Source organism: Motacilla alba, chromosome 1A (assembly GCF_015832195.1).
Source record: "Motacilla alba alba isolate MOTALB_02 chromosome 1A, Motacilla_alba_V1.0_pri, whole genome shotgun sequence".
Classification (NCBI taxonomy): domain Eukaryota; kingdom Metazoa; phylum Chordata; class Aves; order Passeriformes; family Motacillidae; genus Motacilla; species Motacilla alba.
Genome location: NC_052031.1, coordinates 44,539,799 through 44,651,410, shown reverse-complemented (window position 1 = coordinate 44,651,410; position 111,612 = coordinate 44,539,799). Strand labels below are relative to the sequence as shown.

Genomic DNA, 111,612 nt, shown 5'->3' with positions numbered 1-111,612 from the left:
GGCTGTGAGTTACCTGATTAAAGCTCCATAAAAAGCCATCATACAGCTGGAAGAAGTGAACTAAGCTGCTGAATGCCAGGAGCACTGGCACTTTATAGATATGAAGAAGTTATCTGATGGCAGGGGGGGAAATAAGAACTTGTGCTGAGCTTACAGAGGCTAAACACATGCTGGAATTAATGTACCTTCCAGATAACTAACTGTATAGGAAGCAGAGCAGTGCAGCAGACCTGCAAACTTCTTGCTATCACCTCCTGTGGCACTTTTCTATACCTATAGCTAATGAGACACATGGAAATCCTGGACCTTTATGGGCAGCTATGAGAGATTATAGTCAGCATTTCTTTCCCACCTCATTGCTTCTGGGCTGTTTTTGGTAAAGCTGCTTGTGGTTTATTGAAAGTGTCTTTAGACTCAGATGCCTTACTTAAATCTGCATTTACATTCAATCAAAAGTTGTGGATTCCTACAAAGGAATCTAAGGGCTACTTACTACCTTCCTGTAGGAAAGCTATCAAGGAGCTGAGAGATACACTGTCCTGTTTTGACAGCATTTGTATTTTTTGCTGTACCATGAAGAGACGTGTCCTGAACTAGGAAGCTACATGCCTGATAGCAAAGGTAGGTACATGTGAAAAGCTGGTGAGAATGGCTTACTTAGGACACCATACAGCTTTTATAACAAAGCAGCAGTTCAAAGCCTTTGCTGAGACAGTGAGACATATTTGTAAAATATTTTGGTGCTCTTCCTGTCAGTGAGCAGTATACAAAATTTGTCAGACAATGGCACGGTCTCTGAACTCTGGGACATAGATTACCAATAGCTGAGACATGTGCGTCTTTTGACAAGCAATTGATGATCTTTTAATACATAATGAAAGCAGATCTGGGACAGTTCTAATGCAAGTGAATGCTCAGAGAAGGAAATGCTAAGTTTTTACTTGAAAGTGGTTCTTGGCTTCCTTTCTGATCCAGTTCGTCAGTGTTGTACCAGGAAGGGAAGAGAGTGATCAACACAAGAAAGAACTGCAGTGACTGAGAACTATGCCAGTGCCAGGTTCTTACAGAGCTGCGTTCAAGCTTGGGGTGACAGTTGTCTCTGTGTTTTCATTGTATTATATGAAAGGCTTCAGTGCCAAACTCTAAAGATGACGTGAGAGCTTTCAAGATTACAGTCTATAAAAGTGGTTTTCTTCTTTGAAAATCTGAATGTGAATGCTGAGAAAAAGGTTTTCCAAGTTTACTTTTATCATTTGGAAAATTTTCTGAGGCATATAAATTAATGTCAGTTGATTTGCAGAAAATGGGAGAAATCCAGGAGAAGTGATCTTGTTCAGCTGATTTCTCTCCCCACTGCAAAGAAAGTGTAGGAGTGTGTACTATTTGTGTGAACAATCTGTGAGATTTGACTCACCCACTCAAGTTGTACCGTTATGCATTGAGTGGGTTAGGCAGTCTTTGGGGAGGGAGATACAGTACGGGTTTTATATAGCTGCTTGAGTTTGTAAGAGGACTGAGATCTTCATTATGGACTTAAGTGCCAAAGGTAGCAGTTGGAAATGTGAGAGCTCGTGAGCGACTTTTCAAAAATGGAAGTATTGCTTCAAGGAGAGAGCTTGCCTACAGTTCATGTTATTCTCTTAATTTTTATGAGATATATTTCATTCCAGCTTACAAGTAAATTCTAGTCAAGTAGACATCAACTGATGATGAGATTATTTTGCAAAGGCTTCTAAGAACCTGCAAATAATTCATCTGAGAGTATACTATTTTCAGTTCACTAGACTATGGAGGAAAGTTCATGTCTCACTTAAAGATCTTGTCTCAAATCTCAGGAAGACATAGGGTTCTTCTGAAGAAGAAGCTACACCTAAGGCTAGTTTAGAGCAACTGCAAAGGTACCTTGCAAAAAAGCCCTGTAAAAATCCCTTCCAATCATGAAAAAGTGAAAGTATGCACAAGATTTTTAGTGATGTGCATGGAAGCTGCATCTTAAAAACACTCTAAAAATGTGGAACACTTACATTTATGTATAAAAAAGCTAGAGAGAGTCCTTAGCTAAAAACAACATCCAATTTATTGAGCAGAGATGGCCAAGGTAGTTTTTTGCCATGAAATGTGAAGTAGCAGAGATGGAGTGTGTGAATTATTTCTATTTTAGCTACATTCAGCTTAAGCTGATTGCTAGGTAAACATCTAGTAGTTAGATTTGATTTTGGAATAAAAGTGGTGGCATGTATTGTTTAAAATACATTTTCTTCATTTCATAAATAACCTCAAGCCAAACATTAAATGAGAGAGAGTATAGCCTATTCCAAGAAATAAATTAGTTCTGAAGATCTTCTCAAATTCTTCCTGAAGCCAAGTATGACAGTGCATTTTCATTCCTATTCTCCTGACGCACATTTGCTGTTTATAATTCTGAGCTGCTGCAAATGCTGTTGATAGAAATGATCCTGGGGAAATTACACTATTGTTTGTGTATATAACTCCTGAGTAGCCAAATGCATCCTTATCATGACTCTTTCTCTGTTGTGCATTTGGTATGGGAGTACTCACAGGATCAAAATAGACTCTTCTAGGAATAAACTATTGGCAACAAAAGGACACCTAAAATAAGCTGGTGATGCCCTCCAGTATTTTTAGATAAATGCATTTCTGTTCAGGCCTTTTCTTACTGCATTACAGTATGAATTTTGAAACTTTTTGACACCATTGCTTCCATTTTCCATTCTTACTAGTTTTGCACTTGCTTGCAAGAATATTTCACTCCAAGGTCAAAGTATCTGCTGATTGAGGTTTTTTCAAGCAGCTGACAGAAATTGTTTTGGACAATAGCCTGACCTTGGACTAGGAGATTTAACAGACTGGAGGTCAGCAGTAGAAAATGACACAATGTGGAAGAGTAGTTGTTTTTGTGTTATTACGCATTGCTTATTCAAGGAAGTAGGAAAAAAAATCTGTTTTCACATAGTTATTTGGATTTTTCATATTTTTCAATAATTTAAAAAATATTCTATGTAATTATATTTTCTAGTTAGTTTTAAATTATATAAACCATTCTGATATTTTATATGTATTATTTCTAATGATGGCATATGTAATTATGTAATTATGAACTTTTATCTTAATACTTTAGAATTTTAGAAAACTAAGAACAAGTCATTGTTTTGCATATTACATACATGTGAAAAGAAAAATAAAACTGTAATCTTTATCCTTTTCTCCCTGAGAATTTCAAATTAACAAAAGTGAACAATTTTCTTTTCTCTACATGATGACACCTTAGGAAAAACAGAAATTGCTATTAGCAGTTAACCATGTTTAATTCATGCAATAACAAAAAGTGGTTAGATCTTGGCCTCACAAATGTAGGTGAAACCTTGGTAGCAAGTTTTGAAAATTTTACTTAAATGCTTTCAGGTGGACATATGGCTCTTCATCTGTTAGATATGGATACATTAAAATAGCCAGTTTTTTACTCAGTGGATCCACTTCATATACTCTGGCATATTTATCACATTTAGAGACAAAACCGTGGTATTTACCTTTGTCGAATCAAAGTAAATTAGTAGATTGTATTCCTTCTTCTGCATTGTTAGCAATAGACTTGCTTCATAAATTATCCTTAAAGAAGAAAATTTTATTATGCTGTACCTATATAATTCCATTATAAGGCTGACGGAATGGTTCCTTGAAGAAGGCAGACAGAACTTTTCTTAAGTAAAGCATTATACATCCATTTGGGTTAGCACAAAAAATAATTTAGATATCATTTTTGTCATCAGAAACATAATCAGTAGGTTTAAAACATGAATAGAAATATTCCATGATAATTTGGAGGTGCATTTATTAATTTGATTGCGATCAAGAGCAGACTTCTGTAGTATTGTTACAGAATGATCTTGGGTCCACGGGCTGGACTCGCTCTGAATGAACCTAAGCTGAAGTGTGCACTCCACGAGCACTTCTGACATCCTCCATCTGATACCAGACATTCAGTCTCCAAGAGCAGACTGGGTAAAACCCCCAAAATGTGCATTATGTGACTATCTGGTCCCTGTGACTAGTTGTTTCACAGTACAGATCTGCTCTGATTTGTTTTGTAGCCATAGACTACTTTGCTAATTGGGAAAAAAAATTCTTTTGAAGCAGGATGAAAACAAATTATGCCATTTCTGGAGAGTTGTTTTTTTAAAATATCTGTACTTGAAGACAGCCTAAGACACCACTGCTACCTCCACTTTGCAGACAGAGGAGAGGGAAATGCTTACAAACTTTAAGCCACAAGTTAAACATTTTTTACTCGTTGCAGAACTGCATCTTCTGTTTGTCTTCAAGAGGTGAAGATTTTTTTGTGTCTCCTCTGTACCATTAACATAGACGACAAAACTGCAGCGATTACAAATACCTAACAAAACTTGCCAGTGCATTGTGTATGGTATCATATCAGTTTCCAGGTTACAGTTTACAAATAGGGCCTATGCCCAATTTTGTTCATCTCATGATTTTAGTTAGGAAAAAAGGATGACTTTATTAAGCTCTGTTACAAAAAAATGTTCTCCAGCTCTAGAATAATGACATCCTTTTCTTTACATCTTTGGTTTATTTCCTTAAAATGAGAAACTTAATGGATCGTGTACTTTCCTAGGAGCCTCCATGTTTTCTAGGCTACCCTCCATAGGCCATCTACATGGAAATACACTGTCCCTCAGCCAGAGACCACTGTGTTTGTGCAGCTCAGCTGGTAGGCAGCAAATCAGTCACTGACTGTAGGACTCAGTGTGATGGCTCTGTTCACACTGTTTCATTACAATCATTTTCAGAGACTGAGAAAATAGAGAGCCTCCCTTAGCATGCAGAAGATATGCAAAGTCCCTCCAGAAAACCCATAATAATTTCCTTAAAACAGATACCAAGATGCATGTCTGAGAGTAATGTTTATCCTACTGTAACAGTGTTCCTCCTGTTTGTTCAGCTGTCCCAGCAATACCCATCTAGCCCTTTTCAGCATTTATATGATCTATAGTTTGTAGGAGTCTGATCATTCAGGGACAGTGAAAATTGGTGTGGAAAGTAAGGAAAAAGAAAAGCGTAAGAAGAAAAGGAAATGAGTTTATTGGAGCCATAATGCCAAATTCCCATTTCAGTGAGAGGTCACATGACTCTGTTGCCAGTTCTGACCTGACACCAGATGCAGAATGTGAGCCAGCTCTAATCAGGCTTAGACACTTGGCATAGCCATTTCAGTGTGGAAATGGCAAAACAATGTAACTACAGCAGAAGGATGTACCAGAACAGTCTGTCTCCAGACTCAGTGTATCTGGGACCATGCTGTGCATTTCTGATTGGGTGCACATTTAATGGCCAGTATTCACAGTACCACAGGTGCACAGCGTGAAGGATCTGGGAATGTGCAGGCATGGAGATGACAGGAGGGGAGAGACTACTGTTAATGGGATGCAGAAACTGTGATTTGCCTCGGAAAGCTCAAGGCCTGTAAGATGTGGTATTTGGCATACAGGGAGAAGGAAGCATAGCAGATGATAGTACAACTTCTGTTATAGTTGTACAGGTTGGAAAAGAGCATGTGACTGGTATTCTCTTTTCAAGGCAGAAGAGGAAGGAGCCCAGACAGAATACAGATATTCACCGAAAGCGCAAGAGGCAAGAAGGCAAAGACAGAACAAAGCAGTGAAGGGACATGAGAGGAAAGGAAAATGGTCTGCAGCACCCTAAGTGCCTGTGATGTTTAGGAGTAGAGTCCTCAGGAGGCTAGTCTTCCCTCAAGAGGAAAAAAAAATCATGCCTTTAACACTGGTGGAAGTAGGTCTCTCAAGTACAGATCCAGAGGTTGCTCAGGACAGTGTCTGGACAGAAGATGAAAATACATGAAAAATTAAAAATAATACCTTCTTCAGAATCCTTCCTAAAAGAGATACTTTAACTTTCATATATGTTTATTGTGGTTAGGGGTTTTGGGCCAAGAAAAGGGTAAAGGTAGCTATCGCAACTTTAGTTCCTAGCCTCTATTTCTCAGATCTAAAGTTGGATAAACTTTCCTTTGATAACAGCAACACTGACTAGTATGTAGCTCCAACTCCATGTCTGATAATGATGCTGGCTGCCTTCAGACATTAAAAGGGGAGTTCCAGGCTCATTTTCTAGAGAAAAAAGTCTTAATTATCAGGGTGCTTTTTTGGTGTTTTGGTGGGGAAGTGGAGCTGGGAAGAGGCTGGTTGATTGGCTTGGGGATTTTTTTTTCCTATCTTTGGAAAAGCTTTTGCATTGTTTAAAAATAAAAATTAAGACTTCTGGCAGAGGCACGTGTGGTGGCTAACCTTACATTTTCCATTATATGTGCTGTTCTTTGGAGCAGTAACTGAAATAGAAGGCAGAGAGTGGGAGTGCTGAATGGGAAGGTGAAGGGCCCTGGCAGATTTCTGCAGTGCAGGTGGAGCTCCCTCAAGCCTCTGACTTACATTTTCTGAGTCAGAGAATTAAGGGTTGATGGTGGCAATTATGTACGCTGGGTACAACAGAGATCTGAGATAAAGAGATAATGGTCCTGCTTATAATAAGAGAAAGGCAGCAGCTGAGAGCAATAGAAGAAGAAAGCAAGAAGAAAGGAAAAACATTAAGTGGGAGTAGGTCAAGGCATATATTTTAGCAATGGCGCTGGAATTTCAGGTCTTTAAACTCCTTCGACAGGTGATACTTCCTCCCTGGGACTCTGTAGCTATTAATATGGAAGCAAGACATTAAAAAGGAGAGAGACAGTCTGGCGCTTAGACCCTGAGAAGTTTGCAGACAGGGAGCTGTGGGAACCTTCCTCAAGGAAAAGTGTTTTGCCCTGAGGCTACAAGTGGTGGAACATATTTTCAGGGTTGTTCCTAAGCAAAGGGACCTTGGGAGATTCAGACCAAAGTGATCCTCTCTCCATAAGTGAGCTGTAAGAGGTCCCAGTGTGTTTTGGAAGGCTTGAAGATGTTGCTGTTTGTAAGTGTCATAGGATGACTTTTCAGGTTCACCCTGTTGGAGCCTGAATTATTTGATAACACCTACACTACACTTCTCTTACAGCCCAGGGACATCTCTGTACTTTATTAGCTTTCTCCGTAATATATTTGTTACCCAGCTTTGGCCTGGTGACTGCATTTTGTGTTAATTTTTTTAATATTTTATTTCACTTTTCTATTTTTTTTAAGTTTGCCATCTAATGTAAGGTGATTACTGCATTTTAATAACTGAAATTACTATAGCATTTTGGAAGTGAACTGTTGATATCAGTAGTTAGGCTGAATCCAATTCCCTTTAAAAGTCCAGTGTCCCGATGACAGGTCACCTGTGGAGTTAAAGAATATCAACAGTAGCCTCAAGCTAATCAACACTGTAGTATTCAGTGAGTAGATAAATTTGTTAGACTTCAATACTAATAGTTCCTCAGGCATCATTATTATATAAATTTACTCCTTGTGCTTTTTTCTGTTCTATGAATTCCTGTAGCACCTCTATTATAATAATTTGGTACATCTCTGTCATTTGCGTTGACTGTTATTTTCAAGTGGTAATACCTCAAAAGTAGACACAATTAGATTACTGAATAATGCAAACCACAAGAGGTATTTATAGGGTGGAAAAAGGAAATACAAGCTAATGGCTAGTTCAACCTTCATTAAATACAAAATGTAACAATTATGGTAAGGTTTCCAAGTTCCTTAAGTGTCCTGTGTTGCCTAAGGCCTTTTTTTCAACCCTAGAGCTGTGCAGCCCCTGCATTTAATGTGCACAATAACTTTTCAGAGGAAAGAAGATTTTGGCATTTACAGGTGCATATGCATTAGGTAACACAATCCCCCGTAAATGGTGAGTAAAGTTCTCCAGATACTTTCTACCTCAGTAGGACCTGCAGGACTTAGAAATGCACTGATTTCTGAATGCCCTTGTAAAAGTCACTGTGATGTCAGAAACATTTTTATTTTATCTCAGCTCAATTTACCCTGCTCAGGACCTCAGGCATCTTTTCTTTAGCAGTTATTTGACATCCACACTATCATTAGTGCACACTATCAGGATGTTCTAGAGCAAAGCACTAAAAGGCATCATGGTAAATGATTGCATCACTCCAGAAGACATTATCACTATCATTTAAAAAACTAGTCACAGTGCCTGCCACATGAATATGTCTTAACAGAATAGACTGATGCAAAACAAATACCTTAATTTTACTTCTCTAGTTTTTGAGAAACAGGAAATACAAAAGGAAATTAGAACATCCAGCACTCTTGGTAATAATTATCATAGGCATTTGAAAAACAGGCACACAGTAAAGGATATGTGCAGAGTCAGAGACTGCAGTGACCTCCCACACTGCCAAGTTCTTTAGAATTACTGAAATTATAAACAAAGTAAAAGCTCTTCTTTCCCAAACAGCCGCCTCGATGTCACTTGTTTCCACATTCCAGCTTCTGTCGCTGCAGCCCACACTTTCTCTGTTGCTAAGTGCTTTAGGCTTCTGCAATATGTTCCAGCAGCTCCCTGTTTCTCTCATATCTCCAAACGTGCTATCATCTGAGAGCAGAATGTCTAGGTTTATCTGACATGGCAAGAAAAAATATTAAACTGTGCAAATTACAGATTCTTAAAGAACACTAAAATTTTCCATATGAAAAAATATCTCCATAATCTTGCATGTAATTTCATAACATTTGGTTAGAACATGTTTTCAATTCACAGTAGGATATGTGAGGGCTGAGGGCACATTATGGCTCCTGGGAGCAGCTGTAACTAAATCTTGACTGTAAGTGACAATAGCAGCACAGAGCACCGGGTTCTTGCAGACCCTTACATCAGTGCTGCCACTGAGCTATGCAAATAAAGAAGCTCATAAATAAACGGAAATCATAGGAAAAGTGAAAAAAAAAAGACAATACAACAGTTAAGAATTTGTATAATTTTGTAATTATATTGGTAAATGTAGATTGTTATATCTTTCATCATTCTGGCTTAAACACTGGTTTCTTCTACTCTTATAGCAGGCACATAGTAGTTTCCATTCAGGAGAGAATGACACTGTCACTGTTATTCACCCAGCTTTGTCTGCCTTTTTTGTTTTGGTGAGTAGGCAAACTGCACTCAACTACTGAGTGCAGTTTTCAGCCTATGTGCATTTACCCACCCTAGGGTACAATTCCACAGACCTCCATGTATCCTTGGCTACAGTACCAGCATACCTACTATTGTGATTGCTGGCAGGTTTTGCTTTATGTCTTTCATTCAAGTTAAGATGAGCAACATTAGCTCTTTAATAGAGATTAGAGAGCTGTCTTTAGTGATTGAAAGGCTAACATATATAATTAAGTTGTGTGGGCATCCCCATTGCCAGATACAAGAAACATTCTAGGTACATTTTTAGGTTAAATTTGGCATTTCCCAAAGCCAGCTCAAGGTGCAGGAAAAAGTAAGCAGTATTTTCAGAAGAAAGTAATTCAGTACATAAGGACTGGATTGGTAGAATGAAAGAGTTGATACTAAGGCACCTCATTTTTCTATGATATATGTTTTGGGGGTTTATTCTAGATTATATTTAGCCTGGTCACTGGAGCCAAACACCTCCGCTATACATGTGTTTCAAAGCTTTCTGAGAAGAAGTGTTAGGTATGTGCTAGAAGACCTTGTGATGATGCAGCTCACATGCTATTTTGGAACCTCTTGTCCCCATTAGCACTAGGGTGCATGCGGAGCAGATTGGAAGCAGAGCTTGAGTTTTCATTTCCTCCTGAAGGAATTTGGTTTGTATGCACCAAAACCACTTTGAGAACTGAAGCACCACATGGTAAAATGAGACAATGACAAGATTTTCCTCCAGACCGCACGGTTGCTTTGAAATGAATTGCTAATGTGGACACAGCCTTCTTGGACAGCTGATGAAGGAGCAATCTGCAAGTTCTGCCAGGGCCTAGGAGAGAAGTGCAGCTGCTTTAGGCTGAATCTCTTCCCTCCACATAGACCACCTTTCGCTATCACTGCAGGCCTTCTTGTTATTCTGTCAGCACTCTGTGCTATTCTTTTTCCCACATCCATTCCCATGTTGGAAAAGGTCCTTGGCATACCCCATTTCCACCCATGTGGAAGGTACAGGAAGTGACCTGTGGCTGCAGAAATGATGCAAGCTGTAGAATGAGGACCAACAGCTGCCTGAGACATGAGCATGGAGATACCATAGCCAAAGAGAAGTGAGAAAAGAGTATCTCTAGGGTTAGGTGGGCATACAGAAGTTGGCAGAGAGGACTGTCAAAGCCTCCGTGACTTCCAAAGCTCTGCTGCTTGCTTTTTACACTTCAGGCTCCTAAAAAATAACTGGCAGTTCACAGTACCCTAACATTTCCCTGAAACAAAAAAAAAAAAAAAAAAAGACCTCTCCTGGTGTCCCCATTTCATATTCTGAAATAGCTCGCTTGCTACTGCTGCAAATTTAGATTAACCACACAAATACAAAATTTCTAAAACCATGTTTCAGCAAGATGCTTTCCCTCTGCCTCCCCACACAGAGGGTAAGAGAAATTCTTGTTAAATCTGTCTGGTTTCTCTGGGTTCCTGGGCCTCTTTTTTGCCTCCAGACATGTTCTTTTAATAACTGTGTGCTGAGACAAGAGGTATCTTGCCTCTGCCTTCATTCCCTCAGTTAGTCTGCACCTGAGACTAAAGCTGATAACTACTCTTTTCCTTAATCAAAACCTGGGATGGGATGTTTTGTTGCTTGACATCTTAAAAGCTTCTTGTGGACGACTGGGGTTAGGACACCCAGTGTAAATGGCATGGTTTATTCTGAACCAGAGAAGAGTACCAGTCAAGGCAGGCAATATGCAGCAAGTAACAGCTACAAAGCAGTGTAAGAATCAGCTGAAGAGCACGCTTCATCCCTTACTGCCAGACAAATTAATGGCACAGCCCTCACCAGCCATGTAAGGAGCGAAACAAACACAGCCCCTGCATCACTCTACTTCCCGCTTCTTTTCCCCTGAAGCGCTAGTAAAACTAAGCAGATTTTACAATGTAGTCATGTGCTCCACTTGCTAATAATCAGCTCAGTGTAAATATCAACACATTGCTGCAGAGAAGCTCAAATGTCATTGCAACCGTTGGATCACTTCAGCTTTGTTAGGGACAGAGAGAACAAAGGTGCCCGAGGACAAACAGGCGCCCTACAGCAAGCATGGAAGAGCAGAAAGAGAGAGGCAACACAATGAGAAGAGAGCTGGTAAAGCTAGAGTAATCTGGAGTGTAGAAAAGTAGTGCCCTACAGGCAGCTACAGATCCACACAAGGTGATACCAGCGAAACAATTTTCAAAATTTTTCTATGTAGAAGGACCTCGGACAGGAAAAAAAACCAAAAAAACAACAAAAAGCCAAACAAACAGGGGCAGTAGTAAAACCAGTTTTGAATTTAGCTGACAAGGACCAAAACCAAGAAGTGTACACACACTTCATCAACTAGCATCCAATTAAAACAAAGCCAAAAAAATAAACCCCCAGCTGTAAGGGACAGCCGTCTGATATCTTTGCTGACATGCTCCTATGAAGGGCAAGGAATAAGAGGCAGAAATGACATGTATCTCATGTGTAAGGAGATCAACCTAGGAAGCACTGAGATGTTGTATTGCAGTGCTATGCTTGCTACAATTGCAGAAAGGAAACTCTCACCTTCCCTTCTAACAACTAGAAATGGCTCTTTAAGGGCAGTATATACAGATGCAGTGTATTCCCTGAACTCTATTCTTGGCATGTTACTAAGATACAACTGTTTCTATGGAGAGCTTATTGGTGGGCAAAATAAACTGCTTTGATGAATTATAAAAAAGGTAAATTAATTTTTCAAATCAAAATATTGAATGAAGCTAATGAGATTAAATGACAGCAATACAGAATTTTGAGTACATAGTTACCTCCTTTTAAAAAATATTTTTCGGTTTTTTTCTTTTTTTTTTTTTTTTTTTAATTTTCACTAGACATTTATCCAAAATTCGGTATGGTCTATAAACTGATATAAATTTCTATCTGTCCTGCAAAATACTTAACTAATTCTAAAGCCATGCATGTTGTTTGAGCTACAAAATCTCCAACTGAATTTTTGTTTGTTTTTAAAAGCTAAGTATAATAGTGCAGCAATTTACTGTGGAGTATAAGTATCTGCATGGCCAGGAATATGCCATGTTGTGAAATGAAGAAAAGAGCTTTGAAATGAAGAATGGTAAAGTAAAGAAGGAAAGAACAAATAAGTATGTTAAACAAAGCTCACCATTTAATTTTAACATGCTTCTGGGTAACAGCTAGACTCTACAGATGACAACTAATAGATATGTAGGGCCTGCGGCATTCCTGCTTTTTTTTTGTTTTTTGTTTTTTGTTTATAGCTCTAATTATTTTATACTGTGCTGAAAAAGAACTTGAAAAATGCTGTGCTTGACTTAGAGAATAGTTTAGTTGGTCAATCAGCAATTTGACAAAGCAAGCAGCTACACAAAAAGAAATTGGTGAGGAATGCCACACTTAAATCAACTGGACTTTATGACTGACCTCTTCTTTTTTTTATCCTTATATCTTTAGAAATCATTAACCTATTTGAAGATGCACTTTGGTATTTTCAGTGTCAGAAAAATTCTGTGGGTTACATATCAGTTTAATCAATTGTCATATTCAACCTTAATGCACATGTAGCTATGTAAAATTTCTCACTGGTACCTAAGAAGAAGCATTTCTTTCAATGAGCAGATAGGAGCTGCCAACTATATTCTTCTGGTTTTATGCCACCCTTTTTTCTCTCTTACTTGGATGCAGTCTTCCAAATCTAGCACCAACATGTAAATATACACATGGCTGCCTAAATCAGGATTCATAGGACAGCAAAAATTAGTTAAGAAAAGCCTGAGTGATTTAGCTGTTGCAATTAAAAAAATTATTACAGACCTCAGCACTTTGTCCCTCCCATGTGCCAGACGGTGCCCTCCCTGGGAGGTGTGTCAGAAGAAACTACAGGCATCTGACTCACCTGCCTCTATGTCCTCCCTGGTGGTTAAAGCTACTTGCCACACTATACAGGGAAATAGGTATAGTTCTGTCTCCTCTCCCTCAGGGTGTAACAACTTTCTGCAGAAGGGTAGGGCAACTAGCTGGGGCAGATAAAAATTAACATCTTAATTCTACCTATCTCCCCTGCATAGTTAGTGTTGTTAAGATTACAAAACGGTAAAAGCCTTTGGCCTAGACTCACAGATAAAGCCCTACATCTACTTACTTCCTAATTTCCTGAATTTGTTTTCCATATCTTCTCTCTTGCATTCTCTCTCATCCATCCCAGCTCTCCTCCTTCTCCCTTCTCTATCTGTAGTGCTTGTTTTGCAAAGGCTATCTCCTACTGACATCTCAAAAGCTGCCAATATAAATTCCAAAGCGGTCAGCCAACCAGCTGCCAGTGCACAAAAAACTCCAAAATGTAGTTGATCTGAGCAGGCACAGGGAACTCTAGAATATATAAGAAAGTCTCTGCACATTAACAATATATGATACACCCTTGACCTGTGACATACAGAAAACAGTGTGTGCAGTACTCAGTTCTCACTGAGGTAGCCTATGTTTCCCTCAACTTATTTCATTCTATCCCCAGATTTCCTCTGTCTCATTTTATTTCCAGCATTCACTATGCACACTGGTTCTATTTTCATGTGCCTTTTCTGATACTCTACATCAGATTTTAGTTCTGCTCCCACTTCTTTGATTCCCATGTCTCTCTACATGTTCCTGTCCAGCATTAAAAAGAGAAATTTGAGAATGATCTGGTTTCATCTTCACTGGAGCAGCTACCATCTTTGCTAGAACAAACTTAAGTTTTATGTAACAGTATTACAGGAAAGTAACCAGCTGTCATGACTGAAAGCAATTTCATTAAGTCCCAAAACACTCAGGAGAGAGCAACCATTACAACAAGGAAAAACCAAGATGTTTGACACCTATAGTCTTGTATCTGCAGGAGTCTCTGTGTATTTTGTGCTTCAATTTCAAATCCACTAAGTAGTTCGAATTGGCAATGATACAAAGGTTCTGAGACTCACTGATGGCATTTCTAATCAATTCAGTGAATAATGACTGCAAATTTCTATGAAGCAATTTACTTGCCATGAAGAAGCTATTCTGTCTGAGACACTGAACCTGCATGAAAGAAACAGAGAAGAACAGGAGCCTCTTCCCCTGCCATTTCAGATTTCTGTTTAATGAAGAGGGAATTGTACCCCTGAATGGTACCTGAAAGGGACAAACAGCAGAGGTGTGCACATACAAGTGACCAATTTTCACTACCTGCAGATCTTCATTGTTTTGCTCAAATTATTTTCACCACCTTTAGTCTCCAACACAAAATGTAAACAAAGTATTTTTAAAAAAATCTTTCTTTCACTAGGCTAGAGTTTTACAGTGATATATTGTCCAAGGCACAAACCTCATTTTTAGACAATTTACAGAAAGTATCGCACCATTTTCTGTCTGAGTATGGTTATTGACCTAGTTAAATTAGTTTTAATATCTTTTGTTTTGAAAAGCAGGATGTCCTGTCTTTCAGAGCAGTAGTAGAGAAATAAAGGAGTGTCCAGTGTTTGTTTGCAAACCCAGGTAGAACTGTAAAAAAAGAGTCTGTCTCCATGCTATTAACTTCCTTCTACAAGGACTAAGCTGACTTTTGCTGAAGTCAATGGAAAGACTTCATTTACATTAGCTGGAGGAATCTCCATCTGGAAGAAGAAAACAGTCAAGAAAAAACAAGCAAGGAAACTAGATTTTCCACTTAAACAGTGCTCCAGATCAATAAAATATACACAACTGGTAGCTACTTTGTATGTACAAATACTACAAATGCCAGATATTAAAAAGGCATCAATTCTGATATTGTAGATATACTGAAATCATTATCTACACGACTGATAAATATTCTTCAAAATTTAGAAATGCAAGGTGTGAGGAGATGAGAAGCAATATTTAAGTAGCATTGTGACAGGATATTGTGACTTTATATATAGGAACTAAAAGGTTTAGCAATATAAAGGAAGAAAACTGACAATATGTCATATGTATATGTCATGTCATATATTACAAATATTTACATGCTAAAAAATGATAATATAGAGATGGGAACTAAGCACAGGTAATGTGCTTAGTCTTCTAGCAATTTCTGCAGCGGTTAATCAGTCTCCAAGCACCTGTATAGGTATGCAAATGAAAATCTCAAGTGTAGATAATGAACACCCCACTATTTTCACTTTGATAACTCTTTCCTGCTTACCAAAAACAAGGTTTACAAAAACAAATAGTCATTTTCCACAATGTTCTTCCGTGAAACACAGACAGCTAAAGCAAAGTGCAACTAAAACAATGACCAGCTATCAGTTACAGAAATCATGGTAGAAATGGCTACAGCTCTTAGCAGAAGCATACCCCTTTTTGCTTCTTTCAAGGGGTACCTTCTTCGTGTTACTACTTCCTGCTTCCATTCATCAGAAAGGAAGAGGTTTGGTCATCCAGTGAGGGAATAGAATTATACTGTATTTAGCCTAGAGGCCTTGTACTAAATCCAAGTAACCTGGAAAACGCTTTATATGAATATTAGCTTGATGTAAGAAAGCAAGAAACTATCTTAATTTGATTATTTTAAATGGATTGGAGTTTTGCGTAGGTGGAAGACAATCATTACAGAAAGGAGTGCTACACAGACTATAACATATAAATAGCTCATGCTGTGAGGAGAACAATAGCCCTGTTTCTTTTCTCAGAGCACAGATACAATTAGTTAGAGGATATTGCATTCTTCAGAAATTTTTGGCATCCAATAGAAAAAAAAACAATTGCATTTCAAAACAGAATATTGTATTTGGAAATCACTTCCTCTTTTAATAACCTGCCAAGGCTTTCAGTCCTTCCCCTGCAAACGAACACATCCCTTGTAGTTTAGCACAATGCTTTCCCACACTGCTGGCTGATTGCAAGGTCGCTGACTCCTGATGCAGTGACACAGAATCTTGAGCTTGCCTCTTGGCAGGGAAGTGACTGCTTTCCACATACATTGTGTTAAAAATGCATGTTTCTGTAGGGTTTCCATCTACCGTTATGTGAACTTCACTGATTTAACTCCCTTACTTTTACTGTCACAAAATAACTACATTACTTTTGTTGAAGAAATGTAGAGGTATAGCCAAAATGCTCATTTCCAAAGCAGGAAATCTCAGTCCCCTGACAGCACTGTATTCCTACTGCTGGATTTAGATTCTAATAGCTGATGTAGATTTCATCAGATTGTCCAGTGGCAATAATTCATTCCATGTAACCTGGGTGTATTCCACTCTAGCTGGATTAGAGAGAAGACCCATTGCACTCACCAGCCAATCCATCTTAAAACTAGTTTAAAATATTAATAATCATGGTTAGCTAGATGGAAATATGATTGATTGCTACATAATCCACTAAATAATAAAACAAATCAATAGCTATAGTTATAAAACTAGACCCACGGGATAAATCAATCAAAACCAGTGCCTACATTTCAAACTTAAGTCTGTCACTCTGTCTTCCTTCTGCACTGTCTTTTGCCCAGATGTGAAAATCTTCATCTGAGATCATGAGGTAGTGGCAGATACAAAGGCCAAATGGATATCAAGCGTTCTACTATTACAAACTCTTCCCTCTTAAAAATTCATAATTCTCCCCATTACAAGTGGAAAATCCTAAAATACTCTAATTACACTGCAATCAGTGTTGACCCCTTATTTCTTGGGTGACTCATCCTAACTGCTCATTTTTTTTAGTTTCTTCCTTTATTTGCTATAATTACTTTTCCTGTAATAACAGTAGTATCAACAGCAGATTTATGAATCAAGTGACATGAACATATTTTACCGATATTTTTAATATATAAAAAGACGGCTTCATAAACTTCCAACCCACGTTCTCTCTGTACTTCATAGGTGGAACAGCATTTACTTGGATGTGCTGCAATAAATGGACAGGCTGCACTCGTTACTGTGCCGTCTCAGAACTTGTTTTACAAATCATGCACATAATAAACTTGCACACTATCATTTCTAATGTTACTACATACCCAAAATAGCCTTCAAATTGAATAAGATAAAACAAAACATACATCATCTAGTTAGCATTCAAAGATCAGGAGAACTGGTAGGTCTAGCAGGAACTGGTAGGTCCTGAGCTTTAAAAGAGATCTGTAAGGGGTATCTTTGCATTACCAGAAAGTTCAAAGCTTGAGTGTCTGCTTTCTCTGTGTTATTAAAAATCCCACAAGTTTTGCAAATGTAAGGTAGCTATCCTACATCTTGAAAACATGCAAAAATACCGTGGTAATCATGTTTAGTCTGTATAAACAGAACGTTTGTTTCTGAGTCATATTTACTTCTTTTTATCATAAACTGATTTCACTAGAAATTTACATCAGCATGAGCAAAGTGAATTTCTGTGCATTTAAGAAGTGGTTTCATGCTTGCACTCCTTTTTTAGGCAAGAGCAATTGACTTCTGTTTACTGGGAAACATACTTCTCTGTGTTCTGGTTTGCTTGTGCTGTTGGAAGGGTCAACAGAGCTGGAAGCAGGGGAATTTTCAGCTGGCACTGCTCCTGTGAAGGCAGCTCCCCCTTGGCCCTACTGCGGAGAAGGCCTGGCTCGAATAAGCTGCACACGGAGTTCCTCAAGATCAGGGGCTTGCTTCTGCAAGTGAAAATGTACTCTAGTCTCCACCTAGACACAGCATAGTACAGACCTGCCTGAAGAATGAAGCAGTTTTGGCCTCACTTAGCACCTACAGGAGTGTGGGGAAGCTAAGACCCATCACCCTGGTCTGCATGAAGATGGGAAAAGGCCCCATGACACCGAATTTGAACTGAAAAAAGCCAGAGAGCAGGTAGGCAGCAAGGATCAGCAGATGTCCAAAGGGAAAAAAAGCAATCAATTTTCCAAATTCTGGCCCAAGTGTACCTATGCCCTGGTACTTTAAGTTCAAAACCATGTCACTAAAATCAGCTCAGATTTGGCCTTCCTGACAGATCTTGTTCTTTGTGTGATGGAAATGTGAAAAAACATAGTACAGAACAGCGGGCTTTCACCTTCTAGGTCTCATTCAGTGACACACAAAGCCTAAGAAATTTAGGGCTGGAAAGGGCTGAGAAGTGAGGAAACAGACTGGATCACTTTGAGGGGAAAAAAGGTTCTAAGCGCAGGAAGGCAGCGCCGTTGGTGCTGTCAGAGCGATCACAAGGACAAGGGGGATGGTACGGGCACCGCTGAATGCAGGAGACAAAGGAAAGAAAGCACCACAAGAATAAATACGGAAAACATGAGTTAGAAAATTATCTAAAGACACCCGGCTTCCCTTAACTTCGGTTACCAATGTGCCAGCCGTAGGAAGGGGGAGCGGGGGACACCTCAGAGATGAGCTAAATCGCCCTGCAAACCCAAGAGGAAACGCTGTAAAAGGAACGGGTAAAAATGAAGCGAGCAAACGCCCCTTTTCTACCCTGCCCTACACGAAACGACTCGAGGAGACCCCTCGGACGGTCAGCAGCACGCAGGGCCCCGGGGCGGCTTCCCGGGAGCCTCGGCCGACGAGACCCACTTCCTCCCGCGGGAGGAGGCGGCCGCGCAGGGCCGCTGGAGGATCGGCGAACGGCAGCAGCGCCCCACTCGGCTCGGCGCGGCCGGGCTCCCCCGCAGCGGGGAGGGCGGCCCAGAAAAGCGCTGCGGCAGCCCCCGCTCCTCGCGCCGCCGCTCGGGGCATTCCCCGCGCTCCGCCCTGACCCCCCCCGCTCCCCGCGCAGCCGCCGGCTCAGCCGGGGCCGCCTCGGCCGCCAGGTGTCGCCGGCGCACGGGCGTCCCCGCGGCCCCTCCTGCGCCCGGAGCCGGCGGGGCTGGCTCAGTGCGAGCGGGCGGAGGCGTCAGCCCGCAGCGGGGACGCGCAGCCCAGCCCGGCTCGCCCCTTCCTCGCACACCCCCGCGGCCCGGCTCGGCTGACGCTCTCGGCACCGCCAGCGGCCGGCCGGGCGGCTCCCGAGCACGGCCTGCGGCCGCTCTCCGGTGGCGGCGGCGGCGGGGAGCCGCGGCGAGGAGAAAGCTGCTGCTGCTGCGGCGGCGGCGGGGGGAGCAGCCATGTTGGAGCGGGGAATAAAGTGACTTTCCTCGGGGAGGGAGCGCGGCCGGCGGTCCGGCGAAGGCTCTCGGGCGGCGAGGGGAGGGGGGTTCGGCTCCCGGCGGCCGGATACCGCTCCTGGGCGGAGGAGAAGGGGAAGGAGAAGGGGCAAAGGAACCGCCCCCGGACCCGCGAAGCTCCGGCGCTGCTGGTGAGTTGTGGCTGCTCATTGTCTCCCGGCCCGGGGGTGCGGGTCCGGCTCGCGGCGGAGTGTTGGCTCTCGGCCTGCGGTGCGTGGGACGTCGCGGGGAGTGAGGTGACAGCGCGGCCCCGGAGCAGGGGGGCAGTGATGGTGGTCGTGGGAGAGCGCCCCGCGAGAGGGCCGGGGGCTGCCCGGAGAGCCCCGGGCGCGGGGAGCGCCGCTCGGTGCCCCGGGGCAGGGTCGGGCCGGGCCGCGGGGGATTTCCGCTGCCCGGTGGCGGCTGGGAGCGGCTCCGCGGGGGCTAGGGGGCAGCTCCGAGAGGCTGAGCGCTCTGCGAGGGGAGCCGAGCGAAGCCGGGCCGGAGGGGTGAGGCGGAGATGGCAGCCCCTGAGCACTGCCGGATTTTTTGGTGATCCTGCGTTCGTCACCGTCCTTTCCCCACCGCCTCCTCCTCTTCAAGCGAGGCAGCGTTCTCCTGACAGCTCTTCTGCTCGCAGCCTCCGCACGTATGACACATCGCTCCTACTGTAGGTCTCCCCCCACACGCACACCCAAAATATGTAGGTTTCAGTGCGTGGCATAAGAGTTCTTCTGCTCTCAGCTTTGAGTTAGAAGGTGACAGGATACGTGAACATTGTCTGACCCTGAACTTCTCTGAACTACTCCTTCCCCTTCCTCGCTCAGATATGTAATGGCTTGAGACCAGTGAGAGCAAAATGGTTCTCGAAAGGACGGGGAAAATCAGGTGGGATCATGCATATTTTATATTTCTTGTAAATTTATTATGCCCACCCACTCCAATACCATGTTCATATGAGTGGATTAGCTGTTGCGCTAGAAGAATGTTGACCTTGATCCCCTTTGTCTCTCCTGTAACAATTTTGGTAGCTGGCTCTAGTTGTTTCAAACTCATTGCTGTCTTTGGCGCTTTGCTAGTGGTTGTTAATAGTGTTATGAGTGTTATGAGCAAAATTGGGCTGACTTATAATCCAAACTCAGTAATTTAAAAAGCATCCGTTTCCTTTTTTTTTTTCCTTTTGGTGAATAATTTCTGTTCTTTTGTAATTTAGCAGAAGATCAGTAGCGACATTCTTGTAGGTATAACGGTGTGGATACAAGAGCAAGCCTGGTTTGCTGTTCTTCCATCACTTCTTTCCCCCCCACTTTTTTATTGTATTAATTGAACTGGAAACTATATCACCAAAGGCTAAATACTGAGAAGAAAACATTTATGAAATTAGACTTAGTACCAAATTCAATTTGGTACCAGTTTGTTTTTCGCATTAGAATTGGGAAAAAAAGGAAGTAGGTGATTGGTATTTTATGTGCTTAAGATGTTAAAGAAATTGCCATATTGCTTTGTTATAAGAATTCTGTATATTCACACACGGCTCTTGTTATTTACATCTGCACTTCTGTAAGTGACATGAGAGCGGCTTGTTTTGAATAATTAATGTAGAAGTAACAGATATGAAAACATAAAATCACATGTTTGAATACATGGTGAAAATTTTCCTTTAAAATTGTTTGTGCTTGAAAGAACAAACTGAATTAAATTCTTCAACATAGATAAACCATTATAATGTTAACTTGGCATTAAAAGGGCCACTTAAATTGGAAAGATGAAAGTTTTTTGTTTTTTTTTTTCCTGGCATAATTTAAATACTGCTTTGACAATAATGAGTCTGACATACAAAAATCTTTAGGAAGGATAACGCAATGAGGTTCATACCTTTTATTTGCATACTGTGCTGTGTAGCTGTGTGTTTACCCAGGATAGAGCTCTACACAAATCATGAGGTGAGTTCTGCCTACATCCCTACTGAAGAGTTTGCAAATTAAAGCCCATGTTGTCTGAAGCAAATTATAGTTTGAATGTGGGGAGTCATTTAGTTTAGGCTTGGCTAAGAATGTAGTGCATTAATTGATCTTTTTAATATGTAAAATGCCACTAGCGTGTAGTGAAATATCTAATTTATAATTGCAAATATAATTTAAATTGAGAAACAGATCATGGCTGTATATTTCCCCTGAATGGCTCTGGCTTCAATTTCTGCCTAACACTGCAGTGTGTAAATATGGTATAGCTTATGACAGGGATGTTAAGATGCTCCGTCTGCGTATGTTACTGTTATGATTTGGAGCTCTTACAGTAAAACGAGGCAGATTTTTTTGAATGGCCTAGTAACATACAAATCTTGTAATTTCTTAAATGACTACCTGCTGCTAGGAAAAAAAAATAATGTTATACTCATCTTAATAAGTTTCTTAATAAGTCCAGCAGTATATTTGATTAATTGCACCTAAAAAGTGCAGTTGGGAAAGGCTTTGTTGAAATCTGGTTCGTTGAACAGTCTACATTAAAATCTTTCCATGAGTTTGCTCTTGGCCCTCTTTTTATATTAAGTGGAAGCTGTTGATATTCCATGTACAAATCAGTTTTTGTTTTTTGTTCAAGAAAGGCTAATGAGCTGTATTTTTAAAAGTTGTATATACTAGTTGTATTTATTGAATGCATTACATGTTATAATGTGAAAATGGACAAGATCATGTCTAAAAATCAAGCTTAATTATTATAAAGCTTTTCTAGCATAAACTCACTAATTGTGGCTTACAGTTCTTAAGTTACAAATATCTCAACTTTTTAGCTGCATGCTTTCTAATGCTCACTCTTATTTCTGCAGCAAGCCATGTATAGCTATTGAGGCAGCTGGACACCACTGTAATCGTAGCAGTTCAGAATTTTATATAATACACTACAACTTTACCATGTAAAAATGCTTTTAAAATGCCAAGTGTTTACATGACAGTTATGGTTCACATCTAATGAACAAACTAAACCAGTGTATTGTTAGCCATCGCTGCCTTAAAAAAATGGCATCTTTACTTATTTTAATCACTAGACAACAATTTGCTTTTTAAATATAAGTCTAGGCCTAGGGGCCTTTTAAAACTTTCTGAATATTTTATATCCTGTTATTTATTCCTTTTGGGCCCTGGTAATGTTTTTTTTCCCATGAAACAGGGCTTTTTCCAGGGCACCCACTAGTGGTGTGGGATGGGTTTTTTTCCTGTGTATTTTGTGAAGGGTCGAGATGCACTTTTGACAGCTTTCATCTGAAAAAGAGTCAAAGTTAACGCTTGTTTGGAAAAATGACTTTTTTGTAATTCTGTATTGAATGCAAATTCATACTCATTCTCTACTAACTCAGTGGATTGGCAATTCTTCCTGAGTTGTTGGTTTCCTGAACTTCTTTGAGCAATGATGTCAACTGTCAAGAGTTTAGTAGAACTGGCTAATTAGAACATGTACAAACAGCACTTTAAACCACTGATAGTCACGAGGAATAAACAAGACCTGTGCTTGAGCTGATTTGCCAACTTGGAGCACAAGAACATTGGGAAAGGAGACCAGAAGAGTTCTTTAGTTCTCTGATCACGTTGTATGGAAAACAATGAACATAATAAGTGCATAGATCAGGTAATTTGCGTTGGACCAGCTTTTGATACATCAGTCCTTGGATATTAAGGCTTTAGCCACATCCTTGGAGATCATGATACCCTGTACCTGGCTGTGTTATGAAATACCATGGACACATTGATACTGGGAATTGTTGTAACCATGCTTTACTGGCATATTTGGGCTTTTGTGGTGTAGTGCTTTCTTTTAAAGGATTAGAAATGTCATTCACTAGGAAACATCAGTTTATCAGGGTTGCTATGCCTAAGCACAAATGTTGGGAAAAAAATAAATGTGTTCGAGCAGCTTTGTCAATGCAGCAGCAGAAGAAACAGCTGTCTGGTCACATTTTAATTTTTCACGTAGTAAGACAGAATTAGGCAAAATGATTTTAAGAAGGCTGAAAAATACCAATTTTTAACTAAATACTGAAAGGCTTCTCTGAATTTCAGGACAATTTTTTTCTTGCTTATTTCAGTAATACATTGAAAATGCAGTAAGCGGAAGGGCAGTTTTATGTTATGTTTTGATTATGGCCTTTTTGTTTTCTTTTTTTATTTATCTTCTCTGGAACAGCTAATTTTGCATATATTATGATGATCAGGGCTGTGTTATTATACCAGAACAAAGAAATGACGTGTCTTTCAGTTGCGCTCCTAGCTACAGTTCTTGCCTATCTTTGATTTTAGGTTGAACTTCTTAGGTATTTTGCGTAAGTAAATGTTACTTTGTGCCCTCTAATCATATTTCATTTAATTATTATCTGTATCTCGTAAATGTACTCCCTTCTCTGACTGCTGCTGTTTTTAAAGGTTTGGTAGAGTTTCACAATGGTCTCTGATTATTAACTTCTGCATTTTGTCAGCTTCAGTAAGGATACTTGGATGCTTTCAGTTTATGTTAAAAGTTGTCAGAATCATGACATTCTCTTCTTTGCTTGGTCAGTTAGAGCATTTTGCAGGCATGTAGCTGTACTGAGACAGTAATATCATAGTCAACTGTCATAACCTGTATAGTCGTTCAGAAATGTCTTTTCTCAAGTATTTCTGACTTCCTGTTCTTATCTTACAATATGGAAGTATCTTTGTTTGGATGTTGTTCAGGCATGTGCAAGGTGTCTTTATACAGCAGTCATTAAAGTTAACATTTTGTGAGGTTTGCAGTTACTTGGTATTCACTGAAATAAGTATATTTGGAAAATATGGATTACTAAAATTACCAAAGGATATTAGTCCTCAGCAAAACCATTGTCCTGTAATTGAGAGAAAACTGTTTGGATTAAAAAGTTACAGTCTATAGGTTAGTTTACAAAAAATGTAAAGAAGCCATTTTACAAAAATGTAAAGAAATTGACACTGAGATCAATTAATATGATTGATAAGAAAGGCCAAAGTCTGTGATGGAGAAAGCCCATACTGTCACCAACTGAAAGCCATTAGCCAGTTAGAAAAGCTGAAGCACTTGATATTGTTAGGAGAAGTTGATGTCTGTGAAATACTGCTATATTCATAAGTAAACCACCTGATAGTCGTATGTGGTTCTCTGAGACATTTCCTAAGAGAACCTGAAGGTGTTAAACAGCTGTTACTGAAGTTGTGAGGTAAGAGTTGTACAGGTTGGTGGGGCATTTTCTGGAGTTGAAATGCTGGTCGTATCTCTCAGTATGTCTCAGAACACTGAGAAATTATGTGATTTTAGCACAACTGAGGTTTCTTTCAGTGGTTTTAGGAGCTAGTTATATGCATAGTAGTGGATATTGGTAGAGCAGGAGGTTAAGCAAAGAAAACAACTGTTGCTCAGCATATATTTATAGAGGGCCAATCTTGTGAAACTAACGTCTGGTTCTCTTGATAAGATTAAATACTTCATGTGGTATGTTTTGATATTGCAGACAGGCGTCACTGAAACTTTTAACTTGGCTCTTACGTGGCATTTTGATTATGGAACTAATATGATAGATCAAGTGACAATATATGAAATGGTTTAAAACCCAGTGGATAATGTGAATCAAGTGGTTACCTATAAATAGTTGCTGTTACGTAACCATGTGTGATGAGGGCTCCTCATCATCAAAGTGTCAAAATACATTGGTGAAGAATCTCTGGGAAGCCTGCTCAGTGTCAGCTGTTGGGCATTGCCACTAATAAAGTGAAAGTCAGTGAAAATTGCCCATCATTTCTGTAGCTCCACAAAATTGGGAAAACAATAGATGCTGAAGAATAGGTCATTAGCACAGGATGGATGCTTGGAAAAGTGGCAGCTTCCTGTTTGTTTACTTTATGCGGTATTTTATATCAGGCTTTAAAGATTGAATACAGTGTATTAAATTTTAAAATAAAGTAGTTATATTGGATAACTAAATATGCAGCTATTAATATTAGCTTTTAGTTTGGGTATTTTTTCTATAAAGGTTTGGAATAGTTCCTCATGTATAATACAGAACAGATATTAAGTGCTGATCTGCAATCAGTATGTGGGGTTTAGGGAGAGCTTTTATTTTGAAAATATAGTAATCAATAATATAATTAGTAGTACACAGGAGGAGGAAAAACAGTTATGAAATAATAGATTACATGTTATATTTCCATCAGTTTTCTGTAGGTCTTGAAGTGGAGTTTCTCAGTGTAGCTTTCATAAATATTCTCTGTAGGCCAAAAAAGATGTGTCTGTATATAATTTAACTGGGGAAAATAAAAAGGCTTTTTTTTTTTTGGTCTGTCAGTGGTTTATTGCCAGTGCATCTTCCTCTGTCCTTTCTCTTTGTCGCGATCTGTTTGTCATAAACAGCAGTAGAGTACCTATGTGTGCAGGGGGCTTGTTGCCTGCTTTGCTGCTATTTAGTCTTAAAGCTGTCTCATAAATATTGTACTAAATGGTTCAAGCATCGGCTTGTAAAGCATGGGTCTGTTTCATAATTCACCATATTTATGTTTGCTCTGAAACCCAAATATAAAACTAAAGACTTCCAATAGGACTATGAGAGACAAAGCTTGGGCTGCTGCTGCCCATGAATAACTTATTTGCTCCACAGAAGAGTTCAACCTGGCATAACTCTGGCACTATCACTCAAAGCTGCAGTGATTTTCCTCTTGCTGGCTGCTGCTCTCATCCTCACATTCCTGCCTTTGTACCAGTAGATGTCTTGTGACTCTGTCAGGGAGCTGTTACAGGTTATGTTGTGTCTTTGGCCTCAGCTTTACTTTCATGTTTACAGGTAAATAATAGTCACTTTCTGCAGTATCGATGGAAAAACAGCAGTTTGTAATTATGTTTTTATTTTTTTAAATATCCTGAGCAGATGGGAGGGGAAACTTCCTGTGTACAGAGGGGAAATGAGGTGCTCAGCTGCTAAATATATCAATCATATATGCTGCATTAAAGTCTTCTAAAAATCCTGTTTAAAACAGCAGCTCAGAAACTTAATTTGTTACTGGGTAAGAAGGCACAGTATGAAAACAATTACTGATGTATCTTATAAAATACATTCTTAATTTTTAGTGTGAGTGCATTTTTGAGGTGACAGTTATGAAATGAAATAGGATTTTTGGTGTGGAAATCATCAATGTTGGATGAAAGACATCTAAGGAAACTAAAAATTACACTTTTTTCTTGCAAATAATGTTTAAAAACGGAACTAAATAAGCTGAAAATGAACTAGAGTAGCAGTTTGAAAATATTTGGTACATACAACAATTAAAAATTACTTGATTGTACTATTCATATTTTAAAATGGGCCTAGTAGTGGAGTTGTGCAGGGTTCTTGTTTTGTTTCTGAAGATTTGGACCTCGGGAGAGACGAGATCATTGGCATCACTGAAGCCACAGTTTGGATTTAAATCACTGAAATTTATGGTGAAATTTACAGACACAGTGGTCTTGAGAATAATGACCCATGTAATACTCAGTAAAGCAATTTCAGAGGCAATTCCAAAAATGTGAGATTTTCTGTAATGTTTCATTACCTTTGTAAATGTGATTCAATAGGTTATGGCAAAGAAGAAAAATATTTTGAAGCTTATGCTATTTACCTTCAGGATTAAACAAGCTAAACAGCTTAACAGTGTTCCCATTTGCACAAGTCACAGTATTTTTAAACCTGCTGCTCGTAATTCTGGGTTGTTTATCAGGGAATACAGTTAACCTAAATGTCTTTTGGAGGCTTGTTTCTGATACATCTCAGTATAATTCTGCAAAGCAAAAATGTTTGATCCATAAGCCAAAAAATAGCTTTAAAATGTATTTAGTCGGAAGGTGGCCTTTGGTTATGAAGCATAGTCTTTTTTTTCTCTTGTGGGCTGCATGGGAGAAACAACACAATGGTGTATAGTAATTAGTTTCTTCAGTAGTTATATGCCCTTCTTCTTGAATGATATCATTTTAGTATTTTAGAAGCAATACAAAGCAGATTATGAGTTCTGAAGATACGGATTTCACATGCTTTGGTAGTCAGCTTAGTTACTAATACTAAGTACTTTAAAATGTGTTTGAGTATGGTTTGTGAATAAAATAGAAAGTGTTCAGTGCTGTTAATTAAGTTCTGAACCTGCTTTCTTTAAAAGGAACTTTTTTTTTTTTTTTAATTGTTCCTGGTGGTCTTACATAATGAGTTTTGGCTTCCTGGTATTTGTGAATATTTCTGGTAGTGGAAGAGGTAGACATTACTTAAAGGATTTAAGCCATTAGCTGTTTGTCACTATTAAAAGTTTAATTTGGGCATGAATGGGTAGCTAGCTAGTGATCGTTTTCACCTGTAGCTGCATCTTAATAAAATACCTGTATTCTTCCTAATCATCTGTTTATAGCAGTGGGTAGATAAAACCTGAAATTTTTTTCAAATAATAAATCATTCACATCTAAAATATGAATTATGCCAGATTGACTGATTTGCATTGTGCCTTTTTTTTTACATGTGTGTCTCTGTAACCAATAGAAAGAAATAGGTTCAGAGGGTAATCCAAAGATTTTAATGCAGAGCTGCCTCTGTTTCCACATTTACCTCGGAGGGAGCCCATCAGAACCATTGTTTTTTGTAATACAGCATTACAGTTTGAGTTAAGTGCTTATTTCCAAATCATTTCTGTTGCATCAGTCAACTGAAGAGGTTTTCAAACCTCTTGTCTGCATTACAAAGTTGATGGTGAAGAAAGATGAGAGAAACTGGCTGGGGGTTGGAGCCAAGCATTTTCTTACTGGTGGTGGGAAATTGTAAGATGTCTCCAGCACTAGTCTGTTCTCTTAAATGCTTCAGTTGCCTGAAGATGATCAGTGTCAATTCCCACCCCTTTCCACCTCCCCCACTTATGCATTTAGGTCTTTCACTATGTAAGCAATAAAACATGCAGATTTTTCTTTATTCATCACTCCTGCTTGCAAGTGTTTAGCATTTTAAAATTCTAGTCATGTGAGTAGTAGTGATAGTATATTTTAATATTGAAATAGGTTCCTGAATGAGCTGTGTTCATGTCATGTCTTCTGGCAATTTCAGAAACTAAGATTGCAAGGAGAAATAAAAATGATCTGGTTCTTGTAGTAGGAGAACCTTGTTCTTTGCATATATGTGCTCTGTGACAAAGTACGACTAGTGAAGTTTTGAGCATATCTTACACCTGCAGTTGATGTTCATTCTTGACTTTTTAATGATACTATATTTCATCAAGTTAATGGTAAATTTACATCTTTACATGATTGGATTGTCATATCTGCTTTTGGTAACTGGAATTGTATCTTAGTTCAGAGTTTGTTGTTTGTTTTGTGTTTTTACTTGAAAGATAGGATGTGAAATTTTCTTCTACTTAAATTTTGAGAATGATTTCCTTGAATTGGTTGACATTATTTGCCAAGTTCTATGCTAGTTTAGATAACTTATTGAAGATATTTTAAAATGTAACTGCAACAGGTTTTGTGTAGTGACATTAGTCAGTTCTCATGAAAAGTAGTGCATCACTAGCTAAAAAAGTATGTAGAGATGGGTTATGTCAATTTTTGGTTGTTTAATTTGAGGCTTCTTTAAGGTACTGATCTAAGGGTATAGGTGCTGAGAATGCTTTGAAAATCAGCCTTAGTGGAGTTGTCTGCAGAGACCTGTCAACAGAAATTATACCCTGACAGTGTCTGAAAACCTAGTGGCATAGATTTTTTGAAAATATAGTAAATATTTCGAAGAAAAAACTGCAGGAGAAGGAAGGACAGTGTATGTATAAAATACTGCTAAGCCACCTTTATACTAACAGAATGGCCTAGTTTTTCCTGTTTCTATGGCTAGATGTTATCTTGTTTGCAGTCTGTTTATACCAATGTAAATGAATCTAACCTGGATTATTTCATCTACATTAATGCTTTATGTCTCAGTGTAGTTAATTGCATGGGGCCTCTTCAGTCATATCTCATACAGACTTAACATAATATGTAACCTCACTGCTTCCAGCCTGATCTGAAACACAGACTTAGAACTAACAGCCCCGTTAACTGTCTTATATAGGGAATGTTTCCTCTTAGCTACATTTGATGTGCAAAGCTTACAGTAGTAGGCTGTTAAAAATCCCCCCACAAAGGTCTTTGTCACTGAAGGAGGAAAAAAGCCTGTAACGTCTGATAAAGCACAGGAAGCAAAATTGTTGACAGAGAAAATTCCTTTTCAGTATAGTCACTTTTATGAGAAGCGCCACTCCCCAAAGGTAATATATTTAACTGTTAGTGGATCCTCATGACATAATAGATTTTTTTTCTCTTATAGTCAAAGGTTTGAAAGGGTTTAAGAAAACTACGTGGGTTAATTTTCTTCCGAATTTTTGGTGGTGTTTGGCTGTGTTACTTGTGCTATGTTCTAGTTCATAAATGTTTGCCTCTCTGTGATCATAAGAGGCTTTGGAAAAATAACATGTTCTGTTTTGTTCAGAAATAGGAGACATTTATGATGGTCTTCTTTTTTAACTCCTTTCAAAGGTCCTTCTACAGTGTGCACAAGCCTTGCTTTTTCTGCTAGGTAGTAATATCCCAGTTGGATTGACTTATTGTGGCTCTTTATCAGAAAGTCTAGGAATTAATCTTAATTTTTGGTTAAGCAGTCTGCAGTACAGAAAAGCTGTCCTGTTTTACGGCATAGAGATACATCTTTATTTTTAAAAATGTCCCTTTGCCCTCTTTGAATGAGTAGCTCTGTTGTATTTTTGAACCAAACCTTAGGGTTAGCAGTGGTTTTGTTGGGTAGCAGAGGGGACAGAAGGTGTCAGAAATGGGGGAAGGCATGCATAACCAGGACCAAAAGAGTGCTTTTCAGGTAGGGCATGGTGTTCTGTGCACTCATCCAGAGCTGGATATTACTGCAGTGGGTTCGCTCAGGTTTTACTTACTCTTTTTTGGGTTTTGCTACATATGTTGCACAGAAATTTATTTGCTTAAATAAATCCATGAGATCAGCCATACAAATTTGTACTGTTATAATAAAGATGGAAACTTGTACCTTGTGAGCAGAGAAAGCTATGTGTGAAAACAGTACATGATTGTCCTGTAGAATTACTTATTTCTGTGTCATTTGGAAGTGATATTTTGGGGCAGTCTATCTATTACATTGAAGAGAGTTTTATCTTGAATTTTGTTTTTTAAATGGTGTTCCATCTAACTGTTAATTTCAAACAAGTAAAAGGAGTAAATATGACATATATTAAATGTTAATTAAATTAATAGAAAAGAGAAAGGCAGATAGGTAGAAAGACATTCTGACCTTGTAGAAAACAGAAAGTATTCAATATAGTAAGCATTAGTAGGCCTTTGTATGTTTTGCGTAAGGAGTCTGAAAGTAACTCCAATAAAATAAACCTATTTTTGGATTTTGGACTATTGAAAATCCTATTTATGATGTATTTGGAAGTGTTCTTACTTGAAAGGTGCAATGAAAGTTTCAGGTATTTCCTTCGTGAAACTTTAATGTATATTGAAAGGAGGAGGTTTAAAATTGCAATTATATGCCTGGGTGAAATTTTTATATAGCAAATGAGATGTAAAGAAACGCAACCACATATTCTTCACACATGCAAGAGCATGTTCTGTCAGCAGTTTCTGCAGTTACTTTTGTTGCACGCTTCATGATTAGCTAATGTGTGTTGGGCATGTAATAAATGCGTGTCTGGCGTATCAGAATATGATTTATACTGTGTAAATCATAAATACTTCATTCAGTATTTTCGCTGCTCATTACCCAGAATTGTCTAGCAGCACTTGTGAGAGTAAATGAATTCTCCTAAGACCTAAATGCTGTCATCAGCAATATCTCCATGTTTACATTCTCAGCTGCATGGACCACTTTTTGAAATTACCTGCTGTGCAAATAAAGAATATTAAAGTCTTTGTCATGCTAAAGTAGAAGTTTAATACAAGCACTAAATAAATTAAAAATACTATTCTTTTCTGAAAGAAACTGATGTCTCCAATTTAGATGTCCAGTCTCAAAATAGCAGTATTAACCATCTAGTTGGGTTAAAGTGGCTTTTAAACAGCTTCTGGTCATTATTCAAAATTACTTGTTTGTTTTAAAGGGGGAAGTGAACTTGCTTTGTACGAAATGGTAAACTGCTAAAATTAACCTCATCTGTAGCATGTGATGAACTGTTTGAGAAAATGATGCACCTTAATTTAGTATGGTTTAAGAGAATAGCAATGTCTGCTAGGTGTTTTTATTTATACAATCAGATCAACATAAATAATCTGAATTAAAACCCAAGTTTGAGTCTTTTTCACAAGAGGTCATGCCTCTCTCAGAGTACAGGCATCTGGGAGTGATATTCCTGTCCTGGAGGGTATGAGACTGACTGGGTCAGGGCATGGTGGGGACCAGGCTCTTTAAAGCCTGGCTGTGCCATGGAGAGTGATGTGGCCACCATGGCTTTCCTTCTGTCATCTCATTTTATTACATGAGTTATTTGCTGCAAAGCTCTTTCCTGTATATGCTCATTGACCTAAGCACTATTGTGTCAGACTGCTGTTCATCAGACCTATACATTGCAAAAATGGCACATTTTCGATTTGTCCTCCAGGATGCTCTGCAAAGTGCATGTAGTATACTACAAAACGAAGGGAAATCCTTAGATCTTTTAGTTGACTTGGTGATTAAATTAGGTAATTCTCATAAAAGATACTTTGACTCTGGTCATAAATGAAGTGAAAACCTGTTCATTACCAGTCTTATTAATGAGAAACATTTATTCTACCTTTACACCTAATGCATAACCTCATCTTGTTTTAATAAATGTCAGCTAGTGTAATACATAATTGTCACATTCACATTTTCTGAAAAATCCCTTTGCCCAGGATTTTTCTCCTGGGAAGCTGAGAAGCCTCTGAGAAAAAGGAAAACAGTTTTATTTCATTTGCTTCTCCTTTGTTTTGCTCACATGTGGAATGTGTTTGGAGATTGTTTACCCACAGGTGGTTGATTTATTGGTTTCTGGTGTGGGTTGTTTTCACTCTTTGGCCAATCAGTGCCAAGCTGTGTCGTACTCTGGAGAGAGTCACGAGTTTTCATTATTATCTTTTTAGCATTCTGTAAGTATCCTTTTCTGTATTCTTTAGTATAGTTTAGTATAGTATTCTTTAATATAATATAGTATCATAAAATAATAAATTAGCCTTCTGAGAATATGAAGTCAGATTCATCATTCCTTCATCTGAGCGTAATGCAAATACAATACATAATTAAACTGTTTTGAACCATTTCTCAATTATCATAATAAATTGTGAAATAAACTATGTCAGTCCTTTAAGTCATATCCAAAAAAGCTGGTTTTTGGGCTTATTGTACTGTCTTAAGGAAATGCATTCAATGAGAATGTTTGCTGGTGGTTTGTAAAACATGAATTGCATGAGAAATTAAGCTTCAGAAGTTTATTGAACTGTAGATAGAGTTATACTGTTTTAGAGTTATAGAGTTTGATAGTAGCAGACTCTGATCCCTATTCTTGCTTATGTTTTATTGTGAAGTACAAGGTGTTCTGCATGGTATTTACATGGATTTGCTTGTTACACCTGAGAATGGAAAGTTTTGCTTTAGGTGTCCTGCTAGTGTGTATGACAGGTAGTATCTGTTTCAATTCTTTGGCACCCCTTAACTGTGAAGACAATATAGTAATGCTTCTTTGAAAGAGTTGATACAAGATATTTCAAGTGTTTATAAATTCTCAAGTTTGCCTTACAAAATTTTCTTGCACTCTGCGGATGCCAACTGCAGCAGGATGCCACACATGTAGCTTAGTTTATTATTCTTTGGATTCAGGGTTTTTATCTCAAAAGTCTTCTACCAAATGAAAGTTTACTACTGCATTTTGATATTTTACATCATCTTGCTAGGATACTCATGGGCCTTTATAATTTTCTTTATATTGGAATTTCTAATAAAGTATTTTCTACTTGACTTTTGTACTTGTTTATAACTGTAATATTTCAGTAGTAAGCAAGAGCTAATCTAGAGTGGGAATAAGCAGTATACATGGTTTGTGTTACTCTGTTGTAATAGATTTCCACAGCAAGTAGACAATATGTGTAGCAAGACTAGGCTTAAAGAGAGTTGGTCTTAACTTTACTTTGTTAATCAGATCTGAATATTTAAAATTCAAATTTAATGATAAATACATATTTCAAAAGCAAATCAATGGTACTTGTGTTAACCTTGTAGAGGGGAGATTCTTTGATAGAATTACAGAGTTTTTCATTTTAAAGTCTGGTTAGAGTGATAAAGAAGTGTGGAAGGTGGATGTGGGGGAAAGGGCAGCTCATATGGATCAGTCAGTCTTATTCCTAGGGCATCGTGGCATGTGAACTCTGCCTTTTTTTTTGTTTGTTTGTTTTCTTCTGATATCTAATTTGAGAGAAGTAGCTAATTTTTTTTTTTTTAATTCAACGCTTAAAGCTTTTTCTAGCAGGTTATTAGATAGTATGTTTAGTTACTTTACTTGGGAAGTTGACTATGTAACTTTGTTAATTGTTCCTTGAAGGGGGAAGTTGCTGTTCAGGCATAGCTTTATCAGCTGCAGTTTATATAAATGTATGTGCATGAGTGCTGTCCTCTACGTGTGTCTGAGATCTGCAAGCTATGTGTAGTTAGGTTTGCAGGTTCAGGTTTCTTTTTCCTAGTCTTTCATGCTTAATGAAGTTCTTCGAGTTTGTTGCAGGTACAGATTAATTATTGGGAAGATAATTGATCTATACCTATAAAATTTTTTGTATGTGGGAATTGTACTATCTTTGTTATAAGGACCTGAATAAAGTTCATGGAAGCATATAATGGGGAATTAGGTGGTGGGAAAAGAGGTCCCTTCATGCTTTCTTTGTTTCGGATTTACTTTAGTAATGTTTGACTGTCTCTTCTTTTATGCTGTCAAAATGTCATTATTTGGATCTTTCCCAATGTTTTTATTCAAGTGATAGGAAACGGAAGGGAAGGAACTAATTGGGATGAGTCTAGGAAACATGCTCTGAATACACGTACAGCATTTGTGCTTTCTTATCCAGATTTTCAGCATGTGAGATGTGTATGATGGCAGAGGCATCATGGAGAGTCCAAAATGTATTTTCATCCCTGCTGCCACTAAAGCAAAGTGTGTGTATTTCTCCTTGGTGAGGTTCTCTCAAATTCTTGCTTTATGAAGAGGAGCTTGTCTTGTTAGTTCATGAGTAATGGCTTCATCCTACTGCCTCTTTTGTCAGCAGAGGGTAGGCTTTCCTCCTACACACAGGGAAAAAAGAGAAAATTAGAAAGTGATAGAAGCTAAAATCAAAGTAAATGTGAGAACAAATAGGCCAGATTAATCACTGATTCTGTAAGACAGCAGTTCTTTCTTTAGGTGAGAAAATTACTCTCTTCTTGGTAGAGCTATCTTCAGGGGGCCAGGCAACAGCTATGTTGTTGGGCAGAGGATACGTGCATCTATTGATGTTACACATTTGACTAAGGCAGAATGGAAAACTACCTGCAGTTCTGAAGCACCTGATACCTTGGTTGCTTCATTGCAATAGGCTAAGGCACTTAAAAACTCAGTAAAATCCTAAACTGTGAAAGCTTATAATTCTGTTTGTGCCTCAGCATAATTGTGAGGGCAGTATATGTGGCAACAATTTAAACAAAAGCATGAGGGGAAATAGTTTGTGGTGGATTGTATATGTTTTTCATTGTTTTCTGTGTACTGCAGTCACTGCAGCACTGATACCTGAGCTGGCTTTGGAGTAATTGGTATGCACATTGCTACTGGCAGAAGCCTTTCATTGGAAGTGGCTGCAGAAAATGTTATAAAGCTTTCTATGAAGTCTTACAAGCCATCTCCCTCCATGACTTTAAGTTTTCTATTCCCTGCTGGTTAAAAACCTTTCACTTTTCAATCTTCCATTTGATTTCAACATTTGGAGACTGGAATCAGTGGGTTTTTTCCAACAATTAATCTGTTTCATGATCTGTGACAGCAAGTGGTCAGTGAATGTTTATTTCCCTCTCACCCCAACAACTTGTTGTACCATTTGAAATACAGTATAAATACACACAATAAAAATAGTCCGTGTCATGCTGAAGTTGAGATGTTTGCTGAGGCTGTGCAAAGCAAGGGCTTGTTTGAAAATTGTGAGATTTTTAGAAATTTTGTCACCACCTACTATCATATTACAAGTTTTCAAATCTAAAATGAAAGCATTTCACTGTCAGTCCTGAAATATGCAGTATCAAAATATTACATGGGGAGAAATATTGGAACTCCTTTTGATATACCTTTCTCTCCACTGTTGTTATCCTAGTAGGGTTTTTTTTCTTGTGGGAGTAGACAGTTTAAAACATCCTTATTAGGCAAGTGTATGAGCTTAAGTGGTCACAATCTACATTTGAATCATTGGTAGGAGTTATGTTAGAAAATAGGTAGTGTGGCGTTGCTGACACTTTACTGAATGAGAAAATTCCTTACTTCTTGCCTGTAAACCAAGCCTTTTTTTTTTTTTCCTTACCTCCCCAGTCTGGAAAGCCAAGTAATTGGTTTTCAGGAAGCCACTTTTGCCTTTTTCTTATTTATTTGTTAGCTTGGTTATTTTGTTTTTCTCTAGAGAGCAGTGTCCACAAGCATAATGAGTTTTACCTTTAGCTGATTTTCATATTGGCAATCTAATGGCAAAATTCAGATGTAAGTTTATATAGAAAAGACAGATAATATCAAAAATAGAGAGGGAAGAAAAAGTATTCCTTTTTGTGTGGTTTTTTTGGTATTTATTTAGATTCAGAAAACTCATCTTTTTAAGGTTAAGGTGAAGTATTAACACATTTCTGTTGATTTTCCAGTCTACATGATAATTATTGATTCATGGGAATGAGGACTTGGGCTGAACATTTTTTTGGTTGATAAATTGATTCAATAGTTCAGATTTGCTAAGTTACAAGTTGTTAGATTTGCAAGTTACATATTTTCACCAGAAAAACTAAATCAAATGTGATCTTTATTTTTCCAAATAATTTGATTGTGTATATCTTTGCTAGGATCTCTGTTAATTTATTTAGCTCTTCTTTACAATAACTTACCTGACTCAAGTTTGGGAGCTTGAGAAAAATGATATGATTTCTCACACGTTTCCTACGTATCCTGAAAAGGGTAAGATTTCCTACGTAATTCGCGTAGCATCTCTCAGCGTTAAAAATAGATCTGTGAAATTCTTACCATTTTTTGGCAATTTTTCATTTGTAATTGTGCTATTTCGGTTACTTTTATTTCTAATAAGAATTTGTAGCTGATGTTTAAACAAACTAGGCTAGCATGAAAGGGGGAATTTTTAAAATCAAAGCTAAAAGGGAAAAATGGCTAAAAATGTTTGTCAGGATTTAAGCAGTAGAGAGAGAGAGTAGTCACTTTCTGATGCTTTCAGTAAGAGCCTCTCACAGATTAGCATTTTGTTCTTTTTATTTCAAATCTTCATTGTAGCTTTGCTTATTTGACTGCATCTATTTCTTTATATCCAGAAAGGTTACCTTCAGCAGTTCAGGAGAGCTTAATCCCTCGCCTATTCAGTGCAATCAGAAGTAAGCTTTGACACACAAGGAAGAGTAAGCTAAACAGCAGAAATGCATATTAAAGTACTCTTACATAAGGAGGGTATTTTTAAATGATGCTGGCTTAGTGGTGTGGATTTTGTAAAGGCACTCATGGTACTGTAAACACATGCAGTTAAAAAACAAGACTGTCTTAAGCATGAGAATTTTTCTGTAGAGATCATTTAGGGCTGAGAGACTAAATCCATTGTCAATGTTCTTCCTCATTGTACTTGAAAGGTTGGAGGATTATTCCCTGGGGTTTTTGTGGGGTTTTTACTTCACAGCCAGATTCAACTTGTACACAAGTTTCAAGAGCCTTCACAATTTCCTTTTTTTGATGCTTTTATTAAAATAAGAAAAAAAGGAGAGAAAAAGATGAACACACAAAAAAACTTCGCTACCTCTGAGGCATACTCAGGATTCTGAAAATACTTTTCTGAGCGGTGTCCATCATAATGGAATCCGGATCAGACTAGGAGCACCTGTAAAATGCATTTACTTTCTTCCGTTGTTATAATAGCAAGATGTGAACTTCAGCTGTGCCCTAGGCTGCATCCAAAGGAGTGTGGCCAGCAGGACAAGGAAGGGGATTCTGCCTCTGCTGTGTTCGGATGAGACTTCCCCTGCAGTGCTGCATCCAGCTCTGGGGTCCCAGCACAAGAAGGACATGGATCTGTTAGAGCAAGTCCAGAGAAGGGACAGAGGTGATCAAAGGGATGGGGCACCTCTCCTGCGAGGAAAGGCTGAAAGAATTGGGGTTGTTCAGCCTGGAAAATGGATTCTGAGGTGACCTGATTCCAGCCTTCCAGTATCTGAAGAAAAATGACATCAAGAAAAATGAAGAGATGTTTCCAAGGGCATGTAGTGACAGGTCAAGGGGGAATGGGTTAAAATTGATAATAATTTTAGATGAGATATTGGGATGAAATTCTTTACTGTGAGGATAGTGAGGTACTGGAACATGTTGCCCAGAGCAGCTGTGAATGCCCCATTCCTAGAAGCGTTCAAAGTCAGGTTGGAGGGGGCTTTGAGCAACCTGGTCTAGTGAAAGGTAGTCCTTCTTATGGCAGAGGAGTTGGAACTAGATATTCTTTAAGGTCTCTTTCAACCCAAACATTCTAAGATTCATAGAGTCATAGAATGGCCTGTTCTGTAATTCTAAATATGGCTCTAATATTTATTGAGCCTATTAAAAAGATAAAATAATAATAGAATAGATAATGGGGGGAAAGATGGAAAAAATGCATTCTAGAAGAACATTCATATTTTATGCTTCGATGTTGGACAAGTAGCTGAATTTGCAGCTAGATAAGCAATCCTGAAAATTGTCAGGAAAAATGAGTGTATTTTTGTAGTGTTGACTTATTGACCACTTTATACTGTTCTTTGTTTTACTTTGATCTGTAACTATTTTGAACGTGTTTCGTGTTGCAGTTCCGTGAAAACTTTGATCCTAGCATTGAATCCCAGTTTGTTTACTGGATGAGTTAAATGATCCCTACAGGGAACTGAGGATTGATGCATACATTTATCCAGAGCAAATCTTTCTTTGAAGATTAGCTTATGGATACATTGTTTACATTATTTTCTTTCCAGAAGTACTGTTTTTGATGGCATACTGTTCAACAGTGGGCATCTAAGTACAGTGAAGTTACATTTTTTTCATACCAATATTTTTTCTTGCTATATTTATCCATTTGTGGCAAAATGGTGAGACTGTCTACTTCCAGGGATCAAGTAGTTGGTTAATGTGTCTGTGCTGCTACATATTTTTTCCATCTGTTGTTTAGCCATACCTCCTCTTATATATTAGGATAGAATACTGCAAATACTTCAAATAACTATACCTTCAGTAATAATGCATTTATTTCCAAGTAGTCTTGTTCCTTTACTGAAGTTAAAATAGTTTTAAAAAATGTGAAGCATTGTGAAAGTAAACAGAAGAATCACCAGTGATGGATATACAGCCCTTTGCTGTAGTGTATTACTTTTCATAGACAAGAAGAATCAATCTTGCTTCCAAGAAATGAATTCCAGTATGTATGCTTAAACAGTGTGCTGTTGTACAACTGTCAGTGTATTCATATGTATATAATATTTTATGTAGTCAAACAAAAATTCCTTGCAGGTTAGTATCTTATTGTATCAGGAATTTTAGTTGTAGTTGCTTCAAAACCAGTTATAAATACTCATTGGTACAATTATGTAGGATATCAGATGTTCCTGTCAAATTAGCTGAGTCATATTTCTCTCAACTTTTCTCTTTTTGTTATTTTAAATTTAAGGAACTGTTTTGCAGCATACAAGACAATTAGAAATAATAACACACTTTACTATTTTTACTTTGAGTAGTTTCTACTCAATGAAATTTAAGTTAAGGCCATCAAAGGTAAAAGACTGGACAACAGATGGCAGAGTAATGTCTGGCTAGTGATCTACTTCATAGTTTAAAGGACTACATTAATTTTACAGGCAAGAAAGTCTAGTTTTAAAAACAGACTAGAAAAACTAATTTTTCAGAGCAAACTGTTCAAGAGGAAAAGTATACATGATATTAAAACTGAATAATTTTCAAGTGCTATGCCTTTGCTTTAAAATAGATCTGATTTACCAAAACCAGTAAACTTATTTGCAGGACACATGGAAAATTTTACCTAGACAGTGTAAGTAAGAGGTCTGCATACTTCTGTGTTTCTTACTCTGTGTAAGAGTTAGCTTTTGGTTTTGTGCTGGCATCCTCATAAATCATCTCTGTCTTTTGCTCTTTCTGAATAGGAAAGAAATTGTTGTTGATTTACCTGCAGGGAATGAGTTACAATTCTGTTAAAAAACCATTTTGAATATTACCTTATTTCTGAATAAAACAAGATTCGTCTTTGTGTTTTGAAGACTTTTGATAAATCATTTTAGACTTTATTCTTTACTTCAGTTTCCCAAGGCTTGACTTCTTGTTTCACCACACTTTTGGGCTTTCCACCGTTTTTGAGGATGGAATAAATGAAGAGCGTACCAAAATGGAGCTTACTTAATATATTTGTGTCTCTGAAGATTGAGATCAATTTCTGTGGTATCAGTAGTCATCATTCCTTTGACTGAACGTTCAGATTATTTTTAGGAGATAGTAACACTGCATTGACTTAAGACTTCCTGTCCTCAGTAAAGAAAACCAGAGATCTTTGAAGTACTGGAGATCTTGTGTGCCATTCCCTTTTAAAGGGGGAAATCTGACGTAAGCACTTAAGGGGTCACTAATTAGATGAGGCAAATAATTAACTTATTTTTCAATAGCATGAAGATATATTATCACTTTTATTCTCTCTTGCATTATTTTTATAAGAAGACTTCACAACTATGAACTAGCCTAGACTTTGTCCTTAAGTCTTTTATGCCCTTCTTAGGAGTGATTTTTGAAGGAATAACCTCTTGAGGCTGGACACTTCATAGAGCTCTGACTAATTTGTAAAGTTAAATAAAAAGCAAAAACTATGACACTGTCAGAGTAAAGAGGAAAATGGTATCTTGACTGAACAATTCTTATTCCTGTACAAGACAGAGGTTTAGTTTCAAGATGGTCTTGGTTCTTAAACTTAAAAGAAGTGATTATTGAACTTTTTTTTTTTTTCTTGAAAACACTTGAGAAATGGGAAAGTAAAGATTTGGAAAACAGAATTTCATATTTTACAATAAAATTTCATGACCTGATGGAAACTTTTGAAAAGTTCCATTTGCAAATAAAATTTAAAGCAAGGCTTTTAGTCTGAGGTGGTTTAGGTTCCCTAATGGTCCTTAGGGAAGTTGATGGGAGTTTTAATGACTTCAGTGGAAGAGTAATTAAGTCAACAATAGAAATAAAAAAGTGGGAAAAATTTTACTCAGTGGTGGAGAAGTTTTTTTAAAACAAAATACAAAGTAAGAATGTTAACCCATAAGTGGACTTCTTGCAAATCCTTGTTTCTTTGATGTGTGAAATAAGGCTGCTTAGGGAGCCATAGGGTTTTGTGGTTGCTGTTTTACTCTGGAAAGCTGTCAGTACAGCTCTCTCTTTATGGGTTTCTGTACCTCAGCTGCCAGCTGCACCTCCAGCAATAGTGGATTTGTTCATTACTCTCCCTGCAGGATAACCCATCGGTGCAAACTTGATCCAGATCAAGTGTAAGCAAATAATAACACTTCTGTTGACTTGATCAGAGCATGCAACAATGCTGCTTTTCAGCTTTGTGGTGGCTGTGGTAGCACAGTTGATCCTCTGTTCAGCGTAGGTTTGAAACAGAGTTACGCTTAGAGTGTTTTGAACAAATTCATACAGAAAAGCTGGAAAACTCTAGTGCTATGCATCATGTGAATGTGTGAGCTTTTGATCTAGTAATTAAGCAGCCTAATACCCTGGTTACTGTCTTGAAATGTAGATCAAATCTCTGTCATTCTCCGTCTTTATTGGTGAGAGAACTTGTTGCATACGGCTTACTCTAGTTCTTTCTCGCACTGCTTTTCGATACCTTGTGAGTCTTCTCTCTACTTCACTTTCTCCTGGTTTATCATTTCAGTTTGCATCTGTCGCTCATTGCCCATTGCGGTTCCTTGCTCAGGCTTCATTCTCCAGGGCTATAGTTGCTTTAAAATGGAAGCATCGGTATGTGTTTAGCTTTAGAACTTGTTTTATTGCAGTTTTTTAATTTGTAGATTCCAGAGTAACTTTCCTAACAAGAAAAAACTTGTATGTACTGCTTCACAGTCTTTTTTAGTACATGTTTAAATGTTGGTATGATGCTAACAATGAAAATAGGTAATTATTTTTTTCTTTTCACTAAGACTGCATAGTGATAGGACATAATTTCTCTTCAGTAGCTTATATGCTATAACAGAATTGGAAATTGATAAGCTGAAGAGACAACTGAATTAGCTTTTATATAAATTATAATGTGGACTGCAAAGTACAGGTTGAGCTGTTAAAGTGGACGTCACAATGAGGTTAGAATTGTGTTTAGAACATTATCCTCTGTGCAGTTCTTTTATGTTTACTTGGTTGCTTGCCACCTTCAAAGATTTTTGTTTGAGATTTTGCTGAGTTTCTTTTGTTTGGTTGGTTTCAGTAACAGTATACCGAGATTATATATATATTTACTTATTATTTCTCTGGAAATTATTTTTTTTTAGCAAGCCCTGTTTAATTTATCAAATCTGGTCTTGTTTCTTGGGAACCATCTTCACTTTCATTAACTTGAGTATGTTTTGTATTTTTGTATAAAGCAAAGGTGATTATGTTTCTATTGCAATTCATCAGACAGAAGGAACTTCATGCCTGCCACATGTGCTGCCATCATAAAGTTTCTCCTACTGCTCTCAATAAAGCTCTTAATAAATTCAGATGGGAAATACTTCATAACCACATAACAATTTGTGTCTATTTTATCTCTATTCATGATAAATAACTTCATTTTGGACCCTATTTCCAACAGTAGAGATAGCTAAGTTGTGAAGATCCAAAGCTCTCTTGATTCTGTAGGATCAAAGAATGGTTTGGGTTGGAAGGGACCTTAAGGATCATCTCGTTCCAGCCCATCTGCCATGGGAAGGAACACCTTCTACTAGACCAGGTTGCTCAAGGCCCATCCCACCTGGCCTTGAACACTTCCAGAGGTAGTCCACAAGTTCTCTGGACAACCAGTTCCACTGCCTCACCACCCTTAAAGTATTTATTTGGACTGTTAAATCTAAATCTACCCTCCTTCAGCTTTAAGGCCATTCTCCCTTGTCCTATCAATACATGCCACTGCTGAAAGTCGCTCTCGAGCTCTCTTGTAGGTCTTGTAGGTCACTTACATGTAGTGGAAGGCACTAAAAGGCCTCTCCAGAGCCTTCTCTCAGCCTTTCCGTGTAGGAGACTGAGGTGTTCCAGCCCTCTGGTCATGTTGATGACCCTCCACTGGACTTGTTCCAGTAGGTCCCACAGTGGTAGGGGCCTCATCATAAGTGGATGCAGCGCTTCAGGTGAGGTCTCACCAGAACAGAGCAGAGGGAGAAAATCGCTTGCCTTGCCTTGCTGGCCACGCTGCTTTGGATACGTCTCAGGGTACAGCCCTTCCTGGGCTGCAAGTGCACATTGACAAGATTCATTGAGTCTCTCATTCACTCACACCCCCAAGTCCTTCCCCTCATGGATGCTCTAAAAACAACTTTTCAGACATTCTGAAAGGATTTTTGTAAAGATTCATTATCTTACAGTATTACAGTGTTGTTTTTGTTCTGTGGTGAATTCTATTTCCAATTGAATTAAAAAACCTAAAAGTAGATGTCTTACAATCTGTAGTCACCATAGCGTCACAATGAAAGAAGAATCTGAGCTGTAGAGACAATAACAATCATTTTGAGGAGCTGGGAACCCCCTAGATTATATCTAAAATTCATTTAAATACCCTGGTAAAATCCCTTCAAGAAGTGTTCCTTGTAACCTGTGCTAGGGACATACTGTGTTCAGAGATGGACCTTGGAGAAACATTGTCGTAAGTTTCAGCAGTGGTGTGGAATAAAAGACGCAAATATCCCAATAAATTTAGAATGAGATTGTCCCAAGTGTTTGAAATTACAATAATAAGAATGTTTTTTAAAAAGAGTCCATGAGATTAATCCAGGCAACTGATATCTAACTGTAGTATTTTTTAAGTGAAATTTCTAAATTCAATACATTTAAAGTAACTTGATCTGGAAATAGAACTTCAGATTTGTGCTTAATTCCAGTAAATTTGGTCAAAGGGTATGGCTTGTTCCAGTGAGTCATTCTGATGCAAGAAATGGTAATGCTTAGAGGATTATTGTTAGAGATAGTACCTATATAACATGAACCACGTTATGGGAAGAAAAAGTTGAGTTCCTTTGCTGTATGAATATACAATATACCTTTAGGTGGCATATTGATTGGCAATCCAGCAGTTTATTTCATATTATTAAAATCAGAAATGGCAGAAAGGAGAGTGCATGTCAAAAGTTCAACAGAAGGCAGCATGCTTAGTTCAGTAGAGAGAAAATTCAGTTTTTTATTTCCCTCTTGCATGGTTGCTATGACCCAGCCTTCCTTAAAACTACTCTTTCTTTGTAGTTAGCAAGGTTTGCTCACTGTTACTGAATACAAGCATGAAATTTCCTAATTGTGCATGCATATCTTGTTTCTCTGTGAAGCAAACCTGTAGTTTATTTCAATAAACAGTTGTCATGTCTCTACTAGTGGAAGCCTCTGCCTTTCTGGTTTACCCTTCAGCTGATGAGGAGTTTCATTCTTGAGTCTTGTTACAAAAGTGTATTAAAAACTGTAGAATCCAGGGAGATAAAAAATTAAGACTCATTTCATGGCAGCAGTCAGGCAGATTTTTATTCTTAAGTTTTCATCAGAATATAAGAGTGAAATAATTGCATAACTAGAATCTTAAAGGTTTGTTGGTTTTTAGTTAAGAAACCTTCTTTAAGAGCAAATGTAGTTAGTTTTTCTTAATAAAAACACATAGCTTGCTTTATTTACTTTTAAGATATATGTAGTTATCAGGTGTTGTGCTGAAACTATTCAAAATGCACAACTTAAATATGGTAGCAACTGATTATTTTATGCTTTACTAACGAGACAGATGGCTGGTTCTTTTGAAGGTCTTTTCTTGGGTCGTGTTTTATTAAATAGTAATATAGACTAATTTTAAAGAGAGTAAAGCTATAAATCTGAATTACAAGTACTACAAGTGAAAGCTAGAAGCTTCTTGGACTGTTTAATTTCAAACTTATGGATCCTAGTTACCAAAAGGAAATAAACTGCAGTGGGAAGATTTCTGGTTACTCTTCAGCTTGCTTTGGTATGTTGAAAGGCAGCATACCTGGGTGGTAACGCAAATACAAGCTTCCCTTAGAATGCATGTAATATTATTTTAAAGAATATTTTGGCAAAAGGATACTGTTTTCTAAGGCTGTTGAACTGTGTAATTCAAGATCAGCTCAAGTACTGGACATAGAATAGTAGTTTGGTGAAAGAGTAGCCTGTTCCAAACTTTTAAAGCAACAGGCCTTCTGTTATATCAGTCAAAACATGATCTTTTACTCTACAAGATGACAGATGACATCAGTTGGATTTTGTATATTGAGGGTAAGTACTATATATTTAAGGGTTGAAAACGGAGAAAAACCAACCAGGGTGTTCCAAAGGAGGCTAAGGAACAAAGAACCAAATAGATTAAAAAAAAAATAAAATTACTAAGGTAACATCTGTTGCTGTTACACTTGGCTTATTAGGTTTGAATGTTAGTGCTGCTGTAGCATGGATTGTCTTTGTGTCTGTACTTCCCAGCACATAGATTCCAGAAAGAAAAAAGCATTATGGGAACAGAATTGCTGAAGGAATGTAGCAGGAGAGGGAGGAAGGAATTGGCCGTCTCTGTCATTGTGGAGTGGTAGTGGTCCAAATTTTCCTTGAGCCTGTTGTGATGGGACAATGGATAATGGTTTTAAATTAAAAGAAAGTAGATTCAGAGTAGATAAAAGGAAGAATTGTTTTATGCTGGGAGTGGTTAAACACTGGAGCAGTTTGCCTGGGAGGTGGTAGACACTCCATCCCTGGAAATGCACTGTCAGGTTGGTCGGGGCTCTGAGCAGCTTGGTCCAGGTGAAAATGTCTCTGTTTATTGCAGGGATGTTAGACTGGAGTGACCTTTGAGGGTCTCTTCCAACCCAAGCCATTCTGTGATTCTCACTCAACTGGACTCATTTGAAAGTTATGTCATCTGGTGACATTATAATAACAGGGTTCTTTCTTCCTCCCATGGAGTTTTACAGCAGAACTGCTCCAGTACTTTTCCAAGTGAAAAATTTATTTTCAGTGTTGATCTTAAACATTTTCTGTTGGTGAGACAAATCTTAAGAGTTTGGAAGCTTTATCCAGATCATTGGCACTAATAGCAGTATCAGCCAGTTAACACCCAGAATGGAAAGTAGTTTGCTGTGCAAGGGTTTGGCTCACTGTTTGTCCTTGCCAGGATGAGACTGTGTAAGCATTAGGCTTTAACAGCAGAAGAATGACAGTGGAAGAGTTTGGAAGAAATTATTTGAAGATGAATATAAAATTTCACTTCTTTCTTCTGATGAGAAACAAAAGAGGGCAAATGTGTCTGCCCAGCACAAATATATATTTGGAAACAGTATTCTGTACATCCTGTTTGATTCTTTGACTGTTTCTTAATAGAAATTTTGTAGTAAAATATACACCTGTCCTTACTCTGCCTTTAAAATGTAGCTTGCAGGAGGAGGATCCTACAGAATTTCTGTTTTTGTTGATGGTATCAATGTTGCTTGCCTGGCATTAGTCACAGCTATTTTACCTTTTTATAATTCTATTAAAAATAAATTTGAAGACTACGTGTCCTTCAGCTTTTGTTTCCTAATTATTCCTGTCGGGCTGAAGGTTATTGACTTACATTAATACTTTTTACTTTCCAAGGTTTCCTATATGCTAATGCTGTCTTACTGGTCTGACATTTACTTGCAGATACAGAATTTTCTATTTTAGTGGTCACTGTTTGTCTCCTCTACTGAGTCAAGATGGAAGTATTGTCACTGACTCAGTTCTATATAACCTTTTGTAGTTGTTTCTTAATCTTCGTCTGGTCTCTGTTCAAGGTCCAAAAAACTTGCTTGGATCCCTTCAGGTAGAGGATTGTTTATAATAAAAGGAGGTAATGTGAAGTTTGAGCAGGCGTCCTTTGATGTGCTAGACTGTTTGCTCAGTCTGGGAGGGGAGTGGCCTCTCAAACTGATTAACCAGAGTCGCCCAGATTACGTAATGGTAATTTCATTGTTCTGCTTAGTTTCAGAATCTGGGAAGCTTTTTCTGGACACCCTTAGATACTTGGAGGAAGAGGAATATGTAAGATTGTGTGTAAAAGACATGCAGGGAAGAATGATCTGCTAAGGCAAAGAAAAGGAACATTGAGTGATACTGAGAGATCTTTAATCTTAGTATCTGTTAGTCTCCTTGTAGAGTTCTTGTTCTTGAGCCAACAGTGACAGTTTTGACAGCTTGATGTATGGCAGTTGCCTTTTTTTTTTATATATGTCTAAATAAATTCATACCTTTTTTTTTTTTTCTTTTTCCTGACTTCTTGAACCTTGAAAAGTACCTGTTGTGAGGCTGTCACTATTGAGACTTAATTTGGGATTGGGATGTTGGCGCAGGAGTAAGACAGAAGAAGAGTCTGCATGTAGTTGTTGTGGTGGGAACCAGAGTGGCTGGAACTTGTTGCAGTGGAAGAAGACACTTCTGCTTTACTTTATTTCCTATGCATTTGTTATTTTCCCCTGTCATCTCCTCTTAACAGCATTTGCTGCTGTCCTTTATTTTGTTCATAGATTGTTTTCATTTCAGATCCCAGGTTTTGTTTAGTAAGCTAAACAGGCTTTTGGCAAAACTGCAGTTTTTCAGGCTTTTTTTCTGGTACACAACAGTTCTATCATAGTGCTCCGTCTAAGGACGGTCTTAGCTTGGATTTGATGTGCACTAATGATCAGTACTCTACTTCTGTGGAGGTACTAAATTGGCTTAAGCAGCCTCATGCTTTCCTTTCTGCCTTGTAGGGCATACTGCCACCACCTCGTTGCCAACACAGCTATTTGCAAAGCTGCTTAGCAAAACATATGTTAAAACTCTTCTTTCTTTCCCAGGTTGTCAGCTAAATAATCAATTGCATTATGAAGAGCGTCTTACATGTTTAGTGTCCTTGGCAATGAATACTGAAATGATCCACGTGTGCACGTTCGGTTGACCATTAAATGGCAGCATGAACACTTCAGACAGACATTTGTCTGAATGCTGTAACAGAACAAATTGGTGCCATGCTGGGACAATCTTGACTGCTATGTAAAAATTAATACAGCAGGGAAATGCTGTAATTGACATACTGTTCAGAGATTTTCTGTTACTGAGGAATCTATGAAGTTGTACCAATGACAGGATTGGAGAAGGAAAGAAAAGACAATAATTCATAAGTTTTTAAAAATACTGAATCAGAGAAGTTTATAGGTGTGGGTAAAAGATGTTCATGTATTCAAACAATTTTTTGAACCATAGTTCAAGGATTATTTACTGCAAGAATGAGTTTATTTATTGCTCCTTTGGGATTACCTTTGAAAAATCCCAGTGCAGCTGTTAAACTTAGTCAGCCTGACTATAAGAAACTGTTTTAGGCTGTTGTTTCTGTCAGTACTTGCTTTCTTAGTTGTGGTGAAGTTATTCTATCTCTCTGTTATTTCAGGACTAGTAGTTATACCATTGACAGCATTATTATCATCAGAAATCTCTAGAAGAACACAGAGTTCAGAAGAGACTGAAAAATCTTAGGCATTAAATGTCTCAAAAGTGTCAGTTTTATCATACCATTTTTTTTCTTAATGTCTTGTTTTGTGTCTCTATGTAATGCCTTCAGCGTATCAGATCTTCTATGTGGCCTGTTATCTGTTAGAAAAATATCCATATATGTCATCAATACTGTAGAATGTGTTCTGTACCATGATGCTTATTGGTCTCTTAATTCACTAAGTGAAAACTCTTCCTCTGTTGCTATATCACTCTTCCTTAAGAAAAAATAATTCAAAAACTAACAGTCAATTACTGTAAAAAAGTTTGGTTTTCCTAGTTTGTTTGGGGTTTTTTTTGTCTTCTGCATGTACATAGAAGTGTAAGAGAAATGCATCCAAAGCTGTATGATTTTAAACCATTCATGGCTCTTTGATATTATTCTTAGGCACAGAGCTGTACATAAGGTAATTATGGAAGGGTTTGATTTTACATTTGCCTGATTGGCTTTACTGTCAGGACTTTCTGGGTGGCTTGATGGGGTTTTTTTTTTTGTGTTCACGCTATACAGAACATGTATAGTAGTTGAAGAAGTAATAAACCAAAAATTTGACATTTGGAAGAAAAATTGTGAGCAAGAAAACTTAGTTTTTCATATCAGTCTTCATTTTATATGCAGTCTTAACAATTACCAATTTTTTTTCCTGGCATGAGTTCTCACTTGCTGGTTAATTTCCATCATAAGGTTTCCTCAACACCTTCCTCAGTGCAGTTAATTTCTGTTCTAAGAGAAAAAGGCCAAACTGGTTTTTTTGTCCTGCTTAGAAACTTGTAGCCTTGTTCTTTGTAAATCCAAACAGGTGTGTCTTTAGTTTTTATCTCAGTTTGTATTACTCTGATGTCTTTGTCTCTTAGTGCTTGATTCAAGAACCTCAAAATAAGTTGAAAGCTTTTTGTTGCCTTAGGTCTTGGGCCGTAAGTAAAACTTTTTTGTTAGCAAAATAAGAAGCAAATGTTGAAAGCTCTGGTGTGGGAGTTCAGATGCTTAGAGGACTGTAGGTTCTGGGCTGAGAGCTAATGGAGTTTGGGAGAAGGTTCTTTGGTGTGAGATTGTTTGATTTCGTGCCTGAACTGCGATGGAAAAAGAAAACAAAGCAGCCTTGAAAACTGTGCCTTTTATTGACACAATTGCTCAGGCTCACAAAAGATTGCAGATGCTTTTCAGTCTTAGAACCAACATTGTCTTCTTGAACCTAGTAGGAATTTTCTGCTCAGCGTTCTTCCAAAGACTTGCTTGTTTGCGAGACTGAGGAAGATTGTCTCAGAAGGGATAGTGCAACGTTGTCAATCTATTGCTAAAACAATCTGAGTATTAGGGAGCATCAAGCATTGTGTGCACAACTCTTTTTTTAAAATATTTTTTCCTGAATGCTTCATTAAGGCTTTATGATTGTTAATAAAATAAAATAAATTAATTAAGATAATTTAAAAAATAAGATTAATCAAAGCTTTAAAAAATTACAGACTTTGCTTTTGGTTTCCAGTGCTCATTACATCTTTTGAGATCTGAAGTTCTGTGACTGTCTGGTAGTATTTATGTTACATCCATGTAACCTTTTAGTTTTTGCCTTCCCCTTCAATAGAAAAGGGTCTTTCAGTTTATGAGTCTGACAGCAAGTGTAGAAGCTTTGCCAGTCAGCTCATTTGTTTTCTTGGCTTAAATGTCAGCCAATTTAACCAGACTCATACTGTGTTTTTTTACTTGGCAGTTGAGAGAACAGAGCCTTTGATAATTAACATGGAGTTATTAATCAGTATGACATATCTAATCCAGGGAGATCTATCAAATAGTACATCTCTGTTGATTTTGCTGTTTGATATTGCTTGAATCTAGGTGGGAGCGAATACACATCTACATTTTAAAGAATGTAAACTTGCAATGCTTACCTAAGTAAAGCTTTTTGAGTCCAGAGAAAGAAGATAAGCATAGGATATGAAAGAAGGACTGCAAAATTTGATCTTTCGGGCAAATTTGGTGGTTTTCAGTGTTTTAAATTCAGTACCAGTAGCAGAGTTAAATATGCCTGTAGTAATGTTCAATATATATATTTTTACTTAAAAGATTAATTAAAAAAAAAACAGTACAAACCACTTGTACTAATTTGTGTCCTTCATTATTCTTTAAAGGCAAAGGGATTGGGGGGGAGGGGTGTGAAGATAAGGAAAAGTATTCATATTTAAAATTAAATTAGGACAGGGTAATTTCCGTATATTTCCTCTCTTTGGAGTGGTTCTTCCAGTTGATGATCTAGATCAGGAGCTGAATATAGATGCTCTCATTCACTTAGGGAGGAGCTATTTGCCTATATTAACTAGTAAGACTATCCTCAGAATAGAAGGTAACCTTTGTAAATACCTTTGTACCTCCAATTTTGAGTAATTGTTTGGCTGTGATTCTGTAAGTTCATAAAAAAGGGCTTCACTGGGAAAGTTTAGTTCCATATTGAATATTGTTCATAAAGGAAAAAGCTGTGAGGGTCCTTTTGCCCTTGTTGCACTGGGGAGGGCAGAGTAAGCTGAGGTATTCGACTTCCCTATTTTCTTTCATCAGTAATAAAGGCCTTGTTTGTCAGGTGTCGCTTATATCTGTACCATGTCAGTTCTTTGACCCAATGCAGCATAAAGCTAGTAATTTTTTTAGTAGCTGTGTCCTGACAAGAGAGTCTAGTTTACTATTCTCATGTTGATTCCAAAGGCCAGGTGTGGAAAAATGCAGTAGACAATTTTTTTCACTGATGTGAACAAATGTGAGTTGAGACAAATACAAAAAATACATGCAATAACTAAAATTCCATGTTTGGAATCCATTCTTGTAGAGTAGAATTGTGATTGTAAGGAGGTACATCTGTACCATATGTGAATTTTATGAGTGCTCAAACTGGTTGTCCATTATCTTGGATAAATTATCCATATATTTCTCATTACTGTAATTAATTCACTCTGTGTTTGATGTCCAGCATACTGATATCAATGGTTGTGTTTATTTTTTAAATTCAGGTAGATTGAGAACAGTTTAATATAGTGGAAAGCTGGTTTTCTTTTTAGAATAAGGGGACAATATCCTTGACAGGTGTTTACTATTTCTGTTTGTAATGAATACTGTTTGCAGCACTCTTGAGTTTTTCAGGCCTCTCTTTCTGACGCAAGGAGTTCATATATAGTGCTGTTACCTGTTTTCTTTGATGTCTTGTGCCTGGGCTATAGTTTGCTAACCCATCTTTTAAGGGCCGTGCTGCATCCATGCTGTTGCTCATGCTGTTAGGGTTTCTGATTTCCTCCCACTTCAGCTGTTGTCTTACAGGTGAGTTGTCCAGAACAAGAACTGCCTTTAGATGTTTTGAAAATACCTCTGCCTTGTAAAACAGCCTGTAAAGACAGTCTGGCTGCAACTTCGGTGTCTGTCTAAGTGGAAAAGTAATTTTAAAATGCTTAATCTCTATGTAGATGGACCTCAATGCAATATAACTTAGGGAAATAGAGGAGTCAGCACTTAGACTGATCCAAAGCTAATTGAAGTTGAAGGACAGGTTCCCTTTGACTTCAGAGGGCTTTGAATCAGCAAAATCTTGGTGAGTTTTTGGTATTTGTGACCCCTGTGAAATAAACTGACTGAAATTTAAAGTGTTAAATAGCTTTATTGGTTTTGAAAATTTTAACTGAATTTGTTTAAACTTACAAGGATTAAGCACTCACGGTAATTGTGTATGAAGATCTTAATGCCTTACTTTTTAAACTTCCAATAAACTAAGAGTCTGAGAAGTTGAAGGAAGTGGAAAGGCTTTTGAGAATGTTAGCCATTGGCAGTGCAAGAGCTCTGAATTTTGGTGACTGTATGAGTGCAGAATCTAGCTGAGTTACTGCTTTGGAATCAAAGTGCTTTCATGTCTGTCTGCAGTACAGCCTGGGTGTTGTGAACATAGATATGTGCTAAATGAGAAGTGCTGTCCTTCAGGCATTATGGGGAGGATTGGTGTGAATCAGAGAAAGTGAACCAAAACACATCTGTGTAAATCTAGTCTTACCTGGATCATTTAAAAAAATGGAGTTTGTTTTCAGAACTGTATTATAAAGATCAATTTTAAAAGATGTTGGGTTCAAGACAGGGGTTTAATACTAGTGAAGTGAACTGAGTTAATGACAGTGAATGTTGGAAAGTAGAAAAGGTAGATTTTAGCATTGTTTTCAAGGATTAACTTATATTACTTTGAAAGACAAAAAGAACAGTTTTTCAGGGTTAGACTGCAGATTGTTTGTAAGAAGCAGCAGTTCCTTTCATACAATGTTGCTTCCTTTATTTCATATCAGTATAAGGATTGAACAAATATGTCTCTGCCAGCTTTTGTAGGTTGTATTAGATAGTGTCATATCAGATTGCTTGTCCTCATTCTGTCTGCAGAAGACTAGAATTTGCATTAGTTGCATTCAAGTGTATGCATCTATCTACTGTGACATCTGAAATGCTTGATTTGGGTATGACTTACTCAGAGTAGAGAAATTTACAGAATAGAATAGTCAAGCCTGTGGGCTCTGTTCTAAAAGTAAATATAGAAATAAGTGTATTATTTTCACAGTCACTAAGAATTTGGGGAAACATTGCTTCTACATGTATATTACTAATCAAGTAACTCCATTTTGGATTTAAACTACATTTACTGTTAAAGGGAGATATGAAGTATGCATCTACTATTAACTGGTGAAAATGAGTATCAGACAATTTGGACTTTTCTGTGAAAATGCTGTCATTTTAGAGAACCAGTGTTAGTTTTGGATTGTACAGATCATATTTTCAAAGCTCTGTTCACTGATGTCTTGTCTTAAACTTCCAAGATTGTGCAGGTTCTGCAACTTTGGCCATGAGAATAAAGAAGTTGAAAAGAGGACATTTCTAAGTACTAGATACTACTCAATACTTCCTTTTTTTTTCTTTCCTTCTTTACAATTCTGAACTAGTAAGAATACTGGTGCCTTAAGGGAGAAAAATTTGGTTTTATATCGGTGAGCATCTTTTCCTTTAAAAAGCTGGCATAACATTTCAATAGAAGAAAACATTCCATCACATGTGGATTCCCACTCTTCATTCCTTTTCACTGTTAAATTATTTGAAAATCAAGCCATGAATTAATTCTGAATGTTAGCAAAAATGGTACTTCATTACTCCATGAAACGCTGCCATAACATGAGAAATGTTGTAATTATAGTTAACAAAATACTTAGGGATTTTTTTATTAGCTTGAGATTTAGAATGCTTCCTGGATTTTCTAATCTATATATCTGTTAATTTAAATGTAATATTCTTTTTGATTAAAAAATTGTGTAGGTTTAAGTACTTGCAGGATCAAAAACCAGGAACAGCCTGTCTCCCTTTAAAGGCACCTATTTTTTCAGTTGCTGCCCAAGTGGAAAATTGGGAAGAAATTGTTGTGCTGTCAAGTAGCTTTCAGGCATTACATAGCTAAAAATTGCATGTATCCTTTTTTGAGAATAATACAGGTAGGAAGATGCAGGCTTCAAAAAACATCATGGGAGAACTGAGTAAAACTAAACATATCTGATGTGTCCTTCCTTTTTTTTTTTTTTTTTTTTTTACAAAATTGGCCTTTTTAGAGGAACATGGGCAATTTCTTTTGAAAAAATTTGAAGGCAGAAATAAAACTGTTTCAACTAAGATCTTTGTAGGCTGGTCCTGAACGGGAACAGTAAATGTTCCCTTTGGATTGCTATCTGAATCCAGTTTCTTAACAATAAGAATATCCTGCTTTTGACTTAGAGAGAGTAAAATTATTCATACTAAGGTGTGGCTTTATTGCACATAGAGCAATGCATTAAAGGGGCAGTTTAGAAACTGCTGGCATAACTGTCTCTAGCAGTATATTTTATTTCCTATGTATCTCTACCTAGTGCCTGACTAATTCTGCTTTATAGTAGCTGTGATTGTCTAAGATATTAGTTACCCTGTTTTGTAATCCACCTCTTTCCCCTTGGAGAAAGCTTTGCCAGTGATTTCACTGTTCGTCTGACTTTGGAGCTCGTATCCCAAAGGTCTTCTTTTATCCACCCCTAATGTGTTACTTGCTGTCCTAAACAATCTAATCTTGTGAAAGTTTAGCCTATGTAAGCATTCTGCTACCACCAGCAGCCACTTTCAGATTTGTTCTACCAAGTTGTTCTCCTTTTTATTATGAAGCAGCTTAAAAAAGAGTAAGTTTGTTGAAATGTGTATACTTAACAGGACGCTGTCAATATAAAAATGTATTCACAATTTGTTGTTAAATGTGGATCTTTGGCATATTACTTGTTGCATTTCTCTGTTTAAATGAGAACACTGAGGAAAATTTGATTTTGTATGTGAATTACGAATTTTGGAAGGCAAAGAAGCTCATGGGAGGGGGGAAAATATATGAGCATTTCAGGCTTCAGTATGCTGTGCTTGTGTTGAATACTGCATGCATGTTTCTTTGGAATCTATGAGCAGATGAACAAGTTATTGAGAAATTACATCAAGGGTGAACTGTCCATATGGAGTAAGGAAAGACAGAGCTGTGCCTCTTGTTATGCAAGGGCACACGTATGGCACACCACAAAGTTCACTTACCAGCTCAGGCTTGTGGCAGCATGTTTATTGACCTTTGTTATTATGGTTTGTTTGCTTACAACTTTCCACGGACAAAGTGCCTCCTGCTTTGTTCCCAGTTCCATCCTACTGCTTGACTCTTAAGAGAAACATCCATCCTAGCCATTGTTACCAGATCCTGGCTGTCCTGTGTCTCTAGGTGGGATGGTGTTTGAGAACTGCTTTTGTATTTAGGACTTTCAGCATTGTCCCCTTCTTCTGTTTGTGAAAAGGGTAAAATATAGAGGAGTTTGGTACGTTTTCATCATAAAAAATTGGGCTGAAAAAGAGAAAAGGTTACAGTCTCCTGCTTAGTGGGATTAGGGAAAGACGCTGTGGAGGAAGCCACAGATCACACACTGATCTAGTTTTCAGATGACTGTTTCCTTTATTATTGGACTGTCAAATTGGTTATGAAGTTAGCTGTTTTTCTAAAACAAAACCAAACAAACCCAAAGATTCTTTTTTTTTTTTTCCAAATAGAAATAAAAATTGCAAAAGTGTATGGGCATCAACTTCTCAAAACATTCATCTTTAGTCCAGTGGAGTAATCTTGCTTCAAGGATATTGTTTTAAGTATAACTTGCATATTGCCCAATTTTCTGTAAGCCTTCCTGCATTTTTATGTCAGTCAATTAAACTTCATTTTCTGATTAACTAATATTTTTTCACTTTTTGTTATTTATTTTTGTTTTCAGGCTTCCTTAAGCCAGACTCAATATTGACAGAATGAAAAAATTTAAGAGAAGACTTTCCTTAACCTTGCGAGGAAGCCAGACCATCGATGAATCGCTGTCTGAGCTAGCAGAACAAATGACAATTGAAGAAAACAGCAGCAAAGATAACGGTAAGCATATCTTTCACTTTGTAGAAAATGTAAGAATTTTGTCAGGCCCTATTCAAGTGAACATTGCTGGGGTTTATTTCAGTTTTCACAGTTCCAGGGATTTTCTCTCTAACCTTTTTTTTTTTTTTCTTATATTCTACTACCCTAGTTCTTTCAACGGGTCGATATGGTATTACATATTGGTTTTGTTTGCTTTGGTATTGAACTGTTATACAGCTTTTGTCAAAAGCTACCTAAATTTATCTTTTTATGTCATGTGCACCAAGGCTTACAGATGCTCTTGCAGTATATTGAAATTCATTGTATGGATTTAGTGGGTCTCACATCAGCTTCATATGGCTTCAAATTCAGTCTGTTCTCAAAATCATTATTTAGTAATATGATTGACTACTTGCTTAAGCATTCCTTATAAAACTGTTTACCTTACATTGGTGATGCAGTGCAGTAGTCTAAATTCTGTCATCTCTTCATGTCTCTCAGAAGTACTTCTCTTCACCAAGATGAAGGTGACTAGAAACATTCAGGATAACCAGCTTGTCTCTGTATTCTTACATAAGTCTTTGGCTGATCCCATAGATGTGTTGGCTGCTGTAAAGTCCGCATTAGTGATGATGCCGCTTTTGGATGCAATCTGCAGTAATAATGACTGGAAGAGGTTTTGTTGCTTGTTTTGCTTCCTGGGCTGCAGCATTTAAGTCATGTTTCATCTTCAATGCTGATCAGTGTTATTTTTTGCTTTGCTGGTATCTAAGAATTTTTTTGTTTATCAAGAGATCTGAATTTCAATTTTGCCCCACTTCACAACAATAAAGGATTCTGAATTTTCCATTCAAAATTGACAGGGCCAGGAAATTTGAGCAGAGGTAGAGACAATGGAATTTGCCCTGCAGATTTTTAAAACTCTGTTCAAGATACATTGCATACCAAGATTTTGGAAGCAGAATTTACCTTTGGCAAAACAAAGCTAATAACGTTTTTCATTTTTTACCTTCTATCCCTGGTATATTCATTGCTGTTGTCCTGCTTTTAATATGGGCCATGCCCAGTATTTTGGGAGACAAGGTTTATTACAAGCTTTTATATGTTGATCTAACAGGTCTACTCTGCAGCAACAATTGCAGTATTTTTGCACTGATATCTGTGAAGTCGTTTTGAGACACTGAGTTTGTCCCACATGATTTCAGTTGTGCCACATGATTTCACTTGTATTTGCCTTTGTTACTGATGTATATTTTTTCAGACCTGTATGTACTTCTGCAAGATTGATTTCATTATGTAAATAAGTGCAATCAATGTTACTTTCACACTGAGAAATAAGCATGAAAAAATTGTTACCAGCATCAATGAGTGTACTGAACTGGGTTGCTGACTTGATTCATTGAAACTGAATACAGGAAAAATAAAAAGATTTTACCTTAAACTGGACCATGTGCTGGGTGTCAGCTCAAGGGACAAAGAACACAATAACTAGTTTACAGAAGCATGAGCTTATGCCTTCTTAAGCCATCTATAAAACCATTTGCAGCTTGTAATATTTATCTGAGAATAATCCCAAACAGTAATACTTGGATGTCTGCATGCTTGTCACCAAACTGTGACAAGCTTATCTTGTCAGCTGATATTTAAAGTGTTAAAATAAGTAAAAAATACAATTCAAGAAAATGTTACTAATTGCAAATTGCTTACCTAGCTTTTAGTGCTCTTTTTATTTTACTTTCCATGGTAATTCATTGGCCCAAGGGAATCTTGCCTATTAAAATTGTGATCATGACATATGCTATGCTTACATGTGCAGAACATTGTTGATGCCTTAGTGCAGTCTTCTTGGATATACTCAGGGTGTTGTAGAACCTCTTAAAAGAAGACAAAGAACCTAAACTTTGCCGTGCCTAATCTTTAACTCATCATTTCATGTCATTTAAAAAAGTTTTACTGACACTTGCTACCTTTTTTCAGATTCTTCTAGAATGCAGTTATTAGTACTTGTGCCATCTTTGATCTTGCAGATGTGAACAGGATACTACATTGTGGATTTTTGTTTTCCTTTGTTTTTCCTTTCCAACCCTACTTTTCTTAGAAAGCAGGGTTGGAAAATGCTTGCTGCTCTAGCTAGTCTTGCTTTTCTAAAGGACGCTCTAGCTTTCCCACAGATGAAGATATTTTGTAAAGAGTATTTTTCAGACAGACCACAGGGATTGGGTTTGGGTAACAATGATTGTTGAAAAAACAGCCAAGAAATTATTTTTTTCTTTTGGTGAAAGACCAGTTTAGTAAAGAACATTGCCTGGAAAAAATCCTTCAGTGGGCATTAAAAAAAATTTGCTTACAGTTGGCTCACAATTTGCTTAAAAAAGGAGTGCTTTAATGAGAAAGATTTTTCTTGGAGTCTTACAAAATCACAGTGCTAAAAAGCCTGCTCTAACTGTAAATATCCAACTAAGACACATGAGAGGATGTAGTCCCTTGAAGAATATTTTATAAGTGATAGCTTCATTAAGATCTTGAAAATGCATCCTTTACTGTGGTGGTGCTGATCTCAGGAGGCAGGAGTAACCATCTCCTTAGTTCTGCTTTTAAGACTAAACAGCTCCTTTACCCTGTGGAACAGAGAAACAAATATGCCCAGTTAAAAGGCTTTGAATTTGTTCCTGAAGAAACTTAAAAAGCACTGTCTAGTAAATCAAAGGCGTGCCAGTATATTAATCTACAGAGAATCAGAGTCAGGGGTACCAACAATCTTCAGAAAGTTGTTCTTCATATGTGCTTCATTTTCAAGCATTAGATCATGAACTTGGGAAATAAGAATTGAAGGGGACTGAAACTGTACGTTTCAGGTCAGAAGGCAAGACTAGATCCTGAATGCTGAAGGCCTTTACAGCAGAATTTAATTCCATTTTTATTGTCCAATTCTTTTGTTTTAACTTTTTCTTTCTAGCAAATCGCTCATCTTGTCTCCTGTCTTTCCATACTGATGGCTGTGTTCACTGAGGGTTATAATTTTATACATGCTAGTTTTTTTCCTTCCTGGGAAATAGCTGTGTTACAGGGATATGGAGATTGTAGAGACTGTGTCCATAGAAAACCACATCTGTGCTGACCAAGAATCCAGACTTATCTCCATCTGATTTATACTGATTTATATCCTATGAAATACTTATATATAAAAGTATTTATACAAATATATATATATATTCTGTAAAAATCTTTATTATAAGTTGCAGTTCAGCACTGCCATTCCAGATGTGGATCACTTGTACATAGTATTAGGGACCTTTCCTTATGGTCACCTTGCAATAACCTGTGTTGTTCAGCCCCCTGCCAAATGTTTTTTCTCGCAAAACAATTGCCTGTGATTTCAAGTTAACTGCAGCTCCAATCCAGAGGCCCACCTTGTCATTAGCTCCAGTTTTGAGTGGGTTGTTTCAAGATTCAAAGAACAGTACTCCTAATGTAGAACAAATTGTCCCATTTGCAGTTCACGGCCACAAAAATAGATCCATAACTTTTGATTTCTTTGCAGTGCATTGGTACCACTGTATCAGCTACCCTTTTGTATGCAGTCTCATTTAATACACAGCCTCCTTCATCGTGTGATGTCAGTACAATCTCAGTATGCATCACTCATCCATGAGCAGCAAAATGGGATTAGCAGGGATCAACCCATATTGTTCAATGCAGTAGCGCAGAGCTGTTGCACTGAATATAGAATAATCATTGGGTTTGGGTTTTTTGGAACACCATCAAATTATTTAGTGACCAGAAACCTATATATAATTTAATCTTTCATACAAATTATGTTCATCATAATTGGCTTCTGGGTGAGGAAGCACTGCCAAATCAGGTCATAAACCATAAAAATAGAGGGACCAGTGAAATACCTAATAATATATCTGAAGCCTTATGAACTGTGGACTGTATGAAGGATACTTCAGGCTAGTCTTTCATCTAAGGACAAAAGCTTTTCTTGGTCTCTGGTGTTTCAACATAAAAACCAATTAGGTGGATTTGTTGTTTATTTTTAATTTTTCATACTAACAATGCTTGCTTTTTTAATTCTATATTTTACCTTAATATATGTATTTTGATTAGTATTAACAATATTAAATGGTAATTTGTAGGAGTTGACAACTAAATTTGCCCATGAAATTTTTCTTTGGCAATAACATACTAATGAAATTTGGCTAGAAGTAACATCCAGATCATGCATATTTAATGCCTAATTAAGTGTAAAATTTATGCAAATACTTCAAACACATATGATCTCTAGTGAAAGCAAAAAATGTGGCTGTATTGTCTAATATTATGAAATGCACCATCACAAACTCCAAGCATGCTTTTAAGAATAATTGCAAGATGCATTCCAAAATACAGCCACAGCTCTTGCATTAATTAATAAGTAACTTGGAAAGCATTTATTTTGTTGGTTTTTTGGTACAGATAAATACACATGTACATAATAAACAAAAAAAGGTGACATTCTGATAGAAATGGCTACATGAATTTGTAAAATAATACTTATCTCCATTTGGTCTCTTTTATCTCAGTGATGTGATCATAGGATCCAGTCTCATGAACACTTGCATAATTTTTTTGTAATTTTACAGGTGTGAGTAATAATGGAAGGATCAGCTACGGTAAAGTGCGTAAGTGTTTTTTAGGTTTAAGGCATTAATGACTAGTTAATACTCTGATAAGAGGGATGAATGTTTATAAAAATTAACACATTGCGATACTGTCTCAGAACATCCAAGCGCCTTTGTAGTTTTAATCATTTCATGTCATCCTCAACAGAGCTGAGAAATTCCCATTCCATCTGCTATGTGTAATTCCTTGAGTGTGGAAGGAAAACAGTGTGTTGCAACATATTTTCAAGACAGTGTTCTTGAATTGAAAATATGAGCACAGAAATGCTTACTGGTTATAAATTGGTAAAATTTCTCTGTTGATGTTGGAGGAAAGTATCAGTATGAAGATGTGGGTGAGTAGGGGGAGAAGAAATACCCAGAACTGCTAGAGCTCATTCTAGAGCTACAGACTACTGTGAGTAATTGGTAGCTGTCACAGCTAAACACTGATCCTTGTACTGTCCCTTACACTGTACTGGCAATGTTTTTATTATGGTCTGTATGTACCCTTCTGTGCTGTGGTCTGCATCCTTTTGTGTTATTACTGTTCAGTATGGTTTCTCCATCCCACGTATGCTGCACAACATAGTGTTCTTTCTTCCCTTCTGTTTTAATTTGCTTCTTCCCACAATACCTAGAGGCTCTGTTCATATGTGGAAGTGCTTATAAAGTGAAATGAGCATGAAAATTCAGTGCCTGAAAGCATGCTGCAGAGACCCATAGTCTTGGAGGGCTGTGTGGGGGCTTTGTCCACTCCTAAGTGTTTCCTTAGAAGCAGAATACAAACTTGGCAGGGAACATAATGTTTAGATGCAGAAGTGGACTCTCTAAATACTCCAGATTTCTGGTAGTGTAGGCTCACTGATGAATATGCAGAGATGTTTTTCAAATGGTATTTGGGTGGAGTCGTTAAGTACAGAAAAGTAAAATACACGTAACTAGCCAACACTGTTTCTGAAAGTAGGGCAAAAAAGAGCCAGATCCTCTGTTCTCTGGTTTGGTTGGCAGCTTGGTCTCAGAGATGTTTGCATTGAGATTGTCTGTGTGAATGCAAGGATAGAAGCCAGGGATACTTGTATCTTGGCTGTGGTATTGACTCGCATTGAATTAAATTGTAGCTGGAATATTTTTGTGAAGGATTTGGTGTAGTGTGATGCCTTCTGCAGTTACGGTTTTAAACTGATGGTGTGTGCTTAATGTGATTTGAGGTACAGAACTACCATGCATATGTTTCAGTACAGGTTCTGATGACCAAAAATATTATCTGAGAATTATCTTCTGAGCAGTATGAAATAAATAAATCTTAAAGACAGGGTTTTGGGTTTGAATATATTTCACTTGATTGTCATCTTTATTGTTTTCATACCCAGACTGGAGGCAAAACCTCACTCTGCATGAAGTAACTTTGAAAGGCTTTCTATAGTGTTTTTTAGATGTCTTGATGTCATTCTTTGCCTTGTGTATTTGTAGTTTGTTTTTGTAGTTCAAACAGACAGAAAAATTTCTGTCCTTTCTGTCCTAAATTAAAAATAAAGGTTTATAGGACCTTACACTGCCATTTTAATAATTGAGGTGCTTCATTTCTTGGAGGAAGTTGATAACTGTGTTTCTTCAGGATTATATTAGCATATTTTTTCAAATGTTCTACCAATATTTTTTTGCCTTGTGTTGTGCAGGTGAAGAACATTTGTTCTGGAATGACTGCTCTACTCAAATGGATTCATTTGAGCAATGGGAATAATCCCTTGAAGTTTTGCCAAATTTTTAAAATTGCAATATTCAGTAGTTTGAGGATTTTATCTAATTGTTTAATGAAAAGTACTGGTTTAGATGGTATTGAGTGGTTGCTCTGTTTTTAGAATGACTTAATATTTTCCTGGGTATCACATAACAGAATCCAAGGAAACAACCCCGTAAAATAATCTATAAATACACAGTATTTCATAGGGTTCCTCATCCAGCTCCTGGAGAGTACATATATAGCAAGCGTATTGCTGCTTTGGGTTATTTAAATGTATCTTCTATGGAAGCTGTCACCTGAAATCAACTAATTTTAGTGAGTGGGTCTGACTGCCTTACAGCAGTGTAATTAAATACACAGTGCAGCATGCCAATTCTATAATATCAGAAATTCACCTGCTTACATTCTAAATTTTTTGAAGAAAAAAGGGCTTCTTTACAACAGCTTCTTCAGCAGACTTAGTTGAGTATGTGATAATATATATTCATAAAAAGTGTTTTAAAATGCATTTACATTCCTGATGAAAACACTTTCTCTCTTTAATCCACCAGCTGACTGATGTGTGACAGTATGTCAGTTGCTGAGACTGTGCAAAGAAATGCCAGGCAGTTCTGCAGGCTCTCTGGAGCTCAGCTTAAGTAAATCCAGTTAAGTAAATCCAGCACAGGAAAGAAAGTGGTAGTGTGGGTCTTTGTTATCATAGATGGACGAGGAAAAGAAACATTGTGGATTAATTGAAAAATTGCTTAACTCAGGAATAATTTCAGGTCAAGGTTTTCAGTTAATTTAAATTGCAGTTAAAGGAGGAAGAGGAGGCATCTTTGTAAAATTGTTGGGTTTAGTTAATTCCTCGGACAGGTTTCTTGGTTATATACACTGCTGTTCTACTTGACTGCCAGTTTTCATTATTATGAAGTTAAAAAAAAATCAGCTCCACTTACATTCAAACATATATTTATGCCACTTCACAATTGAATTATTTCAGTGGTTCATTTGAGTTGTTTTCTGGTTTTGTGTGTTTGTTAGCATTGGTGGTGGAATTATTTCAAACGTCATAAAGCAGTGGTACCTCACTGGATACAATGTTTTCTTAAAATAGGTGTGTGTATTCTAAAACATTTCATGATCCAGCAACTCTTCAACCATTATTAAGCAAGACTGATTGTATTTTGAGCAGTATTTTCTTTGAACGGTGCTGTTGTATTTATTTTGGGTCATGGCAGTAGCAACAGAGGTTTGAAAGACAGACTGTGAGAAGTACAAGAAAATTATCCAAATTATATTAAGGGTTAGCTCAGCCCTCACCAAACTTTAACATCGAGCAATGCAGCAGTGCACAGTCACCATGCATTGCTCAATTTTAACCCTTGCTGAAGGTGCACACTTAAATGAGATAACATGGATGTGGCATTTAAAATAAGGGATGTGCGTTTTTATAGATATAAAACTCATGTGCATATGTGGATGTTCTTTTTTAAAGGGTGTCTATTGTAAGAATTGTTCATGGACAATGAAAAGAAAACTGTGTGGTCATCCTGTACATGAGTATATTTATAAATATTCTCATTGAGAAAGTTTTTTAACTTCTTTCCCACTGAAGGACTAGATTTGCATGATAGCTTAGTAGGCTGCCTAAGAAATTAAAGCACTGAAATGGCATTCCTTGGAAGATGAGTCTAAGATTACATGATGTTGTAACCAAAATAAGAAGGGAATATAATAACAACTGATGAAATAAAATCTAAGAAGAGCCACTGAGAAGTCTCTGTTTCAGCTTGTTTTCCATATCAGTTTGTTTTATCAGTTTAGAGTTACACATTATAGAGTAGGTTGAGGAAAGAGCGCTGGAGATAAATGGTTCATAAGACCCTTACTGGAATGGTTGTGCCAGCAACAGCCAACACAAGTGAAGTGCCCAGGTGCTGCAGAAGTCTTGTGCTGTAAGGACAGCTGGAGTTCTGCCTGTCTGTTCTCCAGTCTCTGAGGATGACATTTGAGGACAAGTCCAAGATTAGAGCCCAAAGTACAGCATCATTTCCCCAGTGTACTGTATCAGTTTCTAGCTCTGAGACTTACTGAACTAGGCAAGTCTCTGTGTGGATAGTAACCCTGAGCAGATTGCTCGTTCAATCTCCATTTGACTGTTGCAAGTTTGGATAGTTTTAGCATCCTGTGGCAGGGAGTTTCCACATAAGAATCATTTTGTGTGCAGTATACAACCTGCCATGACTGGCTTTTTCACTCCTGTGCTGGAGGAGGTGGTGGATGCAGGGGATTCCCAGGTGCCCTCTTCAGCCTTGCAGTGAGTCTGTGGGTTGTGTCATGCTTCTACTATTGTAATCTGCATGAGAGAGGAATACCAGATTTGGGCATGATCTCAAAATGCAGTAGATCCACACACTTACACATTGAATTTTTTAGTGATTTTTTTACTCATCTTTTAATTTCCATCATTCATTTTGCCTGTAGCTGAGTATTAAACCAACAGCAGCATGTGGTTACTGAGTTATATTTACCAAGTACAGTGACACTAAAGTAAGATACGTTTATGAGTTTTATATAGGGGAAACATTTTTTGAAGACGAATCAAAGCTATAATCACAGAAATAAAATAACAAGAAGCATTTTTTATAGATATATGTAGTAAAGGCATATAACTTTTACAGTTTAGACGCATTTTATTCAAGGCCAGACAGTTGACCAAACTTGCATCTTAAAACTGCCATATTGTACTTTAAATATAGTGATCAACGCATTAATAATTCTGGAAAAATTGATGTGAATTAAATTATAACTTCAAAAGAAATACTTGTGAGTCTGGGGAGAGAGAGAGAGTTGAATAGTTTTTTCAAAAGGACTTTATTTAACTCTTGTATCTCATAAATGCAGGAAAACTGTCATAAACGGTCTTGTAAATTAATTTCTAGTAAAGGTTTGCTTGATCATTTTCAATATTTGTTCCAGCTCTTGGCTGCTGCTGTCACAGTGCAGGGAGGAGATAACATAATGCAGAATTGATGCAACTGTTTCTTCAGAAGCTCCTAGCATACAGCAATGCACGCTGAATTGTTTATAACAAATATACTTTGCAAAATGTAATCCCATGTGTTATACCATCACATGCTGTACAATCCCTCCTTTTTGTAAATTAACATGTATCAGGATTTTAAACCTCCGCTTATAAGCAAGTAGTATTAATACTTGTCTTAGTCAGAAACACGGTGCCATGTGAGTGTTTCTGTAACCTTCACTTCATTGTCTGCCAGTAGTTATGCCTGTCCTACTACTTGACCTAAATTATTGTTGCAAAGTTTTATAATGGGCTTCACAATTTAGTACAGTACTTAGGACACCAAAGGAAGGTAATAGTTGCCTGTGATGACAAAAGTTATTTCTGTATAATTGGATCTTTATCAACCATTTATCTTTCATTTTTGTATAAATTTATTTATTAATATGATCTGTATTTATCCCTGTATTTGAGCTGAACTTTGCAAGTGTTAGGATATTTTAGGAATTTTGTTTTGACTTGTGAAATACATACAAATTTACAAGTGCCATGAGGAAAACAGATATTTTCAATCATCTCTGTGCATCACACTGTTATGTTAGTAATGGACATAAAACTCAATCTCTACACAGACATTTGATGTATTCATAAATTCTGGCCTCTTTTGCATACTGCACTGTTCACGAAGGCAGATTGCTTTTAGCATGAGTAGACAAAAGCCATAACGCACAAGGTACTATTCATTTGTTCACCAGTGCATGTAAACTCAGTGTGAGGTGTTTAGACTACAAAGTTAATCAAATTCAAATAAAATTAGCGAGAAAGTTGGAAAGCAAAAAGCCAATGCTACCTTTTCAAAAGGAGTAGTTGTGCTGAATGTGAACCTGTGTCCTGTCATGTGGAAGTAGTAATAGATTCTGTTAAAAATTGATGAGGGATTTGCTGCTTGCTGCCCTAGGATAAATCTGCTGTTAAAGGCATGCAACAAGGAAGCTGGTACCACTCTTAAAACAAAAGAGTGATGCAAAGGATTAGAACAGAAATGAGCATTTGGGACAGAGATATGCTGAGGTTTGAAGACCCTGGTCATACTTTACAAACATATACACAGATGTATGGTGTATTTTTCCTCATGTTCACCCACTCCAATGCTGTGTTTATGAAAGATGCTAATGATAGGATGCAGGCAGGTTTGTAACAGTGCTGACATGTCCTTTCTGTTTTTGGTCTGCAGCATATTTTTTCCCCAGGGTTTTTTTGGGCTTTTTCCCTGCAGCAGATGAGTTAATGCTTTTTGGTTTTTTTGTCTCACTGTGTTGTTCATGTTTATATGCAAAAATTCCTTGCATAATTATTTCTTAGGGTCATTGACCTGTCCTTGGGTAATTCTGTCTGTGTACTTCTGTCTCCGCTTCAGACTAATCATAATAATGTATCTAGAAGATTTTTGTATATGTTCCCTTCAGGATCCTGTTTTCCTTAGGTTATTAGGCATTTGTTGCTTTTCCTTTCCTTTCCTTTACCATTGAAATTCTGCTTTCCATAAAATATGTTCTCCTAGCTATATTATTCTTACTCCCCTTTTTTGGAAGGGAAAGCAAGATTTTGGGATCCCTGCATGTGGGTATATAAGGTGGAGTGATGAAATAGCATCCCACACTGCTCCCTGTCCCAAGAGGCATGAGTGAAGCTCTGAGCACACCCTGGGAGCAGTGGCTCCAGTGGGTGCTGCTCCATTCAGTAACATTCACATTGTGGTTGCTCAGTGTGTGGCTGCTGCCTTTTCTGTCTTCTGATTAATATCAAACATGAATCTGCAATGTTAATAAGAATCAATTAGTGGAAAAACAAAATTACTTGAATTCAACTGTTCTTTGGGCATAGCTTCTGTTCTTTTTCCTAGTATAGGGAGAGTGCTTGCATGTAGCTGCCAGATGACTCTGATCTTGTTTGCTGAAGTGAGAGTATTTAATCTTTATTTTCTTGTATAAATGACTTCATTGGTGGTTCTGCTGAGTCCACTGTCGTGACAGTCAATGCAAATGGGCATCTGTTCTGCTTCTTTTGGGGGTAAAAAAACCCCTCATGTTTTCAGAGTTAGCCTGCTTCTAGGACCATGTCTATCCTTGAGGGCTAGTCCATGTGTGAGGAGTCAGGTTGCTGAGGAAACATGAATACCCAAATACTGCTCACACTTGTAAATGCAATTTAAAAATTTCCAACGCTTCATTCTTTTAGAAAGTGCTTATCAATGATGATAACTTTAAAAAAAAAATCTCTGTGAACCATCTGAAACACAAACCAGTAGAAAGCCAAAATAAAAAATTGAATGCTTAATTTTTTTTTTATACTGTGTAAGCTAATAACCTTAATTATGGCATGACAGCTCTGGGAGGTATAGACAGGTATGGTTTCTTCTAAAGATCTCCAATGGCAAGGCTTTGGTGTTAGTAAGAATTTTGAGAGGGAGATTCTTTCAAAGGCTTATCGTTGAATTTGCTCATCCTAGTTGATCTAGCAGCTGTCCTGTTTAAAAGTAAAGTTGAAACATTGTGCAGTAAGACAGAAGAAAATAATTACATTGTTGTATTGACGTTCTAAGGCTGTATATTCAGGGCAGTTACTTGTCCAGCAGAGTGACAGGATTTAGTAAAATTAAGTTTGGATAGCACTTAATGCCATATTGTGTACTTCTTTGTTGATAGAGAAATGGCCATAGTATGGTGGTCTGCTGTTAGCATGAAAGATAATTTTACCAGACTGGTGATTTCCTGTTTACTAACTCTTTTTCTTCTTTCTTTTTTTTTTTTTTTTTTTCTTCTGGCATGTTCCTGACAATCCTCCTTGCTTGTGGCAATGAATATTTTGATCCTTGTGAACTGTAGAGCCTATTGTGAAGAATGGCAGGCCTCCAACGTCTCACAGCATGCACTCATTTCTCCACCAATACACGGGATCTTTCAAGAAGCCCCCTTTACGGAGACCACACAGCGTCATAGGGGGCAGCCTCGGCTCTTTCATGGCAATGCCCAGAAATGGGAGCAGATTAGGTAATTTCCTACATTGTTTGTTTCAATTAATTTTTCTGTGAAAAATGATGTTGGTATTGATTCATAGCATGAGGTACAGATACTCTTATTTCTTTAATAAATCCCTGAGTGCAGTAATTTTTTCTGGAGTTCAAGAAATTTGTTCTTAAGGCACTGAATGTCTCTTAAGATTTTCAGGAAGAAAGCAATTAGAAGAGCACACAGAAAACACACTATAATTTTTTACAACTTTAACAGTTGCAAAAGTAACAAAATATTCTTTCTTAGTACTTTGCAAGGAAACAATGTATCCATGTCAGTTAAGCATTGGCAAGATGTACAATAAATTTAATATGAAAAAAACAGAGGATAATCATCCTATATGCGGAATTTTAAAAGAACTGCTGTATTCTCATTATTCTTGGGAAAAAAAATGGTTTTTTCAGTGACAAATTAAGGCACTCAACTATAATTATCTTTTTGTTGTGGTCCTGAGCTATATTTGTGCTTCTGTGAAGCAAATAAGTTATGAAATATTTTTTCTTCTTCCAGTAATTTGTCATGTTGCTGCCTCCAGTCACTATTAATGTTTTATCCTGCTTTTATGTTATCTTAAATTATGCTTAATTAATTGATACTAAAAAATGAGAGCAAGTCACAGCTTAATTGGAGTTTTTATAATTTTTTCAATCTCCTGCCCTCCTTTAGAAGTGTGATAAACTGATCTTTGAGATTAAGCTATGAGTCTTCAAGATAGTAGTCAAACCACTTATATCCTCCTCTGGTGTAATACCACTCATCATGTTCAAAAAAATCCCTTTTTACTGCTTGAGTTACCATTCCAACTGAAAAAAGAAGTATATCTTTTTGACTTTACTCTAGCAGCTGTTGCTATCGCACAAGAAAACAGGTTTTAGTATGCACTGTTTGACTACTCTATCATTTTCTGATTTCACTCAAGTCCTGTAGACAGTATTTGCTTTTTCATTTTTGTCAAACCAAGCTCTAGTTAAGTTGCCAAGAATCTAACAGTTAAAGAGAGTTTAAAAAAAATGTAGTTACAGAAATCTGCGTTTATCTGAATATGTAGTCTTTATGGGTTATTTGTCAAACTGGGTATATGTAAACTAAGTACAGGAGAAGCAAAGATGTGTTTGAGTACAGGGATGCCCATACTCTCTCACTTGTGTTGCCCTTAACAACAATTTGTAATTTTTTAAGTAGTATGGAATAGATGTACGTACAGAGTGTATTGTGGAATAACACAATGGTTTGGGTTGGAAGGGACCTCAGAGGATCACTTAGTTACAACCTCTCTGCCATGGGCAGGGACACTTTCCACTGGGCCTGGTTGCTCTGTATATCTATGTTAAACACATCTTTTTTGCTTTGGATATGATAATGCCTTTTTTTAAACTCCTTATTTGATGGAAATACAAGCTACTTGTGCATGTTATCTAGTAGTAGAAAACAGTAGTACATGTATATGCAATCATAATTCCTCTTTCTGATCCTTTTTCACATCTTTCTTTCTTTTGTTCCTGCCATATGAGAATGGTTATTGCTCATCAGGAAGCTGAGGTTTTCCCTGTTGGGATAATGACATCAGAAACAAAACAGTCAAATATGCTACACTGCGTGAGACTTTCTTTTGCTTTCTTCATCCACCTTCTTTCCTTTACAGTTTTTCCTCTATTTCCAAGGTAGAAAAGTGGTATCAGAAAGATATCCTTGAAATACAAAATCACGGGAGGTAAAGGATGGTTATTGCGTTAAAGAAAACCAGATTAAATTGAGCCTGCCACAAGTGCATCTTCATGCTGCCTGTGTTTGAATGAGACTATCACTATAAAAATTGATTGAGAAGCCCAGGAGGATTTTGGAGTTTCATTTGCTTTTTGAGCACTGAACTTGAGTTTCTGCAGTTGTGATAATGCATGAAATGCCAAAATACTTTAAAAATAATTTCTGCTTGGAAATTCTGTATTAGCTTTATGTTTTGTAAAATGCTGTGTAAGGAGAAAAATTTTGAGCTATGCCTTTTAAAAAAAATTTAGCAATTTCTATATTCAGTATTCAGTTACCAGGATGATTTTAAATAATAGAAGTGATTTTCGGACCATATTGTGAAACTACTAAATGCGGGTTTAGCGGATAGATTTTTTTTTAGTTCACTTCTATCTGTGCAGCTTCTACAGTCTTGTACCTCTGGAAGCATTTAGCTGCTGCAGTCCATGATGAAGCCAGAGGTAATAAACTTTTTTTGGACCTGACCTGGCTGAATGCAGAACAAATCCAGCTGTCCTTGTTCCATATTTATATTAACATCACCTCTGGAGAGGCTCGTGGAATGTGCAGAGCTAACTGAAGCTGGCCCTGCTGGTGAACTGCAGTAACAGCCGGAGAGAGTTAATCCTTGCTTTTGCCAGTTGTGTTGATAACAGTTATGGAGAAGTTTTGTTTAATTGTCATAAATATTATTTGAAAGGAATGATGTTTCCATACAGCTTTCACAGTTCAGTAATGGTAATGGCAAAGGCAATTTCTCACTATGGCCTTCCTCAGTTTAAATTATATTATCACTGAAATTAATCGTGCAGTGTAGCCTCTTCATAGAAAAGTAAGCTTTGGAAAAGTGCACCGTGGAAGAAATCCGTTATGCAAGTCACATGATTGTTTTTGTAATAATTTGAAGTAAGGTGGAAAGATCATGCAGTCTGACTCAGTACTAATTAGTGACTTTGATTATGGCTCACTTGGAGGAGTTCTCATTAGCTGCACCACAGGTTCCCTGTATTAATTTCTTCCATGGTGCATTCCTCGCAGCAGAAATGAGGACAGCCTTTTCCTTTAAATGTACTTCTGTAGTTTCCCTGTTATATTGTAGTCATCTGCACCTAGCTTTTCATTACATTGCCATTCTGGTTATTTAATAAGATATGTGGAGTACATTAAAATAAATACCTATGTAAGAGAATGGCTTGGTATTGCAGTGAAAGCAATTCAATACATTATTGAATGATTAAAACCTCTGAAGACTATGCAAGCAAGCTTCCATGCAGGTAAACTTGTCTATAGAAAGGCTTAGAGAAATTAGGGAAATATTTGCATGGTTTTCGTCATTGCTTATTTAAACATCATTGTGCACCTGTGTAAAAATGATTAAAATGTCTGGGTTAATGCCTTAGTCTGGGGTTTATGCCATTAAAATAATGAACATAAGGCTCTACTAATGCCTTTTTAATTGAATCAAATAAAAGGATGCATTTATACCAGATGATAGCACAGTCAAGTTATTTTTAAAAAGCTTACAATTATATCTGTTTAGAAAATAATTAAAACATCTGCAAACCCTTATAGATAGGAGCAGTTGGGTATTTAGCCTATTGGAACTGCATGTGCCTAATGATCCATTTTTGCTTCCTCCAGCCAGTATCCTGCATAAACCTTCTTGGTTCTGGGTATGTGGCTTATCCAGACTTACCAGAATTAATCATATCACAGTGGTATTCAAATCAGCATATAATATAAGTCTGAAATACTGCATTTTTAGACTTGAATGGTACAGACCCTCTTTGTCTTCACATTCCTGATTTATAAAGAACAGAATCTTCTTGCAGCTACATTATCTGTCCCAAGTATATGGGTGTGTGGTACTAGTTCTTTAAATAGTGCTTAGTTGTATGTTATTACATAGGCGATCTTAGTACAAGAAGAATTATCTTTGTCAGCTAAGGTGCTCTGTGTAGTTCTGAGCATTGCATTTCCAGTTGTCTTTTTTACTAGTAATTTCATAATACAAATGCTTTTATTAATTCAGTATGAAAATATGACAGTATTAGTCCCATAATTACTTTATTTGAAGTATCATTCTCTCTGAAAAAGAAATTATGTAATTGCACTATGGCTTAAAATGCAGTACTACTTTAATTTTGTCGGTTTTTATTTTGTGAGATTGCTGAGATAACTGGGCCTTGCCTAGCTTCCATAAAGAAAGTAGACTTTGCGTCCCAACCAATGGGCTTGTTTTAACATGAGGATAAATAGATTGGGGAACAATTGTCCGTAGCTGTTACACTTCGTTTTACTAACAGAATCTAAAGAGCTGTAATTGCTAAATTGGATTACATGACCTCTCAGAAAAGTATTTTAAAAGAGGGGTTTTTATTAAAGAAATGGTATGCTGAGTGTGCTATTATACCAGATATAACAGTGCTGGCATAGCAGCTTTGCTGCAAGTAGTGTTTTCAATAACGCCTTTATATTAATAAAATTAATTTTCCACAGTTTGTTAGAGATTTTTAAAAAGATAGCTGTCAAGTCACTACAGAGAATAAGACATTTCTTAGAGACTTAGCAAAAGAGAGTCACATTTTTTCTGCTTAGGTTCAAAGCTAAGGCTGATCTTTAGGAACCATTTTCTGAAAATCTTTTCATGTGGTTCAAATTGGCATGCTTTTAGAAGCACTGATGAGTATTTAGCTTGTTTGAAATCAGAAGTTTGCTTAATATATAAGGAGTGCAGATTATTTTTTTTTAAATTTAGTCCAAATCTGAGTATGACTTGCAGGGAAAATTCTGATTCAGTGTGGATTTTTAATAGAAAGACAATATAAATCTGCATCATTGCTGGAAAATTTGCTTTGTGCATGAGATGCATGCTTTGTTTGTGTTTAATTACAGTATTCTGAGTTAAAATATGTGTTGCTAATAACTTATAAATTAATCTTTCTTTTTATATCCATTCTGTTTTCCATAAAAGGAAATTGTTTGTACTGAGGAAGAATTTGTTCCTTTGAAGTGTGCATTATTCTATGTAAGCCAAGCTAGACAAATATTTTAGGAGATCTGCAGATAACAAAACATCGCCCTAATGGTGCTTTTTTTCCCCAGAAAATCCAATTTTCTTGCTTGTTGATGGAACTTGCAGTTTCTCTTTTGGTTTTGGGGGGCATTTTAAATTTACTGTACTGCTTTGCAAATGTTAAATACTTTCAGGTGTATTGGTGGTAAAGCTGAATTGATCTCTGTGTGTTTAGCTAATATTATCATTTTTTTGGGATAGAGTTCTGGGATTTTTAGTTGTTCCTCAGGTTCTTTTACACCTTGTAGAAGATAATGATTTCTAACAAGGATCAGAAGACAGCAGGGAGACTGGTTTCTTTTGAAGCACCTACTTTATATGTATAGGTATTTAATTTCTGGAGTAATTTTGGAATTCAGTTATTTTGAAGTTGATGATGGAGCATTACTCATAGTGAATTACTTGCATGACCACTTTCCCTTGTGTCCTTTTGCAAATCATTTGGCTCTTTATGCTATAATGACACTGCCTTGACTTTCCTTTGTTCACTACAGTGTTTGTCTCCAAAGTCTGAAAAATCCTTTGGTTCTTAACAGCAATGTATATATGTATCTGTACATACAATTTGCATAAGCTTTTATGTGCAGGAATCTTAAGGATTGTGTAAAAATTAACAGTTTCAGTTGACATGAAGGTCCTGCATCGCATAACTCAAGCAGTTAGGTAAATTCCTCCATAATGCCACAAATACCACTTAATGGCTCTTAAAAGTAAGTCTTCTACTGAATGCACTTGTATGTTGTGGACCTTGATTTTGATGGTTATAATACATCCCCTGACTTCACACATGGGTGCCAGGGGATTTTATATTTGAAGTTTATGTATTTGCCATTTCTGAAAATACTACTATACCTCTTGGTAGGGCTTTAAAGCTTTCTGATGATACATTTAGGTTACCAGCATTAGGTAGTCTGATTTGAAAATGTTAATTATTCTCAGCAATGTTGTATGTCCAAGAGCAGCTAAAAGAGAAGGGGTACTGAGGGATTTTAGGAACTGAAGCTGGGAGGGGGCGATGGCTTTTCGGAATTACAACTGGGATTGGAATGTGTGTCTTTCGTTTTGGAAAGTGGAGTTTTGCAGCAGTTCAAGTAAGTTTGCGTAGAATTCCTATAAAGTAATCCTGTTCATTTTGTGGTTATTACTGAGTCATAAAAAGTATGTATCAGGACTGCCATGGCTGTGATGAGTCTTTGACTCTGCTGTGTAACTCAGTGCACAGTAATGATTCAGTTTTTTTCCATCTATACAAAAGAGCTGTTTGAGGCATTGCTGTTTAACTATTTTCAATTATTTGGATTATTTTTAAGATATTGTTCATGAAAATTTGAAAATGGGGTCGGATGGGGAAAGTGACCAAGCTTCTGGAACGTCATCTGATGAAGTTCAGTCTCCCACAGGAGTTTGTCTCAGAAACCGGATACACAGACGAATCTCAATGGAGGTAATTCACTTTTCATATAAGGATCATTTAAATTGACTAGAGAGTTGGGGGTTGCTTTAATTGTTTGTTGTAACTGGTTGTCTTCTCAATTAACTTTAACCAACTATTCTGCCGTATATTTCTTGCAGAGGGCATTATTTTCATACTATTTAAATTTGTCTCCATTTGTCACACATGATGGTTATCTTGCACTTTTTATGAGCTGTTAATTTTGAAAATCTAAATATGTTTTGAAACTTGAATTTTTGGGAGGAATTTTTTAAGTGCAGCATTTGAATAGCTTTCTGTTGCGTTGTGTGCAAGCCACTGAATGTATTCAAGAAAGGTAGATGGTTTAGACATTTTTTACTTAATACTGTTTTTCTAGTCCTTACAAAACTAATGCTACAGCAGCAGCGACGGTCTTGACTGCTTCAGCCTTTTCCTCTCTTCCTGTTTTTTTTCATGAGCGGAACTTTACAGGATGGTAAACAAAAGGAGGAAAAGTACCTTATGAATAACTGTGCACATAATTTCCTTTATTTATGGGTCTCATTATGAATACTAGCCACCCTTGTGCTTGCTTTGTTGTCATTTCCCTTGGTGAACTAAAACAAAACACTTCCCTTTTTCTAGAGTGTATAAAAGTTACAGTTATAATGATGTCTTTGTTACAGAAGCATGTAGAATTTTGTAGTTGCTCTTTTTAGTATACATAGCAATAAGCATAGCTGTAAGATTTTGAATCTTCATTTAAGGTTCATATCAAATACTGGATTGGGAAACTGATTAGGATAAGTTACAGTAGAGTGTCCATGCCAAAAGTGAGGTGTTCCGTTATGCTTGGAATTCCGAGGCTTCAAGCGTATAGTGCAGATATGATTTCAAAAATGTGTGAATTGGTTGTATCAATTATTTAGATAGTTTCTTGTACCTGAGAGGTTTTGTATTCAAATTCTTAAATTTCTATGTTATTTGATCTAAGACCTTTGTTCTCCTGGCTTTGCTTGCTGAAGTTTACTTGGGAGAGCAAAGGTGGGTTTACTGGTTTATGCAGGATACTTAAATTTGTGAAAACCTGCTTACCAGAACATATGCTGGAGAAACTAAAATTCAAGGAAATTACTTAAAAGGATTATTTACTTTTTGTTCATTGTCTGTTTCTTCTCCATTTTGAAATGCATATTTCGAACAGGAAAGAAAAAAAAGAAATAAATGATTCATAATGAAATTAATAAACTGAAATGGAAATCCATCAAATCTTCCAGAGAGGGCTAAGAATCATTAAAGGATTCTCTTTTGTATTGGAATTCAAGAACTCCAAAAGAAATTAGTAAAGATCTCAGGAATAGTAAAAGTCTGGAAATTCCTATGTAATTCTTCGGAAGTTTGGTTGTTTTGGTTTTTTTTCAAATAAAAGCATAATTTCATTTGCCTCTTCAATTGTAAAACGATTCTTAAATTACTGTTTAAGAGGCTTTGGGAAGCTTTTAAGTTTTGTTTATGCAATGCTGATTTTCTCACTTTCTACCAAATTCCAAATGCTTGCTTCTGGCTTTTGAAATTAGCATTATTTCTTCATGGTCTTGCCCAGTCAATGAGAGAATAAATGGTTTTTTAGCATCTATTCATGTATATTCTGTGAGAATCGTAATGTTTCCCTCAAATCACCGTAGTATTGATACAGTGACTTTTCCTGTAAGATTCCATGCTGATGTGTGCAAACAATCTCCGTTCTGAATTTTAAGAATAAGAGATGGTTTTGGTGGACTTAAGTTTGCTTTTTAGAAATACTTCGTAGCAGATTAGGTTGGACTTGTACCTGTTTGCATATTCCAGAGGGAGAAAAATGCAGCAATCTCATAGCTTTGGTTAAAATACCTTTCTAATGATAATCTTTTCAGTCAACTTTCTCATTTCCTAAGTGAAAAGGCTTTAAATTATTACATTGTCTGCCTGTATTTTCCTCCTGCTATTTATCCCATGGGTCATTTTCTGTCAGTTTTGACAGATGGCTAGAAATCTCAAATTCTAATTCTCTGTTAATTTCTGTGAAAAAAGCTTTGCATTGGGAGACATTGCTAATGTATCCACTGCTAGTTAAAAACCATAATATCCATATATGAGTTCAGTTGCAAGGTGTAAATCCACAGAAGACCCAGTTTTATTCATTTTGCTCCTTGTGGAAGGGGATCACTTGCTTCCTTGACCTTTGGGGGAACCAAAGCAGGCTTTCTTTGCTCTTGTAAAGAGTTGTGCCTGTATGCCTTGTGGGATTTGTGCTGTGGAGCTGGCTGATTCAGTAGTAGCAATGTGATTTTATGAAGAAAAAGAAGCAATCTGTGTTGTGAAGTTTCTGTTATTTCAGTTTTATTTTGATGGCTGGTGGCGATCTGTTGTCTCCAGACATAGGGTAGCCTGAGGACATCCTCCCTTTATAGCCATTTATGATGAGTTATAGCTGTAGGCTATACATTACAGGTTGGAGTAAATTAGTACATGTGTGACAGAATGTTTTTGCTGTAGTCTGAAGTCATTAGCCCCAGCTGAAATCCATTGTAGAATGGATTTGATTAAACATACACAGTTGGATAACGCGATAAAGCAATATTCCTTGTTCCTCCTCACTAAGATGAATGTGCCTGTCACGCTATGGCTGTGTCCTTTCTTGTGTTAAGTTTGACCAATATTTGCTGTATTTATAATTTCTTGGTTATATATTTTTGGTTCTTTCTGCTGAATTGACAGAAGTCCTAATTAGTTTTGAAGGTAACTAATCAGGTAAAGTTGAAACCTTGACACATCCTTTTTAGTTATAGGAGTTTTGTATATATAACCAAATTTTTTATGCTCAGCTTGAACTTCCTTTAGAATTCTGAAAATTAGCAAGCCAACCAGGTTTTATTAAATGCTTGCTAAAAAAATGCATACTGTGCTCAAGAGTTTTAATTAGAAAAAAAAAAAAAAGGATGAAAGAAAAAAAGAAAAAAATTATTATTCCTGACACATACATTTTGTCCATTAGAATACACATTCTGATTTTTAGTGCCCATCCTCACTGCAGTTAAATAATGCATAGCTACAAATAAAATGTTGTCGAAGAGCAGACGTATTCTCTGCTGCAGAATATATGAAAGATTCTGTTGGGGAATAAAACTTGATCTTTCCAAAATTTTCATATAGAGAAATACAGAATAGAAGTGGAGAGAGAAATGAAAAACATGTTTGTTACAGCAGAATCTTCATAACAATAAAAAGCAGAAATTTCATAACCTTAAATTGTTCTGGTTTAGAATGGAAATCATGATGTTGCATTTGTCCTGGTTTAGAATGGAAATCATTATATTGCATTGTAACCTAAGTATGAAACATTTTGAATATGAAGTGGTGATAGTGCAATGAGAAAGAACCCTGCTCTGCAGTGAAAAGTCTATTGGGGTGAAAACTTTCCATGCACAGTAGCAGCCATGAAAAGACCAGCTTTCAGTCTGTTATATCCACCCCCCGCATTCCCCCATCAGTTATAATTTTGGCCAGCATGACAGGGAGATGATAATGTGGTTGCTTCTGAATTCAACAACACTGCAGTTGTGGTTCGAGATTGGTTTTTTTAAATGATTGTTCCTTGTTATCATGTGTTTAGAAGACAAAGAGAAAATACCAGAGTCTCATTGTGTTGCCTAGATAAAGTTTATTTTGCTTGTAATCCACAGGCTACATTTTGTTTGTAAAGCCGTTGCTTTTTCTTTTTCTTTCTCCTTCCTACCCTCGTTCAGGCAGGAACCACGCTGACAGTAGGTGTGAGCATCTATTGTGTCAAGAGTTTGTCTTTAAAAAGCTGTTAGGTTTTAATTAAAATGTCTTTTACTCTCCTGCTAATACGAATGATTATGTACTAAGTCAGTTGAATTGTTTATCAAACAAAATTGATGGAATAATTTTTTTGAAGTGTCAGTGATATAGCTTAAGAATGTCTACACATATATCTCTATTTTAAGTGCAGCTGCTTTCGTCATGCAATGAGAAACATTTTTCCAGATCATGGAACTATAGCTTAAAGCATTTTTAGTTTGATTTTGGTAGAAAAAAAAAGTCATGCATTAATATAAATAAAGAAGTAATGCATTAATTTAAATTTATAAGTGGTTAGAGTTCACTGGGTGCCCTATGCCCATGCAGTGGACAGTGAGTGCATCATTAAGAGCTGTGGTGGATAAAAAATAAGGAGAAACAGTCTGTGCAAATTGAAACATCTGTTTCCCTTTCCCAGAAGTCCAAGGTCTGTTAGCTGTCTTAGCATGTGAACTGGCGGAGGGCCATAACCCGCTGTTCACCAGCCTGTTTCCCAGATATTTTATCCTGAGAAACAGTTCTTATCCATCCGACTGTCACATTAGTGACACAAGTGTGTTCCAGATCAGACTGCTCCTACCACACTGCTATAGGGGATAATTCTCCCCTGAGAAGATTAGCACCAGGGTTAGTACTTGTAGCTGAACAGAAGGAAATACAAAGGCTACAAATTCATGCTGTAGGCAGGTGTATGTTGTGATGGTCACCTTCCAAAAGTAAGAATTGTAGATGAAAAATGAGGTTTTTTTGAACTTTGCCTTTTACCAGGGTATAACTGCTTAGGGGGTCTGAGTAACCAACTGAGCCTGAGTAACTCAACATGCTGTTTGTGGGTCCACCTGGGCAAGCACACCGCGTACCTTCTCCTAAGAAAAATGCACAAAATTAATTGATGTTTCAGCTGATAAAAGTGTTAAGAATTTGTTCATAGGCTTCAGATTAGAATGTAGTTTGTAGGTCCCCATTCTCATGTGCAAATAGGGCACTCTCAGCTCCGTGCAATTGTTTAAATGCTTGAACAGCAGACTGGATGCAGTACTGACCCCAGGTCATGGTCTTCTGCCAGTAGTTTTGGAAGGAGGAAGCCACTTTATCCAAGATAGCCTGAGCATTCAGCCCTAGGTATCTTGCCATCCAGGAGGCTTCCTTGTATAGCAAGCAAGCATTACTACTTACGGCCTTCTCAGAACTGTCTTGCCATATTTACTGGGTTTTGTCAAACTTGCTTCTCTCTGACTCCTGAGAAAGCAGTAGCTTTTCTTTTGATTGTCACTTCTTTGAATCTAAGCACATGATCACCTACCAGAAGATTTCAGTACTAGACAGAAAAAAAATTGAAGTGGAATGCAATCATGACTTCTTTTGATTTTCAGTGGTCACTGGACTGTCTCCATTCATTCATGCTTGTATTGTTTTTCTCAACCTTTCTCAAGGTTACACTAGAAAATGCGTTACCCTTTTTATAAACTGCCGCTTTCATGTTTCCATGACCCTTGGTGATTTCAGAAGCCCCCTTCTAAAAACCCAAGTGCATATTCTAAATTATTAATACGTTTTTGATTAAGCTGATGGTCCTCCTTTTGATCTGTTTGATCGGCAGACTCATTTCTTCTACAGAACACTGTCACTACAAGTAAAAGGATTTCAGCTTAGGTAACAGATGATTTTAACATGCCTTTTACTAGAATTTTTAAAGGGTAACTGCCTTTGTTATCAGCAGTTAGTACTTTTTTTGCCCTTCTGTTGGGAACCTTTGTCATTCTGGTGCTTAAGTTCTTGCATTCCACTTGCAAATACGCCTTTGGAAAAGTTACTACACTAGGTAATGTTCTTTCTATAAGGATGGAATATATGCTTTTTTGGCTTTGTGTCTTGATGTCTTGTGTTTCCTTTAAGTTCCATTTAGGAGTAGTCTAATATCACATTGGATCTGTTCAGTCATCTATAAAACACATCTCTCATAATCACAGAAATGCATCAGATGAAAAGTCAGTAATGGGATGCAGTTTCATACTCTGTATTCCAGCCACACTTTAGTCCAGCAAGGTCAGATTTCCCATTTTCATATTCAAGAAGTTGGTGAATTTTTAATTAGCCACTTTTTTCATGGGACTTGTGTTTTGGTACTTAAAGTGTTGTTGATGATATAAATGCTAGTATTAGTAATTAATATTACACAGAACTGTTTTAAAGGTTCCAGTTTGTGTTTTTGCAGTGGTGTGTTCTGTTTCTCTTTTTCTTTCCTCTTGGCCTTTTTTTCCTTACAAGCTGGTAATCTACACTATCTTTTTTCCTTTTGGGGCAGTTTCTCTTGTTACTATGTTACAGAAACTGATGAGACATACAGAAATCCATGTTTAGAAATCAGGAAGGTGCAGTAGTAAGTGAGGCTGAGCTTGCTTTATTATCTTCTGTTCCTGCCCAGCACCTACCACTGAGTCACACAGCCATAGCCCCTGAATTTGAGCAGGGTTTATACTGAGGCTAATGCTACAGAGGGATATCTTGAAAGGGGGTAATTTAGCAGGCAAACAAAAACAGACATGATATCTTTATAGTTGTTGCTATTTTTTACATTCTTCCTTATATTCTCTGAGTTCACTTTATGACCAGCTTAATTATTTTATTGCTTTCTGATGCAATAAAATAATAACCAAAACAAACAAACAAAACCACAAGAAAAACCCCCAAAACCAAAGCAAAGAAAACCAACCAAAATAAAACAGAATAATTTTCAAGTGTTTCTGGTATAATCTGTCACAAATCTCCTGTGTATTTATGTACTTGCTGAAAGGAAAGTTAATGTCTCACATTTGATTTTCATTTCTCCTTTCTCAAATTTTTCAAAACTGGTTTTCTGACACATGTATTTGTTTTGTTTGGTTTCATTGGATGTGAATAGAAGCTCCTGGAATGCAGTTTGTGAACACTGTATTTGTGCTGAACAGTTTAAACTTTTCTCTGTAAAACTAATGGGAGAGATGAAGTAAATAAAATAACAACCTGTGGGATTTTTTTGGAAAATGCATGAAAGAGCAGGTTTTTTCAGCTAGTTGGTAGCCTAAGCAGCATATCCATGAAATGAAAATTCTCACTAAAAGTATTTTGAAAAAGAAAGTGTTCAGAATTCATACTTTTGCCCACTTAAAAAAAAAAATCTTTTGGCCTGTAATTCTAATTATGTGCCTTCAAAAATACTAATTGTTGCAAATTCGACTGAAAAGATGCTTAGCACATTTCCTAAGTTTTTTGTGGTACTAAAATAAATAAAAACAAATGTATCTGCTTGCAGTACTTGTTTCTATGCTTTTAATTTTTATATTATTCATATTTATTTTACATTCTTATTTGAGGGCCATAGCTACTGTAGATAGTGGCAGTAACGTTCTTCGGCTACTGGCAGTAAAGTCCTTACTTTGTTGATTGATGATTATAGATGTGCTGGGAAAGTGTGACACCTAGTCCCAAACCAGAGATTTAACCCTAGAATTTCTAATAATAATATTTCACAGATGATGCTTGGCTCCTTGTCTTTGCCTGGTGTGTCAAAATCCAGTCTGACAAGCTGTGTTTATGTTGGGCAGGAGGCAGAGAACATGCATTGTCTGTGGTCACTGGTATTTCTTCCAAGTCTGAAATGGCCTGTGGGCTCAATCTTATGATAAAATCCCTGAAAGTGCTTTCTGTACTCGATTAGCATATTTGGAAAAAAACCTTTTGATTTAATTGATGAATGAATTCCACCGTATCTAGGGTGAATTCGTCCCAAATGTAAAAAAGCCCCTTGATTCAGTACTCAAAATGGATACTTTCTGAAATTGTGCTGCATTTCAGCAGAGTTGCTGAAAACCAGCAGCCAATCTTAAGATTGTATTTTCATTATTGCTGCTAATAGAAGAGGTTCTTTGATGACCCTTTCCTCAAGTTTAGCAGAAAAGTAATTGAATAATCGATTTAATGTTTTTGGTAAAATTGTAACAATAACAACATTCAAGCATAAAGGAAAAATCTAATATTCAGATATAAATCACGCTGCTAACACAAAAAAAAAATGCACATTATGCATCATAATGAAATTATAGCTAAACCTGTCAGTTGTGTGGGGGAATGATGACGGCTTTATATACATATAAGGAAGACCAGTATAGATAACTCATCCCAGCTGTTAAAATAGTCTTTTTGGTTACAGTAATTGAAGCCTGTTTATAAAGGTATTAAAATAGTGTGCTGCAAGGATGCTATAGGTTTCTTTTGGTGCATGTGTATTCTGGTGTTTTTCTTAGAGACCTAGAAGATCTACAGGGCTGTAACCAAATAATAGTTTTTTACAAATATGTTCTCTGACTTGGGGTTGGTTTTTTAGGGTTTTTTATATTTTATTTTTTTTTTTGCCTCTAGCAGTCTTGTTGTATGTCATAATTCTGTAGAGCATCCAGTTGGCTTCAGCTGCGCTATCATTTGACAAAAATGCACTGAAATTTGATAAGGCAACCTTCAGAAAAAACTCCACATGGTATCTGATACTAAAATGATACAGTAAATACATGCTTAAAAGTTGTATATTAGAATGTTTAAGTTCTTACGGGCACAAGCTAATGTCTTAAAATTAATTTGTTTGCTTTGTGTATTGTGAGGTAACTCATAATGCACATTCTTTGTTAAAATATGCAACGAAAGAATAGTGTAAAAATTTGGTTGGTTTTGGAGGTTTTTTTACAGTAAGCATGTATTGAAGTTGGATTGTTTTGTGCAGAGTGCAACAGTATTACAGTGATACAGTATTTTAGATGTCATTAAGCATTCTCCAGTGAACAAAAGCACAGTGAGTTACTAGTGAACAGCCTGTGGTTGCAGCTGAGATGTCTTGCTGGTGCTCACTAAAGCTGGTGAGAAGGCCAATTCAGACCCATGCTTACACAAGAGCATTTTCATTTGATCCTTGGTGGATTGTTTGGGCCATCAGAGTGATGCCTGTAGACTTAGAAGAACAATTCTTTTTTCTTTGAGAGGCTGTAGCAAAACTTCTTGGATGGAATTTAGCAGAATCAACTCTTAAACTAAAATTTAAGGTGAGAGGTGACCAGCAAGTTTTCTGTTGCTATATAGTAAGTACATACCTTAAGTAATGGTTGGTCTGGAAATGTAGCTCACCAATAAACAGAATCTCCAAAGCAATAAAGATGATAAGGTATATAATAATGTAGCATGGCAGGTTAGTTTGTGTCTTCCACTGACAGAGTCAGCTTCCTACTCCCCTTGGCTCCTAACCTTGTATCAGTGGATTATTAGTTCCTTTGTTTGGGAGGGATAGTTAGGAGACTTTATCACACCCAGCCCTTTCTCCTCCAAAGGCAGTGGGAACATCTGGCCACAGGCAATGAAATACTGGCTTTGGAGATACTCAGCTGTTAGGTTTGCTAAATGAAACATTCGGTAAGAATGAATAGAAACTGATGTTTATCAGGGTTTTCCCTTCAAGTTTTTCTGACAAATCTTCCTTCCCTTGCTGCAGTTGCAGTTGTGAGTGTGGTAACAGTCTGAAATGACCTATCAGTTCAAAGATTAGCAGCACTAGAAGTCCAAGTAGGTACAAGAGAGACTTACTATTGGAGCAAGGAAGGAGCACTCTGCAAATTGGCACATTTGTTACAGGTTAGCTATAGAAGTAGCCTGGTTTTCGTTTTTTGCTTTTTGTAGTGTAGTCAAAATTGGACTTGGAAGACCTCAGCAAAGCCTTCCCTGGGGCATTTTTCTGGTTATGTATTTTTTGTGTTTAATAATGGGTTTTTTCTGTTTCGTGATAAATATTAGTGTTTATTTTCTCAATGTACTATGTAAGTCAAAGACATAATGACTTGACAGAAGACAGACAGACTTCACATAAAAATGTGAATGTTTCAAGTTGCTTCTTTTTAGAGCAGTTTTAATATGTAGAGTTCAAACATTGTCTATCCTGAATTGGAATCATCTTATAAACTTCAGTGAAATTAACTGAAGTGTGTAGTGCATCTTGGCCAAAAAAAAAGGTGAATTAACGAAATCCATAAGTTTTTTTTGTTATGGTACCCGGTTTAAAGTGGAAAATGTTAACAGTGCTCTTTCCACAAATAAAAATAGGTTTATTTTTTTGACAGGGTTGAAGAGGAGTGAAAATTACCTCTTGGTCAGGAATGAGACTTCCTGAAAAGTGTCACAATGTGACACTATGCAGTATTAAATAAGTCAAGTCAGGCAATTATAAAAGGGAATAGCTGGTAAGTTTATATTATGGAAATAGGAGAAAAGGATAGGTAGCTAAGGAGAAGGTTGACAGAGGTGAAAAACAGAATGTGGTAACAAAATTCTAGTATTAAAGCCTTGTGAATGATTTACTATGGGTGGCAAGTGAAGAAGCTGATGTTTGCAATAGTATTTTAGGCTATCCAGAAGAGGACCAGAGGTAATGAAATTTAAAAAGTTAGGATTTTTGGAATTCACTTATATGTGTGAAAAACAGGCCAAGTTTGGGGGCAAGGTTGTATTTTGTTTGTTTGTTTGTTTGTTTTTCATTTAGAGGACAGGTTTGTTTACATAAAATGTCAAATTCCTCAGCTCATAGAACCTGCAGAATTTAAATTGGAATCCCTACCTCCTTTTCTTGTGCCCAAGTGTAAGTAGTCAGTGGTAGACAGAACTTCCACCTCAAGTTACAGCAACACAGTTGGATGTTAGCCAGATGAAAGAAAAGGCTGCACAAAGTGTAGCTCTTCTCAGAGCATTTGCTGTAGCTGGCATTAGAAATAGATGACAAAGATAAACACAAGTTAGGTAGTTTATCTCCACAGAAAACAAAGTGGTGTTATTGTCACAAGTGCTTACATGCTTATCTGCCATGAAGCAGAGTAGGACAAATGTGAAACTCATTTCAGACAAATTATAAAAATAAATGCATTTGTCTGACAGTAATACCAGTAGTAAAGCAAAACTGAGAATAAGCATTTCATATGAGGGTAGAAAATATGTTTTTAAGTTGTGGAAGGAGGAGGAAAATGCCACAAGCATTCCAGTTCCCCTAACAAATCAAATGATGGCTGAATATGTTCTCCAGAGTATAATCTGGAACTGGATCAAAAAATAGCTCATTGAATAACATACAGTTAACCATAGGCATTTGATCATTTAGACTACCACATATATTGAATACTGATATATATTTTGTTGCAAGTTGATCCTAAAGCTAAGTGTAAAAAAATTAACTAGAAAATGTGATGAATTGACAAAAGCTTTTTCATAAATTAGACCTGATTTGGAAAAAATAAATCTTAAGTGAAATACAAGAAAATAATAACATTTCAGTTCTCTAAAAGATTATTTGTTTTACCTGAAATACTTTGTTGCCCCTAAAAGCTAAGGTTTTACATTGCAGTAAAACCTTGCTTCTTAAGAGTTATAAGGAATGTACTCAGATTCTTTGTCTTTGAGTTGAGGGTCTGTGTACACCATCTACAGATCTGTTATTTTTAAAAAAGGATATATAAAATAACATAGGGAGTTGCTCTAATTTAATACCTTCAAAAATTTAGAAGATTTATGGAGGGATGCAAAATCAGTGTTAAAAAAGGCATTTAACTTTGTAGTGTTGACAGTCTCAAAGAGCATAGGGAAAATTCAGTCCTGACATTAATTTTACATGTTTCCTTATGACTTCTTTAAATGGCATTGTAGCAAGTTATTTTATACCTTGGTTTAAGTTTTTTAGTTTTTTCTTTTCTATGGGAAGTGCTAACAGGCCATTATATTCAGTTGGTCATTGAAATTAGTGTGAACAAAATCCTCTGTCCAGAAAGTCTCTCATTGCTTCACAGAATTCCACAAAGATTTAAGACAATTAGAAATTCTTCACAATCTGTTTCCTACTTTTGCCGGCCCTCCAGCCTGGTGTCACACCAAAAGAGCAGCAAGCCATGTGGTTCAGAAGAGCAGGTTTTGCTGCTAGTGAAGCAGCCATAGCAGGGTTGCAGTGGGATGGCTGTAGGAGCAGCAGAGGGAGCAGAGATGGTGATTGCATGGAACGGGCAGGTCCATGGTCCTTCCTGCACCAGGCCAGACTTGCCCTAAAGGCTGCTTAGCACCAGCAGGGAAACAGATTGATTCCCCTGGGCTTGACAGCTGACCCAGCTGGCCAAAGGGCTATTCTGTGCCATCTGGCCTGGCACTCAGCAATAAAAGCTGGAGCAGGAGAGAGGAAGGAGGACATTTGTGGCTATGGCATTTGTCTTCCACTTCTTGAGGCACGTGCATGCTGAAGCCCAGCTTCCCGAGAGGCCACTGGACACCTGCGTGCTGAGAGGAAGCTATGAATCAGTTCTTTTTCCCATTCTGCTAGGGCGTGCAGCTTTTGCTTTCCCTGTTAAACTGCTGTTACCTACACCCACAAGTCTCCTTGCCATCCTTCAGTATTCTCTGCATTTTGTGGGAGCAGAAGGTGAGCGCTCCACTCGGTGAAGACTTGACTGTTCACCAGGGTCAGCCCATAGTGGGAGAGCCAAGTGTCCTGCTGCCATCAGATGACCAGGCTGCCCAAGTGTCAGCAGATTGCCTGGTCTTAAGCAGTTAAGGCTCAAAATTGGTAGGTGTGTGGTAGGTTCTTGCTTTTCTTTTAACATTATCTCAGTTAAATTAACTGGGTTTTTCAACTGTGTCAGACTGATGAAATTTTAGTTTCCAGTTTTTCTATTTAGCCACTAGGAAACGTTCTGCTTATTCCTCTCATGCACATCTAATGAATCCCCTTTCATGTTACTGTAGAGCATTTAATTATAATTGCTTGCTTTTCCCAAGAGGTGGTTGCTTCAATTATTGCAAAAAACTGGGAGAAATTAAGGTGGTACAGACATAATAATTTCCTTATTTCAGGTATTTGGGTTTGTAGTCTAAATTACTTTCTTCCATTTTGTCTATTTTAGGGAGTTAGGTAAAGGAAAATTGTAATACAAAGATGACTTATTATATGTAATTCTATAATCTTTCAAATATTGGTGTTGTAAAAGGTTTCTGGCTGGTAGATAGCAATTTTAATGTATGGTTTTCAAAAGGAAGTATTGGCTTGGTTGACATTCTAACATAGCCAAATAAGCATGAGTTTTGGAAGTATTGTAGCGTAAATAGTTAGGAAGAAAAATCTATAAACTACCTACTGCAGTTTCCATGAAATCATTATAGTTTTGTCACAGAAAAGAACCTTTCTTCAGCTCAAGAAAGTTAAGGAGAATAGATACTATTTTGATTTTTTTATAACATGGCAAAAATTTAGGCTTTCAGCACTTAATCGTCTTTTTTTTTTTTTTTCTGAGGGGAGAAAAAGAGCAATTGCTGTCATGTATTTTCTACTACCTTACAAATGAAGGCAAAGAAATGTTAATAACATCAGGTATTCGAATTCCAAAAAAAAGTCTCCTTTTCTCTTCAGGCTGGGGTGTGTTGATCAGGGTTTTTTTAAAGAAAGACATTGCAGGGGATGGAGATGAGGGTTACTGTTTTATGTAAAAGTGGATTACTGTTTTTGGGGAGGTTACTCAAATTGGAACAGATTTTAGCCTTTGCAGCAGTAAGTACTTAGACTCAGACTGTGCTACCTACTGTGGAGCACCAAATGGAAGCGTACAGCTGAAGGTCTTGGTTTATAACTGAGGATGTCACATGAATCTCTGAAGTAAAGTCACGAGGCCAGTTGCAAAAATGGCATAGGCAGAGGTTTTGAGAGTGAAAGAATAGGAATTCTGTAATAGAATTACATCTACCTTGCATTATCATATTTTCTGTGTCTGAAATATTTTTATCTTGTTTCTATGATAGCTGGGCTTCAAAGTAAGGGATTCTTTGTACCTGGGTAGAATCTTAGACTCGCTTTGTTTCCCTTGCCCTCCATGTGAAAAGGTGTGTGTTCAGTGCACAGTGCACACTTAATGGCATCGTTTTCAAATAGCCATTGCAGCTCTAAAGGCTGCCTTTGCTTCCTTCCTATATACCCATCAACTCTGTATGCTTGGGAATGCTTCTTGGAGGCTGCGGAGGTGGGTTTGAAGCACCACTTCAGCTGTGCCAGCCATGAGTGCTGTGAGGGGAGAGAGCATGCATATGGAGAACTTTGGGGTACAGTCAGGTCAGTATTTCTTGAGGCCTTTGAGTTGAGGTCCATAACTTCAGTATCCCTGTAAATATTTTCTGTTAAAATCCCAATAAACACACCTGTTAAACAAGCACTGTGGGACAATGAGAGCACTACAACAGGTTTCTGTGCCGCAAGAGTTAATTGGTAAGAGTAGAAAAAGGCTATTTTGTCACAGAGTTTATAGGATAGTGGTGGTATCTGTTGTGTTCAGGAACTTATATTGAAAAACTCAGCTCACTGTTCTTTACTTTTGTTCTTTTGGTATTTTTCAAATTGTTCTTGAGCCATCTGAAAAAAAGTAAAAAGCCACTATATTGGCCCAGTGCTGATGTGGGATTACATTAGGAAGGTGAGGTAGAGATTGATGCTGATCCTTTTCCTGTCATCCCTGTCTTGTTCCAGCAGTTTTGTGGTTTAACTCTGCAATGAAATGTCAAAGCTGCTTTCTTTACGTCAACATGGCATGCCTTCCTTTGTGCTCAACTGTTGTGAGCAGCTACCAGAATTTTCTGAAGAGTGCAGTAAATTATAGGTTGAATTGCTTTTTTTTCATGATCTGAAACCCTCTTCAGTGGGAGAGAGGCATTGGCAGAGCCTGGCAAAAAGAAGGAAAATACTGTAGTGGAAAATACTGTTTTACTCTAGGGAATACTTGCAGGTCCTGTTACAATTTGTTGGTTCTACCACTCTTCCAAAAACCACACAGGCAGTTTTACAATTGCCAGTGTTTTAAAAAATTTAAAATATGTAGGTTGAAAATGAGTTAAAAAACTAGAAAGTATGCCAAAACACAGCCATACCTTCTGTTTTCTTTTAATTTAGTTTCAAAATGTTGGTCAAAGCTGCCATCCTGTGAACAGCACTTTTTTGTTTAAAGACAGTTTAAAAATTGTGTAGTAGATAAAAAATTGACTCTGATTTTTCCAGTTGTGCGAAGAAGCTGATGTTGGGCAGCAAAGCAGAAGCTAACAGGCTTTGTGCTCTGTACCTAAGGAGGTGTGAGAAGCAAAAGGAGAACAGGAGGATCAGCTGCCAGAAATTAGAGCTCTGCTGGCCTCTATCCAAAAATTTCTGCCTGTATGGGGTGGCCATAGTGAATGGCATATGTAAATCATCCAGGGGGATCTATATTAGCAGTTTAGTCCTACGTGAGAGTCAACTCATTCCCAAATTACCTAGGTTTTTCAAAGTCTATCTCTTTAACTGATATTTTCTGCTTAGCTTTTGCTCCAGGTATGTGTACAGGTCATGTATATACACGGTTCAAATACAATCTCATCACTGGAAGCTTAGCAAGTTGTTCACCAAGATCTCAAGTCTTGAAAAGTCTGACGATCCAGTTCTTTGTCAGCCTAAGCCAATTTGGCTGCAGGCTTCCCGGGCTTGCCCTGCTGTGCCTCCCTTGCCCTGCGTTCAGGCTGTGAGCTTGTCTGACCTTACACTGAACCTGTTTGGAGCACAAAGCTGGCAGGAAACTATGCACTTTGCCTGAGAGTTTCTTGATTATTTAGCATGCTGAAATAGTTCAAAGCTGCAGCAGACATGAGTAGAAGCACATGGTCAAGCCTGAGGGGAACCGAACAGGGATGTAGCTGCCAACATTTGGGTTAGCTCAGGATGCCCAGCTGGAGGTGATAGGTAAGACAGAAGAGAGTAGCTTCAAGAAGGGTTTACTGCCCTCAGGTCAGTATTGATTAAATCTCAGGTCTACCAGCAGAAATAGAGTTGCGTCTTGTGCTGGAGAAAAGTGTGAAAACAGTGGTGCTTCCAGAGATGTCCTCAGCTTCAAGGTAGAATCTCTGGGGGTGGATTGTGCACTTTGATGTTGAGCATGACTTTCTTTACTTGAATAAACTACCTACACTGAAAAACAGTTCCTGCTGTTTCAGAAATGACTTCCCATTTTTTGTGAGTCTGGCTGTGATGTCCTTTTATCTCGTGAGATGGCGACTGGCCATTTTGAGACAATATTTAATATTTTTGTTTCTTGGCATGTTTGAGATTGAAGCCAAACTGAAAATAAAAACAGTAAGAAGGTGCAGAAACAAATATTCTTTCCCCCCTCCCATTTGGTAAAAAATGAAGTGATTTTGTTTCCCTCTTGTCTTAGAAATTATGTATGTTGCTGTTGGAAAAATTTACTCGGAAAAGCAGAATCTGATGCAGAGAAAATGGCTTTCATGTAATAGCATTTTCATTTTTGAAAGATCCTGTAGTAAAGTTACAAATAAAAGAAATGTAGTAATGTTTGTAATAGTTGGCTCTAATAATGATGTGGTTCTGTTTTGTGAGACTGGAAAAAATAGACTAAGTTTGTAGCTTTTTGTAGTCGAGAGAAAGAGAGGGTGATATATTTTGAATTATGGAAATCTCTTCTTATACTAAAGTAACTGCTGTATGAAAAGAAATGTATCCACAAGTCTCTGAATTCTCAGTTTCTGGTATTCCAGGTCTCTATAAGGATTCGAGTAAACTCAATACATTTACCCACAATGTAGTTATTTGCATTTTAATATTTCATTCGTCTTGTCAGAGTAGCAAGTTTGCACAGGTTTTTTAACCTGTTGTATAAGCAAGTTGAGGTATTTTAAGAGAAGAATATGCTTTTAAAACCATTTTTGTGAGATTATTTTTCATTGTATAAATATTTCAGTTTTATATAGTAACACTGCAGATGTTAGAAGATGTTTTAGGAAATTCTGAATTCTACTTGTCCCTTCTCTTTTTCACATTATTTGCTGCAGGATTTGAACAAGCGCTTGTCGCTGCCCGCTGACATCAGGATACCCGATGGCTACCTGGAGAAGCTGCAGATTAACAGCCCGCCCTTTGACCAGCCAATGAGTCGGCGTTCTCGTCGAGCATCCCTAGTAAGTGTGATGCTCCTGCCTTTCTAACCAGCCTCTCAGGTCTTCAGAATCCATTGAACACACAGGCCAGTATTCTGTGGCTGTATTTCAGCTTCATTTCCACTTGGAGTTTTTATTCCTGAACATCAGCATGTAATTGTCAAAATCCAATTAAGAACTTCACACTTTGTTTCATTTTTCTTCTGCTAACTTGGTGCTCTCGTATTTCTCAGTGAAGGTCTTGACCTTTGGAAATCAGTGGCTAAACTAAACTCCTGAAGTCCATGCTTAAATCCCTCTGCTTTTTAGAGCTGGGATGATCTGTTTGAGCAAATAGGCCACACAGTCTTAGGTCAAGGCTGGGTCCCCTCGTGATTTAGTAGGAAGGCCCTAAAGCAGCATCATATGAAGGCAAGTCCTCCTCACTGCTCTTTTTGTATTTGGTAACAATTTTTTTCTCGAATGGCTGCGGAGACAACAGTGGGTGTTTTGTGGGTTGTTTTTGGGGTGTTCTTTTCTTTTCTTTTTTAAAGCACATGTTATTTCCTAAAGGAATGAAGGAATAAATTTCCATTTACCTTTTTGGATTATTGGTTACTTTAAAAAATAAGTATCTTTCCTTAGAGATGACAGAATGAGTATCCCTATTCTATAATTAGAGTATAAGTTTTAGAAAACTTGGATATTTCTACATATAAATCCCTTTGTACATGCACATCCCTGGAATAATAAAAAAACAATTTTGTTTTATTTTTTAAAAAATTGATATTATTCAGTCATAGTTTCAGCTATCAATGTTCTTTAGTGTTGAGGTCTTAAGGAATTGCTAGACTGTTACTGACGTCCTGAGTAAATTCATTGGTGAGAAATTTGTCACAGAGAAATTCTGAATAGGTTTATGAAGTACACATTGTTGTTTTCTTGATTTAATTACTTATTTACTGAAAAATAAATAGGAAAGTACAAATAGTAAAATAGGTTTATTGAGTGTAAAATATCTTTATTTTATTCATTATGAATAAGGTCTATAACAAAGCATTGTTTGAGTATTTTTACCCTGAAAGAAAAAAATTATTGTACTGGACTGATAAAGCTCTGATCTGCGAGCCATATTTTGCAAAAACATTATTAAAAAATTATTTAGGTGAATCTCTGGAAGTAATGATGTGTCAGGCTTAAATACTTGTGCCAGAATTTCGTAGCTCATTCACCACTTAGTTGCTGCTGTAGCATGGAACTGAGGAGCACATTTCCCCAAACCTCTCTTCAGATGCTGGCAAAATACCTTTTCAGTAGAACCTTGCCAGTGGAGAGGATCTGGAGGAATTTTTCCTGTAAATCTGAGTTCCCTTGCTCATTTAACGGTGACCCCTGAGAGCATTTGAGGTTCTCTCCTCTTTACCTCTAAGACTGACAGAAAAACAGTGCCCTCTAATGAATGAGGTGTGTGCTTGGAATCAGCTTCCCATCACAAGGTTGTTTTGTTTTGCCTTTTAAAATGCTTTCATTTTTAAAGGGCTTTAAAGTCCAAAATGAAACCTGCCAGCACTGCTGTGGAATGCAGGTATGCGTTTGCTATGATTTCAACCTAAGTTTTCAAAGAAAGAAAGCCAAGGACTCACTGTTCATAAATTGTTACTGCCTGCTAGCAGACTTTTACTTACAATAGATGAGTATTGTGCTCTGCTTCAAAAGCATGTCTCTTTTCAAGACTTAATAGGGATCAAAGGGAAAAGGCTATCAAAAGTACCAGGTGAGGACTTGTTATACTTTAGGTTTGGTGTTTTTCTTTGAAATACAAGCAAAAAATGAGTTTTTACAGTAATTGCATTTTGTGTGTATATAAGTACAGTATTATATGCCCAGTCATTAGAAGTAAAAGGCCATAAATACTGTGCATCAGTGTTTCTGTGTAAGGCAAGATAGATGCAAGATTTTCTGCATATTGCAGAAAAAGGTAAACCAGTTCAAAAATTATTTTGAACTAAAAATGAAATTGATCTTAGTTTGAGGAATTTAAAACTTATTTTTTCTTAGGAGTGACAGGGAACCAAGATGTGATCAAAAATTTAAACAACATTTTAAAGCGGATCTTGAAGAATACCTGTCTGTATGTAGGAAATACTGTATGATTTTTTTTTTTTTTTGTATTAAACAGATACCAAGTTTATGAGTCTTAATGAAAAATACTGAGGTTTCTCAGAAATCTGGCTTTTAAATTCCGGACTGTCTGGTGGTAGCAAGACCAATGGCTATGAGTTCTTCTTTAGTTTCTCCAATAAACTAAGCAGCCTGTCTTTTTAATTCTAATACCATCTAATACTCACTTCGAGATATGTTTGTTTAACTAGGTCAAAACGTACTTTGGAAACATAATATTTATTTTGCTAACATTGCACCTATATCAGTGGTATGTTTAATATCTCTCTGGAGCTACAAGGGTAGCAAGTATCAACTTTGCTTGTATTTTGAGATAAAGGGTTTGTCTTTGACAAGCTCTGAAATGCGTGTGATGCTGAAGTCTCCTAATTCAGTTCTAAAACATTTCAGTTCTAACATTAGTTTAATAAAGCAGAATTGCTCTTAATGTTAATGTAATTATACACCCATTTTTTCCCCTAGATATATGAAATATTTTTGCAGACCTTACCCTTAGTTCAGATGTATTTTCATACATGTGTTCTGAAAACTAAGTAGTAATCAAATTTTTCTTTCCTTCATATTAATATTGTTGTCAAATCTTAATACAGTCAACAGTATTTATGTTACCTGGTGTTACCGTGAAATTATAGAAAATTTTAAAATCCCTCAGATTTTTAGGAGCAAATCAGTGTGTGACATGTGGATCTAGGTGCTGAAGACAGCTTAGGGTCAAAGGATTGTTCCTTGGAAATAAACAGCCAGTGAAGGGCTATGTTTGGAAATGAAAGGAGGGAATGGTGCTGGGGAGGAAACTTGGCTCTTTTACTGCAGCGTGTTCAGTTGTCAATAAAGCATGGCCCTGTGAAGCCTATAAATTTGGGGGTTTGACAGGGTACAGGCCAAATGTGTTCTGTAAATTGCTTCAAGAACTCACATTTACATGTTTAGCTTTAGCATTCAGGAGCAATTGTTTCAGCACTGCAGGAGCAATAGGAAGCTTTGGTGTAATTCACAGTGGTCTTAGCAGAAAATAATTGTAAGAGATAACCGTGTTATATGAGAGTAGCAGTGGATTTGAACAGGAAAAGAGTAATGATGTTACAGTGTTCAGAGGTAAATGTGTTACATAGGCAGGCACACCCTTCTGGCTTGCATTGAAGAGCTGAGTTGGTGACAAAAAAAGAGAAGATGAATAAATAGATCCAAGTAAAATACACAAAGGTTTGGAGTTAAGAGATATGAATTGCGAACTGCTGAGACAAAGCTGAAGCTTGCTGAGTAACGATGATTAGGGATTTTATTGCTAAAGTTTCAGTCCAAAAGGCATTGAGAATTCAGAATGGAAGAGGAAACTTGGAGCTATGATCTTGAACATAGCAGACAAATAAGATTACTTTGAAAAAAGCAACAGCATATGGTTATGCTGAGCTAGAGAAAGGATGAACTAGTTTGAGATTACTTCCATGCTTTAAGCTATACCAACCTCAGTAGCAGTAATCAGATCAGAAGAGTGGAGAAAACCTGAGTAGGATGTAGGTTAAAGTGACGTTTTTGTCTAAGTGTAACTCAGCTCACAATCCCTCCAGGATACACAGTAGACTGGCCACCAGGCTGAGCACTGGGCTTGGATGCGTTTATATCAAAATGTGCTAATTTGTTTTTAAAATACCAGAGTTGTGCAGTCAAGTATTGTCAGGTAATTTTCTGTAATGAGGTTTAGCTTGTTCATTAAATGATGTACAAATGAAGTGTTTGGTTTTAGTGATCAATTTGCCATTTCTTTTCATTGCAGTCAGAAATTGGATTTGGAAAAATGGAAACCTATATCAAGTTAGAAAAGCTTGGAGAGGTACGTATAGCTTTCTTTTGGAATGATGACAATGTCCTATGTAGAATTTTGTGTAAGTTTAACTTAAATTTTCCATATCCCTGAAAATACCTGTTGAATTTACTTTTTCAGTAAACCAAACATATTCAGCATGTGTAACAATGTCACAACTACACAAAGTCTGTGCATAAATAAGAAGCAAAACAAACCCAAAAACAAAGCCGGAAAACTATCAGAGCTGGGGAAGAGCAAAACTACATTAACAAATATGCTGTGACCTTCTGGCTTTTTTTTTTCAGATAGACAGAATAATCCTGTTGATGGTAACACTGTGTTTTTGATGAAAACACTAAGTGTGGTCCTCTTGCCATGACTTAGGTGAACATTCATGATGGATTAGAGACCAGTGCTTGGAATATGCAGGCAATAGCTGTGTGCATGTTGTGGTTAAGAAGCCTTCATGCCTGAGCTGGGCAGCCAGCCAGGTGCTGCCAAGGGAAGTACATAACACTTGGAGGGGGCAGCAGCTTTCCCCCTCCAGTCAGCCTCTGACTTCCAGAGAAACAGTTCCATTCAGGAGGGGCCAAGTGCCATTCTTGTACGATTTAATTGAGGTTGACCAATGGAATTGAAAATGGACAAGGAGCACTGAAATGGGATGTAGTGACCATTGCAGAAAGAAAGCAGGAGTGGTCAGCATGTCTGTGAATATTGCAGTCAGTCCAACATTTAAAATATTTTAACTTCCTGTTATCAAATCTGAGCCTGCCTGATGCAACTTGAAGCCTATTCCTGTTGTCCTATCATTTCTTACCTGGGAGAAGAGGCTGACGCCCACTTGGCTGTAACCTCATTTCAGGCATTTGTAGAGAGCAGTAAGATCCCCTGGAACTTCCTTTTGTTCAGGCTAAATGCCCCCAGCTCCCTCAGCTTTTTCTCATAGGATTTGTGCTCCAGACCCTTCACCAGCTCCATTACCCTTCCCTGGACACTCCAGCACCTCAGTGTCCTTCTTGCAGTGAGGGGTCCAGAACTGGTCACAGGATTCGTTCGAGGTGTCACCTCATAAGTACTGAGCACAGTCACTTCCCTGGCCCTGCTGGCCATACTGTTGTTGACACAGGCCAGGGTGCCATTGGCCTTTTTGACAACCGGGACACACACTGGCTCATGTTCAGCTGCTGTCAGCAAGCACCCCCAGATCTTTTTCTTCGGGTCATCTTCCCAGTCACTTCCCCAAGCCCATAGCACTGCATGGGGTTGTTAAAGTCTAGTTAAACCTCATGAAGTTGTCATCAGCCCATGGATCCAACCTGTCCAGATCCTCTGCAGTGTCTTACGGTACTGTAGTGATCTAGGGCAGTTTCTGTACCTTTGTTACTTTTTTGTGGCATTTGCGGGGATTAGTTTTGCCTACTGTATTGTCAGAATTTTTTGTCTTAATTTATTATGCCTCTAGAATTTTGTATCTCTTGCTGTCTAAAAATATATAATGAAGACAAGAGGCTATCCAAAGGAGTTACATTCTTGGAGTTTGTGGAAGAGTATGTCTGCAGTGTCTGCAGCCTTTGGAAACATAACTGCAGCATAGTGTAGAGATACCCGAGCTAGGTATCTGTAGTCAGATAGAGACTTTGAGGAGTGTAAACGATCCCAGCAGTGAACTTAGTGAATTTAATGCTACCTGATCTGACTTCTTTGGTAGCTCTGTGGTATTTAGGTTTCCATGTAATTTTCGGAGCTGTTAGGCATATACATCCCTTGTGGCTTCTGTGAGTTCAGTCCTGTTCTTAAAAGAATACTTCTCTACTTTTACATGTGTCAAAAGAATATAATGTAAAAACTATTCATATCCAAAATGAAATTGATGAGATCCTCTGACAGAAGTTAATATTTTCTTATTTAACTAATGTTCTGATAAAGGAACAACTTGTAAAAATTCCCTTCTTTTTCCATTTTATAGGGTACTTACGCCACAGTTTATAAGGGGAGAAGTAAATTGACAGAGAATCTGGTAGCTCTGAAAGAAATCCGCCTGGAACACGAAGAGGGAGCACCATGCACAGCCATAAGAGAAGGTGGTAACTTTCTTGTTTTAGTTCTTAGAATTTCAGCTTCTGGATTTCTTTTTGACCAAAGCAGCATCAGTACTTAAAAATGCATAGGCTACACTGGACATCAGTGAAATTGCTATTAGTATTGATGAGGAAAATTATAGTCCAGACATACTTAGAGTTTTGTTTCAGATTTATTTACTTTATTGTGATCTCAAATTGGATTGTGATTGTGATCTCAAATGCAGTATTATAAGTGGATGATTAAATACTTAATTAGACTGCTGTTAGTAACTTTCAGGAACTCAGAATACGTTTTACAGAATTACTTCCGTCTGAAATGTATAGTTTAAGAAATACAAGCTTGTTACTCAAGTTGTGTGTTTGTTGTTTTGATCAAATACCTTTTTTATTTACTTGACCTATATGAATTTTATGGTCTTAAAAATAGCTTTTTAATTAGAAAACCCCAGATAGCTTATATGGATGATCTTAACTAGAAATTGCATTTATTCCTCGTGTGTTTTGCACTTATTTTGTTCTTCCTATTCTCTCTTACAGTGTCATTATTAAAAGATCTGAAGCATGCAAATATTGTTACGTTACATGATATTGTGCACACAGACAAGTCTTTGACTCTTGTTTTTGAATACCTGGTAAGTGCTTAATTAGTGAGCTTTACATTTGATTTAGTGTTTCTAAGACACAGGGACACAACAAAATTCTGTACTTTTTTTTTTTTTAATACTAGGACTATTTGAGTTTTCTCCTGCATTTACACTCGTTCAGCTAAAAATGAGAACAGTCTGTTCAGTTCTTAAATGACTGTAAATTAGTAAATACTGTAGTGTTCATGTCAGAGTTTTATTAATAGCAGATACTGGTGGTCTGCCTGATCAAACTGTCTGCTTGTCTAAAATCATTACCTGTATAACATGGGAATCACACTGTGGTTCCAGTGATATTTTTCTGTTCCTATGATATTATTCTTTTGTGACATAACTGACTTTCCATGTAACTGGAGAATATAGCAGTTCTATAAAATACTCTGCCTTACATAGGTGGAGGAGAAGGCAATGGCAAGTAATGTTGCCTGAGAAAGTACAGCTTGCTGGAAAAAGGGTATTTCTGTCCTCTGGAAAACCATGGGTATTTGTGTCCAGGCTTTAGGGGGTTTTATCTTTTAGCATCTTCTGCAGAAATCTCTGGTTTTTTTGGTGAATCATTTCAGTTCCAATAGTAAGTAGTATTGATGTGATTTGTTGCACACAATTTTACTGAACCATGATGATGGTGTTTTGATAGGACAAGGACCTGAAGCAGTACATGGATGACTGTGGTAACATCATGAGTATGCACAATGTAAAGGTGAGTGTTTTTAGTGACAGTGGCCACCTTCCAGCTTTGTCCTAAGAATTTCAGAGAACTATAATCAGGAGCTAGATGGTTTAGTCTCTTTAAAAATAAAACAAAGAAACTTAACTTCCTTTTTGGCCTGACTTAGCTACATTTGATACATTTGATATCAGATGGTGTCTTTGTTTTAAGTGTTTAAAACATTGAAAAGAGATTATATAATCTCATGGGGTTTCATTCTCTTTGAAGTTACACATCTAAAACTTAAAAATTCCTAAAAATAATGCATTCATAACTCTTTTGACTTCTTGTCCTTCCATTATTTTATACTCATTTACTAAGTCTGTAGTTTGATGTATCCTCAGATTTATTTATGGACACTGAGGAAAATGTGGCCTCAATCATGAATGTGTTTTTGGGTGCCTCTGCCCACCACACAAGTAAGAAATCAAAAATATGTATGTAAGAATGAGTAATTTTCATCTTTCCATTACTTAGAAAATGGAAATAAAATTTTCCTTAGGGCATAATTTGCTCTTTCTTCTAGTTATGGTTGTGGCCAGGTCAAGGGACTCAGTCTCCAATCTGGCTTGCTGAAACTAAGGGTCAGGTGCTATTTCTCTTGTAAAAGACAGGCTTTTATTTGGAAACTGGCAGAACTCTTAGTGTTCTTTAGTACTTAGGGCTTTAGAAACAAGCTTCCAAACAGAGTACAGTACTGTCATGAAATGAGTGAAGTGATTTGGCACACAGGCTAGATATTGATTACTGTTTGGTGAGCTTTCCTTTTCATTCCATTGTCAATTACTGTAAGTATCTCCAGGGAAAGACATCTGCCCATAACCTGCTCTGTTGCTTCCTCTGAGAGTCTGCAAAGGGAAATTGTTCTGTTTGTTTCTACTCCAGAGAGACAACCAAAAGTCATAATTACGCTTGCGTTTTTAATTATCTTCAAGTTAATAAGCAGTGCTTTAAGCTTTAAAAAAAATAAGGGAAAGTTGTAAGTGGGAGCCTGACTCTTATTATAATAAGTGCAGTTAGTGAACAAGCCAGAATCTGCCTGTGGTAATCTGAGCTAAGCAGAGGAGTTGTTGTTCCTCATTTGCCTATGGTTTAAGCTATGCACAGAGAGGAAATTTATATGGTCAGTACCTTTGGCACTGGGAAACCAGAACAGCTGTGGTAGCTGTAGGTGCTTACCTTGTAACTGTGGGGGTTTGAGTCATCATTAACATTTGAAAGACCTCCCTGACATCACTTCCTCACATTCCTCGGCTAATTTTAGGGTTTTGTGCTTTGACAAAATGAAGGTGTTTGTGATCTCTGCAGGTGTTAGTGTTTTAACCAAAATTTTGAGCTAATACATGGCATCCTGTGCATTTCCAAAAGGATCTCTGCCAACATTGGTGAAGCTTCACAATTCCTGTGGAGTAATCTGCTTTGCATTCTTGACTAGTCCTTGCAGTCCCAGTGTACATTTGGGAGGGCCATGCACTTCTGTTGAAGTTGTGCTAATAAAGCTTGGAACTGACTATCCCTGCAACAGTATGGGCCTGAGTAGATGGAACAAGACTTGTTGCTTCTCATTCTGCTCTTCAGAAAGGAAAGCAAAGAGGAAGAAATTAATCCCAATTCCTATTTTTCTAGCACAGATGAATCCCATGTCAGCACACTGAGAACAGATGGATGTAACTACACCTGCTGTGTGTTTGTCCAGTTTATGAAAAAGAATTTGATGGTGTCACTGGGTGCAAAAATAAACTGATGTATCAGAATATGGTCATATAAAAACGTTCTAGTGTGTTTCCTCAGAGGTCCTGTTACATGATGAATTTGTCACATTGCTTTCTGTAATGCTTCATATTTTTTTCGTTGTACATTTGATTACCTGTGCTGACTGAGTACTGCTGTGTGGTGAATGCCAACAATAGCTACCCAAAAGTCCCATGTTTGACATCAGACCTTTATACATACAGAAACTGCAAAGTATTAGTCCTTGATGCAGTGATACATTAAACTTGCTTGGCTGCCCACTGCTAAACCTTTCTTTGTTCCATACTACTTTTATATCTATATATGTGCACCATTGATATGCATGACTGAAGTTATTTGCTTGGCTTGCTATTCCAGAGGATTAAAATAAACCTCTGTGTGTCAAGGTGAGGGGATGAATGTAAATACCAGAGGCAGTTGGGCTGCTTTAATAATCCTCATTTACCCATTTCTCCATCTTCCCTAAGCTTGTGAATCTGCGTGTATTTTTCCAGTAGCGTGCCAAGACATTCTTTACGTAGTTCAGCACAGTTGGATGGAAACGCTGCTGAGCTGCATTTCCAGAAGGGGCTCTGTGGCCAAAGGCAACTTGAGTATATAGTCAGAGACAGTTATCTTTGAAGACATTAGTGTGGGAAAGAGCAGTGGTAAATGCTCTTTAAAAATAAACAGCCCTGTGTTTCTCTTCAGTTAAACAGAACAAATTACTCTGAAAGACTGTTGTAAAGCATGACGTTGAGGCAGTGCATTAGTGTAAAATTATTTTAAATCTTTGAACAATAATGATGTCCAGAATTTGCTCATAAGGAAAGTAACTCACTTTTTAGAGAAGTAATTTTGTCCTGCTTACAGTACATAACTCTCGAGTGCCCAGCTAGTCATGCAATATATGTACATTACAATTTTTTGTCTAATTTATATAAATGTTGTCTTTTGTAGCTATTTTTATATCAGATTCTTCGTGGTTTGGCGTACTGTCATAGGAGAAAGGTGTTACATCGAGACTTGAAGCCGCAAAATCTGCTAATTAATGAGAAAGGAGAACTGAAGCTTGCAGACTTTGGTATGGCCTGAAATTACTCTGTAATAACTATTTTTTTCTCTCAGCAAAGGAAAATAATTCTTCCTTAAAAGGATAAATGAGTACATTGGGTCTGTAGTGAATTTGGGTGTTCTCAAATGGAAAATGAAAGTCAGCCTTTTACAGGGCGTAAGTAATCAGAGTAATACCTCTGTAGGTAACACTGTCACTCCATTTGCAATTTGAAAGTAGTCTTACAGCTTCCTGTGAAATTGATACTTAGTAAAATCCTTAAGGTGGAGCTCACCTTGCTTCTCCTACCACTCCACAAACACTCTAAAGCAGGGTAACCATAACAGGAGAGAGGAGAGGTTTGTTCATGGGCTAAATTGTCAGGTGTTTCACTATCACTGATACAGCAAATGCCTTGGGATTTACAGTAGAGCGGGGCATCCACATTTCCCTGTTACCCTCTATGTCTGGAAGATCCTTTGAAAGTTGTGCCCTGTGCCTCTGATTTTACCCCTTCTGTGTGAATGAAAGTTGCTCAGAAGATTGCATCTAACATGATAGGCCTGAATTTTATTGAAGATATTGCTTATAAATTGACAATGTTAGGATGGAAAACCCCTGCTGATGCAACACTAGTTTGGTCTCTTTCCACCATTTAGTTAATTGCTTGTTGCCTTCTGCCTTTTGCAATGTAATTTTCCAGAAACAGTGCAGAAGGTTTTCACAGCAGGGTGGTGTCATATCAATCTAATGCTATTTAATGAAATTTACGGGATTAGTCCAGTTTTTGATCTGTTTACATTTCTTCTGTGCTTAAAAATGCTGACTGTAAGATTGCCATAAATACTTAAATGCAATAGAAATCTCTTTATTAGGGCCTTAAATAACATTAAGAAATGGCAAGTATAATAATGATGGTATTTAGCAAGTATGATAAGGTCCTAAAAATAGTTTGTCAATTTCATACAAAAAGGATTTCAGCAAGCTGTACATGACTCTTCATCTCCCTTTTTATCAAGGATTAGCAAGAGCGAAGTCTGTTCCTACAAAGACTTATTCCAATGAAGTTGTCACATTATGGTACAGACCACCTGATGTTCTCCTTGGATCTTCAGAGTATTCAACTCAAATTGACATGTGGTTTGTATAGCTTTATCTAACTCAAATTTTTGTTCTGAGTCAAGTTGAAAAAATGTCAACTTTGCTGTTAAATAGTAACATTCAAATACATGGCCTTTGAATTTTTGTATTTAGGGAAAAAAGCAAGTCATCTTCTCCTAATGACAGGGTAATGTGGTATTTTACCATGAACTTTAATAAAAGTGATTAACTCAACATCTGAAGGAAGAGGATATAATATAGCTATGACACAGGTTTTGTTTGGTCTTTGACAGCTCTTCTGTTACTACAAATTTTTCTAAATATTTTAATAGTAGTGTGTGGCTAACAACCAATAATTTGTTTTAATTGAAGAGAAATCCCAGAAGCCTTTACAAGGTGAAATTAAAAGATTATTTCTGCTTTATCTTTTTCTGTGTCTTTATAAAGGGGCGTCGGATGCATATTTTTTGAAATGGCATCAGGAAGGCCTCTTTTTCCTGGTTCAACTGTTGAAGATGAACTGCACTTAATTTTCAGACTTCTTGGTAAATGGATACTTTTAGTAATGTTAGCATTAATGCCCCGTATTTGTATGAGAACTGTGCGTCTTTATCTTGGAACAGTAGTATATATTGCATTGTAATCAAGCTGACGAAAAATTATTCAGCTGACTGTACAGCTGAGTTTGCACAACATAGACTTATTGGATGTTTTTTTCCTTTCTCCTTTAAATTGCAGGATTAAATGCTTTTTTATGTCAAAGTTGTTTGTTTACATTTTGTAAGTTGAATTTGTTACTGCTCCTAAATGCAGGAACTCCATGTCAGGAAACATGGCCAGGCATTTCTTCCAGTGATGAATTTAGAAACTACAACTTTCCTAAGTATAAACCACAGCCTCTCATCAACCATGCACCAAGGTACTTTGTGTTTTATTAATAGAAAATGTGCATCCCTGTGGCTTTGCATATTCCTAAGTGGGAATGCATTTCTGAGTACAATCTGCCACTGAACAGTGTAAAACTGTTCATCAGTTGTGTTAGTGTGGACAGATGATAATGCAAAGCAGAACCTGGTACTGTGTGATTGCTTCCTCTGATATCATTCTAGATACCACAGCTCCTTAATGACCTGTGGAATGATAAACTCTGATTAATAATGTCTCCATAGCAGGAGAATTCACCCAGCATTTCCTAAAGAACACAAATTCACTTCTGGTTATATACTGGACTCAGGCCATTTGTTAAAATGGTTTCCTTGAGCACTTGTAATCATTTTAAAATCATAATGAGGAAGACGAAGGGTCTGTGCAGTATAAATAAACTTAATACCAAAGACATTCATTGCCTACCTTGAAGAAGATCTAACATTGTATCCCCCTAGTAAATGAGTGGTATTAATCTTAAAAGAAATAATTAAAAATATTTAAATAAGTGATTGAGGTCAGTCTAGTAAATGACAATCCAAACTAAGGATTTGTGTGTCCCCAGTGGTTTCCACATAGTCTTGTTCTGAGATATTAGGACTCATATTCATGTTAACATCAATAAATGTTGTTTAGGTGAAAGCATTTCCATGTTTAGATATAATTTTCAGGTTTGATATCATTTAATTAAGTCAGTTCCTCTGCAGTTTTACTTTTGTAAATACAATTCAATAACTGTTTTAACTTTTAAAAATATTTTTATTTTTAGGCTAGACACGGAAGGAATTGAATTGATAGCGAAGTTCCTTCAAGTAAGATGTGTTTTGTGGCTTTACTTTATAAAAGCGCCAGTCCCGAGTTCTAATATATTGTGTACAAAACGTATTAGAAGCTGAAGTATTTAGTTCTGTCTCAAAGTGGAATGTGTAGCTGAGTCTGTAGTGGATGACAGATGTGAGAAGAACTCTGTAGTGTGAGAATTAACAAACTGATGCTTGCTTTTTTTTTCCCCCCAGAACTGGTTTCTTCTCTTACTACGTTTTGAAAAATAGAATTATTCTATGTTAGCCCTGAATAAACTAAATCTCTTGTGAAATATGATATTAAACCTGAACTTTTAAATACAAATGCTAGATTTCTTTAATGATTAACTGAGCTTAGTACTAGAGAAGGAGTTAGTAAGGTGTAATATTACTCCTTGATGTTGCAACTGTATTCAAAAGCTGAAGTGGTATGTAGGTTTAATCTTTGAATCTGTATTAAAAATGACCTGGAAGTAAGATGGAAGGCCAACTTCTGCATCTTTGAGTAGATGCAGCACTGTAACTTATTTGTGTGCAGCTTTTTAAACATCTGCATCCTTGTGTAGAATTGCACAGATGCCAAGCAGGTGGTACCTAATCATTGTACCCTCTATAAATAAAGATTAGGTGTAGTTTTGACCTGTATCCATTTGCAAAAGTTATTTTTACTATTTTAGCAATCTTGTTACGTGTTGACAGTACTGATTTTCATAAACCATTAGATAGTCATGTGTGAAAAGAAAGTAATGAAAAACATTGTCCTAGTGAATTATGGGAAATGTTGAGCAAATAGACCTCTTTCTCCCTTTGATGAAATCACTTGATGCAAAGAGATTTTTAATGGAAACCAACACACTTGCATGTCTTTATATTAATAGTATGAATCAAAGAAGAGAATTTCAGCAGAAGAGGCCATGAAACATGCGTACTTCAGAAGTCTCGGAACAAGAATACACACTCTGCCTGAAAGTAAGAGGAGTAGTGAAGTAGCAGAGTATTGTTGAGATAGTGCATTAAAGCTAAGTACATTGTGTAAGGAAAAACCCTCTAATGTATTAAAGAAGTCTGATATCTAGTGGCTTAAATATTTGTGAATTGGAAATTTTTTTAATCTAAACTATATAATTAAGAATATAATTTTGGTCAATAAAACATAGTTTTACATTTGTATATGAATTAATTTTTTTGTTACATTCCAGGTGTTTCAATATTCAGTCTAAAAGAGATTCAATTGCAAAAAGACCCTGGCTTTCGAAATTCCACTTACCCAGAGACCGGTATGGAAAGCTTTCTATTTTCTCATGCTTGCTAAAAGAATGCTGTGCCAGAGGCATTTGGAATTGAAAAATGCTTTGTTAAATTGGTTTATGTGAATATACTGAAAAATAAAATCGAGAATGATTTACTGAGATTCCTGTCGAGACACATAAGCTGAGTGCACAGAAAGATGTGAGTTTTACTAGGGATGGGCAGAGACTGTGCAGGTGAGAACATTTGGGAGTTTCAAACCAGTAGTGTATGGGGGATAGAGGTGGTAAAGTGGAAAACCAATCCAGTGAGTGCACTTAAAAGAAAGATGCTGATGTTGATTGAAACACACAGGGTGTTGCCTTGAAGAAGGATGAAGATCTGGATAATAACGTAATACTCCATTGTGCAAATGCTTCAGTTTCTTACCATGGTCCGTGTTGTGTTGCAGGACATGGGAAGAACAGAAGGCAGAGCATGCTTTTCTAAAGGGGGCAGTGCAGAGTCAAGCCCAAGCCTATCCTGTCGATCAAGGACTCGGATCCAAAGGCAGTGCTTTCTGTTGGTGGACTTGGAATCGCAGTTTGTCTACACTGTCCTCTTAACAGTGGAGTCTTTTTATTTCCAACCTGCAAATTATGTTTTTATATTTGTTGTCACAGTGTGACAATTTTTTGTACAGTTGGTTTTAAGGTCTCCTCTGCCACTAGAGCCAGTAGGTTACAGCTGTTGATGTAACTGTAGCTGCAATTTTTGTGCAGGACTGAGAAACACAGTGCATTATTTATTGCGGAATCATTGCTGCTAAATAACTACTGTCTGTATAGTTAACACAACAGTTCCATGCCTGAAGAAGTTGCAATGGCTTTATAATATGTGAATGCATCTGTTTCTCTTGATAAAATGTTCTACTGCTGCGGGGTTTTTGTATTTCTTAAACTGCAGTGTTTCCTGGAATGTAAACATAGCTTTGCTTGGCTATAGGTGAGCCATCTTTAATGCTCTAAGTTCTTGGCACTTAATTCCTTATTTAACATTGGAAGTATGTGTTGAAATAGTTGAAAAATTATAATGCATATTATGTTTTTGAAAAGCACATGGTGTGAAGGTTGATTCAAACAAGTGAAAAGTAACTTTGATTTGCTCTCAGATCCTATGTTAGTCATTGATTAACTAGAGCATGGAGGCTGGACGTTTTGTCAGGCTTACTCCAGCATAACATATTTGCACATTGTTGTGCATATGGGGCCTGCAGAAACAATAACTTTTTTACCTTGTTTTTAACTTAGAAATACAAATAGAAAAAGGACAATTCATATATGTTGGACCCTGGCTTACTTTTCATTACAGAGGAACAGGGCAATTAATTACACAAACATGGGAAAAATGTCACACTTTTCCCACTTTGTTCCTCTCCCATTTGTGCATTATTCACTTGAAATCAACTGGAAAGATGCAAATTTGTACTTGAGAAGAACTCACTATGCTACAGAGCTTTTACAGTGGGAACTTAGAGAGTTTTTCAGATCTTAGATGTTACCTGTTTTCCAGAGATAGTATACTACTATGCTTATGCATCTCAGTGAGTATCATAAGTACACCCTTGGTGATGGTTACAGTATTTTTAAGCATTTGTGTTCACCTTTATGAACCTATTTGTTTAGTGCATCTTAAAGAGACTGTAAATCTTTATTGGTATATTTTGAAATGGTCATGTAAATCTTTGGCTGGTATATCATGAAAATAGTCATAGGTAACTTAATTTTTCCTGACATTCACTGTAAAACGTTCAGGGGTCCTACCATTTCTGTTCAGGAAATCTTGTAGTTTATTGTTATTTAACAGTATTAAGTGAATTTTTGTATATTTCATTTTAACTTTATTTGTGAATAGTGATTGTGGCATGTTTGGGGGTGTTTTATTAATATTTCATTGATACTAGTAAATTTGAATTGGGATTTTTTTTAAATTTTATTTTCTGGAAGAGAGAAATTCATGTGTAACGGTGACTATTGGACCACTACTGCTTTTCAGCATTTGTAAACCGGTTTTACGTTAAATCTTGTAGACCTAACAAACTGCTGTTATTTCTAACTGACCGACCTGTATTAATATTGTACTTTTGAAAGTATAAATATTATGTGGAATTCTTTGGTTTTGTTTTGAAATTTGTAATAACAAAAGCCCTGTGTTGTTAAAAATACAGACTAAGTGAACTTGCGGTTCTTGGGGCATTGTTGGCAGCATTTAGCAAGATCCTTGAGTTGTGGGAGCCCCCAGGGTCACCTTTGGCCGCTCCTTTGGTTCCCTCAGTGCAGAGGCAGGGGCAGTGGCAGTGACACGTCTCATCCGTGGCTGAGGAGGCTGCTCAGGACCCTCTCAGTAGCGCGGCCCGGTCTCACTGCTGGTGAGCCAGCCCTGCGTGTCACACAGCCTGGGAGCGTAACGTGAGGCTCGGACGCGCGCGGGGCTCCCCTGATCCCAGTGTGAGCGCTGCAGGTGTGGCAGAGGCACAGTTGGCACTGATGAAAAACCTTGTCCTGAAATAGTTGTTATATATATTTTTATAGTTGCTATGGATCTGATCTAGATTTTATACCGATGAACTTTGTAGGAAATACGTTGTAGACGTGACAGTGTTGAAGAAAGAGGTGTCAGGAAAACATCTTTTTTTACAGAAGTAGTGAAGATAGACTAAATGTTCACTGTGGATAAATGTGGGATTTAGCATTTCTAGAACAGTAATACTTCATAGGTCATAAAAGAACAAGAAATAATGTGACACTAATGAGTAAAGGACTTAAAGGTTTACCTGGTAAAATGAAGTGCATTAATAAACTTAGAAAGGGATCAGCCGCAGCTAACAAAATGATGTTCCATTTTAAGTAGGAATTCAGCTTTTTTGTTACAGATGAAAAGATCTTCCATAAAATTAAAGCAGTCTGTTTATAAAAAATTTTTTGTAAGGACCTACAAGTGAATCTGTGTTTTTCATTAGGAGGTAGCTTTAAAGAACATATTTAAGAAACTTGGCATCTGTTGTCAAGACAGTTTGGGGCTTTTTAAAATTGTTACTGAAATTCTTGCATCAGCAGAGACAGTTCTGTGGCAGTTGCCTGTTTGGGGCAGTAGTCAGCAAGTCTGAAGTTGCTGGGCGTCTCTGACATTCTTTCTATAGAATTCTATGTTCTGCCTCCTGTCTGGCAGAGTCAGGTACTACAGACTTGGTTTCACTGTCCCCAAAAACTGTAGGAGTGTTGGCCTTTTTGGGAGAAGGCCTCAAGTGTGTCAAAAACCAAGCAGAAAGTCGCTAAAAATTGATGACTTTCAGTGTTTGGTGTGACCACCTTTGCTTGGTGATGAGTGATCAGTTACTGAGAAATGGCCTGCATGTCGTGGCTGATTTTAGGTAGTTCTTTTTAGGAGATAACTGGTGTGTCCCACCTAGCCCAGGGTAGGGCTGGCAAGGTGTGGGTGCAGGTGTGTGTCAGAGTCAGGTGGGCTGGAAGCCAGGACAGAGGCAGTTGCTGGTGATGTAGTTGCATTCACTTGCAGGTGAAGGTTGAAGGGGAGAGAGGGTGGATGGAGGATGGGGATTGACAGGACAGGGTGGGAGATGGAAGGGGCAAACCAACAGCTCAGCAATGCTCTAGTGGAACATGCTTCTCAACATGGCTGTGTTATTTTTGTGCTGCTTTACCACAGCATTAAGTAGCCAGAGTGTATCCCTGAATTGGGCAATAAAAGTTAAAATAAACAATTATTAAAGAATCAACGTACTTTGTATTTGCAAATCATTTGAAAAACTGCAAGGTAGCATTCTTTGGGCTGCTTGCTTGTTGTTTGTGCATGAATTTTTCAGTGTAATAAAGGTACATTGTTTCTGTTCTGCAATGTTAAAATGGAATTAAGGTTAAGAATACATTCTGTTATTGAGGACAAAATATATGAAAGGTATGTTGTAAATATCCACAGGCTAAGTATTATAAACCCAGGAAATACTCGGAATTAAGGTCAGACTTTAAAGAAATCCAAACAAATCAGGGTATTGAAATACAGAGCTACAGCACATGATGACACTGAAGAGAAATCAGAACTTACCTTGTCTGTGACGTGACCATTTTGTCTGATGAGCAGAGTTGAAGTAATTCATGCACCTTGTTAGCACATTTCATTACCTTATTTACCTTGAGAAATTTTGGCTTTAAAACAAATGTAACATCTCTATGAAGTGCCTTAATTTTGGGAAGGAACTTGAATGCTTACTTTATGCAGTGTGGGGGTTTTTATATTTTCAGAGATCGGACTGTTAAAGATTTAATGCTCTAATTTGACCTTTGTGTACATCCATGTATGTCGCCAGTATCCGTGTCATACCAATTTAGGAGACTGGCAAGGTAACAAGTACAATTATGAAACATAAAGGAAGTATGTAGCAGTTGGAACATTGTAGGTAAACTCTGACTGTACAGGTGGGATGATCATGAAAAGTATAAAAGCAAGCAGGTACATGGGCTTTGGAATTTCTACCGTGCACCTTCTTTTATCTGTGGAGTTCAGCTGCACAAAAATCGTAGTCCCATTCTCGGCCATAACAGGTGGGAACCTGTTTTCAGAACTGGGATTAGAGTTCATATATTCTAGATTGGTTTTTTTAATCTCTTGTATGTGACTTTTACTGGGCAGTCCCTCTCTAAGTAACTAAGTAAAATTGGTGTGAGCGGTAAACGTGAACAATTTCCGATTATTTTTGCATGTTTTCTAAAACCCATTAACTCTAAGTTCTGTAACTTTAGAGCAAACTTAAACTGTGAATGCACACATACACACATCCTACTGTGGTAAAGAACTGCTTAATTTATTGTGCTGGCTGCATCCTTCAAGCGCACTCAAGAAGCAGGCCTGCCTGAGCGCATCACTTTCACGGCCCTCCTAATGAAATACGAGTCTTACTTGGCTCAGATGCCCTGCCTTGAAATATATTCTTTTTCCCCAGAGAGCTCTGAAGTTCCTTCATTTGTTGCAGTGGGATCTTTCTGCTGATGGAATTACCATGCCTGTGGATTGCTAACCAGGGAAAATGCTCTTCCCTGTCTCTTCTCCAGCGTGCTCCTGTAGAGCACCTCCCTCCAGGCCTTGCATGGTAGCGTCTGCGCTGTCACCTGCCCCTCCTCTTTCATACCCTGAGCTTGTTTTTTCAAAGACTGTTTTTTCCTTTCTTCACTGTCTTGTTATTTGATTTGCAGGAAGGGGTAGCTGGCCTAGAGCCATGTTAGGAATAATTAAGTTTACATTTATGCATTTGCGCTTCTTGCAGAGTGAATGTGAACTGATGGGAATCTTTCACAAAAGAACTCCAGCACATCCTAGAATCCTCTCTCCTAGGATGCTTTCTTCAAATACCAGCCCCTACCCAAGGCAGGCCACGATGCTGGTTGCTCCAGAGTCCTTGCTTGAGGTTCATTCTGCTTTTTTCATTTAAATAAATTCATACTGCATCTCACTCGTGCTGTCAGTCTCTTTGCCCTCAAGAAATAGGTTTGTACTCCATCTGTGCAGAGCACTCACACATTAATTGCTAAGAGCAGTTACAGTTTGGGGCTAAAATGCATTTTAAAAGTTGTAGTTTTCTGACGACTTTGGAGGGTTATGCTTAAATCTGAGGCCTGTGTTTGTTTATCCTACAGGATATACAGACAGTCTGAAGATCAGAGGGGAATAGAAATGCCCTTACATAAAAGAACACCTGTACTTAACTGTGCCTTTTCTAAATTCATTTGGGTGTCATGATGGCTTCTGAAGATGTTTCCTGTAGGCACGAGATCACACAGCCTTTTAATGCAGATTGTTCTGTTAGAATTAACCCTAGAGTCTTGTTGGAAAGGACCACCTTCCCTTTAAACAGAAACCTTATTGACAGTTCTTCACTTCTTTGGTAGGTATTTCCAGATGGGTAGTGAGCCTGTCTGATGAGACCAGTTTTAGTCAGACAAAACAAACCGTTCTCTCTTGACATCATGAATGTGTGTCACATCTTTTGCTATCGTTTATCACCTGTCACTGTTTTCCCCACCTTGGAAGTTTTCTTTAGAAC

General features: G+C 37.3%; 1 protein-coding gene across 4 annotated transcripts; it reads left to right on the top strand.

The window, feature by feature from the left end:
- The first annotated feature begins 18,970 nt into the window (after positions 1 to 18,970).
- CDK17 (cyclin dependent kinase 17) lies at positions 18,971 to 109,294 on the top strand. 4 transcript variants are annotated; one of them, XM_038154792.1, is made up of 18 exons: positions 18,971 to 19,384; positions 55,565 to 55,713; positions 60,318 to 60,356; positions 67,975 to 68,139; positions 74,293 to 74,426; positions 91,152 to 91,277; positions 95,191 to 95,247; positions 97,190 to 97,304; positions 97,842 to 97,936; positions 98,586 to 98,648; positions 101,349 to 101,472; positions 102,462 to 102,582; positions 102,991 to 103,088; positions 103,357 to 103,462; positions 104,237 to 104,279; positions 105,149 to 105,239; positions 105,470 to 105,547; positions 105,970 to 109,294. In XM_038154792.1, the coding sequence occupies exons 2-18, from the start codon at positions 55,596 to 55,598 to the stop codon at positions 106,005 to 106,007; spliced, it is 1,611 nt and encodes a 536-aa protein (XP_038010720.1). In that variant the 5' UTR covers positions 18,971 to 19,384; positions 55,565 to 55,595; the 3' UTR covers positions 106,008 to 109,294. The 4 variants fall into 4 exon arrangements, with proteins under 4 accessions (XP_038010720.1, XP_038010722.1, XP_038010721.1 ...); XM_038154793.1 differs by lacking the exon at positions 18,971 to 19,384 and adding an exon at positions 19,985 to 20,120; XM_038154794.1 differs by lacking the exon at positions 60,318 to 60,356 and having other exon boundaries at positions 18,973 to 19,384.
- Positions 109,295 to 111,612: the final 2,318 nt, after the last annotated feature.

Excerpts from the sequence above, each read along its gene's own strand:
- CDK17 (XM_038154792.1), top strand. The coding sequence starts at position 55,596 with ATGAAAAAATTTAAGAGAAGACTTTCCTTAACCTTGCGAGGAAGCCAG. Across the intron at positions 97,937-98,585 it reads CTCTTGTTTTTGAATACCTG|GACAAGGACCTGAAGCAGTA; the intron begins GTAAGTGCTTAA and ends GTGTTTTGATAG. Across the intron at positions 103,089-103,356 it reads CTTAATTTTCAGACTTCTTG|GAACTCCATGTCAGGAAACA; the intron begins GTAAATGGATAC and ends TCCTAAATGCAG.